This window comes from Panthera onca, chromosome B1, assembly GCF_046562875.1.
Source record: "Panthera onca isolate mPanOnc1 chromosome B1, mPanOnc1 haplotype 2, whole genome shotgun sequence".
Taxonomy (NCBI): Eukaryota; Metazoa; Chordata; class Mammalia; order Carnivora; family Felidae; genus Panthera; species Panthera onca.
This window is the reverse complement of record NC_138342.1, coordinates 10,280,817-10,424,995: the sequence shown is the minus strand read 5'-3', so window position 1 is coordinate 10,424,995 and position 144,179 is coordinate 10,280,817. Positions and strand designations below refer to the sequence as shown.

The 144,179-nt window shown below is 42.6% G+C and overlaps 1 pseudogene; it reads left to right on the top strand.

Annotated features, from left to right (window-relative positions):
- Positions 1-50,322: 50,322 nt before the first annotated feature.
- On the top strand, positions 50,323-118,374 carry LOC132693142 (small ribosomal subunit protein uS7-like; annotated as a pseudogene).
- The last annotated feature ends 25,805 nt before the right edge of the window (positions 118,375-144,179 follow it).

Genomic DNA, 144,179 nt, shown 5'->3' with positions numbered 1-144,179 from the left:
GAACCGTGGAAACCCCCAGCTTTGGTCAAAGGGAGGATAGACAATCTCAAGGGTTTCAGGCAGGAAAGAAAAGAACAGGGTAGGGAATGCCCTTGCATGTAAAGAAAACAAGGGCTAAAGTAGATAACCTCTAAGTTCTATGATCTTGGACTCTTGGGTTCTGAAAGGCTCCATATTACATGTTCTATTCTGTCAGAGGAAATTGGGAAGTATAGTTACTCACTGCAAGAAATAGAATTCTTTTCTTTTCTTTTCTTTTCTTTTTTTTTTTTTTTTTTTTTGTCTTTGGCAATCAATACCTGCCTCTTTGAGGAGACCTATGTTCTTATTTCTTTTTAATGTTTATTTTTGAGACAGAGACAGAGACAGAGATAGTGTGAGTAGGGGGAGAGGCAGAGAGAGAGAGATAGCAAAGAGCCTGATGCAGGGCTCAAACTGATGAACTGGCAAGATCATGACCCGAGCCAAAGTTGGATGCTTAACCTACTGAGCCACCCAGGCACCCCAAGGAGACCTATATTCTGATGAACATGTAGAGAAGAGCAATTTGCTCTTGAAAATAATAAATAGGTTGGGAAATGAGTCCATGCAGTGGAGTGTAGTATTTTATTAATAGGACAAATTGTGTTTTTAAGAAGTGTTGTCTTTGTCTGAACAAATCTTATGCACAAGATTTTTACCCATTGTTTTCTTTTTTTAAAGTTTATTTAATTATTTTGAGAGAGTGTGGAGAGAGGCAGAGAGAAAGAGAGAAAGAGAATCCCAAGCAGGCTTAGCACTGTCAATACAGAGCCCAAGGCGGGGGGGGGGGGGGTGGCGGTGTGTGGAGGGGGGGCTTGAACTCACAAAATCGTGAGATCATGACCTGAGCCAAAACCAAGAGTTGAACACTTAACCGACTGAGCCGCCTCGGTACCCCTCTCCATTGTTTTCTAAAAGACATACCAAGACATGCAAGTAATAAGCACAATAGTGTCTTGTTAAATAGTTTCCTTATTAAAAAAAAAAAAAAAAAACAGAAGCGACGACTATAAGGCAAATAATAATAATCATACAAAAATAACAATAACTGGGGCACCTGGATGGCTAAGTTGGTTGAGCAACTTTGGCTCAGGTCATGATCTTGCAGTTTGTGAGTTCGAGCCCCATGTCAGGCTCTGTGCTGACAGCTCAGAGCCTGGAGCCTGCTTCAGATTCGGTCTCCCCCTCTCTCTGCCCTCTCCTGCTCATGCTCTGTGTGTGTCTCTCTCTCCCTCAATAATAAATAAGCATCTTTAAAAAAAGTCAAAAATAACAATAACTGTTGGATGAATATATTGCGAATAAATGTATACATCTTAACAGTGTTTATATTAGGACGAGCCAGATTATGTGACAATAACAAATACACCAATAAATATCAATGATAAAATTCAAAAAAGAGCTTTCTCACTCATGTCATAGCTCACATGAGTAACTGTAGCTCTTCTTGGAGGTTGTCTTCCTGATGGTAACTCAGGGACCCAGTATCTGGAGCTTGTGTTCTCCAAGGGCTAGAGAGTCATGTAGCATACTTCCCCAGCCTGGAAGTAATTTACGTTACTTCTGTCCACCTTCCATTTCCAAGAAATCAGTCACATGGTCCACAACTCAACTATAAGAGATACTGGCATATGTTTGCTTTGTTATAAACCCAAGTGTGAGGAACACATAACCTTGTCTCTGAATCAGAGGTCATGAAATAAGTGCAGCCTATATGCATCGGCAAGCTGTCTTATTTATTTATTTTTTTTTTTTAGTTTTTATTTATTTACTTTGAGACACAGAGAGAGAGGGAGTGCAAGCATGGGAGAGAGGCAGAGGAAGAGACAGAGAAAATCCCAAGCAGGCTCCATACCCAGTGCAGAGTCCTACACAGGGCTCAATCTCATGACTGACTCTGAGATCAGGACCTGAGCTGAAATCAAGAGTCAGATGCTTAACCAGCTGAGCCACCCTGGTGCCCGGCTATTAGCTTATTTAAAAACAAACAAGCAAACAAACAGCCCCTTGGCTTTTAAATTTTTATGCATTTTTATGCTTTCCCAAACTCTGTTTCTCCTTATACACCACCTGCCCCACCCTCATCAAATAGACTTGATTTCTGCTTCATTGAGAATATCAACACCACCAGGCGGATTTGGCACTCTCCTTGTTAGCTGGTTTTTCTCCTTTCAGAGAGACAGGGGTCCTCTTATATAAAGCCAAATCCTGTCTATGAAGCATTGAACTCCTTTGCTTCTTCCAGATTTTGATCTATTAATTATTGCCTCTGTTGCCTATGTCTTTACTCCCATGCGTTTTTGTTTCTTTAGTCTATAAATTCATTGAAATCTTTTTCATCCTAAACCCTGTCTTGACAGTCAGATTGTACCTCATCTATAACTACAGTTCAGTCTCTACATTTACCTTTCATTATAATCTTCAAAGAATAACACATACTCCCTTCCAATTTATTTCTAAATATTTGTCTTCATAATGCTTAACAAAATTTAATAATGTATTACTGTGTGTGACCATTTACTACCTGTATCCTGCACTCAACTAGAAACTCTACAAGGACATGACTACTTATTTTTTATTCACCCTGATTCTCAGTGTTAAGCCTAGAGCCTGGTACCCGGTACCTGCTTCGTTAATATTTGGTGATTCAAAATAAATAAATAAGTAAATAAATATTTGGTGATTTAATTACATCAATTACATTATCATTATTAAATATAATGGATACATGGCTGACTTTACTTTTATGGATTATTCTATTGCATTTCATACCAATGGGTGATCTATGTTCTTTAAATAATCTAATCCCTTGATGTCCTTGACCCATCCAACTCTTAGTATTTTTCCTACCTCTGTGATGAGTCCTTTTCAGTCTACTTCATTGTCTGCTTCATATTCCACTTTGCGCCCCTCAAGTGGAGGTTCTCTTCAGAGATTTAACTTAGGCTGCTGATCCCCTCAGTACTCATATTGCTAAAAGGGTAGTATCCACTTTGGATATTTCTACTGCCACCGTCTGCTGGCACCTTCCAAAGTATATAGCAATCCTAGACTTCTGCCCGGAGTTACACAATTTGGGTCCAAACAGTCTGCCAAATATCACCATCAAAATGTCTTATTGACATCTCCAACTCAACTGATCTTAAACGATTTCATTACTCCCCAAGATATTCTGTTATGTCAGGGCCAAGGCCACTAAAAACCAAAGAGCCCTATCCCTTTTCCTTTATCATTCTCTATTCCATCAACCACTAAACAGGTCCTATCCTTACACTTGTCTCCTCCTTCTCCTCTCCATCTTTACTAGTTTTCTTACTCATTTCTCCACCCTGGATTATGAAAATCCATCAATCTCCTTGCCACCAGATTCCTTCCAGCTAAACCCATTCCCCACACTGCTGCCACACTGACGTTTTCAGAAGCAACCATCTGACCATTTCATACTTCCATTTAAACTCCTTCAAAACACACCCAATTGTATACCAGGTAAGATCAAAGCACTTTCAGATGTCTTGGATTTTCCAAAATTTGACCCCTTCCTCTCTGTGTCTCTAACTCCACGATTAGCAGTATTGCTGTTTTGCACATATTCTGTTCTTTCTTGCTTTGGCACTTTGCTGAAGGAAAGTGAAGCAAACCCTAGCTAATTCCTCCTCATCTTTGCACTCTTTTGTCAGGCCTCACCTCCTCCTGCAAGTCCCCACATCCTTGCTCAATCTGGGGTAGACACCATTCCTTTGTGCTCATAGAGTACAGACATTTGTGACTTTGAATGGTATAAAGCAAAATCTCTTGGCAAAACACGTTGGACATGTCATGTGAGTGAGAAGTAACCTTTTGTGATGGTAAGTGATTGAGATTCGGGGAGGGGTGAATTGTCACCCCCGCACAACCTGGCTCATTCTGAATAAACTGCGATTAGCATGTTCCAAATGAGGAATGAGGCATGGAAAAGTTAGATCCCCACTCAGCTGACACAGAGCAAAGCACAGATCTGCTATCGTCTCCAGCCCTAACATTCACTGGAGCTATTTTACTAGCAAGTGTTCAAAGAAAGCCAATTTGACTCTAGAAGGAAATGAAGAAAATTATGGAAAACTGCTTTCTCTAAGTACAGCAAACATTTGTAGGATAAATGAGTTTGCCGTTTACAATCTATTTTCCACTCTCGCGAAGCCGGTGCTGTTCCATCTGAGCTGAGAAGCCACTGGAGCTTGAATTATCCATGAAGGCACTGCCTATTCGTCATGCAGCTGGCCCACTGAGGGCGGGTTTACACATTGAGATGCAGTGAGGTCAAATCGGAGGCCCAGCAAACACTGCTGCACTTTGGCAGCCAGAGCATCACGTGCCTAGCCAAGTTCAGGAGCCATCTTCATGCCCCTTGGGGAATAGAGTCAAGGAAATGGGCCTTGCAGTGCACATTCAGGGCTTACTGGATATTCGTAGAGTTGCTGTACCCTGTCTCTCACCATGTCTACCCAGAGACAGCCATGGGAAGGAAAGACAGAGAGACGGCGAAGCTGAGTTTGCGGAATGCTACTTTCAGATGAAAAGACTACCAAGGGCCTCTTGGAAAGGGATAAATACACCGCATCACATCAGATGTTTAGTCCTTCAACACACAAGAGGAATCTCATACTGGCTCCATTCCACTGTGAACATTTTTTGATCATTGTTATCTTTTATCTCCTGATTAGTGCATATGAGTTGCTTTGGGGCCTTCTGGAATCTAAACTCCTTTCTTCTGCTTTGTGAGTTCCCTACTACATGGTCCTGGTGAAAAGCAGAACCTTCCTCCCATCTTAGGAGCCCAAAGATCAGCTCACACTTTTCTAGCTTCTCCTGCATCTTAGGACTTGACTCATGTCTCAACTAACCACACGCATCCAACACTAATTGTGAATTGGGAGAAAGGAATATCACGAAGCAGGAGCCTCAGAGAATGCTTTCGGGGGACAACGGTGGTAGACATTTCTATATGCAAGGATAGCAGTACCCAGGATGACCACAGGAGGGACTAAACAGGGACATTGAGCAATTGCGGACAACAGCAGCAGTCCCCGGTCAAACTCATAGCGAACGTGCATTTGGCTGGGGTTCTGGTGGCCCAGCCTTCCTTGTTCTGGGTCACCTTCTGCCTCTGGTTCTCCAGCCAAACTTGGCAATTTTGTAACAGCCTAACAGCCTCTTAATAAAGTCTTCTTCTTACATCTGTCAAAAGTCTCTGTCGTTATTACAATTCTTTGCTGATAAACTCCCTCCCCCACATAGCAAGATAAGGGACATTTGTAAAACAATTATTATAAATATTGTCAGTGAAATCTATTCATAAAATAGGCAAGAAGAGATGGTCTCAGCATCAACGTAAGTTATAATGTGCTTGGCTCAATTTGTCATCTGAGATCAGTGATTTTCAGCCAGGGCCATTGCATCCCCCAGGGGACATCTGAGCAAGTTCGCTATTGTCATCTAGCGAGTAGGAGTCAGAGACGCTGGCAAACATCCCACAATACGTAGGACAGCCTCAATGACAACGAATTATCTGGCCCACAAGGTCAATAATGTGAAGGTTCAAGAACCCTGCCTTAGATCATTTGAGTTTCAATGGACCTTAAGGCCAACTAATTCCGTGGCTGGGCAGCTCTAGTTTCTGGGACTGTGAATTCCAGAAGGAGCTTCTCTTTCCTCCTGTCAGGACAATCAGCCTGTTGCTTGTGTTTGCTCTGCCGACTGCCTCCTTACTTTGCACTTTGTGATATGCTTTATGGTGTTGTTTTTTACGTATCCACGGAGGTAATTGCTTTAACTTTCAGAATATTTTATTCTCACCGTGGTGGCATAAATGGAAGCTTCTGTAACCTCACCAGCAACTCATCTGGGATGTCCTTGAAATATTAAAGTTTCATCTTCAAAACAAAAATGAAAACCTCTTAGAGATTCGTGCAGTTAGTAGAGGGAGATGCCCCAACTCCTTTTCATGTTTTATAAAGTCTTTCACCTTTAAATCTTCCTCCATCCGGCTAATAATTAACTGCCAGTTATTTATACCCGGTACCACACTAGGTAAACAGGTTCAAAAACAAATGCACAAAACCAAACAAAACAGCACACTGGTGCTAGTTTTGAGGATTTTGCATAGAAATGGAGAAGACGGACAACAAATAAATAAATGAATAGATAAATACACAGACATAAACTATTAGAAAGATACTAAAGCAGAAAAAGCAGAATCAAGCATTAGAAATTATCAAGGGAAAATCAGCTTGGAGAACGTGATCATGGAAGCTTCTCTGAGGAGGTAGCATTTTTTTATCTTTCTTTATTTTTAATTCGAGTATAATCAACATTCAGTGTTATAATAGCTTCAGGTGTAAAATATAATGATTGAACAATTTTACACATTTCTCAGTGCTCATCACAAGTGCATTCCTTAATCCCCAGTACCTATGTCACCCATCCCCCACCCACCTCTCCTCTGGCTACCACCAACCTGCTGTCTGTATTTAAGAGTTTATTTGTTTGTCTCTTCTTTGTCATTGTTCGTTTGTTGAGTTTCTTAAATTCCACATATGAGTGAAATCATATGATATTTGCCTTTCTCTGACTGATTTATTTCACTTAGCATGACACTCTCTAGGTCCATCCATGCTGTTGCAAATGATATAATTTCATTCTTTTAATGGCTGAGTACTATTTCATTGCCTATACATATACCACATCTTCTTTATCCATTCATCTAGACCCTTGGGCTCCTTCCTTAATTTGTAAATAATGGCACAATAAGCATAAGGACACATATATTTTTTTTTTCAAATTAGTGTTTTTGCATTCTTTGCATAAATACCCAGCAGGAGAATTGCTGGACCGTATGGTAGTTCTATTTTTAACTTTTTGAGGAACTTCCATACTGTTTTCCACAGAGGCTGTACCAGTTTGCATCCCCACCAACGGTACAGGACAGTTCCTTTTTCTCCACACTGAAGAGGTAGCATTTAAACCAAAGCTGGAGGAAGAGCATATTAAGCAGAGAAAAGAGTGTGAATGAAGTCTTAGGACAGGAAAGGATTTGATGACTAAAGAGTTGAAAGGAAGCCAGTGTGATTAGGGGGCGATGCGTGAGGGGGGAGTAACAGCATGCCCGATGGGAGGTACAGAAAGAAGCCTGCTGGGTCTGTCCCGGGCTATTGATGGTGATGCTCCAGCTTGGAACACCCCCGCTCCTCACCTGGGCCCATATTCCTCATAGCAGGCGCCACAGACCTTTCCCCACCAGGGCCAATATTGTGGCAGGACCAGTCGTGGTGGTTCTGATTATGACTCCGTGACACTTCAGCCAAGAGCCCCAGGGAACTCTGAGGAACACGATTTGCTATTTGCAGTTCCTAAAGGACGCCTAGCGAGGTCACAGGTGGATAAAAAACTTGTACTTGTACCTAGGGCCCTGCCTTCATTAATATCTGAGGGTGGGATGTCTAGGGTTTTGTGGGTTCACATTTCACTGGGAAATTTAAAGCAGAGAGCAGGAATGAGGGTGGTGGGAAGGGAGAAGTGGGGTCACTCAAGTGGTCTTCTGGAAGGGGACCTTCACGACTGCCTGCTCCTTATGGGGTTGTTTTGTGAGCGGCTGTGTCATATTTCTGGCAGTATGTTTCTTCAGGACAGGTATCTTTTGAAATGGATGCCTCATCAATCAGAAGCGTAATGTCAGGCACTTAGACCACAGTTAAAGGGCTAATGTCAGGGGCGCCTGGGTGGCGCAGTCGGTTAAGCGTCCGACTTCAGCCAGGTCACGATCTCGCGGTCCGTGAGTTCGAGCCCCGCGTCAGGCTCTGGGCTGATGGCTCGGAGCCTGGAGCCTGTTTCTGATTCTGTGTCTCCCTCTCTCTCTGCCTCTCCCCGGTTCATGCTCTGTCTCTCTCTGTCCCAAAAATAAATAAAAAAAAGTTGAAAAAAAAAAAAAAAAATTTTAAAGGGCTAATGTCAGGCACTTAGACCACAAAGTCATAACCCATAGAGCTCTTCAGGCTGTGAGGAAGAGGTAATACATCTGAAAAAGGATTCTCCTGTTCACACACCCTAAGGATTCTTGGCCTCTCCAAACACAGAGTTGCTTTGCGCTTGCCCAGAATGATTAAAAGAAGAAAAAAAGACCCAATGCAAATAATGCGGGTTATCTCACTATGACCAGAAGTCCAAATTGGCAGTTTTACTTACGCAAACGATTAAAAAAAATATTATTTTTGATTATACAATTATTAAAAATATATTAATTAATTATGCTAGTCAGCGTCATTTACTTGAACAAAACTCTTGCAAGGCACGCGGTCTGTGAGTGAGAAGTTCAAAATCCTCCAATCAAGTCCGACTACTTCCTGTGGTGCAACATGAGGCTGAGACACACAGAGCAAATATGATTTGTCCAAGGTCACACAATTTAGAGAACCAAGGTGGAGATCTAGATGTCTGTGTATCTATCCCGACACTCTTTCTACCAAAGCACTCCACTTGGGCATAATATGATTGGAGTCCACGTAGAGGTTAGGCTAACTAAAGGAGGGAATCTGGTGTTCTTCCTTTGATGAAAAATTTCCTTGAATCCTGAACTCACTTGAATGCATGACATTTTCCCCATTGCTCAGATAGATAGAAATTTACTTCAAAAATTACCCTTTTCTTGTGCCTCATGAATAATCATTGCCATCAGATTAGAGGCCAGATTAACATTTTCTATATACTTGATCCAAAAGACTGCCTGGAGGTTTTTGGGTAAATGAACTAGGCAGTAGGTAATCATTAATTTCCATTCTATCACCCATGCATGGAAGCCTGCGCCAGTGTTGAAACCGCTTTCTCTCTAGCTGACAAATAAATTGTTCCCACCTTGATGCCTCTGAACTGCATGTATAATGGCTTTAATTAATATCATGTATTTTCTATACTTGATGAGCACAAGATAAATAAAAGTCCCAAGGAGACCAGTATGGGCAGGAGAGTATCAGTGGGAGACATCTAAATACGGCAATCTACTGGTGACGAGCAGGTTGTTGCATGGCCATTGTCTCTGCTGCTCTGGTTGAATTCTGGAAAAAGACTGTCTGCGCGGTGTTGGAGAGAAAGGCTTCTGATTGATCTGAGATTAAACCCTAACATTTCTCGTTCCCACTCAGGAGACTGTAAAACATTTCTTAAATGTGCTAAATTTTCATTTCCTCATTCATAATGGAAACAGGATAATACTCATAGCTAACATTTATCAAGCCCTTACTATTACATCCTTGATACTTCTAATTGTAGCTAATAGGATTCAATACAAGGTGTGTAATACTATCTCGATTATAAAAGTAAAGAAAAATAAAATCCTTGAATAGCCTTCCCAGGTTCATACAACTGGAAAATAACAAAACAATCATTTTCCAACGCTTTGTTCTTTTACCTGCATAAATCCTATGAAGTTTTTGTCCAGCTTTTGTGTTCTTTTTTTTTTTTTTTCCTGAAAAATGAGTAAATGCCTCATTCCAGAGAGATAAAAATGGCAAGGCTGTTCCATGACCTCGCTAGCCATACGGCCTCTCCTCCATTTTTCACCCCCATGTACTTTCCTGAGAGTCCTGCTGCCTCAGGAGAAAACCTTTCTGTTATTTTATTTTCCTTGTTTTTAAAATATTGGCGATTAACTGAGCTTCATATGCATTTGCCTAGAAATAGTATGTTCTAGAAAGCTTTGTGGAGGCCCTGAATTCTACAGCACTCCTTTGGGTTATGGGACAGCAGCCACTGCACCTTTCAATACCCATAATGTAGCTGTCTCCACTGCGCTAGTCTTGCCCTCCGCTGAACTCCTATTGTGCTTTTACGAGCAATGCTCTTGCAGCATTGCGTGCGATGCTGTCTATTGTGAGTATGCATTCTAGAAAATAAAGACCATGTGATCTGTGAGCAAGGCATTAGTATATAACCTTATTGCATTCATTGTATTCTATTGGCACAGTAGCAAGCTCAGATCAGCACAAGAAAGGTAGAAGCGTCCTCCAAACAAGCAAGGAAGGACAGGGAAGGCTCCGAATGTTTCACCCTCTCCAAAGAAGGCACAAATGATACGGAATCCTACAAAACAGCATAAAATAGCCCATTGGCATGCTTGGAATAATAAGCGGCCAGAATGGAGGCCTACTGTCCTTCATCCGGGTCTCAGATATCAATGGCTTCCATTGGCAAAACCAAGGCTCACCAACCGGACTCCCTAGAGTCAGCGCTTCTCATCTGTTTATTATGCTTTCTAAATTTACGCCTGAGTTTGAGACTTCAGAGGTGTTTTTACACTGAAAAGGAAACAGGAATAAGATTCACACCAGTCCCTTAAAGTTTGGCCCTATGTTCACAGTTCCATATTAAGTCTCAATCCCCATTTTACTTTTTTGGCCTTTTGTCTTCTTCTTTCTTACACTTTCTATAATTTGTTTGCCCTGATCTTCACTTTCTGGATGTGAATAAGCATCTTTGCGGTTTGAATTTACCAGCTAAACATTCGTGCTTCAGTCTTGCTATTTGCTCACCCATAACTAAGTCCATCAGTCCTCACACCCCATCTCCTTCTTCTGGGTTTCTCATCACAGCAGATGTGTTTTCTGCGTTTTTTAGTTACTAAAGACTGAAACTAGGCATTGTCCTTACCTCCTTCTTTGCCCCATTCCCCTCAGGCCCAATTACCCTTTCAGCCAACCGTGAAGTCCACTCATTCCTCTCTTTGTTACTGTCGCCATTTTTTCCCCCTTCACCTATTTAACCCAACCTCCCATGCCCCTCCCCTCTGGTAAGCATCAGTTTCTTCTCTGCAATTAAGAGTCTGTTCCTTGATTTGTCTCCTTCTTTTTCCCCTTTGTTCATCTGTTTTGTTTCTTGCATTCCATATATGAGTGAAATCATTTGGTACTTGCCTTTCCTTGAGGGACTTACTTCGCTTAGCCTGATACACTCTAGCTTCCATCCATGTTGTTACAAATATGTTGCCACCATTTTGGCCCATGTTGTATTACTTCTCACCCACCACAACTCTTAACTGGCTTTCATGTCTTCTTTCTCCCTTTCAACCCTTTTCTACACTGTAGCCAAGGGTGTTATTTCTGAAGTTTGCATGTGATCATGCGTGCTCGCGAGTAAGGCCATCCAGTCGTTTCTAATTGCTCTTAGATCAAGTTGAAACAGCTTATATCAAGTTATAAACTGTGTGCGTCATCTGGTTACTGCTTGTTTCTCCAACCTTAGTTCTTCTCTCCCTCGCTTACTGCCTGCCCTTCACACAGACTTAGAAACATAACAAGATTCGACCAATGAAAATGTGCTAACTTTGATTACTTTACTTGTTTTCATATATGAAAAGTAACTACTATTAAAGAATGTGTTCATTCCTGCTCCCTTCCTGTCTATACCACGGCACAGATCGGTTTCTCTTCGTAAGCATGACTCCTCCGCCACCACACACACAAACCTTCTTTCCCTGTTAATTCTGTATATTGGTCAAGACTCTTTGATTTGTAAGCCCTAGAAATCCATCTCAAAGCATAGTAAAAGTAATAGCATCATATTAAAGTAATTGCATGCCCCTTTTCTCAGGCAGTTGTCTACCACCCACGCTTCTACAACAGTGGTGGACTCATGGAGCTGGGTTTCCTATGTATGATCCCTCCCCCACACCTGCCAGCCCTGGGCCACAGTACGTGGATCCCAGGTGAACATCTAACCCACTGAACCAAGAACTCCCGTTTCCCAGGAAATCGGAATTTCAGGCAATGTGTCTTTACCTTTGGCAAGACCCAGAACAATCTCCAGTGTGGTAGGATGACTACATCTTCTGCCAGGAGCAGAGAAAAACAATCTAGACAGAGAAAGAAAAATAAGGAATTAGACACACGGAAAAAAAAATCAAATAAATAATAACAACAGTAATAAGAAACAGAAGGTATTTTCATATCCTTCTGGTCCCGTCCCGTCTTTCCTGATAGCTGGAAGCATGTTCGCACCTGTGCTCCATTAAACATCTGTATGCCTCCCTCCTTTTTGTCTGCTTAAGTCTACTCAATTTTATTTTCATTACATTACAGTAAGAGTCCATTATAATGTGTTGTTTGCTTTTTATGCAACACATAATATGGATATATATTACATGTGCACATACATAATATATACATGAATATATATGTGTGTATGTCTTTATGCACATATGAGTGTGTGGGTGTGTACACACATACATAGTCTCATGTCCTTATCCCCATAACTCTGAAGTGTTTGTGTCATGATTTCCATTTTACAGATGAGAAACATGAGACTCATAGAAGTGATATAACACATCCAACATCTCACAGATAAAAACCAAGGAGCTGACGATGAAATTGAAATATTTTTTTTATGCTTAAGAGCAGGTTTTTTACTTATTTTGCTATGTTTACCACCCTCATTCATTTGGATCCCGGCATCAGTCAATTGTTCATCCCTTCATTCACTCATTCATTCATTCATTCATTCATTCAAGAAACACCTGTTAGTTTTCTTCTCCATGGCAGATGGTATGCAGGCAATTTTCTCACAATTTTTGAAGACAGTTTTCCGTGACTCTCACATTTCTGCATGTCTTGTGTCAGCCATTATTCTAGATTAGCTTTTCAAGGGTGTCCGTATGACAGACAATCCTTGGAAGATAGAGACAGTGTCTTCTTCCAGAGCAGAGGGAATATTTCTTTTCTGGCCAGGGTGATAGAGACAATTTCTCCCGCTGGGGTGAATGTTGAGTCCATTTGTTAGCAATCCCTTCTAAGAGATCGGAGTGTTCTAAGTTTGGAGTTCCTCAGCTGTGATGCAGGCTCAGTGAATATGTAACATCTATCCGGGCCACTCCACATCACTCCATGAGACTTGCGGACAAAACCAATGTGAACACGAAGCTTATGATGTCTTCTATTATTCCGTGAGCAATAAAGTCCATTATCTCTGACCAAGAAGTCTCATATCTCCCCCCAGCACCTACGTGTGACAAATGTACTTGCTAGTTTGCCAAAGAAGAAAGCTTAGATCCTTCACAGCTTTTGATAAATACGACTGATAAAATAGTTATGGGATGATAGATGCAGACAATACTACTTGAGTCACCAGGGTTCATGCAGACTTATAAGTGGTAAGGTCAACGTTTGAACGAAGGTCTAACTGACTTCCAAACCATCAAAGAAGGTATAAAGGAGTTAAATAGAATTAATAAAACAGGCAGACACCCTCAATCGGTCAGCTGTATTCTGCCATAAAATAGGTGTGTGATAAGAACTTTTGGAATGGTTACCATCGTCAAGTGCATCTGAGACTGGCACAGGGGTTGGTGAGTAGCGAGTAGAGAAGACAAATGGTCTTAGAGGTTAAGAGACTTTGGAATCAAACCGCCTAAGGCTCAAATCTGACACTCTGCATGACACGGCACAATTTATTTAACCTGTTGGAGCAGTAATTTCTTTCTCTCTAAGGCAAGAATAATAGATTCTATCTCACAAGAGTGTCATAGCATTAAACAAGGTGATGTATAGAGCATTTAACATGAAGCTGCACACAAAGAACGTGCTCATTAAATGATAGCTCTTCGTGTCGCTAATAAGTCCTCAATAAAGTTTGCATGAGTGATTGATTGATTTCTCTGCATCAATTTACCTGTTCCTTAACTATCAGATCATTTACTACTAGTGTTGCCCTAGTAGTTAGCAACATAATCAGGTTTATAAACACAGATCATTACCTCAACCACTGCAGCTTTAAGAGCTACAGAGGGGGCCTCGATTTTAAGTGTGGTGGATACTAATAGTTCCTTTCTTGTAACAAAAATATCTTCGGGCTGCAATTTTGAGATAGCATCAAAGCCCAGCCCTCACTTTGTACATTTCCACAATGGTATGAGAAATTACAAGGCTGGGGTTTTCTCGGTTATCCATTTGTCTCTTTCCCATCTTGCAAGTGGAACGAGTACCTCTGTTGCCAAGCAACAGTGCTGCGGGAGACACGGTGCATGTGTAATGTGGCACTCTGGGAGTGAGGGGCTTAGTTCTAGAGCTGGTCCAAGGGCACTGAAAAGGAGCACCGAAGAGTGCACTTTTTCTCGACAGCTGGACAGTCATGTCATTAATGCAAATCCTCCAATAATTAAAAGAGCTGCTTCCACTGAGCAATCCCATCACCAGCTTTCTGTGAACTGTGGAAAATCCTAAGAACCACAAGGCACAGTAGCTTTTGAGAGTCGCCATTTGCCATCCGAGTATCTTGGCCAAACGCACCGCATAAATCCAGCGATCTTTCTTGCCGAATAATCAGGACTCAGACTAGACTCTGAGAGAGGGGCTGGAAATCTCAATCCCAAACGGGCCTCCATTCTATGGAATGAATAAGAAAATGGCTCTTTCACCGAAGCAATACAAAGAAGAGATCTTGAAAAGGGGAGTGGGGAGTAAAGGCAAGAATGAGAGAGGACACACAGTTTGGCAACCGGCACCCATCTGTTTCATGTCATTAAAGAGGGTGAAGAAAATGAAGGCTGAGAATGTCTCTGTCACATTAGTAGCTGACGCCTCCCTAATTAATTGTAGTCAAATATCGCCTAATACGGGATAATTGTGTTCAAGCTGAAACAGTGTGCGAAGCAGATAGTGACGTACAGGCCCAGGAACCAGGCTGCTTTGGTTTGCATCCCAGCTGTCCCACTTACACACCGAGTGAATTCTGGAAGGTCAACTGACCTCTCTGCGTCCCATTTATATAAATATATAAAATGTGAAGCATTATAGTACACATTTCGTAAGACTATAAAGATTAAATGAGTTACCATATACAAGCAATCTAAACTAAAGTGAGAATATAGTATTAAGTAAAGGCTAGCCATTATTCACGGCAGTTTCACACATTTTTATTAAGAAAGGGAGCTCATCTCATTCCTCTTTTTATTTTTGTCATCAAAAAACTACATCCAGTCTTTAGTTGGTACATGATCAATTTTTGTTGGATGCGCAAAGGAGGGGGCACTCTAAAAATTAAAATACCTCACTTGAGTTCAATACATTTTTATTTTTATTTTTTTTTTTCATGAAATTTATTGTCAAATTGGTTTCCATAGTTCAATACATTTTTAAAGCTGGCTAACGAACATTTAATTCCAAGTCAGAATAGGAATAACACCAGGAGTTTACAGAATACGTTTCCTTGCCTAATCTCTCAAAACATATTTTTAGGAAAATTAAACTCAGGTGGCACTTGAGGGGAGCCCGTTTAAGATTCTCTTTTTCCCCTCTGTCCCTCTCCCCAGCTCACAAGCTCTCTCTTTTCAAAAAAAAAAAAAAAAATGTTAAACTCAAAATTTGACCTCTGTCCTACATTTTATTCTTCCCAGATGGATATCTCTGCCTCGTAGAGGCAACAGCGCTATCCCGGAGTTCAGTTTGAGTTTTTAACATATTGTGCCCTTGTCTTGTATTGAGCTTTAATAGAGAAATCATCCAACCTCAGTGGGAGGGAGAAAAAGCTTTGATAAGCTATAGCAACCCTGCGCCCTAGAAAAAGCCCAGGCCTCCATTTGAGTTCTCCCCTGGTGTCTCACGTGGAAAAACAGCTTTAATTCTTGGTGCATTGGTCTCGTCGTCTTTAAAATGTTGTCATAATCTGAACTTTTCATGTTCATCAAATGAGACCGTTTACATCAAAATGTAATATTACGTGAGAGGTTCTTGAGAAAATTTTAGTCCGAGAAAATGTCTCCTTTTGAAATGCACCTTTTAAATGAAGGAAGTGGTAGGTTTCCAGATTAGTTAGTGGCATAAGTACTTTTTCCTCTTTCTTCTGGTATCTCTGAGATTGCTTTTTATTTGCCATATAAGGAGTGGAGTTCTTTGAGCAACAGGTACAGCAAAAATAGCTGCTGTTCCAGCAATCAAGGAAGCAAACATATAAAAATAAGATGTGTGTTCACAGAAACCGAGGGACAATCAACTCTTGATTATTTGAGACTTTAGCCATTTTATAAGAAAGAAAAGTAGGGGAGCTCCCAAATGCATATGTAATTATATCAAGGAAATCAAAATGATTCCATAAATATTTTCTATTTTGAGCCAAGCAGTATCTAGGTTCTAAGAGAAGGCAAATATATACAAAATTCTTAGAACCACGCCTTCTGTATTTTGGTAGATTGCAAAAATTTCCCCAATTCATCATGGCTGTGATCATTTTCTTTGCCATGTGGATTTCAGGGGCCTCTAAATCTGACTCAGCTAAGTCCAGGAATAAGAGATAATAAACATATATGAGTATCTAGTTTCTGGCAGATAATATATCTGTAACACACTCATTTACTGTTACCATAGTGTGGTATTTATTTTCTATAACTGCATAGGAAGTTACCACAGATTCAATGACTTGAGACAACGCCTATATATTAGCACATAGTTCTGCGGGTGAGAAGCTCCCCATGGTAGAGTTGGGCTCTCTGCTCAAGGTATTGCAAGGATGAAATCAGTGTCTGCCTTGCTGAGCTCTCATCTGAAGGCTCTTAAGAAAAATCCACTCCCAAGCTGATTCTTGTTGTTGGCAGAATTCAGTTCTTTCCAGTTGGGCTATAAGATCCCCATATCCTGCCTGGCTGTCAGCAAGGGGCCGCCCTCAGGCTGCTCACAGGTCTTCGCCATGTGGCCCTTTCTGTCTTGGCAATGGAGAATGTCATTCTTATTAAACCCCCCTCAAGCCTTGAATCTCTCAGACTTCATCTTCTATGAGCAGCCCTGCTTTTAAGGGGCTCATGTGATTAGGGAAGGCCCACCCAGGTCATCTCCACATATTGAAGTCAACTGTGCCATAAAATACAACCTAATACCAGGAGTAAAATCTATCATAATCACAGTCCTGGGGATTATGCGGGGCATATTAACACCAGGATCAGGAAATCTTGAGGGATATCGCAGAATTCTGCCTACCGGAAGTGTCTAGTGGGGGCCATAAGATTTATTCTACAGAAAGATCTTCAACAGAAATAAAATGGAGTCAAAGGAAATGCAAGGAAAGCTTAAAATTACTTTAACAATGCATGACATTAACAGGCATCCCAAGGCAAATTCACTCCTTTTTCCTTTTTTTTCTAGAAGCCTAAGGATTTCTAAGAATTTAGTGAAAATGGCACAAAAAAACTTTCTGGAGTGCTGGCAATATTTTAGATTTTGACCTGGAAATACCTGGTTGTATCTGTGTATTTGTCGAAATACATGGAATCACATGCTTAATATTTATGTACTTTATCATGTGAAAATCATAAAGAAATAAGAGAAAGACACCTAGGAAGCTCACAGTGGAAGTGCACATTGAAAGATGGGTAGTAAGTGACAGAATAGCTCTAAATTATAGAAGATAAAGGAAGGGACCCGAAACTGGAACCCAGAGGAAATAACCAAAGAAGATGCTCTGTCCCTTTAGTCACTTGAAGGTGTACACACTTTGAATATCCGTTTTGAAGAATCTACAAGTTTGACTTCCAATTAAATACAAACCATGTGTATATTTTTAAATGTTTTTTAATGTTTATTTTATTTTTGAGAGAGAGAGACAGAGTGCGAGCGGGGGAGGAACAGAGAGAGGGAGACACAGAATCCGAAGCAGGCTCCAGGCTCTGAGCTGTCAGCATAGAGCCTAAAATGGGGCCCAAAGTCATGAACCAGGAGATCATGACCTGAGCCGAAGTCGGATGCTTAATCAATGGAGCCGCCCAGGCACCCCAACCATGTGTATGCTATATCTCGTCTCCAATGATTTATTCAATGTCTCTTGAGATAACTCTTCTATTGGAGTGCCTCCCACATGTTGCATATTGTATATTTCGGATAGGAGAGTTCTGGAGTTGCACAGAGATGAGGGAGATCCTCAGTTGCCTTAGTCATTATCCCATACACTAAATAAACCAGTAGGAACACTAAAGCTACAACGACAAGGATGTTAACAGAAACCAGCAGCATTCCAGCAAGAAATTATTCTGACAAAATCATACTTCTGTACTGTTATTTAATATTGCTACTGAAATTGTCCTGCCCATGACATACCTCAAATGTGGAAATGTGCTCCTGGTGAGCAGTTAGCACCCACGTGATCATTTTTCCCCCAGGATGGATTTCAAGATGGATCAAATTAATAAATTTGTCAAGGAGTTAAAGACTCTGTGCCCCCTGATCAAGTGGGAGGAGTTCTTCTCAGGTATTTATAAAAGAAGACCAGTCTCACAAGGAGAATCTTGAAACCAGTGTAAATTTAGTAGAAATAAAGGAAACATGGGAAGACTTCTGATTACTCTCCTGGCGTAATGCAAACCTCCTATCCCCTTGTTCTATACCTTTGCTTATTTTGAAAGAACCAACATTGGTTAGTTCTGGACAAGAGGCAACCACCCCTAACTTGCCAAGCATGCATGAAAGAGCTCAGGAGAAGAGAGGAGGCTTGGAGAGTGTGGGTAACTTTTAGAACAGCTACTGTAGATAAAGAGGAAGGAGCTCCAGTTAAAAGGAGGAGGTGGGAGAATCATGCTTCCAGTTTACAATGGAAGTTATTAAAAGACCGTGCCATTCCTCAAGAATCACCTGCTTCCTGGCCCAAAATGGTGTTGAAATGACAAACAGAATGGATGCAAGCATTAACATGGCTGGAGCCCAGCCTTCCTGACCCTGTGCCATTTCACAGACCCCAGGAGTCTCACATCTTCCCGTGGAGGAAGCCCCTCCTAGGCTCCCTCTTCCCTTGCCCCCACTCTCCCCATCACTTCTGATCCTCCTCTACAGCGGGGTCCCTAATCGTTGTGTTAACATTTCCTTCAATTGTTCAATATTACTCTAGAACAACAACAACAAAAAGGCACACATGGTTAACGCCAGTATTAGATCATAGATTTGAAAATGTGTCTGATGGTGCCAAACACTGTCAGGCAAAAATCAAATAAGTAAAACAAATAAGCAGAAAATCCCACCAGGGGCTTGTCTTAAGTCCGAGATTAACTCTGTCCCTTCGATATGCCGTTTATCTTCAAAATAGCTGTGAGATCTGAAACTGTTGAAAGACTTGATCTTATCTTTCTTTCTTTTTCCTATGTTTTTTTTTCTTTTTCATTTTCCATCATCTTGCCCCTTAAGAACTTAAGAGGAATGGGGAAGAGACAAGAAGCTGTGATTTATAGTGTATAAATCTCATCTTCAGTACAAGAACCAGAATGTTAAAAAAAAAAAAAAAAAAAAAAAAAAAAAAAAAAAAAAAAAGATGCTTGCTAATGAACTGGTTGAAATTGAGATTTTAAATCAACCATTGAACCAAGAATTTAATTTACATCTTTTGACCACCCTAACCCAGAAATGCAGGAATGTACCACGTTATAGCTGAAAGCACATCGCATGTGTGCTTTGAATGAACTGGATAGACATCCTGACTGCAGCACTACCTGTGGGTTATTTAACTGGATAAATTGGTTAACCTCTCTGACTTTAAGTTTCCTCACCTCTAAAGTAAGAATAATGGCACTTATTTCGTGAGGACTTGTGAGGCTTAAATATATATAAATATTTTGGAATAGCTGTATCTTTCCACTCTGGAAAGCTGGAATCACATAAGCTTTAGGGATAAAGCACATGTTAGATTAAAGTTTCCCTCAAACTTCCCTAAACATGGAACTGTTGTGGAAAACTGTGCCCAGACCCTCTGAGATGCAACATGAAGCCCACCTCAGAATTGCACATCTCAGGGTGCAAAGACGAGAACATTTATCCCTTGGCTTCCATCCCCCCATGCGTTGACAGTTGCTTCTGGAACATTCGTGGGGTACGCACTTCTGGGTTGTGCCTTTTTGTTCACAGAAGAAAACCATCATCAGGGAAAAGAAAAAAATGGGCACTGGAGGTGGTTGCTGAGAGAGTAGGTTGGAAAGTGTCTCTTTTTTCTCATTGAAATATAATTAATGTACAATGTTGTGTTAATTTCAGGTGTACAACATATTGATTCAACAACTCAGCACATTGTTCATTGATCACCACAATAAGTATAGTCACCATGTGTCACCATACAACGGTATTACAATATCCTTGGCTACATTCCCCATGCTGCACTGTTTTGTTTATCATTCTGTTCTTACTGCCTACTGCCTAGAACATTATATGGAGTTTAGTAGATGCTTAATTAATATCTTTTGAGTAAATGAGCAAATGGGTCATATTTAATTAAGTATAGAGTTGGGATTCGTTCCCAGGTTTTCTAATTTCCAACCTAGCATAAATACTACCTTGCCAAGACACTAAATGCTATTTCTAGTCTGCTCCATTATACCCTTAGCCTACCTGAGTTCATAGATCAAAACAGCTGATACATAAAAGATGGTAAGTCCTCAGTGACAGAAGATTAGGGTTAGGGTTAGGATTCGGGTTCAGGCTTGACAGAAGGGAAGACCCTGGAATGAGAAGAAAGACTGCTTCTAAATAGAACCAACATCTATACTTTGGCCAGAACATTGGCAAAGTCCACCAGCTTCTGATGGAACTCAGTAAACTAAGGGTAGATCGAGCCAAACACCAGAGGCTTCCCTATCACTGACATAGAGCCAGTTACTTGAACACCCCAAGTCCTCCCTTTACATCCTACTTGCTTCAAATCTGAAGAAGAGGGGAGGAGAACTATAAGAACAAGACCATTATCTCACCCTTTGTCCAGGCCTTTATTCCATAATTCACCAGGCCATGATGTTGGAGAAGAATGCTTGAAACCAGACATGACAATAAGCATTTTATTAGATAGGGCTGAGTTTTAATAACATTACTGAAAAATGTCCATAAAATTATACAAATACCAAAATGACCTCAAGATCTATAAAGAAAAATTTAATATAACACAGTGAAATCAGTGGCCGGAAATATAGAGTGCCATTTCATGCTTACAGGTAACTGCTGTGGACTCACTTGTGTCCCTCCAAAATTAGTAGGTTGAAGCCTAACCTACAGTGTAGATTTGGAGATGAGTCCTTTGGGGGATAATCAGAGTTAGATGAGATCACGAGGGTAGAGCCTTTGTGAAGGTATCAGGGCTCTAATAAGAAGAGATAAGAGGGAGAGATCTGTGCTCTCTCTTGCTCTCTCTCTCTCTCTCTCGCTCTCCTTGCTATGTGAGGACCCAGATAGAAGGTGGCTGTCTCTAGGGCCAGGAAGAGAGAGCTCTCACAGAAATCAGCCATGCTGGCACCTTGGTCTCAAACCTGTAGCCTCCAGAACTGAGAGAAAACAAATATCTATTTGTTTAAGTCACTTATCCCATGGTATTATGTAATGGTAGCCAAAGCTAAGACAGTATCTAAGTATAAACCTCAATAGACCATTTACACTTGCCTGAAAAATCCTGAGTAGTAATTTCAACCTCTGGTAGTGGCTCTAACACTGGAAACTTTTTCTAACATGCCTCTTTCCTGCTCAAAAGTGGTCTTAAAATACCATCTTCCCACTGAATTAAATCCTAACTCTCCCTTTCTGGTATTCCCAACATGGCCCCAACCCAGCTCTTCAGCTGTATTCATGTTCTTCTCTGTACGTGTTCCAAGCTCCACTTCTCTCCTCCCAATCTGTGTTTCACAATCTCTTTGCTAGGGCTGACATTAAAAACTAACACAAACTGGATGGCCAAAACAACAGAAATTCTTCTTCTCAGTTCTAGAAGGTTGAAGTCCATAGTCAAGATATCAGCAGGATTGGTTCCTTCTGATGGCTGTGATGGAGCCATCTGTCACAGGCCTCTCTATACAGCCTACAGATGGCCACCTTCTTCCTGGCTGTCCTCAAATTGTCTTTCCTCTATGCCTCTGTGTGCAAATTTCCCCTGTGTATAAAGTCAGCAGTCATGTTGGATTAGGGTCCATATCAAGGACTGTGTTTTAACTCAATTACCTCTGAAAAGATCTATCTCCACATAAGGTCACATTCTGAGGTATTAAGGTTAGGACTTCAGCATATGTATTTGGGGAAGTGGAGAAGGACACAGTTTAAACCAAAACATTATATTAAAAAAAAAAAAAAAACCTTTTTAATGTTTATTTTTGAGAGATAAAAAGAGAGAGCATGAGCAGGAGAGGGGCAGAGAGAGAGGGAGACACCGAATCCAAAGCAGTCTCTGGGCCCTGAGCTGTCAGCACAGAGCCTGATGCAGGGCTTGAACCCATGAACTGTGAGATCATGACCTAAACCACCCAGGTGACTTAGCCTACTGAGCCACCCAGGTGCCCCAACACATTATATTTTTACTTGCTTACTTTTCCCTATTCCCCAAACTTCCTTTCTCTGTTTTTTCTTTGATGACTTTGAACTCATACCAGTCGTTCAATGCAAGCTTCTTTAAAAAGTGTTCTCTCCTGATATCCCCTGTCTCCCAACTAAATGTACTCTATTCCTTCAAACATCCATTATACTTAGCTTTTATTTTTCTCATGGCACTTATCTCCCACTTCATATCATATACCATGTGTATTTTTTTCCCTCTTTTAATAGACAGTGGAGAGCTTAATGGATGGTCTGACTCTGACCCCATACAGTGCCAAATGCAGGTCTTAATATTTGGGAATTGATGGGGGAACATTTGTGCACATGGCTATTCATTTGAACAACCAGTCTGGACTGTGATAGTTGTAACTCACTTGTATATGCATTTTTAGTACTGGGCACAATGCCTGGCACGGAAGCATGACTTATTGAAGTGAGTGAGTGATTTTTCTAAAATAGTATATGCTAAGGAGATAGGAGGGAAACAGCTAATAGAAAAGGTCAACAAAGCTAACTGCTTGCTACACGACGCCTGCCAGCATCTCGCTGCCATGTCCCTCTGGACTGTAGATGTGGACTGTCAGTCTCGGATTAAATGAGCTCCCTTCAGAAGAGGCATCCACAGGGATCACTTTGACTGACAGAACGTCACAGGAAGTGAGAAGTGTGCCTCTATAACGGGTTCTTTCACGTTTCACATTGGCCCATATAGAGTGAAAGAATAAAATGACCCAGAAAAACGATTTCATAGCAGGATATCTTGACCTGTCTATAGGGAGCCCATTGGGAATAATGGCATGAATACAGACAAAGGTGAAGAGAAATAGATTCCGTTAACCATAGTGGTTCCGGCAAGTCACGGGCGATAAAGCAAGGAAGACAAAACTCCCGACTGCTGGGCCTGGTGTGGGTCCTTGCGTCTGCACATCACTTTGCACTCCCTTTGTGGTTTCAGATGAGGCTGCAGGGGTCAGGTGGTGGTTGGAGCTTAAGATGCAGAAGGGCTGAGCAGTGTTGTAATATAGGCCTTATTATTATTACTTAGTTATGGTAGACCAGCAGACTGGGAGACAGTGGCCATTGAAAAAGAGCTTTTATACTGACAGATCCCAAGAGGAGAGGGTGTGTCATGCCATGGGCTGGGGGCACAGGGGGAAACAATGAATTGTATCAGGAGGCAACAGAGAGGGGGAAACCATAGGAAGAGCCTTTGTGCTGTGGTTTCTATGGAAAGGAACAGGCAAAGCAGGCTCAACAGGTTTAGGATTGGCCAGTTTGAATACTTGCAGCGGGCTCTGGGGCATAGGGGTTGCCCCTGGTTCTCTGGTGTCTGCCCCTGGAGAGATTAGACAGGTAATACTGGCCCCCAATAGAGAGACCCCTGTAAAGGAGGTTGATGGGGTGTAGACTCTAGATTGGTTGGTTTGCATTTGTGAAGTGTGCTCAGTGCTCCAGCGTTTACTCTCCCTAAGAGTTGGCTAGCCCAGGGAGGGCAGTCCTTCCAGGGCTAGGAAGGCCCCATATGTCAGAGCCTCAGAATACAGAAAACAAAAACAATGGTTCATACAAACAGTCAGGCCCTTGAGCCACCTCCATTCTTTCAAATACAGCATCTAAAATATGAATTTCATTAACCAGCGTTGTTTCCCTTAATGCCCTTAATAATTTTTCTGGACAGGTTTTAATTTTCCTATTGACAAGTGAGAAATGCGTGGCTTACAGAACTTGTTCCAAGTTTGTACAGTCAAAATGGTAGACCAGTTCCTCTACATCAAGCCTAAGGATAATTTTGTTTTCCGCCTTACGTTATTATGGTCACTCTACTTGCTTACAATTCTGAGGGGCTTTAAATGTCCATCAACTGATGAATGGATAAAGAAGATGTGGTTTATATACACAATGGAATACTACTTGGCAATGAGAAAGAGTGAAATCTGGCCATTTGCAGCAACATGGATGGAACTGGAGGGTATTAGGCTAAGTGAAATAAGTCAGGCGGAGAAAGACAGATACCATATGTTTTCACTCATATGTGAATCTTGAGAAACTTAACCGAAGACCATGGAGGAGAGGAAGGGGGAAAAAAAAGTTACAGACAGGGAGGAAGGCAAGCCATAAGAGACTCTTAAGGACTGAGAACAAACTAAGGGTTGATGAGGGTGGGGGAAGTGAGTGATGGGCAGGGAGGAGGGCACTTGTTAGGATGAGCACTGGGTGTTGTATGGAAACAAATTTGACAATAAATTATATTTAAAAAAACAATTCTGAAGGGCTTTTCATATCAAACCTGTGTGAAAACATGTGTAATAAAGTCATGGGAACCATAACTTGGTCGACAATTAATGGCTACCTTAAGATTTCTATGCAATTAGGACCTTTGCCATTAGAACCAGGCTTCTGGAGCCTGGGTCAGCAGTTCTACATCTGTTTTTTGTTTGCTTCTTTGTTTGTTTGTTTGTTTGTTTGTTTGTTTGTTTTTAATTCCAGCCTCAAATATTTTCAATAGGTACCTTTTAATGATCTTGGTCATAATCGATACTCCTTTCTTCCTCGCCACACTTTGGCCACTGAATCAGCCATTACATTCAGCCCCCCAGCAGCTTCCATGCTTCACTAGCCTTTGGTTTTACTTCCATTACTTGGTAATTACCAAGGTGGGTTCCAGCAATCGTGCAGATGAGGGTGGCTTTCTCCCCACCCTCGCCTCTTACAAGTATCAAATATTGACAAGGTGAGGCAAAGGAAACACTTGAAGTTCTCCGAATGGCCCTGGATAATTCATAATGGAGTTACACAGATCTGAGTGTATACATTTTCTCTTTATCCACTGTTTCCAGAGGGGACACAGAGACTTTCAAACAAACTGTAAAAAAATTTAGGATGAATTTCTGTGCTTAACATCCCAAGCCACTCCATTTCTAAAATTGCTCAGCATTGCTATTTATAAGATCTAAAAGGTGTCAGAGACACGGAAAAGAGGCAAGGTAGGATGACAAACGGAAGGACTTTCAGGTGTCTCCAGATACAACATTTCGCGCTGTTAGGAAATTTTAATTTCTTTAAGGGAAGACCACCATGTCTCAACTCTGGGCAGGTGCTACACAGCCACGAGACATTCCGTTTAAAGAGACATAAAAGACAGGGAGCCTGCAGATAATATTGGTAAATAACAAAGCCTTTAGGGTCAGAGAGTTCTAGGCTCTGGTCGAAACTCTTATTAAGAATTCTAGCCATGTAACCTCAGGCAAGTTGTATCAGTGAGCCTCTGTTGACTTGGGTGTCAGATGGGAATCATACTTCCCAGGGTTTGTTTGAAAATTAAAAGTTTGGACGTAAGGAGCTTACTTCAATACCTGGCATAAATCAATCACTCAATAAAATTTTAGCTATTGATGGATGTAAGGCTTTCTATTGGGAGTCAATAAGAATGATTTTTGTTCTTCATTTTTTAATGTATTGTTTTTTTTTTTAATACATGAAATTTATTGTCAAATTGGTTTCTATACAACACCCAGTGCTCATCCCAAAAGATGCCCTCTTCAGTACCCATCACCCACCCTGCCCTCCCTCCCACCCCCCATTAACCCTCAGTTTGTTCCCAGTTTTTAAGAGTCTCTTATGCTTTGGCTCTCTCCCACTCTAACCTCTTTTTTTTTTCCTTCCCCTCCCGCATGGGTTTCTGTTAAGTTTCTCAGGATCCACCTAAGAGTGAAAACATATGGTATCTGTCTTTCTCTGGAGTACTACGTGGCAATGAGAAAGAATGAAATATGGCCCTTTGTAGCAACGTGGATGGAACTGGAGAGTGTGATGCTAAGTGTATTGTTTTGTTTTTAACGAGTTCCAGGGTTGTTCAGGATTATCATGAATTTTAGAATTCGAGGAATCTTCTTTGGTTCAACTCCTCATGCTACACAAATGTAAGCTAGGGTGCATGATCCGAAGTTCCTTTAGTTACCACTGAGAAACTACGGCTAAAACTAAGATGTAAATGTTGGTTGGTGGAAACAAAACTTTTTGACAGGGCATAAAGTTTAAAATCTGGTCAGTCTTTAAGCTAATACTTTACAGCAGAAAAGTACAAATACTTAAGAGGAATAAAACTGTGAATGGTTTTCTACCACACACTTTACCTGGAGAAGAATGCTCTTCTGTTGAGATGATATAGTATGATTTCAACATACTTTTGCAGTATGAGAGACGTATAGAGTAACAGCCCCATATTTGCCATTTTTAGAGAAAAATGTTCCATTCATTCACACCGTAGCTCTGCTGGGTCTGCAGGGTTATGGCTGAAACAACTCTGTGATGTTTGCAGGGGAAAGGATTCTTTTATTGGCTCTGTAATTGGCAAAGACACTGAGGAGAAACACCTTCATGGTTGGGCAGTGAAGCGCTTCCATACCAATGATTTTAAAATTTGAAACTATGCAAAGCTTTTCTTAAGGCCAACACCCACATTGGTCTCTTCCTGTATTTTCCAACCTGTACACTAAGTAAAACTCCAGATTTTCTACAGCCCAAGAAAGTGATTTAATGGCATTACACAGGAAGAACAATGAAACCCATGTCTCAGTGTGCACTCCAATGAAGGTATGATCCTTTCTCAAAATGGACTTAAAACTTCCAAAGCTAGAGCACTGAACAAACAAGAGAGGCACTATTTTCAGAAGCGTAAGTAAAATAAGAGCGACATGTTTACTGGGGACAATTGGGAGAAGGGTGCTTAGAAACAAAAAACGCTTCAGTAGAAGGACAATTGAGTACTGGGCACAGAAGTTGTAAGGACTGAGTGTCCTAATACAAGAAATGCACAGAACAGAGTTGAAACGTTCCCCCTTCTCCAGAGAAGAGAACATAATAGCACAAAGGCAAAATCTTCGTAAAGGTTTTTTAACAGTTTCTAATGGAGAGCTAGATGTTTCCATTGGCTAATACTTCAATTATACTTCCATTGGCTAATACTTACAATTATATATTGATTACATGCTGGTTACTAACCACAAAGAAAAAGTTATAACATTTTCATTCCAAAGTACCTACATTTTCAACAAAAACCTTAATGTTGGGTCTTCATAAGTCCCAAGGTAACGAGCTCAGGATTTCATCATCAGTGATTACCCAAAGTGAGTAACTCTCTGAGTTCATCTTTAATATTCAGTCCCAAATGAACAGAGGCATATAAATAGCCCATTGAGTCACAGTTGGCTTTTAAAGGTTTTACTTCTACTAAATACTCTCCCAATGAAAATGAACCCGGGAATAGTTGTTGACATAAGCAGCACCGAGAATATGTTTTTGTTTATGCATAAATTCTAATCGAAGTCTGGATTAAGGCAAGTCTTGATGAAGCATTTGTGGTTAAGCAGGGCTGAGACCAGAGGATGGCAATGAACTCACACTGAGCAAGGACAGCTCTGTCGTGACATTGGCCAAGCTGTTTCAACAGTGGTCTTCGGTTAATTTTGTACATCTCCCTAGTACTTTCAGCAAGACCATTTGCAGAACTTTGGTGAGTTTCAAGGGAAATAGTTGAAATAAGACTCTTATCCAAAAGTCTTAAATCCAATAGAGATTGATAAGCCATGACCAGAAATTATATATTACCTGTTAATCTTTATGGTGCACACCAGAAGTTATAGAGAAATACCTAAGGTAAACAGAATTCTTGAGTTGTAGCTATGCTAATGGGTAACATATTGGGAAGAAATAGCAGGTAGCGGGTAGCAGAAGTGGAAGAACTAAATTATATGAATATTAGACTATCAGAATTTCACTTGTACTCTGCATGGCAATACCCAGTTCTCTGTGGCACCTGTTGTATGGCTGCTGAAATTATTTCCTATCTGTCTTAATTGCTCGGTCAGCCTTATCAAAACAAAGAAACAAACAAAATAGGAAACGCCATAATTTTGGGTCCTGTCTATATGGACTTGCATCGTTTGTCCCTGCCCAAATCCCCAAACTCACCTTCTACCCTTACTATCCAGACACACCCACTCTCGTTGCAAAACATACACAGCGTTCTTCTAGCTCATTCTTATTCCTATTCAACCTTCATATTTCAGTTCATTTCCCCACTAAGCCTCCTCTGAACCACTGAACTACAATGCATGTCCATAACCAGATACATGTAGTATGTATACATACACACACGTGCATTTATGACATGTATGTATGTGTTTTACATGACATAAATCTGTACATATTCATATATACATACACACACAGGGGAGTGGTTTACACGATTATAGGGCCGGCTAAGCAAGTCTTGGCAGGTGGGCAAGAAGGAAAGATTCAGGGGAAGGGAAAAGCAATTATAGGCCCACAGAATGCTTGGAGTACTTGGTTATTAAGAACGCCCAGTCTCTATGAATGGATAAAGAAGATATGGTGTATATATATATATATATATATATATATAGGAGTATTACTAAGCTACAAAAAAGAATGGAATGAAATCTTACGATTTTCTACAATGTAGATGGAGCTAGATAGTATTATGCTAAGCAAAATAAGCCGTCAGAGAAAGACAAATACCATCTAATTTCACTCATATATGGAATTTAAGAAGCAAAAAATATGATCATAGGGGGGAAAAGAGAGAGGCAGACCAAGAAATAGAGAACTCTCTTAACTATAGAGAACAAACTGATGGTTTCCAGAGAGGAGATGGATGAGGGGACGGGTTAAATAGATGATGGAGATTAAGGAGGGCCCTTGTTGTGATGAGTGCAGGGTGACGTATGGAAGTGTTGAATCACTAAATCGTACACCTGAAAGTAATATTACGCTCTATGTTAACTAACTGGAATTTAAATAAAAACTTTAAAAAAAAGAACACCCAGTGTCTTTTTCAATGCCTTCCACCTGACTAAATCACTCTCATCCAGCATAATCTCTCTCTATTATTTATTTTTTGAGAGGGAGGGAGTGACACAGAAAGAGAGAGACAGAGAGAGAGACAGAGAGACAGAGAGACAGAGAGATGAAGTGTGCCCATGAGCAAGCAGTGGAGGGGCAGTAAGACAGGGAGAGAGAATCTTAAGCCAACTCCTCTCTCAGTGCTGAACCTGTTTTGGGGCTCGATCTCACAATCATGAGATCATGACCTGAACCAAAATCAAGAGTCAGATGCTTAACCAACTAAGCCACCCAGGTGATCCCACTTTTGATGATCTAAAAAAATTCAACATATTTGGAACTTTATATCTCATTGATAAAACCCTTCACAGAAGCACAGAGATGAGTGTTTGATTGAGTAATTCAGAAAAAGTATGCACGCTTGCTTCCCACTTCCTAATTCTAATACTCATTGGAGCCCAACCTGCCTCAAAACACACAGCAGAAGGGGAATTCTGGGGAGGGTCATACAGCCCAGCCAAGTGGTTGCATCATAAATGCATAAACGCATCAGAGATGCCACGTCACATCTCTCAGTACTTGTCTTTCACCGCACGTGTCACAGAATCAAATCCCTCATGCATTCGTGCCAGCCTTCCCCAGGAAAGTACGTGTTCTCTGAGGGGCAGGTACCGTATCTGTCTCATGTCTATCATGATATCCCCATCACTGGCACAGTGCCTGCACAGGACAGCAGTCAGCAAATATCTGAGGAATGAATGAACCATTGAATGAATTCATATATGTCATTATGTGAGTGTAGCCAGCAACTATCTTGTCAAGCCGACACAAACCTAACAACCATCCCCGGGGCCTTGGAGGTTATCCACACCATGAGGGACGTCATCTCCAACGTGATGAGGTGGATCCATATATATAAGGCTACACCCATTTTAGTTCGTTTCTTCCCACCTGGTCTCCATACCAGCAAGGTTCTTTCCAGCTTGCAAACCACAAGATTTTAGAAGCAGAAATGGCTTCCATAGCCTTAATCCATTCAACCGATATTTACTGAGCATCCAGTTCACGCCAGAAGTGTGTGAGGCACCTGAGAAACAAAGATGACACAGGATGGGGCCCTGTCCTTAGGTGGCTTGCAGCTCAGTGAGGAAGAGCAGGGAGGTCAGAACGTACATTACAGGGGCTACAGGAACATAGTGGATGCCTATTCAGGGCATAGTGGAGGGGAGATGAACTTAGGAGTTTTTTTCTGCAGAGGAGTCAGAGAACATGGCCCAGAAGTGACATCTTAAAAACTGTTTCACTCTATTTTGATGCGCAGGGGTGGCGGAGGGATTGAAGGTAGAGAGAGCAGCACAGTCAGAGACTCCAGGAGGGATTTTACTGTGTCTAGTTGCAGGGTGTATATGAGCAGTTGGGTCGGGGCTGGTTAAACTAGGCGCGTAGTCAAATCACAGAAGCTTTTCACGAGCCCTCCCATATCACAGTGCCCAGAAGAATCCTTGATCCTAGCTTTCCTTTTATCACGCCTACATACAGCACCCTCAATCTTTCATGGGATCTCCCTTGACTCCTTTTTCCCCTTCAAATCAACCCAAAGATGTCATGCTCAAGTTACTTCTAATCTGGGGGACCCACAAGTCACTTTTCACATGCTGCAGGATCAGGTGTCCTGAGCAGACAGGGCAGGGTCAGGAAGTAGTGCTCAGTTTTTATAAAATAAGTAACTTCTGAATCAATGAATAAATATTATCAACTATGCTTTGAGGTGATCAAAGTAGCTCTTGTTGCTAAAATGTCTTCAGTCATCCTAAACAGACGCCTTCACTCATTCAACGGTTCTCAACCTCAACTTTAACAATAGGGATCAAATGATTCTTTGTTGTGGAGGTTGCAGGATGTTTATCAGCATTTCTGGCTTCTACCCACTACGTCATAAGCACCCCGCTCCCTGAATTGCGAAAACCAAAAATGTCTCCTGATGTTACTAAATATTCCCTCTGGGACAAAATCAGCCTTGTTTGAAAGCCATTGACCTGATTCCACGTTTGGGTTAGTGTAGTTTATATACCAATGGTCTTGTCTTGTAAATGCGATAGGCTTTCATGGAGCCTCTAATATTTTTCCTATGAAGGCATTTCTGCTATGAGTACCATTTTATAGAGAAGAAAATTAGGCTTATGGAAAATTAGACACTTTTCCTACTGAGTGGATCCAGAATTTGAATCCAAGCCATCTGTCTCAAAGTCAATCTCTTAGACACTCTGAAATGTTACCTCCCCTGTGAAGAAAAGCCCAGACTCCTAGAAGATAGCTGTGCAAGGATGCCAGGGAATAGCAGGCAGGTCAGACAGCACATTAAACCTGTTAAAATCTAGTCTTGCCAACTCACTTTCAGAAACAGAATCCCCAAGATACTCAATGATTTGCCTCCTTGAGATGAAAGCAAGGAAGATCAACCCAGAGACTCAAATGAGGAAATGGCTTCTTTGACAGCTTGTCCAAGCCAGGCCATGCTGTTTCCATTCTTTCTAGAAGGCCCCACGCGTCCCTCATCGTAACACATCACACATTGTATTGCCAATGTATCCTGCCTCAAATGCCGATTCTATTAGACTGGGAGCTGCTTCAGAGCAAAAACAGTCCCACTCACTGGTTTTTTTTTTTTTTATTGTTGTTGTTTTTGTTTTGTTTTGTTTTGTTTTTTTGCAAAGAGCATTTTTCCATTCACATAGCAAGAATACAATCAAAGCTGACTGATTGGATGGATGGACGCATGGATGGATGGGTGAACGGACTAATGAATCCTAGATACAGAAAGAACTGTAAGCATGAAGGATGGGAGTTACAAGTGAGTCCTGGCAGCGCAGGTACAAATGAAAGCCTGTCAAGTTAACCACTTACAGAAAGTGTTTTCTATTATCCAGACAGGAAGCCGCTGGGAGCAAAGTACATAGATTTAATGCAGCAAATAAAGTAAGAAAAAATTGGCCCTGAATCAATAAAAATAGTCCGTCCTCTCTTTTCAGTTTTATAATCCAGGCCGTGGCTGACCCAAACCACCCAACTCCATTCCACCCCCATTAAGGACTTCTACCTGCCTTGTTAAATATTCACGGGCACTGCCCCTCCGGAAAGGCCACAGGCTCTTCAGCGCAGTAAATCGATCCACAGCGCCTCTATGTGAGCAGGCTGTTAAAAGAGATTACAAAACACAGCTCCGGGCTTGACAAGTTTCCCAGACTTGGGGTTTGGCAGCTGGAGACAATCAGGCGGGCTTCTCTGTCCCCACCACCCACAGCTCTGGACATGGAGAATTGCTTCTCCAGTCCCAGGATGACTTACGTGGAAGATTTCCTGACGCAACCTTGATTCTGCAACTTTCATTTTGTCTCAGACGATGATCTTTGCAATCCTCTTTTGTCAGAGATTCTGGGGCCCAGACTGATAGTCGATACTCGATGAGGCAGCTAAAGCTCAGGGAGGGGAAATGACTTGCCCAAGATCCCTGGGAGAAGTGGCTGCAGGGCTAGGATTCACTGGGGAACTGTTGATGGACTGAAGGCATTGGTTGGACTGAGCAAACAATGCACTGGATCTCCCATGGACCCAAAGGAAGCTCCCTAGAGACGTTGATCAAGTAGGCTGGAGCCATATTGGGAATCTTTTCATTGACAGTGGTAGTTACTCAGGGTGATTAAAATTACATTTGTTCATTTATTTATACATCCACCGAATACTACTATATGCCTACAGCGTTCTAGGAATTGCACAAGTTTTGCGTGGTAAGTGATAGAGCAGGAAGACAAGAACAGAGCAAATAGGCTAGCAGAATATAGAGATCATATAATATAGTATTAAACAGAAGATCATACATAATTATGTTAGATGTGATATTATACGATATATATTGTCTTAGTTGGCTTGGCTTAGCACAACAAAATACCATAGTCTTGGTGGCTTAAACAGCAGAAATTTATGCTGTCACTGTTCTGGAGGTTAAACGTAGGAGATTAGGGTGCTAGAATGGTCAGGTTCTGGTGAAAGCCCTCTTTCTGGCTTGCAGGCAGCCACCTACTCACTGTGCCCTCACAGTGGAGAGAGATCTCTGTCATTTCTTCCTATCAGGCTGATCCCATCATGAGGAGCCACTTCATGATCTTATCTAAGTCTAATTATCTCCCAAAGGCCCATCTCTAAATACTATCACACTGGAGGTAAGGGTTTCAAAATATGAAAGGGGTCACAATCAAGTCCCTACGTATAACTAAATATGATATGATGTCTGATATTGTATGACATACAATTTAAAAAATACAGACTAAGAACCGAAAGAGGAAGGAAAAGGCTGCAGAAAGGTTCTTGCAGGCAGTAACACCTACAGCCAAGTGTGTCATCGAGTTCAAAGGGAAAAAGAGCCAGAGACCACAGACTGATGAAAAAGGCCCTGAGTCAGTAAATGAACAGTTCAGCAGGCAAGAAGAAAGGCAGGAAATCCCAGCTCCTGAGCTCAGGCTATGGAGGCAGATAGACTTCAGGCACCTGCAGCTATGACCATGAACAAATCATTCAAATCTTCTAAGTCTCGATTTCCGTAATTATAAATCGTGGAGAACAAAAGCAGCTAACTTATCAAGTAGTTGTGAACCTTGGCATGAGATAATCTTCTTAAAGAGCTTAGCCCTGAAGACTGGCATATTGTGTTTAATCAATGGGAATTATGATTTTTGAAATACTGAAAATATCCCACCAGTGCATTCCATTGGCTCTACCTTCAGATGCATTGTGCATCCAAACATCTAACAATCTCCAGCAACCTATGTGGCCTTGGCCAACTGTTTGAAAACACCTCAGTTTTCTTATCTGTGAAATGGATACATTGTTAGTGACTACCTCACAGTGCTTTTGGGAGTACTTATGGATTAATACACATGAAAAGTACTTTAAAAGATGCGTAGACTGTAGCTCATGGCGAGTGCTAAGTAAGTGGTCCTTATTATTACCATCTTGCGTCTGGATTGCTGGGGTAGCAGACTCTTACTTGCCCTCTCTGCTTCTATCCCGTCTCCTTGGATATTTTCACACAGCAGCCAGGGTAAGGCATTCAATAAGTAAATCATGTCACCCTCCAATGGCTTCCCATCTCATTCAGAGCAAAAGCAAAGGCTTCATATTGGCCTGGACCCCCTTATCGCTCAGACCTTATTTCCCACTGCCCTGCTTGTTCACACTGCCTCTTCCTCCCCAGCCTGACATGGTGTTCCTCTGACACAGCACATCCATCGGTGTGTTTTTCCTTGAAGTTCTCTCTGCCAGAAGGTTCTTGCCCAGATATATTCTCGATCAATCCATTCAACTTCATGCAAGTTTCTGTCCAAATGTCTCGTTAGCAGGAAGACCTTGCCTAACACAATTGACCTAGGTAGCAAATAACACCCAGGACATCCCATCACCCTGACCCTTCTTTATTTTCCTTATGATCTAACATGCTACGGATTTATACTGATAATTGCGTATTGTCAACTGTCCCAACAGAATGTAGGCTCCAGGAAGTCAGAGATTGGCTTGTTCAGTGGCAGTAAGAAATGTGCTTGATACACGGAAGGACTTTCATTAATATTTTCCAGTGATGAATGAGTAAAAGAACTATGGGCAGGTGTCTTCTCTGATTGAACACTGACCAAATGGGGCAGAGGTGACCCCCCTGGTTGCAAGGCATGTGAACTGAGCTCCTGAATGAAAGATGCAGGGGCCCAGAGTCCCTGATTGCCAGTCCAGTGTCTCTTCCGGGAGAAGCCTGGAAAATCTAACTGGATAGTTCTCAGTGGCGGAAGGCGAGTAATCTTCATTATTTAGCAATTCTAAGCATTACCTTAATGACCTGGTAAATCATCCTGAAAATCTGAAGGTCTCTAAAACATGGTGATTCTGAGAAACTGCTGACTCTAGCTGTCTCCAAGGGATGTTGTTAGTGATCATTTTGGATGGGCTTTTGGCAGGTACTTTTATGTTCCACTTAGGTGAGGGTGCAAAGCAATGAGATCTAGTTCTCCCACCATTTATGCAGCAGAGTACAATCTGTTCACAGGCAAGGCAATGCTGTAAATCCTGCATCGCATGTGCATGGTGTGTGTGTGTGTGTGTGTGTGTGTGTGTAGCTTCTGTGGCATTATTTTAACCAAAAACCTCAGTTAAGTGGGGTCATAAAACTATTTTCATATTGGGACACTTCTCAAGACAAGATGGCTTCCCGCTGGTTTTCCTCCTTCTTTTCTCCCTGGCGGCACTCAAGATGAAATTGAAGATTAGCACCTGTTGCATGCTAAGTATGGCCGCCATCCAACCTGACCCCTAGGTGGCACCACCCTTAGATCTAGGCAACAAAGCCTCCATTTTGGGCCTCATGCTTTAGAGGGGCCTTATATTACAAACACATTAGAATATGCATTTACCAGGGCACCTGGGGAGCTCAGGTGGTTAAGTGTCTGACTCTTAATTTTGGCTCAGGTCATGATCCCAGGGTCATGGGATCAAGCCCTGCATTGGGCTTTTTGCTGACAGGATTGAGCCTGCTTGGGATTCTCTCTCTCTCTCTCTCTCTCTCTCTCTCTCTCCCTCCCCCATTCATGCTCTCTCTCTCAATAAATAAATAAATAAATAAATAAATAAATAAATAAAATGCATTGATTAATGCATAAATAAATAAAAAAAGAAAATGCATTTATTAAAGAATATGCATTTATTAATGCATAAATTAATATTTATTATATTAACGAATAAATAAATTGTAAATAAATAAATAAACTATAATTTATTATTTAAAGAAAATGCATTTATTAATGCATAAATAAATAAAAAAAGAAAATGCATCTATTAAAGAATATGCGATCATCCCTGCTCGTTGGCGTCACTCTCAGCTCTGACACAGCATGATCCTTAACCCTGAACCTCCACTCCTGTGAGTGTCCAAGCCCCCCCGGGAAAAATGCGTCTCTACATCTCCTGCCCCCGGTGCTCGAAATGAAAGATAAAGTGCATTCAAATACCTTGGGGGTTTGCAGGTGGGCTGTTGCCAATGTCAGACATAGATGCTGTGGGATTTGAGCAGCCAGAGGAAGTTAGGCAACAGAGCAGACGAACTGATTAACTTATGAGATCTTTCCTTGCAAATAGTACAATGGAAAAGGCTGGTAATACAAAGCACCCATTTTCTTGCTTTGATATTGCACCTCGCGGCTCCAGAGGTAGGCATGAACATGCAAGGTATTCACATCACTTCCCCGGGACAGCGAAGGAACATGTTCCTATGTTAAACAATTCATCTTGCTCTGGGAGTTTCATATTTCTGCGTTGTGGGCATCACAGGCATGAAGCATGATGCCAATTCATGCTAGGTGGACATTACACACTAGAATCATAAACAGTGTTATTGCTAACAAAATGAGTAAGGCTGAATTAAACTTGCAAACAACCAAGTAAAATGTTTCAGCTTTATTTAAATAATTTAAATTTTTTTAATGTTTGTTTTTGAGAGAGACAGACAGACAGACAGAGCGTGAGCAGGGGAGGGGCAAAGAGAGAGGGAGATACAGGATCCGAAGCAGGCATCAAGCTCTGAGCTGTCAGTGCAGAGCCCAATGCGGGGCTCGAACTCATGAATGAACTCATGAACTGAAGTCAGACGCTTAACCGACTGAGCCACCCAGCCGCCCCTATTTAAATAATGTAAATGAAATTTTTGATACTTTGACATAATTGTTATTTGAATTTTTCAAATTTTAACTTATTTTTGCAAGTTTTAGATGAACTCCGAAAAATAAAAATAATTTTCATCTTTTGCCTATTTACATTCAATCTACATCTTTGACGAACACTTATTAAAGTTTTGGAGACTTTGAACCCAATTATATGTTACCTTCCAAGCCTTTAAATCATTTAGAATAAGTACAAATTGATATGGCATTATAATCCAGGAGGTTGAAAATTTAGCACAAAGAAGAAAAGGGCTGAAAAAAAAGAACATTTTTCAAAAAGCAAGTCTGCCTAGAACTAGAAATAATAAAAGCAAATACGTTGCATTTGATAGGACTCACATAGGATTAGTAACTATTGCATTACAAATTCTTGATGTAAAGCTTTAATTGTTAATCAAAACAATGAGAAAGGAATAAGGAAATTACTGTCATCAGACCTACAACCTGAACAAGTCAGAGGATATCAATGCAATGTTGTGATCTTTACTAAATTAAGACATAATTACTGCACAAAAAGAGAAGGTATGGGCCTCCATTTTACCATTGCACCAGATCCCGGAGGTCCACCTTCCCCAAACTCACTACAAAATAGGGTGATGCAGCCTCATCTACCTGCCTTACTAAAGTCCCTAAATAGAAGCCCATCAAGACCACCCTTTACCATTATAAGGGAAGAGCAGTACACGGTAAGATGACAAATATGGGGAAGCCACAAATGCTTAGACCAAGTGCCAACTTGCAATGGTCAATTCTTATACTGAAAGAGAAAACAGAGCTCACTTTGAGCTTCTTCCTTTCTATTTTACTCATTTATTTTTAAGTCACACATGGGTGGACTACATGTTATATTCAAGGCCTTTGGCCAAGTGCCTTTTATGCTCTATTTTCTTTGATGTTCAAATGACGTAATCAAGAGTTAATGCTACTTTCTGCATGAAGCAGGGAAGTCTGTGCCACACTCAAGGTGATTTCATAAAGCCAGAGTGGTATTGGAATATGAACCCAGGTAGTCTGCTTCAAGACCCCACAAATAATCAATGCCATCTCCCCTTAAATTAAATTACCTTTGGGGGGAGCCTGGGTGGCTCAGTCAGGTGAGTATCTGACTCTTGATTTCGGCTCAGGTCATGAACTCATGGTTCGTGAGTTTGAGCTCTGCATCGGGCTCTGGGCTCACAGCATGGAGTCTGTTTGGGATTCTCTCTCTTTCTCTCTCTGTTTCTTTCTCTCTCTCCTCCTCCTCCCCCACTCACCTTCTCTCTCTCTCTCTCTCTCTCTCTCTCTCTCAAAACAAGTAAATAAACTTAAAAATTATTTTAAAAAATAACCTACCTTTGGAATGCGGGTATAGGAATATGCGCATCCTCTACCCCTTCTGGATTATTCTTTAGCAAAAGGCCATGTTGACTCTTCCCCAAAGATCTTCCTTCGTGTAACAAACAACATCAGTGTCTATTCTCTCCCCATAGTATGTGTGAGCAACTTGAAGCATGGGCTACATCTTATTCACCTTTGTATCCCTGTGCCGACCACAGGGCTTATATATTTTAAGAGTTGAGTAAGCTTCTAGTAAATGAATGACTAAAAATGAATGAAGACAGTGCAACATGTGACCCTTACCTCAAGTGAATTGCATTTAACAATCTCCGGAGCATGTGATGTCTGCTTGGGAGACTCACGACCTCCCTGTCACTGCTTCCCACGTGCCACAAGTAGAGGCCTGAGCTGCCTTACGAGTATCAAGTGGAAGCATCCTGCCTGCCTTCTGCCTTTCACTTCATCCTTCCTATCGGATGAGGAGTGGTTTGTCCTGTTGCCAAGATTGGATGGAGGACCCAGAATGCTTGGGGTGGCCCTTGCAGGCTCTCTTTTTGCCCAGTGTACCCACAGAATAGAGGCCTTCTTTTCCAGTCCCTCACCCGTTAGGGAGGCACGCCTGACGAGGAGACCAGGAACGCCTTCCAAAGACAGATCAGGAGGCTCACTTCCGTGCCCACTTTTAGCTTCTTTGAGGAACGGAGGCGAGCACATCATGGCTTTTGTGCGGCAGGTTGGGCAGACATCCGGTCGACAAACCCGAGTCTTCTCACACGGGGGCCCCACTGCTGAGATTCAGGAGTAGGGAGCCCAAAGGCAGATTTGGACAAGCCAAATTCTCCACATCTCAACCAACAGTAAAGCTGATATTCTCACCCCTATTTAACTCCTACGTATGTGTCTGAATTGATTCTGAAATTCCAAGGGGAAAGGTATTGAGCAAAATCTTTATCTTTAGAACGTTCTTCTAAGCAGGCATGATTTAAGTCTTAGAGTTTTCGCTACAAAAACAGATGGCAATAGATTCCCACTCCTACTTATCTAACCCATTTTTTTATAAAGGCACTCCTTTATTCTTAGAATAGGATGGGCTTTCTCTTCATCCCCATGAACTTTGCCCTCAGTGCTCCAGAGAATACTCACCACAGTGAGTGTCATGCTGTGAATGTCACTTGTTTTTTCTGAGCTTCGCAAACCTCACACTCAAAACTCCTGAGAAGTGGAAAAATGAAGAGCCTACTCTTATTATTACTGTGTTCCCTGTAGCTAGCTCAAAGCCCAGCATTTAGAGAGCACTTAAAAATACATATAAATAAATGTTAATAAGTGAGGACGCTGTAAGTTAATTTGATACATAACTTTGGGGCTCTGGAACTTGAACTATCTTGTTAATGTTTAGAAAAATTATTGCAAAACACTTCAAGAATTTACTCTGACATTTTAAAATGTCGCCGAATCGCACAAGCTTGTGAGAGGCTAAGGGCCAGACTGGGACGTGGCTCATTCTGGGAGCGTGAGGGGCTCAGAAGCTGGTGCCGGCGCTGTCTCCAGCTTGCAGTGTGAACTCAAAAACGTGAGCTCTCTAAGTGGCATCTTGCATTTTAATGGCATTCTTGGATTTTCATGAAATTATATGATGCTTGATTAGGGAGAGAAAGCACAGAGAACATGGTTTGCCATATCATTATATTGAATGAAAAACCATATCATTATATTGAATGAAAAATCTGAAATCGGAAGAGATGAGCTGGGCTTGTCAACCACACAACAGAACCAAACCCAGAAAATGGCACTCCTTGCCTACCAGGTCTGTGTGTCTCCTTGTGTGTGTGTATTTTTTTCTAAGAAGCAACCCTGTTTCTCATTAAACACTCATATGCCAGGATTCAGTAGGTGCTGAGGACTGAATAGGGCTCTGGAAGTCCACTCTCTAGTGGACAAGGGAGATTAATCAAACAAAGGGAGATGCAAAGACGTGCAGGTCGTGATCTCGCGGTTGATGAGTTCGAGCCCCACCACAGGCTCACTGCTGTCAGCCTATCAGGGCGGAACCTGCTTCAGATCCTCTGTTCCTTTCTCTCTGCCCCTCCCGCTGCAAGTGCTCTCCAAAAAATAAATAAATGTATATATTTTTTTTAAAGAAAGAATCTTCTTCGTTCACCTAAGGAGGAAGGATGTCAGGTTATTCATTCTAGGATGATTCATGATCTGTGTTTCTATGTTTGAGTCAGGATGCTGCATAAGTATGGAGGCACAGGAGGGCATTTCGGAGGGGTATTACAGAGAGAAGGGCGATCATGTGGAAGAAACCCTTCACCCCATTTCCCACCTCACTTTCTACTTTCTACTTCTAGCTCCTTAACATGTACATTTTCCTGTAGCCCTCACCTTCACTCATGCTGGTCCCTCCACTAAAAACGTTCCTACTTCCTCTCACACGACCATTTCCTCATTGTCCATCCTTGACCTTCAATGCAAGGTTCACAAGGAAGCCTGCTGCAACTACTCCCAGTCTTAAATAACACCCGCCTTTACTTCTCTCACATGAAAATACATTTCTGTGTTCTAAACACAATGTTTAATGTTAGTTTCAAAATGGGTGATTTTCAATGCCCATCTCCATCAATGAGCTGTAATAAGCTCCTGAGAGCATAGGTCACATCTGTCTGGCTCATTACCGTACATGCTATGCACATGATCAATTCTCACTAAAATATTTGAATGAATATATTATGAGATCAGCCATTTTTATCAATGTCCTTCCGGAACATGTAATGTGAGTGGATGAATTCATTGTCAGTTGACATTTATTGAGTGCCTACTATGTGCTAGGCAATGTTCTAAGGATTTTACAAATTGTTACCTCCACTATTTCTCTTAGCTTTAGGAGGAGATAGATACTAAGGTAACCCCCATTCTATAGATAAAGAAATTAAAGCACACAGGCAGTAAGTAACTTGATCAAGTCTCCATAGTGGTAAGTAGCAGGGCTGGAATTAAATCAGGTGGTCTAACTGGAGAGTCAGTGCTCGGATGTAGATGCCAAGCTACTTCTCATGACTGAGTGAATCAATGAATAAATGAAAGCATGAACAGCAAACTATGTGCAAGAAGCTACAGAAATTTAGTATGAGGGAAGTATAGGGTGAGTGCTACCGCAAAATGTGTGTGTAGCAAGGCAGGGGACTGGAGGCAATGAGACTCAGAGCATGGATGGGGGGCCTTGGGCACCAAGGTAAAGGATCCTCCCTTTGTTGGCAGATACACTGAAGGGTTCACATTGAAGACAGATCAGTGGCTGTTCTTTCAAAATGATCATTCAACCTCAGATCTGATTCAAGGATACTAACTTCAACCCCTACACCATACCTCTATCCCACTCCCTCATTCCAGCTGCCTTTTCCAAGCTGAGCCTCTCAGATTAGCCATGTTGTGGGACTGCCTGCCTGTTTTGAGAATGGCTTTCCTACCTTCTAATGTTGCTCCATTCTTCTTCGGCTCATTGTTTTACAACCAATTGAGTAGCTCTGCAATTAAGCCTCCTCCATAGCTCATAGGAGCTAAACATCCTAAGTTCTTGGCATTATGTGCCATGTTATTGTCATGTTAGTTGGACCGTAAAGGCAGGGAGGTGAGTTGATCGCCTGGTGTTAAAGAGGGAGAAGGTTCAGGGATGAAGAAACCAGTACTAGCTGTGAGGCTACTGCAATAGTCCAAGTTCAGTTTAAAACAGTCTGTATTCTATTGGTACTTATGGGACCAAAAAAAAGGGAAAATATGCAAGGTCAGAAGCAACAGGACTTAGGGACCACTTAGAAAAAGACAAGACCGTGCAAAAAGTCAGAGGCTTCTGAAATTTTGAGTCTGAGAGTCTGAAAAAATGAGCATGTCAAGAAACAGAAAAAGAAAGGGAATAGAAAGGCTGATGTTCAGTTTGAGGCACTGACTGGACACCCACGTGTATGTGTCAAGCCTGACGCGGGCACAGGCAATGAGGCCTATGGACTGGGAAAGAGCGTGGGAAGGAAGACACTGATGTGAGACCCATTCTTGTTGATGTGGTCATTGAAAATGCAGCTTGAGAGTGAAGTCACCAAGGTAGAGTGTGTAGAAACAGGAGAAACCCAAGGACAAGTGCCATAAAATAGCCATCACTATGGGAGTACCTGATCTCATATTAAGAGCATAGAACAATCCAGAGCTGCAGAGATAAAACCACAGCTGGGTTTGGATCATGGCTTCAGCACTTTTTGGCTCTGTGACTGGGGAGGTTTCTTTACTTTTCACAGCTCAGCTTTCCCTTTAGTAAAGTCAGCTCAATCTCCTGGGGTCGTTGTGAGAAGTTATTGAACGAGTGTGGGAAGGACCCAACATAGCAGATAGCCCATTGCAGACCCCAGAAACACCAGCTAATACAATGTTGGTGTGAAAACCAACTATTGGTTTTACTGGTGCTTGGAAACCACTGTACCTGCATGCTGTATATATTTCTTCTTCTAATCCTTACTACAACAGTAGATATAGGATTCATGTGATTGCCTCCATCACATGTTTGTCTCCATCACATTGTTTGGAGAAATTTAGGTTCCGAAATTAGGTTCACTTGTCTCTACTCAATGTAACTAATAGGTATAATGAGCAACCCCCAAATCTCAGCCACATAGCACAACAAAATTTTATTTCTTGCACAAGTGACAGACAACATTGTTGGAGCAGCACTTCCGGGTAAGTGTTTTCCAGGGAGAGAATTGGAGATTCAGGCTCTTTCCAGCATGTGATAGCCTGATCTTTATTTTTTGAAGTTTATTTATTTATTTTGAGAGAGACAGACAGACAGACAGAGATAGAGACAGAGAGAGCCCAAATGCCATAGCAGCAGAGAGAGACAGAGAGAGAGAGAGAGAGAGAGAGAGAGAGAATCCTCAGCAAGCTCCACACTGTCAGTGCAGAGCCCTGTGGGGCTCGAACTCACGAACTGTGATCATGACCTGAGACAAAGTCAAACACAACAAACTGAACCCACCCAGGTGTCCCAGACCCATCTTTAATACTTGTCCTGTATGGTCATTCATGTCAGAAGAAGAGAGCAAGGAGGATGATCAAGCCAAGAATTAATAGCTAGGTCTGAAAGGAGCCCACACAACTCTCAGACACAGTTTGAGAGGCCAGAACTTAGGCATGTGTCCATCCCCAAATCAGTTTCAATGAAAGCTTGGAAATGTAGTGTTCTTGCCCAGGAAAAGAATGGAATTGGTACGCAAGACTGTGCCCTGTCTCATAACTGGTTAAGGTGGGATGTGAAAGAAGTCCTAAATTTGGAGATTGGAGGACAAAGAAAGATAGTAAAGGGAAAATCTGACAAGTGGAAAAAGGCCTAATATCTTTTTCATGTTCTGCAAGCCAAGGGAAGAGTCTACTTATTAAATCCCTACTATGTACCAGGCACTGTGCGACTTCAGTGTTGACTCATAAAGACACAATATCAGGAGGAGGATTTGGAAGAGTCCACTGGGTTTAGCAATTGGACATATATTTCAGGAGAGATGGGTAAGGCGCAAGGAAGAAGGAGACAAGATTTTTTTTTGGGTTGTCAAATTTTGTCATTGCCAGAGGCATGTCACATAGTCCTCTTGACATTATCACTGGAAACTTGACTTTCTCTGTGTTTGAGGAAGAACTCTGTGAGACACTGACGACTTCTCAGAGAACAGCAATGATTTGCCCCCACGGGAAGAAGATATGACAGGACTAAAAGTAGGATGTGGTGTGGGAGGAACAAAGAAAGTACAACATGCGTACTTCATCTCCTTGTGCATTTATGTTTCTTCGCCCATTTGGGGAGTGGCCCTTGAAGGAAAAGAATAAACAACAAAGAAAGAAAAATGAAATGAAAAAAAGAAATCAAGAAACAAAATACAAGCCTGGGATCTAGGGCTGGTGGAATCTTTGATTGGAAGTGCTTTGACACAGAAGATTTGAGAGAAACGAGGTAGCCAGCAGAACTGGCCAGAGCCCCAAAGACCCCTCCTCTGCTATACATAGGACTTCAAGATCTCTAAAGTATGCAAAAGCAGGACCTCCCTCAGTCTCCCGAATTTCTCGGGACTTTTTCCCATCGGTCAGTTCCAAACTCTCAGCCTCTGACAGCCATCAGCTTCTACTTAATTGCCTTTTAACCTCACCTTCCCTTTTACTTTATTTATTTATTTTTTAAAGAATGTTTTAATGTTTATTTTTATTCTTCAGGGAGAGAGAGTGTGTGAGTGAAGAAGGGGCAGAGAGAGAGGAAGACACAGAATCTGAAGCATCACCCTCCCTTTTCCCTTCATGTGAGCTAATGAACCCTTTAGATTGTTTATCTGACTTCAGACTCAGAATGTCTTGATTGCTACCCCTCCAAACCTCTCCACAGCCTACTAAACACTGATGTGCTATACCCATACCACACCCAGAGTCCAAGATACTTCATTCCAGATTGTAACCCAGTACCCATCCCCTAAGCCATCTCATATGGTAAGGGAACCTCAGGTAGTTGTGGCCCAAGAGAAATGGCAAGAGAATGTTCTAGATGAATATGGCTGCCTCTGCTCTGGGCTTCAGGAAAGAAATGAAGAAGGCCTTATAGCTTCTAGGTCATGCAGCCTAGCTCTCTTAAAAGGAAGCAAATTAACTGGTTCTTTCAAGAAACTCACGTATGTACCAGAAACTTTGCAGACAATGAAGATACTGCCTGCAAGAAGCTCAGGGTACGGGGCACCTGGGTGGCTCAGTCGGTTAAGCGTCTGACTTCGGCTCAGGTCATGATCTCACGGTTCATGAGTTCGAGCCCCGTGTCGGACTCTGTGCTGACAGTTTGGAGGCCTGGAGCCTGCTTCAGATTCTGTGTCTCCCCCTCTCTCTGTCCCCCCCCACCATGCTCATGCTCTGTCTCTCTCTGTCTCTCAATAATAAATAAACATTTAAAAAAAAAAGAAGCTCAAGTGTACAAGAGGGATATGGGTGCCCATGCAAGCAATCACAGCACGTTTGCAACGCTAGAGGCCATAGTGGGTGAGGGGGGGGGGGGGGGCCAGACTCCTGCTCCAGCCAAGGGGAGAAAGCTCAGGAAATGTACATGTACAAGAAGGTGAGGTGAAAAGTCTTAAGGCAAAAGCACCACTGGAAAAAAATGGAATCACCTCTGAAATAACTCTGAAACCTGGCTGGGGGAGGGGGGATAGAGAAGCAAACAAACAAAAGCAAAAGAAAAATAAAATAGTGGCAAGTATCTATGTAGCAACCCAGGAAGAGGAAATCCTAACAGCTTGAAAGCATAAGAAAGGGAAGGAGTGCTGACTTCATGCAGGAAATAGAGCCTGTGGAAGGTCTTGGTGAAGGAAAATGAAAACTGAACGTATATGTGAGATAAAGGCAAGAACTCACTGAAGAGAGAGATGCTAACAATGCCACAGAGTTGTGAGAGGTCAGGAACAAAGGCCCTAAATCTGCTGACTGGACCATCAGATAATTTCTTCCACATTTTCTTCCATGTGGGAGCAATTGTCAGGAAGTGAGAGGCCAAGTGGTAGCATAGACAGTACTTCCAAAGGCCTGAAGACCATGAATGCGCATAGTCATTGCTACCACTCTGGTGAAGTGGAAGAGGCATTATATTCAGAGTCAGAAGATCTGATTCTGCCACAGGCAGAGTCTAGAAATTTTCAGAATTTTCTGAGTTTCTCTATCTTATCTTGCAAAATGAGAGTATTGGACGGAAGAATACTATGGTTCATCTTTAGAGGACAAAATGGATAGCCCTTTCCCCCCTTTGGATGTTCCTAGAGGAAGCAGTTCTTCTAGGCAAGCTCACATCTAGAAACAATTGATTCTTGATCATCTATGAGACTCCAAATAACACATAGGCATTTTAAGCCAAGTGGCATGCCTAATCCAGAATTATCCCATCAGGCATTCCATGCATCCACTTAGGTTGGATCAACAAAATTCTAGATTCCAAAATTCCCCAGTCTATTAAAGAAACAAATGGCTTTTTGTTTGTTCCATTATAGTGATCATTTTCATCCTAAGTTTTAAAAATGCCATCACAGAGTTCTATAAATGCTCATCTTGGCACTCAAGGGACCCAGTGAAACTGGCATTTTGTTCTGTTGGCTGTTGAAAGTGAAGTCTGTTAACTGGGAAAATGTTGACTTCTGTTCCTCTGAGTAAAGGTGTGTGTATATGTGTGTGTGCACTCCCAGTTCGGCAGGTAATAAAAAGATTAAATCTGAAAATGGTTCCACTCTACAAGATATGGTATTTCACATTGAGCTGCATTTTACAACATTTTCAGGTAGAATTTGATTAATTTGAACGATTGACTATTGATTCATGTTTCTCAGAACTCAGCAGGGCATGGGGAGAAGTCTCAGCCAATTGCCAATGCTTGGAAAGTGTTCTCAGGCAACATAGCTTACAATCAAAAGTAGTGATAATTTAAGCAAAATCTTAACATTTCTCCCCTACCTCCTATTGATGAAATATTTCACTTCTCCAGGTTGAGCTTCCCTGGGTCAAGTATAACTCACTCCTCCTACGTTAAATGACACAATCATATAAAATGTGTTCAGTGTAACTCTGGCATCTTCAATAATTAAAGTCCAAGCTGAAAAAAATATGTATGTACCTAATACATATACATATTACATTTATTTTTAATGTTTATTTATTTATTTTGAGGGAGAGAGAGAGAGAGAGAGTGAGAGCATGCGTGTGCACACGAGTTGGGGAGGGGCAGAGAGAGAAGGAGAGAAAATCCCAAGCAGGCTCCACACTGTCAATGCAGAGCCCAACGTGGGGCTCAATCTCACGAAACATGAGATCATGACCTGAGCCAAAATCAAGAGTCAGACGCTTAATCAACTGAGCCACCCAGGCACCCTTTGGCTCACGATGTTCTGACTATGAGCATTTACCAAGTACTCTATGAGTTTTCACTTATGTAATCCTTACAATAATCTTATGAGTTTGATATTATTATCATTCCCATCGGTAATAGACAAGTACTATCTATAAACTGAATCCAAGAGAGGTTAGGAAACTTACCAAATAAGTGATCATTTTAAGCTTTGAATATGCCAGAGCCTAAGTCCTTAAATATCATGTTATATACTGGCATTTTATTATAATCCTATGAACTTGATCCCAGAATACACTTATATATAAATGTATATAAATACATAAATCCTTGCCTGGTTCCTACGCTAGATTGGGTGACTATCCTTTCTATTTACTCCAATTATATTTAGATATTTACTTAGCTATTTTTAATAATCTAACTACCTAATGACAACCCCAAATGGAAAAACAAACTGGAACCTTGACAGTAACTTACAACTCAGGGCAAGGTTCTCCCATAAGCCCAGATCTCTGCTTCTACTAACAAGATATAAATATCAGTAGGAATCCTGTATTAGTAATTCCCTTGCTCTCCTTTTTATATAACCCCACTTGCCTGGATTCCAAAATTTTATATGCAAAACATACACATGCACATTTAAAAAATTAAAGTTGTAATACTGATTTGTTCACAAAGGCTTCTTCCATCTCTGTTCTTTTTTTCACATATTTACTAGATATGTGTTTCCTCATCTATGAAATACATCCTCGTGTCTCTTGCATATTTTTTTTCTTTGGGTAATCAGCATTCTTACTGTATAATCATGATACAAATCCTTTGTTATAGTTAAAAATATTTCTATCTTCTCTCAGTGTGTAACTTGGGTTTCCACACTCTTCTAGCAATCTTTTGATTGAAGCCTTGATTTTCTTACTTGTAAAATGTACAACTCACTGTGTGGTCTGCCTACTCCTGATTGCTCCCAAATGGGTATATATGCATTTTAATGTGAAGGAAGACTTAATACCATAAATAATCAAATAAAATCCAAGTTGATTGACACATACAAAGCATTCAAATGAAAAAATATAACAGGAAGAGAGAACTGGAAGAGGAGACATAATATCAGTACTCTAAAGCTCCAATTAAGCACTGTATGTGTAAAGTTCCAATTAAGACAGCATGTGGTACTGATGCAGGTGGAGAAATTTGACCAGTGAGGAGCACCTGGGTGGCTCAGTCAGTTAAGCATCCGAATTCTGCTCAGGTCATGATACTGCAGTTGATGAGTTTGAGCCCCGCACCAGTCTCTGTGCTGATAGTGCAGAGCCTGCTTGAGATTCTCTCTCTCTCTCAACCCCTCTCTCTCTACCCCGTCCTGCTTGTACTCTCTCTCTCTCTCGGGATAAATAAACTTTTAAAAAATATTTTTTCTAAGAAATTTGACCAATGAAATAGACTGGGGGTCCAGGAACACACGTTTATTTATATATTGAAACTTAGTATATGACAGACGTAATATGGCACATTAGTGATGAATAATAGAACTGTTCAATAGTTGGAGTTGGAAAAAAGTACACCCACTAAGAAAAAAATCCCTGGCTTACACCCTATGCTAAAATCTCATTTATTCATGTATATACCACTTGCCTAGAACTCTTTACTTATAATATCCCATTATTTCCCTATCCAGTCTCCTGTATCACTAGCTAAGTCATCTGTTCAATATTAAGAATCAACATAGATATATAGCATTTTAATAATGACCCTCACTCTGCAGGACAGAGAACTAATATGAAGACTGTTGGCTATTAAATTTACCACTCTTACTATGCACTCAGAATCCAGGGATATAACACAGCTAAGTCTGCAGACTCATTAAACACAATAGGAAATGGATTAATGGAGCAAATTCCATTTTTGCTTGGTTTCTATAAGTTCCCAATCTAACCAGAGGAACATGAGGACACTTCCAGATTGGGTGAGCACAAATATCATGCAAACTCTATACCCTATAGTCTTAAAAATCTGAATATTCTCAGAGAACAGTTTCCTTGGAAGTTAAAAGGGCTTTTGTGAAATTATGAGACAAATATTTACTATATATTTTTGATAGCATCATAGGGTCTTGTCTTAAAGGGCTCCAGCTCTGATTTCAATCAGTTGGTTTTGGGCCTATGAACCAACTTCCATATGGAAACTGGGTGAAAAACAATCATTGTTTGTTGCGTTAGTTGATGTTAGCCTTTGTCACTCTCCATTAACTTCCATTGGTCAAAATTATACTCATAGAGTTTTAATTGTTCTGCACTTCCAGTTTGGGTGGGCATTGAGTCATCTCTGACATCTCAGCAGGAACATGGAAACCTCAGGTCAGAAGGTAAAAAGCGTCCGGTGCTATCATGAGATGGTGTGCCTGCAGGCTGTGCCTATATGAATCACTTGCCATAGAGTCTGGAATAAAGCAAGGGTCCCAGAAATAGGTGTGACCAAGAGACTATAAAAATGATCATAAGAAGCAAATAATACAAGTGGCTATTAAGTCAACGATGAATGGAAATCCTCTTTGTAGGCAAAATTGTGAGCAACACATCTGTTTTTTCCCCACTTTTTCCATTAAGAGATATGATGTGATGAGTCTACATCACCTTATGGGTAGTGGCCAGTTGGTTGGCTTGCTACTTTCAGGTAATGTAAAAGACCAAAACTGCAAGATTAGTAACAAGAAGGTCTGTGGAAAAGGTGTGTGCATAGATTTCTTGGATTTTGTAGTACATTTTGGATAATATGTAGTATGTATTTTGTACTACATAAATGCCCACAGGAAGTCATCCACTCTGGAAGGGGTTTTTAGCATGATGAAATCATCCATACTGTGGATGTCAGCCCCTTTCCCAAGATATACTGATACTTTTCCTGTGTCTTCTTATTCAGTCTTGGCAGGAAGAAACCCATGCACGAGCACAAATACATGACTTAAGCCCCACCAAGGCTGATCCAGGTACTGAAACAACTGAATTCCTATCTTGACAAAAGTGGATTCTAATATTAAAACCAAATATAATAAAACCAATGGCTAGTTAATACATTGGATACCTTCCATCATGAGATGACAGTAATTTGTATTCTTGGGAATAGATATTTGAGAATCCTATTCTGGATAACGATGACTGCCTACCATACTCTGTCAGAACAACCATTTGTGGACTTACAGAATACCACTGTCATCATCTCAGTGTCCTATACAGCATCTCTTCCAAGTAAGAAACTATATGGGAAATCAAATAAAACAAAGCTTTTGTATATGCAATGTGTTTTTCTTATCAGTAATCCTTCATCCATAAATGTATAGTTCAATAGAATTGTGGAAATCAAACACAGCTTCATTCCCTGCTGCCAAGGCTACTATTTAAAGCTTATTTACAGCATTGGCTAGAAGAAAACACCCTCAAGTATTAATGTTGTCTTACATGGAGTAATATGTAATTTAAACCAACAACCAGCCCATGGTATCATTTCCCTCAAAGCCAGATACATGGGTCTGGGAATAAAGAAGCAGAAGTAGAAGGGAACAATCTCACTGCTATGTCACATAACTCACTTAGAGGATTTCTAAATTCCAGTGATTATATTTCTTAAGAAAATAATGTTTCCCTTAGGGAGAATAGCAACACTTCTATTAACTTACAAGACAAGAAAATACCCTGGTCATTTGGGTTCCTCTGCTACTGCACTGAAAGACAGAGAAGTGATGACTACAGGGCCTTGATTTCATTTACTAAAAAGAAATTAGGTTGCTTCTACCCAATGGAGGAAATAAGTAATCTATTAGTAATCAATGAAGTCGTTAGGGTAACTTTATCACTCTCTTGACAATGGTCCTAGTCAATGGAAAAGACAGCTCAATGAAGATAGAATATTGGGGAATAAACATTTAGGTCTCAGTACAAAAGATTTATCCACAGGGTTCACAGAGAACAGGGGTAACATGGACTGTGGTCTGAAAAGGAAATCATGATTATATATGTTTATGCATAACTTATTATATTATTTCTTCTACCTTACCCCTTAGGATATCTTTTCTTTTGAAAACTAGTGCTGATGATTTATATGCATTTATAAGGATTCAGTATGACAAGATGGGCATCACTGCCACCAGAACTAGGACAACATTGAGAAAAGGGTTTCCTAAGTTACAAAATCAAGGAGTTACTCACTCTCAAGGGTGTGCATGTTAGGGTGCCATCTGGATTGAATTATAGTTCCTGCTGTGTCTTTCCTGATACATGTCCAACGCTTAACTTCTATAATAGACTGATCATATCCTTTGTCTCCTTACATGTATTTGAGCTCTTAAAGATAACTCTATCTTTTATTTTAAAGTTCACAATCTTTTTTTTTATTTTAAAAATTTTTAAATGTTTTTATTTATTTTTGAGACAGAGAGAGACAGAGCATGAGCAGGGGAGGGGCAGAGAGAGATGGAGACACAGAATCTAAAGCAGGCTCCAGGCTCTGAGCTGTCAGCACAGAGCCTGACATGGGGCTCGAACCCACGGATGGTGAGATTATGACCTGAACTGAAGTTGGATGCTTAACCGACTGAGCCACCCAGACGCCCCAAGATAACTCTATCTTGTTTAACACTATATTCTGAAGACTTTTAGCACATTGTAGATGCTAACTAGAAGTTTGTTTAATGGAAGCATGTTGTCTCACAGGTAAATTTTTGTTTTGGTTTGATTTTTGTATTTTTACACAGGTTTTTATTACACAATGTTCATAAACCAAGACCAATACTACTGTATTCTTTCATTCTTGGCAGGGGATGGGAAACATTGCTGGTGATAAATTAATAAGCCAAACATTTTAAGCTAAGGTGTAGACAAAATATTACAGCAGGGCCATATAAAAAAAGAAGGTATAGAGTGGGAAATGCAGATAGTAAAACTTAGTTTTCAGAACTAAATCTCTTATTTACTAACTCTGAGAACTGAGATAACTTATTTGATCTCACTGAGTGTCAGTGTCTCCTATTTGTAAAATAGTGTATGATATCTAGAATATACACCTTACAGAGCCATTATAAAGATTTAAAATTAAGTTGAAAGTATAGGTGAAAATAACATGTAAGCTTTAACATGATATAAAATTGTAAAAGATTCCTAGTTAGCAACTTCACTGCTTTTCTAACTTATCTAAATGAGTGATTTTCTCTCTCTCTCTCTCTCTCTCTCTCTCTCTCTGTGTGTGTGTGTGTGTGTGTGTGTGTGTGTGTGTGTATTTTATTTTTGAGAGTGAGAAACAGAATGTGAGCGAGAGAGGGGCAGAGAAAGAGGGAGAAAGAATCCGAAGCAGGCTCCAGGCTCCAAGCTGTCAGAAGAGCCAGACTTGGGACTTGAACGCACCAACTGTGAGATCATGACATGACCCAAAGTTGGATGCTTAACTGAACTACCCAGGTGCCCCTACATGAGTGCTTTTCTACCACTAATCACAGATTATCCAGTATGATAGATAATTCTACATATTTCAATCTTATCTTTGTAATAAGTTTCCTGCTGTCAGTGGAGATTGAATCTTATTTCTCTTCTCTCTCTCTTCCTCCATCCCTCATTAGCTCCCTCCCTCTTCCATGTTTTCCTTCCTTCCTTCCTTTCTTCCTTCCTCTCTCTCTATCCTTCTTCTTTCCTTCTTTCCTCTTCTTTTCCTGCTCCCTTTTCTTTTCCTCTTTCCCCACTTCCTCCATCTCCTTCTTCCTCTCCTCCTCCTCTTCCTTCTCCTTCTCCTCATTCTCCTTCTTTCTTCTTCTTCTTCTTCTTCTTCTTCTTCTTCTTCTTCTTCTTCTTCCCTTCTCACTCTCCCTCTCCACCTCTCCTCCTCAGCCTCCTCCTCTTATCATCTTCCCTTAGAACTTACCACAAGGGCTCAATAATGTCTATTTAATTAAATAATATTACTTATGGCCAACTCATTTAGTGTTTTCCTGCCAAGATTTGTACATATTTTTTACCTAACAAGTTATGATCCAGCAAACTTTTTTAAATTATAGAACATAAACAATAAAAGCAAACATGTGCAATGAAATTGATAAGACATGGCATTAAACTATATTTTTTGTGGTCTCAAGATGTAAGCTTGAGGGCATACACACTAAGATTTTGTGTAAGAAGAGAACTAGACTGAACAAAGAAAAGAATGAGATGAGTGAGGTAAACTGGCCCAACACAACTAAATGCAAGGGCAGGGAAGTGGAGTGTGGCGCTGTCCATGGTTCTGGCCATGTATTAAACTTGGGAAACAAAAAATTCCTGTCCAGTTTCTCCCCAAATTTCCTAGTTGGCTACAGATGAAACCATAAATGGAAGACAAGAGTTATTAACCAGATAAAATGGGTAGATACTGTCAGTGATGCAAGGTATTGATTCCCTAGTTTATAAATGAGGGAAAGCTAAGTAAAATAAAAAGAAATATTGTTATTTTATCATCATATTAAGAAATCCAAGGTTACTGAGCAAGAAACCACAAAATAATATTATTTGAATGTGAAACAACTATATAATAAGAAATATGTGAACCAAGAAAATAATACCTGTGTTTGTGTCAACAAAACCCAGCCTGCCTGATACCAAGACTGAAGTTACAACACCAATGATAAGTTTTTCTTTGTTTTTATTTTCTATCTTGATTTTTTAAAGTTATGTTTTCTATCATATTGCAGAATATATTAAATCATGACTTGTGTTTTATAATATTTGCCAGTGATTTTTATTTAGTTTGATAATTTTGTCATATTCTTAATTTCTATAATTCCTTATAAATCTATAACTTATTTATGTTTGCATGGAGTATATCAGGAATCCTGGCTTTTCTTCTTCCACCTCCTGCCTGATGCTCTGTGAGCATTGTTATCAATAAATTGTCCTGCTTCCAGCATCTATTATTTTCAACCACAGGCAAGAAAGCAAAAGGTCATCTTCAACTTCTCCTTCCATTGAATTTGTTTCTTGCAATCATTTCAGCTACATATAACTATCTCTTCTATTGGATATAGGTTACATTCTTTACAATGAAAAGAATGTCCAACTTAATTTGGTCTAGATCTGTGTTACATTCTTATCAGTCACTACTCTGATCAAACAACTCTAGTCTACTTATGGTTCCAAAAACATCCATACCTTTCACATATCCAGCTCTTTCTTTGCTGATGCTGTTTTCTATGTTCATGAACTCCTGCCTGGTTTTCTCCAATCAAAAGTCTGTTCTTGGGGCTCCTTGGTGGCTCAGTTGGTTAAGTGTCTGACTCTTGATTTTGACTCAGGTCATGATTTCAGGGGGCGTGAGATAGAGCCCCACATCAGGCTTTCTAATAAATAAATAAATAAATAAATAAATAAACATTTAAAAAGTCTGTTCATTCTCTAAACACATCAAAATATCTCAAAAGATACCAATCAGAAACACTCTTTCATTGATAATTCCACTACATTGTGAACATTTTTGGATAGACTGGAGAATTACAGCATGTAATACGGACTGATGTACACTGGGAGGAAGAATGAACCATGGAATTAAAAAGATTTGACTTTCAAATAAATATTCATTTATTCAGCAAATACTAACTAAAGTCCTATCAGGTCTGGGCACATTCATAAGCATTGGAACAAATGGAAAGAATAGAAAGTCTTTGCTTACAAAGAACCAAATCCCTAGTCAGAGGTGGTAGACAATAATCAAATAAATAAAAAAAAATACGTTTAATATTTGCATATAATTAAAATATTATGAATATAATAAGCCCGAATTATAGCTTAGAGAAAGGTAATTAGCGAAGGCTTCCTTGAGAAAAAAATCTCTCTCTCTCTCTCTCTCTCTCTCTCTCTCTCTGTCACTTCCCCTCTCTGCCTCCCTCCCTCCGTCTCTTTAGGAACCTGAATATTATGAAGGAGCCAATGATGCAAAGATTATAGATGATGATGAGAAAGACAAGGAAGAGAAGGAGGATAGCAATTATAATAACCGGCATTGATTAAACACTTATGTCTTGTAGCCACTTATTTAAAATAACACAGTTCTATGAACTGGGTACTAACACTATCTCCATTTTGCAAATGAGAGAGAAAATAGGTTTACAAAGACTGAAAATTCAACATCAGTTAAAAAGCACAATAAGACTCTTTAAAAAGCTATTTAGTCTCAGGATGCCCATAGGGCCAGACGAAGGAGTTAATGTCTTAGTCCTCCTATGTTTCTCATTTATAACCAAGATCTTTATAAACAGTCATTGACAGGTGATCTTAGCATAAAGGATAAAAATAGGAAATAAATGAAAAGATATCAATAAGCATTCAAGGTATATATATTATTATAAATTACTTAAGGTTGGATATACATATCCTTTTAAAAGTACATATCCTTTTATATGCAAAAAAGGACTTAAGTGCATGTACAGAAAAATAGAATTAAATAAGAAAACAAAAATAATTAAATAAAAGGTTAGACTGAAGAAGTTTATAATAATGGATCCAATAAAGCAAGATATTTAAGTAATAAATAGAAATTTAAAAGAAGGGATAATGCATAGCAAAATAAAAGGCACAGTCAGGAAGGACTAGAGTGTGTGTGTATGAACAGCTCTTTAACATGTTGGTGTGCATTTTAAGGAATTATCTGTCTGAACTTGATGGCAAATAAATGGTGCTACACAGATAACCTTAGCAGAATTTTTTTTTTAAGTTTTCTATCAGTCTTGAATATTACTGTCCTAAACCTAAGGAAAGTTATTTTCAAATCCTAAAGTGTCCCAAGGTTTCTTTTTAAAGAATTGCTTCTCCTGTGAGTCATTACCCAAGGATTCCATTTCTCAGAAAGGCCTTTAGCCCAGTTTCTCAGTCTCTGGTGGCTATTACTTATGTTTAACAGTTACGTGATTGATGAACAGATATATTTTTGAGATTTTCTTGCATAGTCTTAAAAGTTGTTGAAAACAAAGTGTTATCTTTTTCATTTGTTAGTTTTTCTTTTTCTTTTGAGAGAGAAAGCACAAAAGGAGGGGCAAGAGGGAGAGAAGACAAAGAATCCCAAGCAGGCTCCCCGCAGTCTGCACAGAGCCCAATAGGGAGCTCAATCTCTTAAACTAGGAGATCATGACCTGAGCCCAGATAAAGAGTTGGATGCTTCACCAACTGAACCACCCAGGTGCCCCATGCTGATTTTTTTTTTTTTGATTAAACTGCTTTGAGGTGTTTTTTGTTTGTGTAACTTTTCTTCTCAGTTTTGAACAATTGGTTTAAAATCATGTAAAAGCATCATGATCTTGTAGTCCACTTTCATATCAAAATGTAAACATAGTTCAGCGCATTATGCTTTCTTATGCCCCCCAGGATGGAAAAATCCAGAATAAACAAAATTACTTGACATTACAAAGTCAGAATTATATAGTAATTCCACCGACTGATGTGGCTGTTGGCCCATGTGATTGAACAGAGTTGAAAATCTTAAACTGATCATGTGTTAAGTGGTACCTTTGACTAGCATGCTTTCCACATATAGTAGGAATATACTTTATCCCCAGTTTGTTCCCATACAGAAAGCAAAATCAAATACCTTTAGATTTGTCACTCTATTTCTGAATCTACTATGTCAGAAATAGATACAGAGATAGTTTAAGGAAAAGGAAAGAGCCACAGTCTTTAGCTGCAAAGATTGAGATTTTTGAGTTCAAGAAGCACTCAAAACAATGCACAGAAAGGCTGATATTAAAGAGGATTGGAGGAAACAACATTAACATTTGTACTAAGGGTGTCCCATGGCTTCGCCTATACCAGCCAGGCTAGACTGGAATATGTGGCAAGAACAAATGACCACCAAATCTCAATACTTAAAATAACAAACATGTGTTTCTTACTCACACTGACTGCACTGCACATCAACATGGTGGGGATGTGGAATCACTCAAAATCTTGGGCCAATAAGCAGCCACCATCTCAAACATTACTGGTAAACAAACTGGATAGAAAGAAAGAGCTGGAGGGCCTCGCGCTAATAATCGAATCATTGTCCCTCCATTGGCCAAAGATATTTATTTATTCCCACCTAAATTCAAAGGCAACAGAAGTTCTATTCTTTCATGTACCCAAAAAGAAGAGAGCCAAAAATATCCAGAAAATAGAACTAGACCCTACCACAGCTTCCATGCTTTGCTTTTGTGAACACTCCATTTTTACCTATAAATAAACTGCTCCTCTGATTTGAATTAAAGCTTTTGTGTGGCAGCACTCGTTCCGCAAACGAAAGGAAGTGGTCTTTCTTTGTTAACATTTATATTTAGCAATGCAATATAAGACATCTTTGCTAGCACGCTTGTCTTTATTTTCTATTCCATCCAGAGTCTGATCCAATTATCAATGATATTAGCAGAACCAAAAAGAAAAAGACCAGCTTTTGTAATTATATAAAGCTTACCCCTTGGTTTTCACTGCTGCCTGCCATCAATCTGCACAATGACATACATTTAGGGAGAAAAGGGGAATTTAGTCTTTGTCCTAAGACCTGACATTGCAGTATTCCCTGAGTCCCAGGAACAACTTCCTCTTGTACTGCATGAACTTCTCCGGGGCTGGCTGTGTTGGGTGGTGGGATGAAGGTTAACAGAGCCCGAATTTGGGGGCACCTGGGTAGCTCAGTTAGTGAAGCACCTGACTCGTGATTTCAGCTCAGGTCATGATCTCATAGTCATGAGATGGAGCCCCATGTCAGGCTCATGTTGACAGTGTGGAGCCTGCTTGGGATTCTCTCTCTCCCTCTCTCTGCCCTCTCACCCCTTCTAAATAAATAAATAAATAAATAACTAAATAAACAAACCATTAGAAAAAAGAGAGCCTGAATTTCATTCCTGACTGTATCACTTCCTAGCTATAAAATCTTGAGCAAAAGGTTTTACTTTTCTGCATCTTCTCTTTCTGCAAAGTCACAACAAACAACATGTTCCATGAGTACAAGACTTGCAATTCATCTCTTTCTTCCTTCCTTTCTTCCTTAACTTGCCTCCAACTACCATTGCACTTTACATGTGTTCATTGTATTTTTAACTTTATCATAGTAATTTAGGCATATGTACAGATGATATTACATTGGACCAGAAGTAAATTCTGCTACTTATGATAGCATATGGCAATCTTGTATCAGATACTGTACCAAATGGGAATCCACTTCCCAAATGAGGAAACTGAGAATCTCCAAAGTAGGCAGATAACACCTGTTCTAGGCTACCTCACAAGGTGGTTGGGACGATGAAATTTGATAGTATAAGCCATATTTTTTGGCCATATTTTTTCCATGTATTTTTTGGCATAGCACTAGTACATGGTAAAGTGCGGTCTCGTTACACATTATAAAACTCTTGAAGGGGCAGGATCTGTGTCTGTTTTGTTTTTTCCTTCACAACGGCAAATCCAATGCCTGACAATGGTAGGAGCTCAAGTAATGGTTGTTACCTTTACACCAAACCCTAAGAGCCCTTTCCCACACTCAAGAAGACCTATGAGATGAAGATACATATAACCATGTTTTAACTGTCTCCACACTGATAAGGATTACAGTGAGCCAATGTGACTGAAGGAAATAGAAATCTTTAGTCACATACACACTTGTGGTCAAATTGTAGCTCTGCCCATAAAATCCAAGTGTCCTTGAGTAACACGATCTGATTTCAGGTTTAGAAGAGTGGATTAAAACATGTATATAAAATTCTTTGCATAACCCCTTGCACATAATAGGACATCAGTAATAGTGGAATACATCGTTTACACAGTTATTTCAAAATTGCTTAATATATGAAAAAAGGATTAATATAAGGCATTGAAATAAGGTATTCATAAATGATGACACAGCCACAAGTATAACTGTATTGGAATTAGTAATTATTTCCTATCTTCCTGACCCAGGATATCTATATTCTTGCATTTGCTATGTAAGTATTGATAGCTTTTATATATTTATCTCAGGCAGTTGAGGAGAAAGATTTATATAATTGTCATAGCCGAAATATAGTCATAGAGATTAAGGAAACTACTTCTAGAATGACCTGACTTCCATTAACCAAGAAAAGCTCATACAGGAAAGAGAGAAAGCCCTCCTTTTGGGGCGTCCACTTCGTAAAGTAGTGACCTGTGGAAATTCATTCTAGAGACAACAGTTCTGTATTAACTTGTTTCAGGTCTGTCTAAAAATCTGTATCACCTACATTCTCCCTTGATTTTCCCTTTAGTGAGTCCTCTCCCTTCTCAAAGAGACACAGTACCTACAAAGGGTGGGATACAAGTGCTAAAGGTATTTCGGGTCATGCCTTTGCATGGGGGCAAGCATTGCACTGAAGTCCTCTATCCAACATCCAAATCACACTTTTCTAAACAAAACTATTTCTTTCCAGTTACCTTTATGTCTTTGTTGATTTTGTTGGCTGACAATGGAGAGCATTGAGCATTGAGGTGTGAGGACACAAGCATTAGGTCAGAACTCCCGAGGGGGTGACTTTGCCCTGCCTTCAGTGCGGGGACTAGATCTAGTCCCCGGTGCAAATTTTCCTGGAGCATCTCCTCCATTTGTGTCCAGATGAGAGGAGGTTTTAATAAAGACCCAAGATGCAGGTGGCCTAGGGGCAAGCGCAGAGATTCTGGAGTCAATGGGCCCCAGCTTCAATCCCAATTTTGCCCATCACTATGTTAATGACTTTGGAAAAGTCACCCAACTTCTGTAAATGATCGGGCCATAACCTTGTTAAGGGGGGTGTCTTTGTCTGACTTATTACCAACTCTCTCTAAATTTTGTACTTTTCCTGAAATAGAACAGTGCCAGTTAGCTACTTTTTGACATAGTCAATGAGTAAGTGAACCTCATTTTTTCTCTCCGTGATGTGGATCAATATGTACCCCTTCTGTATAGGAAACAAGAGGGGTGAGAGGTACTGTGTAAGGCACCCTGAACAAGGGAGAAGAAAGAAGGATGCGGCTCTGTGCTAGATGTGAAGCTTGCAAGTTGAAGCAGTGGAGATTCTTCTGGCAGAGCAGTGGATTATAAACTGTAGGCTTAGTGTTCCTCCACATAGCAATGGAACTTCAATTTCATCATCTTTAAAGTGGGGCTAATAATAACAGCTTTGTTGCAAGTTAATTATGGTAATTTAAGAAAAAGAGAATTCTGGCAAAGTTACTTGAATTCATGACTATACAAACACGTAGTGAGCTTTCAAAATCATCATCATGCCATGCTTCAAGACTGTCCCAGAAGGCAGTCTCACCCACTGGCTCCCTAAAGGAATTGCCTCCACTAGAGAGGGCACCTGCCCAAACTCACATCACCTTCCTGGGGCTGTCTGCACCCATGACTACTCAATATGACGGTATGAACTGGACTTGGGACCCTTCACTCTCAACTTGGGGCAACTCTGCAGGGTCATCCCAGCCTCAGAAGGTTGGCTCAGGCTTCTGATGGGACTGCGTCACTAACCATCTTCTCCCTCTGCCAAATTCTGCTTCCATCCCTACTTGCCACAGGTGTGGACCCTAACAGCACACCTGATAAAATCTCCTGTATCTAATCTCCACCTCAGTCTGCTTCTTGGGGGATCCAACGTGGGGCATCGTTATACTGCCAAGGTGTCCATCACTTTTACGTCAGCCGCCAGCAGAAACCAGGTTTAGAAAATGTAAACCTCAGCCAAGGCCGACGGCATAAGCCACTTACCCTCACGTTCTGCTTTCTGGCCTATTTCCTACATCTTTGTACCTTGGGAACGGCCTTCCCTCCTGCTTCCGATCCACAACACAGAACTTAGGCATGATTCTGGACCAACAATGTCCAGAATTTATTTCTGTTCCTGTCCCCACAGTTTGTTTCTATGAATATAATAGAAAAAAAATGTTCATTAATGAAATAGCCGTGTATACAGTGAGTCGCTGTACACACGTCACTGCTCTAACACGAGCATTCATTTTGATGTATTGTATCAGTGCCCTGTTGGTTAGACTTTCACGGAGTGCCGGACTGGTATAAATGCATCCATTGCTTTGTTGTCGTATTCCCAGCTTGAAGAATACAACGCAAAGTAATTGCACAGGAACTGCAACATTTCCAAACAATTTCATTAAATTGATGGAAGTTATAAGACCCATCTCGGAGAAGGTCCAAATTCTCCTGGAAAACCGCTGATGGTCCAGAAGGTGGCAGTTAAATCGGTTAACAATTAAAGAAAAGACAAACTTAAAATACCCTATTGCATTTCAAGAGTGAATCATTTGATTATCAAAAAAGCCAGAAGAACACTTGGACAATGAACAAAATAATATATATTTTGCAAAACAGTACTTTCTTTAAGGTCAGGCTATGAAGGACTATTGGAAAGTGAAGGATATATCGTCCTGATGCCATACGTTTATAATAAAAACCATGCACCCACCACCAAAACGATGAAATCCACTTGATCCATTTTTTTTTGTTCATTCTAAGAATTAGATCACAATTACATTTTAGCTAATATTGTTAAATAGAAGATAAAATGAACTGAGGCACCTGGGTGGCTCAGTCGGTTGGGCGCCCGACTTCACCTCAGGTCATGATCTCGCGGTTTGTGAGTTCGAGCCCTGCGACAGCCTCTGTGAGGACAGCTCTGAGCCTGGAGCCTGCTTCCGATTCTGTGTTTCCCTCTCTCTCTGCCCCTCCCCCACTTGTGCTCTGTCTCTATCAAAAATAAATAAATGTAAAAAAAATTTTTTTAGAAGAAGGTAAAATGAACTTATTTTTTATAATTGTTAAGTTTCATTTGTCATACATTATCCCAGTCTAACTGATTTTTTTATTTTCTCCAAAATATGTGTCCCATTTTTGTGGATTCACTTTAAGTGGTCTTATCTCATTATGAAAGTGTCCTGAGATAATGAGGCTTTCCCCGCCTGCTGCCCTGGAGATGACTTCTGACCTCCTTGGAATGTCCCTGTCCCTACTTCACCTGTGGCCCCTACCTTACTTCTATTTATGGACTCCGTGCACCTTTCCACCTGGGTACACAGCATCCTAATAACCCCAGACCCTGACTATCAATGCTCCTCTCAGCAAATGAAGCTGGGCACCAGGATCTAGATCTCCCCTTTCTAGAATAAGCAAAGGACATCATTATTTTCATAAACATGAATAAATTGCAGAAGTATATCATTGAAATACACACACATAGGTACCCTCATGTATATACATGTACTTGCCTACCTATGTGTACACATGTATGTATATACATAAAAAACCAAACATCACTGCTATTTTTAACATTTAAGAATTTGTCATAGAGATGCATTCGCATGGGTATGTGAAAATGTTATAGCTTACAAATTTAATGAATGTAATCAAAGTGGTTTTACTTCCCCCAAATCCTGGGCTTTACATAACAAGACTAAATGACTATAGTAACTGTGGGAACGTGGGAGTTACCAGAGTTGGCTAGAAAAATATTCTGCCAGCAAGATCTTGCTTGCATGACAAACAACCAGAACATCCATCAAATTAAAATCATGTTTGAAGCGAAATCCTATTTGCATGACAAAGAGCAGAGCATCCGTCAGAACAAACACCAGTGTTTAGGACTTGGTAAAAATTCCGCAGGAAGAAAAAGCAGCAAAGGACAACGAGTACCAAATTAGGGCTGAAAAATGGAAGCCAGAGGCACAAGACTTTTGCATAGAACGAGCCCTGTCTACAAGTTTCAGCAAAAAGCACCCAAAAGAGTTTTTGTTTCTTTTTTATTATTATTATTACTTTTTATAAAATGAGGACAAAGTCCACCCAAAAAGAGAGAGGGAAAGAAAGGTGAGGGAGAGAGAAAGAGAGGAGGTGGGAGGGAGAGAGAAAGCGAAAGACCAAAGGTGGAAGAGGAGAGAGAGAGAGAGAGAGAGAGAGAGAGAGAGAGAGAGAGATGTTCTTCTTTCCATGGAAAGAGAATGGAGCATGAAGGCATGGGGTCTGAAGGGAGATAATCGCGCAGCCCAGCAGCCAGCAGCTAAAGGGTTTGGCAGACTGCGAGAGCAGGTGTGCTTGGCTGTAAAACAAGCATTGCCTGCCAGGCCCTGGCATCTTCCCAGACTCATGTGTACCACACAGGCATATGGGGCATAAATAGCGACAGGACAGGAAACGCAAGGCTAGAATCAGGGCGGGAAGCAGAACCCAGCCTTCTAGCACATCCTCAGGCTCTCTCGGACCCTCTCCTCCGAGTGCATTTCATCCACACCTGGGCTCAATTTGAGGGTGTGTTGTTTATTGTCCCGGTGAGAATGTGAGCTCTAGATTCGGGCAGAAGGGAGCCCATTATTCACCAGCTCTATGGCATTGGTCGTATTGGGTCTCGGTGTTCTCATCTAAAAATGAGGGCCAGGGTAGATTTCTGAGAGAATTGGAAGAAAGAAAGATGTGCGAGCATGCGCGGTACGCCTTGCTGAGCACCTGGCAGGCCACGCCCCTTCCCTCCGTTATTGTGGGGACACTTTTCCCTCCTCTGTCTAGGAAGGGTCATGGCTGCCGAAGTTAGAGCCCACCCCATCTTGTAAAAAAAAAAAAGACCCCGAACTGCATTTCCTTCTTCTTACCTATGAAGTTAGTGTTTATTACTGGGAGGCAGGTGGAGTGAAGAATTCTGCAGGAGGGGCTTGGAACCAGGAGCCAGGAGAGCTGGAAATTACTTGTCTATGCCCTTGGGCACTAACATAACCTTGGAGAGATGCCATGACTGTACTTGAGCATCCTCAACTCTGTTTTGGGGATTCTCCAGAGATCGAGAACTGGTTTTACTATATGCTGTATAACTATAATATATAATATATGTTCTGTAACTAGATTTTTGAACTGCATGGGTTTTTATTGTTTTGATAAATACAGTACAATACTAATCATGTATTTTCTCTTTCCTATGATTTTCATGATAACATTTTCTTTTCTCTAGTTTACTTTACCGTAAGGATACTGCACATAATACATACAACACACAAAATATGTGTTAACTGTTTCGGTTATCGGTACAGCTTCTGGTCAACAGTTGGCCAATAGTAGTTAAGATTTTCAGGAGTCAAAAGTTATTATATAACTATAGTAATATAGTGATTAATTTATATTAATATATGATTAATCATGAATGTACAATTTAAGTAATGATTGACACACAATTATATACCTTAATATAATTATTTTAAGACAGATATATAAGTAGAATTTTTCTAGTACATTACAGTTATATGGCTTCATTCCATGATTATAGTATATATTATATACAAGTATATATATATATATCATTATATATGTAACTAGAATGTAATTATCTATATATAATTATGATGAGATATATATTTTTCGTGTGTGTTATATATAGATACATATTGTAAAGAATTGGTTCACGTAAGATGGTGGCTGAGAAGTCCCGAGATCTGCAGTCAGCAAGCTGGAGACTGACAATTCATGAGACTGAGTTCTAGTTCAAGCCTGGAGGCCTGAGAAACAGGAAAGCCAATGGTGTAAGTTCTAGTCCAAAGGCCAACAGGCTTGAGAACCAAAAATGGATATTTTAGTTCAAGTCCAAAAGCAGGAAAAAAACTGATGTCCCATCTCCAAAGAGAGTCAAGTGGACTTACCTGGAACTTTGAGGTCAATCTTTTCCTTCTATTTAGGCTTTCAACTGATTAGCTGTGGCCCACCCACACTGGGAGGGCAATCTGCTTCCCTCAGTTACTGATTCAAATGTTACTCTCATCCAAAAACACCCTCACAGACACACCCAGAATAGCATTCGATTACGTGTTTGGGCACCATGTGGCCCACTCAAGTTGGCACACGGAATTAACCATCACATCAACCATACCTTTCTTGAAAAGAGAGGAGGAGAAGGGTAAGGTAGAGCCCAGAAATACAGAATTGAAAACTCAAGAAATCCAGGTTTCTTCATATTTAGCATCTTCCAGGAAACGAGATGAAATAGCTAGATTCTGTGAATTTTAGGAGACACAGAGGAAGATGGTACCTTATCACATCATGAAGAAAACGCATGATTTCTAAGGAGAATGAAATCCTTAATAATGCATAGAAATAGCGTTACTATTTAAATATGCATCTACCATGAGCCAGGCATCTTACATGCATTATCTTACTACTCCTCACATTAACCCTCAGAGCTGGGCTTCATTAAGACCATATCAGGTAGGGGCAGAGGCTGAGAGGGGTTAAGTAACATGTCCAAGGTCACTTAGCTAGTCGGTGACAATGCTGGGATTTTCTTATCCCCAAACTTCTGCTCCTTCTAAATTGTCCTTTTGGTCTCTGCTGGACACACTGTGCCCTGGTGCCTAGGACACTACCTGGCATGTAGCAGGGGCCCAACAACTATCTGCGGAATGAATAATGAGAGACGCCCAGACAACCTGCCTTCTCCTGCCGTTGTTTTTACCAGACCTCTCTCACCGGAAAGCCTGGTGGACCCCACCCACCTATCCACATTGCCCTGTTCCTGAGTCAATCAGTCCTAAATAGAGAAAGAAGACAATTCTTCACCTCCACTGCTTCAGATGAGGAGGACTGAATACTTCCTTTCCACAGATTGTGTTTTCTCTATGATAGAAAAGGACCCTGGACATTTTAGTGCCTCAAATTCATCTCCCCGTCGAGCACTACAAAATCATCCACACACGTTCTCTGGTGCTCCTTTCTGAAGAAGCACACCACACACTATTAGGTACTCGGATCCACGATACACAGTAACGATGTGCCATCACGTGGGTCTGATTTTGCATTCTGATCCGATTTGGCCACTTCGGGCTTATGAATCGGGGCAAAGAAACCACATTTTTAGCGTGTTTCCCCTTCTATAAATTTTGTATGATTTTCCCCGGCATGTAGGGATGCTGTGGGCATTTAATGCGCTAATTCAGACAAAGTACTTAGCACAGTACCTGGCTTATGGGTAAGGAGGATGAAGGATGACGTATTAGGTATTATCACTGCCCAACCTCAACCTCCAGTTTTATTCTACAGCAGACTGTGTGTCCCAATGGAGAGAAATCCCCAGTGCTAATACTATCCGAAATGCTACCTGAGTCGGGTACGGTTTCTGGCCTCTGCACTAGAATGGCTGCCCTTGCCAGGGCCCATTTCCCCAGTTGAGTTGGTTTTCCCCACCTCATCCCCCTCTTCGTGGCTTCTTACGCTCCGTGACGCAACAAAGTACTCAACTCCTGTGGCTCCCCAACTCACTGCCCCCACTGTCTGCCAGCCTTCGAAGCCGTCTTCTCCAAATTTAAAGATGTGTCACTTTCTCTTTTAAAAAGTTCCCTTTTATTTGGATTAACAGCCCCATCGTCCTGTTTGCCACTTCCGAAGTGATTCCAATAAATAGAAACCAGAACATTTGGAAATTGCCTCGAGCCCTCTCTATGCTAGTCTCACTTGGAAATCTCCAGCAGCTGCGTGTTTTCCTAACGACCTTCAGTTGCACAGAGAATGTATAATTCATTGCCCACCTATCTTCACTAATCCCACTTTCCTAAAATAAATATTAACTGAACTTATCTGCTAAAACAAGCCCAAATCAAGTCTCTTATCAAATGAACTCAGAGGCAGAACAAAAAGCTGAGAATCTGGTGGAGAGGTAATTGTCTTTATTGGGAAGGCAGATCTAAAACTCCCTCTGGCCTGCCGTTGCATTCAGTCCTGTTCGGCAAACCTTTATTGAACACTCTCTATGCAGGCAGCAACAGGGCTGGAGAGCACAGAAAATTGGATTCAGAGTTAGAAGGCCTGATATCAGAGGAATTGGATCCGAATTCCATCTTTACTCTTGACCAATTGTGAACATCATGAAAATCGCTCTGAGGCTCATTTGCGGTAGAATAGTAACACGATTCCTATTACCGGAATCCCTCAACACCTCTCCCCACCTCCTAACACACACAACTTTCAGCAAAGTCTCCCTGGATTTGTCGGGGATAAGACAGTGAGTGTCTTGTCAAATATTAGAAAAAAATATTGACTTCCTAATGCATGGATGGATCATGGGAGTAGAAGTTGCAATATCTCTAGCTCAATTCAAAGGAGAAAGTTATTTGTTTTATTTCATGAAAATTTATAAATCCCATCGCCCATGAAAATACCTTTCCCAATCCAATTCTATTTAAGCCCCGTGCAGTCCTAGTATCCTTATCCTAACAGCACCTTTGCTTGCTGCTAGCATGGGAGATTGAGGAATAATCTAGAAATGTGTCTTGAACCTTCATTGCAGAGGCTGTTGTTCCCAAAGGCCTTATCTGACGATGTCACTTTTTTGTTTGAGCTCTTGGATGGGACCATCCTTGGAAGCCTCTCTGCTTCCGGATCAGACTGGTCATCATAGCACCGGGGATGCTGGGTTGGGTGCAAATATGACCCATCATCTAGCATCAATAGGTGAGGGGACCACAGGATCCCATGGATGAAACATAGCAAATAACCAGATTTGTGCTACCAAGCAGCAGCTACGAAAGGCAATTTTAAAATCTCCTATCAGAAAAGGGTGTTGTCTCAATGGATAATGGATTCTTTCTGAGAAACAAAACAGGAGATGGAAGTAAAGGTTTACGACAAATGCTGATTTTTACTTCCAGACTGGCTTCACGATATTGCTCCAAAATCTTGGGTTCCCACTCTTTCCCCCTCTCCAATAAAATCCCCTCCTGCTTCTTTCCCAGGGCTGCAATGATGGACTGAGCAATGGTGTTGAAAGCGCCGGGTAGACTATCGAATCCTGAACGTGCCACAGGTTGTCACCATTCTGAGCCACTGGGATAGGTGCTCTGAGGGGCAAGCAGATGAAAATCTCATGAGCCCCAACACTCTTGAGCGCACAGCCCAGGGAGAACTATTCATAGACTCCCCAGTAAGAGAGTCCACTGAGGGCTGGGCAAGAGGAAGTGTAGTGAGCGAAACAAGCACACGTTTAGGAACGCCCTTTGCTCTTAAAAGAACGTCAAGGCCTGGGGCGCCTGGGTGGCGCAGTCGGTTAAGCGTCCGACTTCAGCCAGGTCACGATCTCGCGGTCGGTGAGTTCGAGCCCCGCGTCAGGCTCTGGGCTGAGGGCTCGGAGCCTGGAGCCTGTTCCCGATTCTGTGTCTCCCTCTCTCTCTGCCCCTCCCCCGTTCATGCTCTGTCTCTCTCTGTCCCAAAAATAAATAAAAAACGTTGAAAAAAAAAAATTTAAAAAAAAAAAAAAAAAAAAAAAAAAGAACGTCAAGGCCAAATGGGGCAATTACAGAGAAAGGGTTACAATTGCCCAAGAAATCTTCAAGGAAAATAATTCCTTGTCCTCTGAGGGGACCTTCCAGTGCACCCTCAGGAAAGCATCCTTAAACCCGCATGGACCTAATGAGGTAGGCCAGTTATCAAACACACAAAAAACTCCGCTCTTATTTCTGAGAGAGCTCTCTAACCCACACGCCTTCTTTGAGTTCAAATCAAGAAATTAAATATTCTTTTTTTTTTTTTTTTTTTTTTTTTTGCACCAGCCTGTGTTCCTGTCTTTAATTTACAGAGCCAGGGACAGAAAAGGGAAGACAGGGGCATGCTAATGAGGTTATTTCTCTTGTTGACATTTGCCTACTAGTATTTCTTTTCAAAAGAAGGATATGAACTAGAAACACAGCTCATTGTTCTAAACACCTTGAGAGTAAGATGACTTAGTAGAAATATAGTAGGAGGGAAAAAAAGGCTGGAGAAAAAAAACACGAAGTTTCATCCCATGTACCTCTCGCGGTACAAATGTTTTCCCCTCCGTCATTTGCTATCAATTTTTTTTTTTTTTTACATTGCTTGCTACATGAAAATGTGTTACCATAAAAAATACTCTCCAAAAGAGTTTTCAGTGGGGAATTGGACCATACATGTGTGGCCACTTGGATTCTAAATTGAGGACACTGATGTGTGAAGGTTTATTCCTGGCGTCTTGTAATGAACAAGAACCAAAAAAGACAAGGACGTAGGAAGGTTTTATCCAAGCTCATTGGAAGTTTTCACAGGGTCTCAGTCTCATGTTGTAACTTCAGCGGAACTAAACGCGAGAGCCAGAAGACACAGTGAATTCAGCCACATGCCCTGTCCTTTCTCCCTCCCCTGTTCCTTTCTCTGGAGATAGAAACTATTTTTTTTTTCTTAAGCCCTTGTCATGATTGCAGCTTCCTGAAGGCTGTCTCTGTCTATCCCCCTGCTACCCTTTGAGCACAAGAGAGATACCATAGCTACTACTCTGTCAGTCCAAATTCGAGATATCAAAGTCCTCCAAATAAGCAAACCGCGAAAGCTACCGATTTAAATTCTACCTACAGGAGCCGTTTATTCCGTCCACTTTTCCCCCATTTGTTTATTTTGTTGTTCTAGACATCTGTGGGGGATCACATTTGTCCTGGGAATTTCAAGTTGGCCTTCTGCTGCCTGAATGTCGCATTCCTGTGCATTCCACCAGGGCCGATGGATACAAAGTCACAACAAAATGGAAACTATTACCTTGAGCCAAGCTAGCCCTTGGGAAGTCCTTAACTTGAAAGTTTTCATGCCGCCCAAATGTTCAGTCAAGGACAAAGTGCTGAGAAGATGGCCTTCTAGAAAGCATGACTTGGAGGAGACAGGCTGCACTGTGTGCTGAAATCAGCGAACTCAGGCTGGAAACCAGTCACACTTGGTAGTGAGAGTCCGTTGAACGCACCTCTTCCGATTCTCCTCTGCCGTGGATCCTGGATCGCAGCTTAAAATTTGCTGCGTTGCCGCGGGGGAGTATTTACATCCCTGAAATCAGCAAACGCTACAAATCTGAGGGTAATGTTTTTCTGTTTCGTTTTGTCCCAGAGAGGCAGTTAATAAACTTTTTTCTAGCACAGCACTAACTGCAGGCCTGTGAAAGGTCAATGTTTCAAAGAGCCCGTCTGGATCTGAAATGCCTTAAGAGGAAGGCCTCTCATTTCTGCGATTTCTCAAGGAAGTGCCAGCAAGAAATGAAAATCTGTCTCTGTGACTTTTTCTTTCAGTGCTTTAAAATAACCCACACCAGGGGCACCCAAGTGGCTCAGTCGGTTGAGCGTCCTAGTTCAGCTCAGGTCATGATCTCACAGCTCGTGGGTTCGACCTCCGCATCGGGCTCTGTGCGGACAGCTCAGAGCCTGGAGCCTGCTTTGGATTCTGTGTCTCCCTCTCTCCCTGCCCCTAACCCGTTTGCATTCTATCTCTGCCTCTCTCAAAAATAAATAAACATTAGAAATATTCTTTTTTAAATAACCCACCCCGGAGCTCCGGCCAGTGACTTCCTGCCCTCCCCTTGTGTTGTGCGTGACTTGAAAGTCCTTCCATTGCTCAGGCCATGCAGTTTTTACACCTGTATTGTGTTATATAAGCCAGCCTGTCTAGTTCTGGGACCATCCTGTAAATATGTCAGCTTAGATTTTCCTTTTCTTCTGCTTCACCCTCAGGCGGTAACTTTTATTCCCTTCCAAACAAATCCTTCCTGCAGTGGTTTGCTCCCCTGCCTCCACTTTCTCATGTTCCATCACTTTTCACTGCCCGCCACCCGCCTGCTGTGCCCTCAGCTCAAGAGCTCCAGTGCCGGTCAGCAATGTAGGCTCCTGGCTGCTACACACCCCTTCTCTCTCCCTCTGAGCATGTGCCCCTGTCAGCAGAGCCGTGTCCCTAAAACGCCTCCCTCGGCTGCCACAGCTACTCCAGATCATGGGACTCAGGCTTCATCTCTGACTAGTCTTCTGTCTCTTCTTGGTGGGATTGTTCTCCTCCTACAGGCAGGGCTTTTGAGGAGTCTGAGGTGGGTACAAGCCATTGGGTCCACACAGGGCTTGGAACCCTTTTTACAGCCATCGCTATTTTATTGTGTTGTTACATATGTAAATATGGCATTTCCTCTAGTAGAATAGACAGGCCTTAAGAGCCAAGAGGGGGCCTTATTGATTACCTGGATTCTTTACAGATGCTTTTTAGGTGAGAAGTGTTAGGCAGAAAATGGACTTCCATAGCTGGACCTCCCCAATGTCCTAAGTTATCTGATATAAACACAGGAAGGACAGTTGTTCTCAAGCAAGGGTGATTGGTCCCTTACACATTTGGTAAAGTCTGGAGGGTTTTTTTGTTTTTGTTTTTGTTTTTTTCATTTTTACAGCAGTGAGGGCATGCTACTCGCTACAGGTGGTTAGACAACATGCATCCAGCTAAATGTTCTATAGTGCATAGTACGATTCCCACAAAAAGGAATCATCAGACCCAAAATTTCAATAGTGCTGAGGTTGAGAACCCCTGACTTATAGTGTGACCATCCTAATGCTGTTCACCAGCTAATGGGGGTAAGAGTTGGGTTGTGGGTCTGGTCACACTTGCTTAACCACCCAATAACTGAGTGTCATAAGGGTTGCTGCACCCATCTGCTTATCTGAACCTGGCAACAGGATGGCCCCCTCCTGGCTATCCACAAGGTCTTTGTTCTGACCCTCAGTCGCCACTGAATACACAGCAGAGCCCCTCACTTTCAATCCTTGGATGTATCTCTAACACGCAATAAACAAGCCATAGCATCAGGATGATCTGTGTGTGAGTCTCAGCAACCTGCATCGCTCACAAGCACATCACATATTCAAAAACTTACACTTGACAATCACGAGTTCGGGGAAAGTGTAAGTTAGTGGCTAGAAGCTCAGAGACCCAAGGTCAGAGGACAGTTACGCTCATGATAACTTGAGTGTTGAGTCTTTGCTAATCTTCACTCCGTTTTCTAGTCTGTAAAATGAGGACATAAGTGAGACACCCCTCATGGAGTTGTGACAACTATCCGATGATGCAACCACAGTGTTGAGAAAAACGCCCCGCAGCTAGTAACCACTTAGCAAATAGGCAGTGTCAGTAAAACAACATTAGATTCTTTATGGGTAGGAAAAAAAGAGAAGCCGGGTGTTTCTGAATATTAGGGGGATTATGGATTATCATCAAATTAATAACCTACTTTCTATAAGTAACTCCTTCGATCTTTATTGTGTTGAATTGAAGTGAACTGATTTCAGTAAGATGCACGTGTATCCCATCGTTTGTTACCGAGCAACAATTCAAATAGAATAGAATGTTTGAAAGGAATAATTCATGGAGCTTGCAAACAGTGAGGAAAGCTGGGGGGGGGGGGGGTGAAGAATACAGTACATAGAATACAAGATGCATTGCCGTGAGCCAAGTCTTGAATATCTTCTATTTTTCTACATTAGTTTGTGCCTCAAGGGTCCAAAGCGTTTTGCTAATCTGATGACTCTCCACAACATCCTGGTATTATCATTCTAATTTTTTTTTTCAACCTGAGTAAACTGAACTGCAGAAAAATTGAGTGATTTGCTCAAGGTCACACAGAAGAGAAGCCCAGAATAGAACTGCATCTGCTGGTTTCCCGTTCAGCCAGGACCCTTCCCAATACACCTTACTTGAAGCAGTCTGGTGAGAGTGGCTAATGGCTTTTCTATTCTTAAACCACCAGCACCTTTTTTTTTTTTTTTTCCTGAGTAATACTCTTGGCAAACTTGTTTATTTCTAGAGTGAGAGATATTTCTGAAAATAGAGCCTCTGGGCAAAGTTGATTGTCATTCTAAAAAGAATAGTCAGTCTCAAAGCAGCAAATTAATTTGTTAAAAATGTGGGTTTGGGGACTGTAATCAAAGAGGAAGATCCTATACCAATGTCAAGAATCTGGAAAGATGGAGAAATTGAATGAAAGATATTGACTATCAAAGGAAGAGTTTTGCAAAGGCTCGAAAACGTGGATTCAGAGTAATAGCAGGCGTTTAGCAATGAGCTTGAGTTCTTGCCAAGAAATGTGGTGCACCTTGGCACCTTTCCCTGACCTCACAATCCTGCAGGCAACTCATTTCCTCCAGCCAAATCGATGGCTTTCTAATAGCTGAGCGTCCCGCTCTGAATCACTTGCAAACCACTAAGATATACTTTCACTGTTTATTTTCTAACTTGAGACGGAGAAGAGCAAGGTCAGTTGATTCTTTCAATGATTGCTCTTAAAATAAAAACTCTCACTGCCATCTTTTGGACTTTTGAAAACCAATGCCCAATAACACAGCCATTTTAGCCAATTCAGTTGTTCATGACCATAGTTTTCCATAACTTTATTATCTCCGTCTATAGCATATGTATTTAATGCACTGGCATTATTAATGACATGTGCTTTTACATTTGTCAAGGATGGTGCCTTGTGCCTACTGTCTACTCAGCTAACATTGGAAACAAAAAAAAATATACAAAGATAATAAATGATTCCATTTAATTAAGGCTTATTTTTCATGTGAGATAGAGCCCTCCTATTAGAAGAATAAGTGTATATTGATCATATGATGATGTGGAGAAAAGGCTTACTGGTGGGAAAGGTGCATGTCCAGGAGCTATAGAAAATAAAATTGAATGGGTGTGTCAATTAGGCAGAGAACATAGGCTTCATGTCGGGTGGGCATAATAGTGTGGACAGTATGAGCCAAAGAGTGGAGGGATTCCAACCACAAGATGAAAGCTCTAGAATGAATAAGTTCTAGGAGGCAATACATTTGCTACCTGCATTCCACTTGGTAACCAACATGCTCATAAGAAGCTGCATCAATGTCACTACTACCACCATCATCATCACCACCATCACCATCATCATCATCACCATCACCACCATCACCACCATCATCATCACCATCATCACCATCACCATCATCATCACCACCATCATCATCACCATCACCATCATCATCATCATTGTCATCCTCTCTTATGACTACAGGTCAAAGAAAGAAATTCATCAAAGTCTGGAAGCCAGAATATAAATATTAATATAAATATTATTGTTAATCATTACTGTTAGAATACTCAGGTTCTTTTAGTGTTTATCTGAAGCTACTTTACATTTTTACACTAACTGAAACAAGATTGCTTAGTTTCTCAGGACTGGAAGAATTATAAAGCATATGGCAGAGAATTCACTTTTGTTGGTCCATATCCAGATTTTTGTACTCATGCTGTACCTTATTTGAATATAATGAATCAACAGACAGAGGCTAGAGGCTAGATTAGATTGCTGACTGACTGTCAAGGCAATGGAGAAGTATGTGGTGAAACCAGCTTATATCTCTCTTGTAATTATGTCGTCTTTACCTTCATTCTGTTTGAAATGAAAGATGCTTCTTCTAGATGCTCGCCCCTTTGGAAAAGTGGCCTGAAAAATACAACATATTTCTTCCTCAAACTCCAAATTCTATTTCAGATGTTAGATGCTAGTTGCTAAGGGAACCATTACAGGGCAATTATCATTAAAACAGTCTGAAACTAGATACCTGAAGGAGGGGATTGTTCTCTGGTCTTTTAAGTGCAATGGTTGGGCAAACCCTTTCTCCCATTAGTAAAGCCCGTTCACGGACAGACTACTTTTCCTTTTCACTCACTTCCTGGGAAAAGAGTGAAAGAAATTGTATTAAATCCTTGGAGAAGAGAAGACTCATATATGGATGAATGTTGAAATCAGATTGAACCCAGACTCATGATAGCTGTGCTATAAGGAAATTGTATTTAAACTTGGGAAACGACTTTTTTTCTTCTACCTTTTTTATAAATAGGAGTACAAATTGCATACAATAAAATGCAGATTTTATGTACATTTTGATGAGTTTTGACCAACGTATACCTTTGTTCAAAGGCCACCCCCCAAATGATACAGAACATTTTCATCTTTCCACAAAGTACCCGCCTTATACCACATTCCAGGCATTTCTTCTCCCTGGACACAACTATGCTGGTACCAGTCACCATAATTTAGTGTCTCCTATCCTGGAACTTCATATTAATGGAATAACATTATACTTAATCTTATTTTCTGCCTCTATTGCCCAAATGTAAGGTTTATAAGATTAATCCATGGTATTCTATTTACCAATAGTCCTTTCCTTTTTATGGCTGAGTTGTATTCCACTGAATGAATAAAGCTGTTATGAGTGTTCTTTTAGATATCTGTCTGTGGGCAGGTATTTTCATTCCAACTTTAGTGTTGCTAGTCACAGATTTGACTTACTAACTCTATATAGAAGAAGCCACCATGGGAGTAGATTGTTCTGAATAGAAGGGCCTTTTATGCAGTTTTAGCTCTTTGGTCATCTCAGCCCAGGGTTGTGGACCCACTGTCTACCACCATCACCCATCCCCAACCTTCAATACCCATTGAAAATATTCTCAAATTCCGTATGTCTTGAATATCACAGCCAAACAGTGTAATAAAGTCAAGACCCCTTCCACATTCCCATTCTCACTTAAATAATTGGGACTTCCTTCTAACATGTCAACACCTTGTAGCTCGAGAGGAGACACACAGTAGCTATGCCTCTGTTTAGATTGAAAAGCAGCCTGGGGTGCGTGGGTGACTCAGTCGGTTAAGTGTCTGACTCTTGGTTTCAGCTCAGGTCATCGTCTCACTGTTCCTGAGAGCGAGCCCCCATCTGGATCGCTTGGGGTTCTCTCTCTGTTCCTCTCACTCTCAAAATAAGTAAATAAACATTAAAAAACCCAGCAGTCTAACATTTTCAGAGTAATTGCTTCAGAAACTCACCTGACCAACCCACAAGCCCCCTCAGGTAGTGAATTTGAATGCATGCGTTACCACTTTGCATGAATTTTGCATGCATAGTGAAAAATAAGTCAGGTTTCAACAATGCACTTTCTTTTTTTATATATTAAATATAATGTGTTGTCAAACTGATTTCCATACAACACCCAGTGCTCATTCCAACAAGTGCCTTCCTCAGTGCCCATCATCCACTTTCCCGTCTTCCCCACCCCCCATCTGCCCTCAGTTTGTTCTCCATATTTAAGAGTCTCTTATGGTTTGCCTCCTTCCCTATCTGTAACTTTAACTTTTATTTCCCTTCCCCTCCTCCCTGGTCTTCTGTTAACTTTCTCAGGATCCACATATGAGTGAAAACAAATGATATCTGTCTTTCTTTGCCTGACTTATTTCACTTAGCATCACACTCTCCAGTTCTATCCACGTTGCTACAAATGGCCAGATTTCACTCTCATTGCCAAGTTGTATTCCATTGTGTATATAAATCACAATTTCTTTATCCATTCATCAGCTGATGGACATTGAGGCTCTTTCCATAATTTGGCTGTTGTTGAAAGCACTGCTATAAACATTGGGGTACAAGTGCCCCTATGCATCAGCACTCCTGTATCCCTTGGGTAAATTCCTAGCAGTGCTATCGCTGGGTCATAGGGTAGATCTATTTTTAATTTTTTGAGGCACCTCCACACTGTTTTCCAGAGTGGCTGCACCAGTTTGCGTTCCCACCTAAAGTGCAAGAGGGTTCCCGTTTCTCCACATCCTCACCAGCACCTATAGTCTCCTGATTTGTTCATTTTAGCCACTCTGACCAGCGTGAGGTGGTATCTCAGTGTGGTCTTGATTTTTATTTCCCTGATGAGGAGTGACGTTGAACATCTTTTCATGAACAATGCACTTTCTAGGAGGACTTCTGGTGCCTCCTACGTTTTCTGAGCTATAGGAAAGGATATGTTAATAAGACCATATTTAAAATTCACCCCAGTGGTGCTTCAACATCCTTTCTGAGAAAGATGTACTGAGATGTTTGCTATAATCCATGCTAAGACCTTTCTAACACTTTAAGGACTGTGTTACAGCGGAGAATGCTTTATTAGAAAACGGTGGTCTGGCTGTGGGATCCCTGGAGCATTTGCTTTAGCCCACGGGGTAGTGACCCTGTTATCCGTGCTTTGATTCTGGCACACACAGGTTATGCCTGAAGCTCTCACACATTTCCAATGCTTCTAAGAGGTGACACATCTCTAGGTGATTTAATCCCATCAACTGATTCTTTGTTTTTTCTTTTGGAGATGAGCTGATGTGCAGGGGACACCATTTAAACACGAGTGCTTCCAACTCCTGATTTTTAGGGGGGAGGGGCGGTTTCTTCTCAAGGTTATATGATTTCCCAACTGCTTTCTTTTGGACTCTGTTAGCCAAATAGGCATTAAATACCATGCCCATTTTACAGATGGTAAGAATGGAGCAGGTTAAGTGGCTTTTGCCCGTAGGGGCATGTGTATGGTGTGCCTGGAACCATTGTGATCCCCAGCCACGCCTTCAAGGTGACCGAGTGGGAGATGGTGCAACCTGCATCACAGAGACCCCCGACATCAAACCCCTGGGGAAGTGGAGCACCAGTGACGTGCAGATGAGTGCCGTTTTCTTGAAGGATTACATTGCGGTGAAGCAGAATGTGCCAAGTACTTGTCCCGCAGCACAGGGCACTATGCGGCCAAATGCTTCTGAAAAGCCTGGTGCCCTGCTGTGGAGAGCCTCACCAACTCGATGACGTTGCATGGCCATAACAACGGCAAGCAGCTCATGACCATGCCTATTGCCAAGTGTACCTTGGAGATGACCTATCTGCTCACCGGTGAGAAACCACACATCACCCCCCTGACCGAACAGGTCCTGGTGCATGTGATTATTCACAGGTTCTGGGAGGACTCAACCCGAACTGGGCGAACCAGAACAGTGAAGCATCAGGCCACCGATGTGTCCCCACTACGGCCTGGGAATCAGGCCGTCTGACTGCTGTGCACAGGTGCCCGTGGGGCCGCCCTCTGAAACATCAAGACCATTGCTGAGTATCCAGCAGATGAGCTCATCAGTCAAGCCCAGGGTTCTTCTAATTCCTATGCTATCAAGAAGCACGAGCTGGCAAGTGTACTCAGGTCCAACCATTGGTCCCCTGGCTGTGGCCCCAATAAACCTAACTGCCCACCCCAGTCTGGGTGGAAGCAAAACCTCGTCTCTGTTCTGAGAGAAATCCCTGAAGTAATTGTAAATTTTTGTAAATGAAAGACAAGTGGATACTTACTGTAGGGGAGGGGCTTGGCAAGGTAGCCCCTCCAAATCTCCCTAAATGTACCCAGCTAGCACTGAAGGATGGGGGAGAGTCAGTAAATCTGCACACGAATGAAGAAACCTGAGAGGAAAAGGATCTAGATTCTGAATGCTTTCTCTTTCAGGGGCCAGTATTTGAGAGCGTGCCTGGTGAATCAGGATGGTGGGAACTGAAGGTCGTGAGGCACGAAGAACACCAAAGAGGAAAACTTTATGGCGGAAGAAGGGGTTCACCAACAAATCTGAAAACACCCAAAAACTTAACTCACAAAATCCACTAGAAAAAAATGCAAATCATGTACATAGTTTTAATGTTCTAGTTACTACCTTTAAAAAAAATTAAAGGACAGGCACCTGGGTGTCTCAGTCAGTTAAGCAAAAGACTTCAGGCCAGGTCATGATAGCATCTGACTTTGGCTCAGGTCATGATCTCGTGGTTCATGAGTTCCAGTCCCGTGTCGGGCTCTGTGCTAACAACTCAGAGCCTGGAGCTGCTTCAGATTCTGTGTCTCCCTTCTCTGCCCCTCCCCTTCTTGCTCTCTCTATCTCTCAAACAAACATTTAAAAAAGTAAAAAGAAACCTACATAATTTTAACCCATTTTTTTTATTTATTTAACCTAATATATCCAAAATATTATTGTCTTAAGGAATAATTAATATAAAAATAATGAGATACTTTATATCCTTTTTTCATGTATTAAATCTTGAAATCAAGGGTGTATTTTCTACTTATGGTGCACCTCAATTGGGACAAGTCACATTTCAAGTGCTCTTGCTTTTATTTTTTTATATTAAACATAATTTATTGTCAAATTGGTTTCCATACAACACCCAGTGCTCATCCCAACAGGTGTCCTCCTCAATGCCCGTCACCCACCCTCCCACCCTCCCACCCCCCCATCGACCCTCAGATTGTTCTCAGTATTTAAGAGTCTCTTATGGTTTCCCTCCTTCCCCCTCTGTAACTTTTTTTTCCCCCTTCCCCTCCCCCATGGTCTTCTGTTAAGTTTCTCAGGATCCACATAGGAGGGAAAACAGATGGAATCTGTCTTTCTCTGCCTGACTTATTTCACTTTCAAGCGCTCTTGCTTTTAAGTAGCTTCCATGTTGGATGGTGCGAGGCTTGATGTTCATGGGAGAAAGACAAGAAACGCCCTCTTAGCAGTCACTCTCCCAAGAGTTCTGAGCAAGAGTGTGAGCTAGAGCTGTAACCATAAGGTGTGATGAGCTATATCTCAGGACACAGAGGGTAGTGAGGATGACACCGGGGGACAGCAGTATAACCACAGCCCCACACTGTGGGCCACAAGTGGACCGAGCATTTTGCTTTACCCACTCCCTATTGTTTGGAAAAAGAGTCAGTCCCAAAATTCCTGGCCAGTTGGTGTAAGGAGAAGAACCCAAGAGAGAATTTGGTCTTATGTCAAGTTGAAGCAAAGGAGACTTCAGCCAAGAGTCTGAAAAGAGAAATATAATGTCCTCTGTTTTGGAAGTCTGTGACATGGGTCAGACCAGTAACAATTATTTAGTTGTGCATCAGCCTTCCCACCCCACGCCAATATGGCACAAGGGCCTTGAGGGGAGGAATTAGGATATTCTCTTTTATAATAGTTGCTGAAATTTCTGTGGCACCACAGTTGTGGTAAACTGGATAAGCGTGGTCTTCTTCAACCTCTTCCCAGCACCTAGAATAGGACTCGCCATGGAGTCATATGCATTAAAAAGTCATTGAAAGACTGACCAGAGAAACCTGAGCTCCTTTCCTTTCTTCTTGCAGCTCCCTCCTTCCAAAATGGACATAACCAGAAGGTTCACACTGCTTGTGTCTCAAGTAACTTTTTTTTGAAGTTTATTTGTTTGAGAGTGACAGAGACAGCACGAGTGGGGGGAGGGGGTAGAGAGGAAGGGAGAGAAAGAGAATCCCAAACAGACTCCACGCTGTCAGTACAGAACCCGATGTGGGGCTCGAACTCACCAAGTTGTGCATGACCTGAATTGAAACCAAGAGTCGCATGCCTAACTGACTTAGCTGCCCAGGCGCCCCTCAGGTAAATTTCTGTAGGCCCTTACTATCCTTACCTACCTACATAAGTCAATGGGAAGAAAAAACTATAAGAAAAATTATTGGAATAAAAGATGTTACATTTGCATGATGTTTTAGATCATATAGAATGTTCTCGTATGCAAATCTCATTTAAGCCTTCACATTTTACATGTTCAGAGAAGGTAAGACCCTCGGTTCACTCAAGTGACTAACAAATCATTCAGCTGGAAACTGATCTTACAACACCTGACTCCAAATCCAACTAATTTTAGTCTTCCTTTCCCTGCATTATGGCTGCCTTCAAATGCAAGACCACCTTGTACTGATAATAAAATGCTCTGCACAAATTCATGATATTTTTACCATGTTGTTATCAGGAGTACTCAGTTAGCCCTAAGAAAATATTATTATATGAAACTGCCTTTGACCTATCTTTACATATATTAAATACAACTATTGACCCACCAGAAAACCCAGAGTGTCTCTAAATAAAGATTTTCATTTTCCAGGTTATACCATGATAGTTTGTCTTCCAGAATAAAATGACTTCTTTGGAAGCAGGGGAGAATTGATTTCTTAAATCTGACCCAGACGTCAGATTGGTGTGCTTTATTGTAGGAGTCTAACTGAATGTTTTCTTAGCAGGATCTCCTGTTACTGGAACAAGGAGATTTTGCACAATTTATTCATCGAAGCAATGGGGGAAAACAGGCCAGACCACACAGCTGGCTTAGAAAACAATGTAAATGCCTTTTTGTTCAGTAAACAATTGAAGAGGGAAAATAATTTCCTCCCAAGCCAACTGAAAGTGGGAAAGGACAAACATTTGCTTTTGCCAAATTCAGTCTGAATTATTTATCACCTGCTACAGAACAGGGTATGTGAATAATATTGTAAGAAGCGGTAAAGTTCTGACACCTTCTCAAGAAATAGTTTGTAAGTATTTTGTAAATAGTTTGTGAATTGTCAATAAATTACCACGTATCAGTCCATGTAAGGAGTGGGTCATGGGCAGTTGTGGCCATCATTATACTCTCCTCGGTTCTACATCTTGGCCGAAAAAACTCTTAACACTTCTCAACACGCTGTTGAGAAATGAGTGGACTTGAAGCCCAGAGACCTGGCTTCATTCTGTAGCTGCATTGTCTTCTTCGAGTCACCAAAAATTTCTGAGCTTCCTCTCTCCTGTTGTTAAGCACGCTAAAAATATCTACTTTGTAGGGTTGTGCTGAGAATTAAGTGAGCTAATAGGAGTGAAATGTCCTTGTGCAATACCTGATCCATAATATTAACACCCACAGATCGGTGATCTGTAGGGGGAACATACACTCAGAAATATAATTTTCCTGATTTAAATATGGCTGCAAAACTGGTGTTGCCTGTCTACTAAGCTGATAATCATGCCTGCTCCTACAGTGAACTTGAGATGATTAAAGACTAATGCATCACTCATTCGTGTATTCTTTCACTGCATCATCATTTTTAAAAAAAGTTAATTTATTATCTACTGTGTGTGTGGCACCATACCAGACCCAAGGCAGACAACATATCTATTCCCCATAGACTACAACCTATAGCCTACTATTGATGGGGAATGGCAGGTGGTAAATGTCGTTATACAGGAAGGGCCTTGGCTCCCTAATGTGAGACTGATGGTTTCAATGTCAACCGTGCACAGCAAAAGACGTTCTCAAAAGGGTGTTTAAGACACCCAACTCATTATTCCAGCTTGCAGTCACAGGGTACCAGGCTGAGATACAGAGAAACAGCCTTCCCTTCTGAGGAGCACACAGGTAAACTCTTATGTTAAGGAGAAGCAAGAGTTCATTGGCAATCAAATTATAAGAATTCCGCACTTAAACAAGTGTTCTTCAAACAAAAATCAAAGGAAAGTATAAGATCTCACTTCTATTGATAATACTCTGCAGCAGAAACCAGATCTGAGAACACAGTGATCAGTACAAACTTCAGACAAAGATGGAGTTTTAAATACATGGTGTTAGGAGAACTGGGAAAATCATTTTGTAAAAAAAAGATAAAAATTAGATTTATATCACACCATATACAAGAATAAATTCTAAATGGATTAGAAACCTAAATACAAAAAATGGGACCATATATATACTATATGGGTGAATTCCTTTTTAACTACAGAGTAGAGACAGGCTTCCTAAATATGACCCAAAATCCAGAGGCAGTAAAGAAAAGTTGATAAAATTGACTACAGAAAAATATGTAAAAATGCATCACACAAAACATCATAATCAAAATCAAAAGACAGCTGGGGAAAAAAGCAACATGTACCACAGCCAAAGGTTTAAAATGCCTAATAAGCAAGGAATTCTTAAAATTTTAAGGACAAAGGACAAAAATAATAGAAAAATAGAAAAAAAATATATATGGACATACAATTCGGAAGAGCATATAAACATCACTCTAAATATATTAAAAAGTTCAAATTAGTTAAATAAATGCAAGTTATAATAATGCTTGAGTTATTTTTCACCTCTCAGATTGACAAATGATTTAAAAGTAAGAAAACAAATGGTACTGAAACGACTGGATAGCCACACGCAGAGACAGAATCTAGACACAAGCCTCACACCCTTCACAAAAAATGGACTGAAAGTGGATTCTAAACATAATTTAAAGTACAAAACTGTTGGGGTGCCTGGGTGGCTCAGTCGGTTGAATGTCCGACTTCGACTCAGGTCATGATCTCACAGTTCATGAGTTCGAGCCCCGCGTCAGGCTCTGTGCTGACAGCTCAGAGCCTGGTGCCTGCTTCAGATTCTGTGTCTCCCTCTCTCTCTCTCTCTGCCCCTACCCCGCTCATGCTCTGTCTTAAAAATAAAACATTAATTTTTTTTTTTTTAAAAGTACAAAACTGTAAAGTTCCTAGACGATAACATAGGAGGAAACCCACCCAATCTTGGACAAAGTAATGACTTTGTAGATACAACACAAAGGCATGACCCATGGAAGAAATCATTGATGAGCTAGACTTCATGAAAATTAAAATTTTCTGGTCTGGGGAAGACGCTATAAACAGAATGAAAAGACAAGCCACCGACTTGGAGAACACATTTGCAAAAGACATGTCTGATAAGGGACTGTTATTCAAAAATATAGTCTTAAGTGAGAAAATGAATGGCATAATTTTCAAAACTGGGTGCAAGACCTGAACAGACACCCCACCAGAGAAGATAGAAAATATACAGATGGCACATAGCATATGAATGGATGCTCAGCATCATATGTTATTAGGGAATTGCAAATTAAAACAAGATGCTACTACTCACCTATTAAAATGGCCAAAATCTAAAACACTGATAACACCAAATGCTGGCAATTGAGGATGTGGAACAGCAGGAGCTCCCCTTCATTGCTGATGAGAGTACAAAATGGTACCACCACTTGGAAGACAGTTGGGTATTTTTTTTTTTTTATTTTTATTTTTTAACATTTATTTATTTTTGAGACAGAGAGAGACAGAGCATGAACGGGGGAGGGGCAGAGAGAGAGGGAGACACAGAATCGGAAGCAGGCTCCAGGCTCGGAGCCATCAGCCCAGAGCCTGACGCGGGGCTCGAACTCACAGACCGCGAGATCGTGACCTGAGCCGAAGTCGGACGCTCAACCGACTGAGCCACCCAGGCGCCCCTAGTATTTTTTTTTTTTTTTTTTTTTTTTACAAAACTAAATATACTCTTACCCTTATGACACAGGAGTCATGTTTCTCAATATTTACCAAAGGAACTGAAAGCTTGCACCCATACAACAACCTAAGCACAGATGTTTATAGTAGCTTTGTTCTCATTTGCTGAAACTCAGAAGCAACCAAGATATTCTTTGGTAGGTAAATGGATTGAAAGAAAGAAGAAAGAAAGAAAGAAAGAAAGGAAGGGAGGTAGAAAACTACATCCAGACAATGGAATATTATTCAATACTCAAAAAAGTGAGCTATGAAGCCATGAAAAGACATGGAGGAACTTTGAATGCATATTATGAAAGGAAAGAAGTCAATCTGAAAGGCTACGTACTATATGATTCCAACTATATGACATCCAGGAAAAGACAAAACTATGGAGACAGCAAAAAGATCAGTGGTCAGCAGGGCCTAGGGAAGAGTGACGGATGAACAGGGACAGCATGGAGTATTTATAGGGCAGTGAAACTGTTCTATATAATATTAGAATGGCAGATATATGTCATTATATATGTCATTATTTGTCAAAACCCATACAGTGTATAACACCAAGGGTGAGCCCTAATGGAAAGTATGAACTTTGGTTATGATGTATCAGAGTGGGTTCATCAATTGCAGCAAATGTAGCACCCTGACCAGGGATACTGATGGTGGCGAAGGACACCCATGTGCGGGGCGGTGAATATACAGGAACTCTCTACTCTCCACTCAATTTTTCGGTGAACCTAAAACTACTCTAATATACAAAATCTCTTACAAAAATAGAACATATCCTGTTGGTAAAACTGTGAGACAACACATTCTCTTCAAACATTACTGGTAGACATGCGAACCAATACAACCCTTCTGGAGGGGAACTCCAGACCCAACAAAACTACCCACATGCTTACCTTTTGACTCCACAATTCAATTCCTAGGAATCTACGGCATGACATAACAGATATGCACAAGGTTATTCGTGGCAGCATTGCTTGTTATTTCAAAATATCAGAAACTACTTAAATACTCAAAGCAGAATTATTGAAAATAAATGTGGCACGTCCACACAAAGTAATAGTATGTACCTATAGCAAAAATCAAGGAAGATCTCCTTTGATTAGTATGATGTGATTTTCAGAATATACTATCCCATGAAAAAAGCAAAGTGCAAAGTCGTGTCTACGGTATGCTACCCTTCATGTAAGAAAGAAAAGGATATAAGAAAATGCACCACACATAATTTTTGCAAAAGTTGAACAGGGAGGATAAACCAAAAACTAAAGAGATTGACTATATGCAAAGGATAGCTAGGAAAAGGCTGGACAGGAGCAGAGAGGAGGGCCAAGTGGTCTTATAAGGAGAGAGGGCCGCTTCTCCGAGTGGACTTCTTTAGATAGCCCTCACTCTTAACGTCACAGGAATATTTCACAAACACCCCCAAATAAATCATTAAAATCAACCAGAATGCAGGGGAATCCAAGGTGGAGAATAAAAGACACAAAATGAACTTCACCACATCGCCGCGAGTATCTAAAGCGCACCGAAGGGGTTGGGGAAGCAAAGAACTGACCTAAACCACCTTGAAAAACTGGCATTTGGATAAAATATCTGGTAAAGCACAAGACAATAAGAACTGCGTGCAAATGCTGTCATTCAGTAAAATCGTTTCTCATAGAGATACGGGTTAGCAGTTCTAAAACTATTTGACGTGTGTAATAGGATTATGTGAGGATTATATACTGTGCATGATGCGAGCAGGATTTCTTGCAGCCACAGAATGGGGGTGAGGGTGGGTACATGGCACCTCTCTGAATTATCTTTGCAGTTTCCTATGAATCTATAATTATTTCCAAAAAATAAAAATGAAAAAGAAGGGCAAGGGCAGCAGGTAGCTGGAAGGACCGGGTCGAGATGTCTAGTCTGGTCAGTCCACGGGGCTCCAAGGCATTTGTAAATCTGCATATGCTCTCATAAGGGAATGTGTGTGAGCGTGTGCATGTGTGCGCATGTGCACACACACTTTTACATAGGCATAAGTATGTATAAATAGAAAGGTGATGACTTTAGAAGAGATTTTTTTTTCCTGATGTTTCTTATTTTTCTACCATGAACATATATTATCTTTAATGGAAGAAAAGAGAGGCATTTATAATAACGTTAGAGAAAAAAAATGGAATTACTTGTCCAACTTAAACAATTCATCTATAGGGAAACCGAGGCCCAGAGGGATCGCATGTCAGGGCCAAGCTCCCCCAGTGACCCCATGGCAAGGTGAAGGCCACTGCCATCTATCTGTCCAAGGCTTCATCCACGAAGCCTGTGACATCCTTCTCTCAGGAGGAATCGACCCTTTTCTTCTCCCAGAGTCCAAGTTTCTATAGGAAATGTCAACAGCAGGGCCAAAGAAATTTCACAAAGCGAATAATAGACATATAATTAGTACTGCAGAAAGCAATTTGATTGTTGATGAAAAAGCGAAGTTGTCAACCAGAGGTATGCAAACAGGCTTTCTGTGCCAATAAAATTCCAGCAGACTTGTTTAAAATTCTCTACTGATGAACATCCTTTTCACATAAGGCAAACAGTAATTGTAAAAACACAGAACCACCAAAGTCTTTTAAAAGTCTCTGGCATAGTTTCATTTATGTAAGACTTTTTTTTTTTCCCTTAAAACTAAAATTATCTTAAATATCAATTCCTAAAATTAAATTTAAAAAATAAAAGGCCACTCTTTCTTTGAAATTCTTTAAGTAAAAGATCTGGGTTATTCCTTGAATGCAGGAACAAAGAATTTTGGAAATAAAGAAAGATTTTTAGGCAGTTTGAAAACCCCAGTTTTCTTTAGAAATGACTAAGATTATTACCATTTTAGGATAAAACACACATAAAAGTGTGATTGGAAAATAGCTTATTTTTACTGTGTAAAGAAAATGCCTATTTGATAAAAACTAGCGAGTAGGGAATTTTCTGAAAAAGTTGTTTTGCTTTCAGATTCCATTTATCAATACGTGTTTCAACAAAAATCCATTAAGCACCTGCTTTAGACTGGCCCCACTCCCATTTGGGTTCTGAACATACATCAGTGAATGAGATCAGTAGAGCTTAAACTGTAAGAAATTCGTACGGCTCCAGCCCTAGGAATTTGGAAAATAGCCACATGTTTTTCCCATCGTGAGAAAGGATTGTGATGGACGTGAGAAGAGGCATCACCCTGCTTCATTCTGCACACAAGGGAAAGAGTACCAGCAGTGGCTAAAGATTCAAGCATTTCCCAGACAGCACTTTGCCATAATCACGACCACCCACTATGGTAAGTCATTTCTCTATGTTCCAGCCCTGGGAACTATGATTCAGAAGCTTAAGTAACTAAATGGGGGTAAGACAGAGGTAGCGATAGAGACATTTAAAGAAGGACAAGCTTGAGCAGGTATGGAATACATCCTTTACTCCCATTATCATGTTGAAGAATTTTTGTTAAGGTAGGGAGTGAATGAATGAATGAATGAAGAGAAGGACATAGGGATTCTCATTCTACAGCTATTCCTTACCTACGCATGGGTTAAGTTTCATGTTCTACTTTATTTTTTTTAAGTTTATTGATTTATGGGGGGGGGGAGGGGCAGAGAGAAGAGAGAGAGAGAATCCCAAGCAGGCTCTGTTCTTTCAGCACAGAGCCCAACATGGGCCTCGATCCCACAAACCATGAGATCGTGACCTGAGCTGAAATCAAGAGTTGGTTGCTTAACTGATTGAGCCACCCAGGTGCCCCCATGTTCTAATTTAGAGAGTAAATGGTGGCCCCTTAATTTCTGGGAAGGGCATTCTCTGGAGGCACTGAGCATAGAAGGAATTAGAAAGAAAGGACAGGACTGTGGCCCAGCTCTGATGAGGTGGCAAGAAGGCAAAGAACCTGGGTCACTGCCCCCTTCTTCTTTCCAGTTAGTACCTTCATCAGCTTGGTTGAATAACAGCTAACACCTAGGACTTCAAAACCTCATCCCATAAAATAAAAACAATGAAACGTGTCTCACTGTCCAGTTGTGAGAAGGAAACAAAACAAGCACATTGCGTGCAATTGCGTGGAAGTTTCTTGGCTCCTGGTTGACAGAACCTTCTTTCACAAGCGCCCACCTGAGACCAGGATGGGACCAGCAGAAACAGACTTGGTTGTGGGTTGCGGGGCATGAAACATGTCTGCTGGCTGAGGGAGCTGTGGAGGGAAGAAGGCGAGGGGGTAGGAGCTGGGTGGGCAGAGGCCACACAGTCAGGGTTTTTGAACAGCACCACAGACGTCACCATGGAATGTTGGAGTCGTCCTCCGAAGGTCTTCAAAAGTCAAGCTGAATCCAATCCAGTGAGGCTCCACCTAAAAAGAGCATATGGTCTGGATGGTTTTTCAAGGCCCCTTCTAGCCCTCAGGTTCTGTGACAGAATCATCTTTAAAATAACCAGCCTTTAATTTTTTTTTTCCAGTACCTTCTTTTGTAAAGTCAGAGAGTTCAACCGATTGCTTACCTTCCATTGCCTCTCGGTGGGGTTTATTTATAGAATAATCACATGACAGCCAGAAATACCTTCAGACCAGGAGGGACACCGGCCATCTGTTCCTCTGATAAGGCGCTTCCAGTGATTTCTCCGGGATGCTGGTACTTAACAAAATGTTGCTACGGCATCATCCAATCTGTGTATTTATAGGGAAGGAGAATGTGTGTACGTTACATATTTGGACTTGTTTCTTTCAGCGGGAGAAATATAGCTTCTGCCATATGTTTGCCGCACACATAATTACCTCAGCACTCCATACATCTAATTTTAAATATTTTACCATCCGCAGAGCAGCAGGTTAGAATCTTCCCCTTGAGTCCAGAGACACTTAAACCCATCATCCTGGAACAGAAGCCCTTTGTGGGAGGGTCATTAATCAGATAATTACTAACTTCCAAGCTGATTCTCTAGATAAACACTCCCAGTTTTGAGGTATCTTCTGGAGCTCGGAGAGGAAAGCCATGGTTCCCAGGTGGGTCCAAGGCATGCGCCTTCACTCCCTCTGGCTTCCGCCACCCCCCACAGCTCCTCTTGCGTGCATGAAGGGCCTTTTGGTAAGAATGAGACCTGTAGCTTCGCTTAGTATATTCTTGTACCTCATGCCACACTGCGCTACACATGGTATGTGAGGTACCTGATTTTGCTTCTCACAGCAGCTCTGAAGGGTGGGACTCATACCCCCACCTTACAAGTGATCAGACTGAGGCTTACAGAAGGAAAGTATCTAGTAAAGGACAGAGCTGGCCCTCAAGCACAGACCTAGCTCTCTAGAGGGGACACCATTTTGTTAAATACTTCAAACATGGATTCAACCAAGATTACCGAAACCCCTCCCAGCACCTGCTTTGACCTTGGGAATACGGTGCTCCACAGAAAAGGCAGAGTCCTCTCTCTCACGGGACTGGGAATTCTGTCAGCAGAGGACGGACAAACAGCAGGGGAGAAAATGGCAGGTACTCAGGAAGCTATGATGGAAACAACGCAGGACAATACACAGGGAGAGCCCCGAGGTCACTTCGACTTTAGCTTTGTGGAATGAGCTGAGACCCGAAAGAGACGAGGCTGGGCAAGGGAAGCTCCTGAGGCAGAACATTCTGGGCAGAAGGAACATCTGTAAGCTCATCCCCTTTACAAGTTCAGATGAAAGATAGGTGGAACCAGATCCTCTGTGCAGGCGGGGATCCAAGTATAGAGAGGAGTCTCAGAGGCAGACAGGGACATGTTTTATAGAAGCTTTCAGACCAGGGCAGGGAGATTGACTTTTCTTGAGGTGTCTGAGTGGCTACTTGTGGAGCTGGAAGTGTTTAAGGGGAGATTTTCATCATCTGGTTTACACCTTTCAGAACTCAGAATTGTACGTGGCCGGGGGTGGGGTTGGTGAGCACAGAAGCAAGAGGAACCATTAGGTCACTACCGCAGCAACACCCAGCCCAGCAGGTAGATGGAGTGTTGCTGCCACCCGTGTGAGGGGTGGCCGGGAGGGGGGACAGGGCATCCTTCCCATATGAGCTCTATCTAGAAAGATAACCAAGATCTCATTAGGCAGGGGAATGGAGAAGAATATTTCACTTAGAGGGAACAGTGACTGCAAATATATGGAAGTCTCTAAGTACAGGGTAAGTTAGGGAAGCAGTAAATATTTGTCCCCAGACTATGGTGGGACCCAAACTGTTAGGAACAGGCGGTGAGGGGCCTTGAGCCTGTTCCTATATATAAGGCCTTCCTATATATAAGGGCTTCTCCACAACGAGAATGATTGTCCCTTCCTCTAGGTGGACAGAGCCCACACCAGAGCTCATGGGAAGGAAAAGTGGGAACAGCGATCACTTCAGCTCCTCCTTCCTGATGACACCCTGAGCTACATCTAGAGCAGTGTGCAGAAATGTCTGATGTCCCTTCTCTACTCCCTCACCCCACTCCTGCCACCCTCTTACAAGGTCTATTCTGGGTTCTTGCTCAGTTCGCTAGTGCTTATGCATAGGACTGCCTGGTGGGAACAGTATGTGCCCCACATAGGAAATGGTGGTCCACACCCAGGACTGGTGCCAGGAGTCTCACCCTGGAAGGTTCCATGCTAGATGTTTGCAATAGACCCTTGATCCTCTAAGTGGAATAGCAGTATCAGAATTTCCTGGCGTATGTTAGAAATGCAGAATCTGGGGGCACCTGGGTGGTTCAATCGGTTAAGCATCTGACTTTGGCTCAGGTCACCATCTCACGGTTTGTGAGTTGGAGCCCCACAGAGGGCTCACTGCTGTCAGCCTGTCAGCCCCGAGCCTGCTTGGGATCCTCTGTCCCCCTCATTCTGCCCCTCCCCCACTTGTGCTTTCCCCAAAACTCAATATAGAAAAAAAGAAATGCAGGATCTCCAGCTTACCCTAGAGTAATTGAATCAGGCTCTGCATTTGAGCAAGATTCCCAGGTAAGTTGCATGCACATCTGAATCTGAGAAACACTAGTCCAGATAAAACATGTTCTGCCAAAGATAAGTCATGGCCGAGAAAGCCAGAAAGGGTCCAGAACTGTGCAGAAACCCACCGCGTGATGCTAGCTGAGGCCTGGGATCCGCAAATCCTGTGTCGAGGGCATGGGTGGGCACTGAATGTTTCGGTCCCCATTGCCAGCTATGCTTCTGACACAGAGTTAGAGGCAGACAATGTGTTCTTAGGGCCGTGCCTTCCCTTGCTTCCTTGTGTCTACCAGTGAAGATACTTCTTTTAACGGATGCAAAGACAAGGTTGGAAGGTTCTCCTAATAAATAAATTTCCCTGAAGAAAAACAGAATATTTTCCCTTGACTGCCATCAGAAGAACTTAAAGTGCTCAGGAGAAGAAGAAGAAGAAGAAGAAGAAGAAGAAGAAGAAGAAGAAAAGGAGGAGAAGGAGGAGGAGGAGGACGAGGAGGAGGGGGAGGAGGACGAGGAGAAAAGTGGGAAAAAGAAATCTATAAAGAAAATGAAAAACTGTATAAATTGCTTTATGACCACAAGAAATGTCCAATGAGTTATCTGTTCATACAGAGCATTAGGTGCTGTCGTTCATTGGGGGAATCTACTCTTTTACTATGCTATATTATTGATCCACAAGCAGACATTCTCTTTCCTTGCATTATTTTTTTATAAACTTACCACCTTTTAACACTACATAATCTCTTAGTTTTAACGTTTGGGTCTGAATCCTTAGGGTGATCTCAGTCTGAGGTGACTCTGGTTTGAGGTGTTGGCTCAAAGGGAGGAAGATCAAAAAACCCTAAAATATTAAATTACCACTCAGTATATGTGAAATGTGTCTTTGAAGCTCATGCAACTTTTTTTTTTAGCTTAATGCTCGATGGCATGTCACTCTGTCTTAAATCTCTGCGAGAAAAAAATCAATTAGCATCGTCGAGCTGGTAATTCTACACCATATTCCGCAACAAGGAGAATGACAGAGAAAGAGCAATTTAGGCTGATAGCTACATCAAGCACAGTACAGTTGATTAAAAATTTAACAGTTTTTTTCTGATGAATGTCCTAGCTCAGATTTGGAAAACACTGACGGATTTAATTTTCCACTGACTAAATAATCATTTTATAAGCCATGTATAATTCATGTAATGGCAATGTTATGGGCTTGTTAAAAATCACTGCTACTAAACAGTTAACGCTCTCCAGCAAGCAGAGACTTATAAAGGATTATTATTGGAATTAGTTGGCACCCCTTCACTGAGAAAGGGGTTTTGCCTTCTGAATCTTTAAAATGAAATAGGTTCAACCTATTAGCACAAGTAACACCCCACCCCACCCCCTGACCAAAAAAAAAAAAAAAAAAAAACATAAGTACGTATTGGGGAAAGCATGGGATCTGTTTAGCTCTGTGTTTCCCAACCAGATAACCCTGAACAAGATATTCAGCTTTCCCAAGTTCAGTTTCCTTACCCAGAAAACCAGAAAATGGTGATAATCATGCCTATGAGACAGTGTTAGTAGGGGAAGAAAGCGAAGCGATGCTTTCCTTTTTAAAACCACTTAATGGCGGGGCGCATGGGTGGCTCAGTCGGTTGGTTAAGCGTCTGACTTTAGCTCAGGTTAAGATCTCACAGTCGTGGGTTCGAGCCCCGTGTCAGGCTCTGTGCTGACAGCTCAGAGCCTGGAGCCTGCTTCGGATTCTGTGTCTCCCTCTCTCTGCCCCTCCCCTTCTCATACCTCTGTCTCTCTCTCTCTAAAGTAAATAAACATTTAAAAAATTATTTTTAAACTTAAAGAAAAGAAACAATGGCATTTTTTAGAGAAATAGAAAATCAACTCTAAAATTCATATGGCACCACAAAAGACCCCAAATAGCCAAAGGAATATTGAGCAAAAAAGAACAAAGTGGGAGGCCTCACAATGTCGGATTCCAAAACGTATTTCAAAGCTACAGTTATACAAACAGCATGGAACAGAATAGAGCCCAGAAAGAAATCCTTACACCCATAGTCTACTGATCTTCCACAAGAAAGTCAAGAATACACAATGTACAATGCATAATACATAAGTTTCCTTGTTAAATATATTAACCAGCCCCCCTGGAGACTTTAAGGGAGCTATTCCTTGGTCATAAAGTTGAAAGATTTCTCTTTCTTATCTGGGAAAAAAAAAATCCGGTTTCTAGTTTAGCTGGACCCATAAAACTGGTATAACCAGACAACTCAAGCTTGTGCTGAAGAATCCGTTAGCTTTGAGGTCCTGTATTCTCTTCCATTCCCTGAGGCATAAAGAAAAAGACACGTAAGAAACTCATGGCATGTCAGATAATAAAACTAACTTGCTTGGGGCGCCTGGGTGGCTAACTCAGCCGACCTCGACTCAAGCTATCTTCTCACGGTTTGTGAGTTCGAGCCCCACATCAGGCTCTTTGCTGTCAGCATGGAGCCCACTTCAGATCCTCTGCCTCCCTCTCTCTCTGCCCCTCCCCCACCTCCCAAAAATTAAAAAAAAAAAAAAACTTAAAAATAAAGTCGTTCAATTGAAATTTTCATCTATCATGTGCAGAGAAACCACAGAAGAGAAAGATTTCATCTGTCTTTCGTTCCAGGAAGGCTTCCCAGAAGAAGGGACCTTGTGTTGGCCATTACAAGATGCATGAGGGTTCTGCATGTACAAAGAAAGGAGGGTGCATGGTAGCTTGCGCAGAAAGAAAAGCACAGTGGCAATGAAAATCTTCACGTTGCCCCAGCACAGTGGGAACGCTTGTTGAAATTTTTCTCATTATCACGCATTGAAGGAGCACTACCACATATCAGGAACTGTTCCCGAGAAACAAAAGGGTAAAGTCAGTTTTGATCTGTGCCCTGGAGTTCACGGTTGAGGCAGATAGAAAGTCACACATGCACATAGAGTGTGGAATGAAAAATGCAGTCCCAGCAGTGGGCATGAGTTGCCATGGGAACACAGAGACACTGAGTGACTCTGCCGGAAGAAGGGAGAGAAAAGTTGTGTCGAGAATTACCCATGAGCTGTGATGAGATCACCAGCAAGGGAAGAAGGAGGCAGGGGCATCCCAAGCAGATGGGACATCATGTGGCACCTGAGCCTGGAGGTGGGGCAGTCCGTGGCTTCATAAGCTATAAAGGATTGCTAAAAAATTAAGAATTACAAGACAATGACAAAGGGCATTCAACCAAGGACAGGGCTTTTCTGAGTGTGACCCTTGTGACCACACAGGCTGCGCACCCACGAGGTCACCCTGTCTATGGAGGAATGTGCACGAAATTTACCCTCCTGTTTCATCTCAGAGCCCTTTGTCCCAGTCCACCTCCAGGTCACTGAAAGTGACCACAAGGTTGTTACTTTTCCTCACAATGAAACTCTGATGTTGGAAAACCTTCACTCGGACCATTCTTCATTGCTACAAAACCGGTCTAGGTAAATGCCATTGAAACTGACTGCAATAAACAATAGAGAAACACAAAGGAAATGAAAACCACCACAGAGAATGCAAAAGAAACCAAGAGGGTAAAAACCCAAGCAGAGGAACTCCTGTCATGCAGAGCGATTTGTCTAAGATCAGAGGAGCTAAATGCCTCCTTGAGTCCCAGAATTCACTCACCATAATTGAAAAGCACTTTAGACTTTCCTGAAATCATTGCATTTCCCCCCCCCAAACATGGCTTGAAAATAGATTGCAGGATAAACAGAAATACCATGAAAAATTGTCTAGGGATTAGAAACATAAAACCTTTTATGTTTCAGAAATAAAGGCCATAAAAACAAAGTATCTATATTTAACTATTCCTGTGGATGGTAATGAGATATTTTTAGAAGAGAAAAAGCTTATATGGCATATGTGCATTGCCTTGTTTAGATCAGGTTAGATTACAATGTAATGACTAACCAACTTCAGATTTTATGGTTAAACAAAGCTTCATCTTATTTATGTGTGTGTTCTCTTTATTGCTCTGCAGAATTTCTGCTTCTTACCATTGAATATGGACTGAGGACTTGTCTATCGAAGATTCAGGGAAGCCGGGTCAGTTTTTTAAGGGATGTAGTATATAAGTTCAAATAAAGTGGCATGACAGAGTAGTCTTGAGGGTGTCAGAAGAGGGTCCAGTCTTCTCATTCCGCCGTCTGGGGGATGTGTTCATTAGCTAAGCCACAGAATGTCTATCTGAGCAGGGCTCCGTTTCTCTTTCATTCTGTGCAGTGCCCTACCCCCCTCTCCCAGGCTCCTCTCAGCATGTCTGTGGGTGAGCTCCACTGGCGCTTTGATGCACCTACCCCAACGGAGTGAGCCCTCCATTCGGTGGTACTTAGATTACGAAGCGGAAGCTGATGACCTGGTAGCTATGTGATTAATAATAACGATCATTTGCAGAACATGCACAGGTGTCTGATGTGGGGTGTAGCATTTTGCATGGATCACGTCTCATATTTCACTTACTCGTAGAGCAGCCCCATGATGTAGGTTCTGTTATTAGTCCCATTTTTAGTGAAGGAAATTGAAGTCCAGACAGCCGTTTCCCAAACTCGCTCAACTGGTTTGTGTCTAAACCAAAAGGAAAACCAAGCCAATGAAGCTCTTCAGTTTGAATCATCAGCTACTGGGTCAGGACTTCCCCAACTTTCATCAGTTTTGTACCACTGTTAAAGGTGGTGGTCTGTAAACATAAAAAAATTATTCATCTATCCGTTTAAGTGACATCTTTCCTAAAATATTACACATTAATATATTAAAATATCAATTGTTCATCCACATACCCCCTATGATCATCTTGCCCACGACCTGGATTCATTTGACAAATATTTATTGGGTCTATGCCAGCGTGCCAGGCCAGAGAAAGCAACAACCTTTTGAGAAAGATGTGACTGTCAAAGAACAAAAGATTCTCCTGACATCCCAGGAGACAGTCGCTCCATCCTCAAGGAGATAGTCGCTGAGGACAGCATGGCTGTGTTGGGGTGCAGATAGGCTTTAGGGAGACTGAGAAGGTACCCTCACAGTTGTGTTCTGACTGGTTAGGCCCTTTGAGGACAGGACACCAGAAACCCAGAGCAAGACTCACTCAGCGCCGGGGTAAGGAGTGAGCAGCTGGGACAAGGTAGGGTCCTGTGCTCAGCTCACCGGTGGACATGGGAATCTGGACTCCCCTTCAAGTCTCTCTTCTAATAACTGGATGGATAGCAGGTCCCAGGAGGAAGCTGAGATTCGTCTATTTTGATATCAGAAAATATCCAAAGGCAACAAATGTGTGCAGAGGCTTAAAGTCCTCACCACTCAGAGAAAACAAAACCCACTTCCCATTCTCCAGCAATTGCACGACGGACAGGAAGCTCAGGAATGAACATTAGCAAGTATTCAAGTGAATCCCACTAGAATGGAATTCTAGAATGGAAGCTCCTTGAGGGCAGAGAATTCTGCCTACTGTATCTCAATGCTTGGAACAGTGCAAGGCATAGGGGTGACACTCAGTAACTATTTGTTGTATAAATAGATAAATTAGAACAGGTACCTGCCTTCCTTTGGGACCATAAGTTGGAGAGTGAACAGGAATCCGGGTAGCAGCGTCACTAATGTATTGTAAAGACCTATTGTCATGTGGAAAAGTCCAGACATTTCCTGTAGACCCTGAAGATGTTGATATATGTATCTTAAGAGCATGAGATCCAATCTACTTTTATGCCAGTGCAAGTTATTGTCTTTTCCCAGAATGTCTCATCCACTAAAGTGCCTCCCCCATAAAAATTACAAAAAATTATTGGGGTTTTGCTGAATGAATCACATATATTACATAATTATTCTAAATCAAGACTGGGACTTTTTTAAAGTTTAAAAAGTTATAGTTTAACCTAGAACTTTCTTTTTACAAAAATCCATGAAGTAAGTACTATATTATCTCAATTTACAGAAGAGAAGTGAAGATAGTTTCACAATTTCTTTTCAAATCAAGCAGCTGGTGAGTGACAGAGAAAAGATTCAAACCCAGGCAGTCTGTGCTCTTAAACCACTGTATTTTATTTCCCTTCCAACGCCAAGGAAGATGAGTCCAGAGCAAAATTATAAGTTTGGCCTCATTTACTTTCAGGAACTCATCCTCTTTTGCCTGTTACCTTTTGTCCATTTCAGCCCTTAATATCTTTTATCACTCTCAGGGTTTTGTCTAGAAACAGTCCTACCAGCCTATGCTTATTTTCAAACAGAGAGATATTCCAAACAAAGCATACAATTTTCTGGGTCATGATTTCCCAGGTTTCCTGCCATGTATCAGCTGATGAGTATAATGAAATGGATCTTTTTTTTTTTTTTTTTTGATTAATGATTTCTATCCCCTTATTCCTCCTGTCCTAAGCACTGCGTTGTGAAGATAGAAACGCCACATATGGAATAAACTAAGACTTTTCAGTTATACTGGTCATGTGGGATCAAAGTCATGTCCACTAGATCCTGTCTTGACCACTTCCTTTCATGCTGTGTCACAATGGTGTCCCATTTGATACTAAGCCCTGACCTGGTCAGTCTTATGGCTTGGGTCCTATCCTAGCAGTCTTTTTATTTCTATTGGTTTGCCATCCGAGATAATGGCTCTCCTTTCTGGCTTAGGTCTCTGGTCCTGGCAGAGATGACCAATTTGGCTTGAGGCCTTCAGTCTCCCCGGGAACTAATGCATCGAGGCCTCACGACCTGGTTCCCCTCCTGAGTCAACCAGCTTTCCAAGGTTATGACTAATTAGCTGAGATCACAACTGGTGACTTATCCCTTTTTTTAGGGTGTCTCATTCTACCCACCAAGGGACACCTGTTGAAAGGTTACCAATTTGTCACTTCATTATCTGGATAATCAGAAGCAGCAATGAGTCAATGAAAAGGTCACTGAGATCGAAATCAAAAGAGCTAAATTTGAATTTCCACTTTATTACATCAAGCACCTCAGTTTCAGTCGTCTCATCTATGTAAATGATAATAAAAATTAATTTCCTAATATTTTAAGTCTTCAGTAAGATAATGTGCCTGGAGGTAAGTGTTAATTATTATAAGCTACAAAAATGTCAAATATGTTTTTCTTATTCTCAGCTTCATCCTGTGCTAATAACATTTTCCAAGAACCATCTGAGCTAAAAAAGAGGTTAATTTCAAATAAACCCGCATTTCTTGGTTGCCTGCCTCTAAGCGGGCACTGCATTTGGTGCTGGGTAAGAAGGTCAACGAGCACACTGGAAACGCCCAGTTTGTCCAGCGCCACAAAGATTGCAAATGACCTGCGTCAAGGTTTGGAACATACCAAACTATGTGTGAAGAGCAGTGAAGATTCATTGGTCATTTGGAGAAGCAAGCCAGGCATGAGTATCCCAAAATAAAAATTAATTAATTAATTAATTAATTAATTTCAAAAACAAACAAACAAAAAAACCCTTTTTAATCTGTGTAAACCAGCTTTAGGAAAAAGTCCCTCTCTCTGCGAAGTCTGAGCTCACTTCGTGAAGATCTGGTTTGTAGGGAGCCCTCTAGAGGTCAGTTGACATTATCGCTTGCATTTTCTGACAGGAGCCCTTGGGTCCTGCTTTAGTATTTAATTTCCAGATGTGGATTGCTGAGCCCCAGAGAATGTAGCACTAAACGTCAGCTTTTAAAGAAAGACATTATTGTTATTAGAATTGTGGAAATATTAATGAGTTTGCGGTATTTACATTGATATTATCAGGGAAAAAAAATCCTGAAGCAAAATTTAAAGTATAATTTTTGTATCTTCTGGTACTTTCATCCCTAACTTGCAGCTGTTTTCATTCCTTGTCTAACTAAACCTCTATCCCCCCACTTACTACTTAGGAAAGATATAGTTTTCGTGCACTTTGAAGTCTGCAAGAGAACAGTGTTTGTTAGATGTTTGTGGATGTTCTTGATAGACTCATATATAAATGTTCTTTCACGGTTCAGGAATAATCTTTTCTTAATTTCTTGAGTTCGCATAATACTGAGGCCTTTTGTGCATTTTCTTTAATACCCTATAAATTCCAGTGTTACTGTTTGTGTTTATTGTGCTACAGGTAAAATTTTGCACAAGGAAGTTGGTTGTTTTTTGTTTGTTTGTTTGTTTGTAGTTCTCTCCTCTATCCTGATATATTGATCATGTAACTCATCTGAAAGTTGATCCTGGGCCCTCTTGCAATGTTCTTATCTTGTGCTCTTAAATATCTTTTTGAAAATATATGTATAAGTGAAAATTAATTTTACTCTGAGATAAATCATGTTTTATATATGGTAGAAAGTCAATGGATATTTGTTGGTTGAGTTGACATAATTCTAGTTTCTTAACTGCTCTACTGGTTGCAAACAGCAGAAAAGATAAAAAGGTTTTAGTGATTCCCATATTGACAGGATGGATTGCCAGTGATAACCATAGATTTCCTCTCATCCCGATGGTTTTGAACCTATTTAGTAATCATAGCTATGTTGGGATAAAGGGTGTTTGAACTGGCAATGATAGATAGGCTTGATATCTTTGCCAGTTTCTGCTTTGATTTTTAAATGTCACTTGTCCCAGAAAGAGAACAAAGGTATTAAGACACTGGGACAGAAATCCAAAGCCAAGCAAAATAGGAAAGAAAGGAGTTTCCCATAGAGTGGAATGGGGTTGGGGGAGATTGAGGTTTGCTATTGATGCTACTCAGAGGAGTAACCAGATCAGAGCTGGTTTTGTCTTGTTATTTTTCTCTGGCAGATTTTTTGTTGTTTTCTTCCTCCCTCCCTCCATTTCTTTCTTTACACCTGTTAGGGAAGGATTTCCATCACCCGTAAGCCTTGGTGTCCAAGTGGAGAGACTTGTAGTAGACAAAGAGTGTTGATCTCCCTTCTGACTCTCACTGTTTCCCAGGAGAAAAGGAGTGGTTTACCTTAATGAAGAACGTGTGAGAAGAAATTGAGAAGGCTGTGCTCAGCACCCCCCAGGGGATGCCTGTGGTTGCTCATCTGCAGCGATGGCCAGGTTGACAAGTGTGTGAAACTATCAGGTGAAGTATAAGCAAGTCATATTCTACCCCAGACTTCCTACTGCACCTTACTCTCAGTGGCCCTTAAATTCAGGATGGAAAAGGAGGTATTTATGGCCACTTGAAATCCCAATAATTCCTGTCCTTGCCCTTTTGAGTTGAGATGGATTTCAAAATCATATACAAAACAAGATAAAATACTAGTAAGTAAGGAAAGAGAAGAAAATAGTAGGAAAAAAGAGAAAACAAGGCAGCTGCTTACCCGTTTGTTCAGTCAACACACATTTACTGAGGTTCCAGGGTACCAGGTTCTATTTTTTTCTTTTGTTTATTTATTTATTTTGAGAGAGAGAGAGAGAGAGAGAGAGAGAGAGAGAGGCAGAGATAGAGCGAGACAGAAAATCCCAAACGGGCCCCACACTGACAGCACAGAGCCCAGTGCAGGGCTCAGATCCATGAACTGTGAGATCATGACCTAAGCTTAACCGACTGAGCCATCCAAGCACCCCAGTGCCAGGTTCTATTCTAGATGGGGGTGTGTAATGACGAGCAAGAAAGGCAGGCTTCCTGCTGCATGAACTTTACAGAGCTCACCAATTTCACACCGTGCCGTCTTTACTTTTTTCTCTGGAGGAAACAAGCACAGTAGGAGCTAATCTTATTAACAGGAAAAAAAAAAAGTGGGAAACCCATCTTCAATTACGTGATGAACAGGAGTGTTTGCCTACCCAAAGGAGTGCCTCCCACCCCAGATTGCCGTGAGATATTATAATTCACCTCTTGGTAACCACAAAGAGAAATGGACATTGTGTTTCTCAGGATCCCTGACTTTTAGCTCCAGTGGTTCAACAAGGAGGACGTATCTAATCCAGACCAGATCATTCAGAGAGCCCTGACCCAGTATTTTTAGCTATCTGAGGCAGGGAATCCAGGTAATCTCTTGAAAGTGAATGAAGCTCAAGAGCTGTCAGCAGCCACGATTCTGGATCGGCAGCAAAGACAGAAAAGTAAATGGGAGAAAATAATTTGCTTTGTTCCAGTTGGGCCCATTACTACGTCCACAGCTTGACAGCTGAACACCTCTCAAGCATGTCTGCATTCTTCTACTAAGAGGCTGAGGTTTAAAAGAGTCAAACTGCAGTCACAGAAAGGGAGAACATAGTTATACGCAAGCTCTATGCTCGAGTTTCACATGACATTTTCTACACATCTACCTGTCTTTTCTTTTCTTGTCTTGTGTTAATTTAAGATGTGATTTCCATTTATGTATTCCTCAGCTATTCATCCTGGACCCTCTCAAAAAGTTACCAACTGATGCCAGGCAGTAATTTAACTTTTCAGAACACATCAAGGGCTTAGAATTTCATCTCGCTGTGTCCCATTTCTGACTGTCGTTAATGTTTTGATTCTGAATGATCCCTCCTTACCCCCCAACAATCTTCAGCATTTGGCATAGTACGTATTTCTTTCTGGTGTAATTTAAACCTCACTGGAGCCCAGAGATGAAATGTGGTCAATGGATCCCACAACTTGGAAGGAGAAAAAAGATGTTTATATCAGACACGACGTTATCATTCACCCTGTTGGTGCCACTGTAGATAAAACAACATTGTTTTTAAAATTTTTTTGAGAGAAAGAGAGCTTGAGAGAGAGAATGGGGAAGAGAGAGAGAATCCCAAGCAGGTTCCACACTGTCGGCACAGAGCCTGACACGGGGCTTGAACTCACAAACCATGAGATCATGACCTGAGCTGAAATCAAGAGTCGGAGCCTTAACTGACTGGCCAGGCACCTGAAAACAACATTCTTGATAAGAGAATGAAGCAGGCTGTGAAATCCAGGTTCTTCTCCCACTCTGGAATGCTACATTTCCATGGCAACACAGGGACTACTTCACAATGACTATCTAAAGTGCTGATGGTGGCTTCTGAATGTTTTCATTGTAAACCTTCTAGGGTTATTAGGAGACCGAGTAACTTTTGTCATGTCTATGATTACAGAAACTGAAACTAAGCTCAACAGAGAATAGATACCTTCCTTAGATTGAAAGCAAACAACAGAAAGGAAAAAACAGATTCTGAACCCAGAGGAAGTGGTGAGGTCTAGGCCACAGCTCTGGCAGAACATCTAGGATGCCCAAAAGCTCTCAATAGGTAGCAGTATGAGAACGTTCAAATACAAAGCAGTCAGCATTTTACAATGCTCATTTTTACAATTGACGATTTTACAATTCCTCAATAGTGATGATCAGATGCCTTGGCAATTCAACAAAATTATAGGGATTTACTACAAACGTACATTCTTTTGTCAGTGGTAGCTCTCTTGCTCAAAAACCCTCATGAAATTTTGATCAACTGCAGTGGAATGTAGGAGGCAATTAGCTGTTTAAATGCATAGATTTTGTGGGAGTAGTACAAAGACAGTCTACATAACCCTAGACAATCTTATTCTCAGAAGAATGTGCTTGTCCTAAGGACTCATTGATTGTCCTTGACCAATTTTGATCAAGTCAATCAGAATACAGTTACTGAAAATGACCTATTCTATGAGCCACCAATACCGTGCTCATTCTAAGACTGTGTCACTGAAAGTGACTCAAAGTCCCCACTTCAGTCACTTCATGAAAGGAGATACATTCTCACAAAGCCCAACAGGCCCAATGTTTCAGAATCTGTTCACATAATTACAAATTGTTGGATATCCCTGAGACTGTTGTACCCATCTCCCAAATTCCTGGGCTACGTCACCTTCTTGGCAGCCATATTTTGCTTATGGTCCAATGAGATTTTCTGGAAGCTCAACCTTAAAGATGAAGCAGATGCTAAATGACTGAATCATCCTGAGAGTTGGAGTCTAAACATCGGGCATAATTCATGTCCGTCAGACCTACGAGTTCTTTCTGAAATCAGGTTTCCAGTGATTTCAGGGTGAGCAATGGGAATCGGGTAGAGCCTCAAGTCTCCTTGTACTCAATCCGCATGTTCAGCTTGCTCCTGATTGCCTGTATTTCCTCAAGAAAAGCATCCAAGTTGAATATATTCTCCTTTTAGCTCTTCAAGTTGGTGAATCCATATCTCTACCATAACAATGTAAATATGCAATAGAGGGTTTGAAGACTTGGGTTCTTCAAAGTCATCTGAATCCCTCAACTCTTTAATCTGAAAGAGCAGTTCAATAAACCTCTTCCAACGTTCCTCCTGACGTAGTCATCCATCTACACGAAACAAACAAAATTGTTTCCACTTCTTTCCCAGTGAATAGTCCCAAGCATGCATAAAATCCAGTCTCAGTCACTCCCTCCGTTAAAACCTGCAGTGGAGTAGACTTACAATATTTAGAGCCCTAACTGTCTTGACGTTTGGTATAATAGGGACCAAGTCCAATAGGTCTGGGATCCACATTCACTTAACAAATCTTCTCTTTCTCCGTGGATTCCCCTGTAACAACTAGGCTTAGCTTGTTATTCCTCAGTCCCCAAAGCTCCGATTCCTTGGAGGAAGATGAGTTCACATATTCTAGATCAGTAGGTAACTATGTATGTTTTGTAGCATCCTCAAGACGAATGCCCTTGGCCTCATGGTGACCATCCCTCTGGGGTGATCAGATAACTGAATAGGGAAGAACTAATTATTGACACTGCAATTCCCAGAAGTCAGTTTGGCCCACAGTATACAAGACATTGAGAATGGCTCCTTTATGAGGGGCCCTAAGGGCTACAATGAAGCCAGACGTCATTCGCAAGTGGCCTCTCAAAGGGCCCCTCCTTGTTTCGGTAGCGTCCTATCTTCATCAACACTTGCAAGCCCGGATCTCTGGCCTGTGTTTCGAGTTGAGATACCTGTTATCTCTGGCCTGCGTTCATGTTAGGTAATTCACATGTCACCTGATTCCCCATCCTCCACTCCCTACCTGTTTTTGGTCACTGAATGTAGGTTGTTCTTGGCGAATTGCTTCAAATGCCCTTGTGACTGAAACAAGCTGTACCCCATTTGGAACTTTGTTGTTCCCACATGCACACGGCTGGTCAGTGGCCCGTTCTTCCACCCAGAAGAAGCTGTGATTGTCACAGTCGCATCACGGAGAAGAGAATGAGCTGGAGGGAAAAAATACGTGAGATCCAGGCTCGGTTCGCTGCTTGCTATGGAAACTCAGTTTTGTTGTTTCTTTGCTTGTTTATTAGCTTCTATTTTACTACTCTCTGAAGGGTCACATTGAAATAAACACTCTGAAGTGATATTCACTTTTTCCATCTGATATTAAGCGAAAATAGATTGTCTTCTTTTATCTAAACTAATACAACATGTTAAACGAGATGAGGAGATGGGCAACGAGGCTTTGGAGTGAGACAGGCCTTGCCCAAATGGGCCCTCGTCCCTTCTCCTATTCTTCTGAAGCCATGAACACTTGAGAAAGTTTCTAGGCCCCCCGTGTCCATTTTCTCAGCTGTAAAACGGGGATAAAAAAAATCTTACTTATGAGCATTAATGGTGAAACGACGTACAGAACCTCAAGCCTGAAATAATTTTGTCCACAGATACCCACCACATTCCTTGTGTAACCATTGACCAGGCTCTCTATTCTCTAAAAGTTTATTTAAATTGTCTCATTTAATGCTCAGGGGTTCTATTTTTATCTGCATTTAATAGATGAAAAGACTGATGTTCAGGGAGGTTGAGCTTCCCAAGATCATGAAGCCAGTAAGGGAGGAGGTTGGTCTTTGAAACGAGATCCCTTGGTTTCATTTGTTATGCTCTAAAGATGACTCTTCAGAACAGAAGGATTGGACATCCGGAAGACTTCTGTTTTAGGTGGGACACCTGAAAATGGCAGATCACTGACAAGAATTGTGTTTGAAAACCAGCGCTCAGATTATTGTGCTTTAGAGTGGACTGAGAAAGGAGTTGAAAAACGAATGGTACGATCCCTGATTCCTCAGAATAATCTTTGATATTCAGTAGACTTGAGGTTATGTGCAATTTCATGCAATTGTAGAGCAGTTATTGAGTGTGTACTTGGTACCAGAGAGTATAAGGTGCTAAGGATACAAACAGGAATAACTGTGGTCCCAACCCTCACTCTCACTGGCCCCACTCTCTGAAACACATCCTTTATCATGGCCTTTCAGTGAAACCCATCAGTATTAGTTAGAATGATAGGGTGGGAAGAAATTCATTTGTATCTGGGTCTGGCAGCAGATCGACCAGTGAAACCAGATATTGAAAACCCTAAGCCTTGGTTCTTAGTTATAAAATCTAGACAACTTCCATACGGGGAAGCAGTGATCATCACATCTATGAACTGGGCTGTTAGGAACTGAAGTGTGTTCTCCAAAAAAAAGATATGTTGAAGGCCTAACACTCAGTACCTCTAAGGTAACCTTCTTGGAAAATAGGGTCTTTCACAGATATCATATATTTTCACTCATATGTGGAATTTGAGAAACTTAACAGAAGACCATGGGGGAAGGGAAAGAAAAAAAAAATAGTTACAAACAGAGAGGGAGGCAAACCATTAGAGACTCTTAAATACAGAGAAAAAACTGAGGGTTGATGGAGGTGGGGGAGTGAGGGGACGGGGAAAACGGGTGATGGGCATTGAGGAGGACACATGTTGGGATGAGCACTGGGTGTTGTATGTAAGTGACGAATCATGGGAATCTATCCCCAAAGCCACTACACTGGATGTTAGCTAACTTGACAATAAACTGTATATTAAAAAAAAGAAAATAGGGTCTTTCAGATTTAAGCAAGTTGATAAGGTCATTAGAGTGAGCCTTAATCAAATATGACTGGTGACCTTATACGAGGAGGGAAATTCAGGCAGGGACATATAGGGAAAACACCACGTGAAGACATGGGACACACAGAGGGAAGCCAGCCACGTGACGATGGAGGGAGTCATTGGAGCGATACGTCTACGAAGCACAGCAGGTGAAGGCGAGGAGAGAGGCTGGAACAGATTATCCCTCACAGCCTCCAGAAGGCTCCAACCTCACCAACGTCTCGACTGGAGGCTGCGAGGTGACACAAGCGTGAGACGGTGCTTCTGTTTTGTAAGCCATCAGGTTTGCGGTTTTGCTACAGCAGCCCGAGGAAAGAAACGCATCTGCCAAGTGACAAAGTTGGGGAATAATTCTCTAGGGAGCCTAACATTCCATGAGCAGGCAGAGAGCACCCGCGTCACGTAACAGAAGCCAAGTCCTAGTACACTCAAGTCCAGGATTTAGTGGGGATATTAGATCCTGCACCACCACCATCCTTCCATATAATTCATCGCTTACCAGAGGAACGCAGCCCTCACACCCACTAGCCCAGTGATCCCGGCTTTGTCAATATGCACAGATGTCTGTACTCACTGACTCTTTCTCAGAGTTTTCTTTTTACCTTTATAACTATCACTTTAAATCCAGCTGCACTCTCAACCAAACTTTGTCTATTTCATACTATCCCTTATCACTTTCACTTGATCACAAATGGGCTACTGCTGTAGTGAAAAATTCATTTTATTCTTTTCTCTTTGTCCTTCCTTTTTTAAAATTACCTTTTTAAAGCTTATTTATTTATTTTGAGAGAGAGAAAATGAGAGCATGAGTGAGGGGCAGAGAGAGAGAGAGAGAGAGAGAGAGAGAGAGAATCCCAAGCAGGCTCTGCGAGGTCAGCATGGAGCCTGTCTTGGGGCTCGAGCTCACAAACTGTGAGATCAGGACTTGAGCCAAAATCAAGCGTTGAACACTTAACCGACTGAGACACCCAGGTGCCCCTCTATTCGTCCTTCCAAATGTCATGTCCAGGGTCCCACCAACTCTCATATTCCACTCCCTCCTAGAAATGCCTCTTTCAATACTTTCTAGACACAGGGAAGCCAACCTTTGGCTTTCTTTGATATCTAATGTGTTTTAAACAATCCCTGGGTATTTCTGTCCTTGCTGAGGAAAGAAACTAAAAGAAAGGGGAAAAGGAAGCTTCTTCACATATTAGGTATGGACTGAGCTTTGATGAGCCCAAGACTCCTTAATGAGAACAACAGTAGAACTCAGACAGCCTGGCTTTGAATCCCTGCTCTGCACTGACGAGCTCAGTATCCTTGGATGGATTACGTAACTTCCACACGTCCTGACTGCCTGTAAGATGGGGTCAAGGTATTGTTGAAATTAAAAACAAAACAAAACAAAACAAACAAACAAAAAAACACAGTTGTGAAGATAAATGAATTAATAATGCACATGTACCTTATGCCTGATACTTAATAAATACTTAATAAGGACCCAGTAAACATTAGCTCTTCTTATTCGTTGCCTCTATTTGGGGTAAATATTTCATTTTTACAATGATGCATTCACAGATTTGTGTCTATTTGTCGTTTAAACTGAGACCTTTGCATAAAGACTTATTTTTATGCGATCTCTTAATAAGAAATTGAAGTGGTGAAATTGAAGTATAAATGTAATGAAAAATAAAATAAATCACATCAAATCAATGCCAGTAAATCTTGGTGGAGTGCTTCTTTAAAAAACCTGGCTTATGGCAATTGATCCTACACCTGCATTTTATGAAGCATATTTCATTTTTTAAGTATTCAATTACACGGAATAGGTGTGCTAGTATAGGCTGATAGCTGTGTCATGACTAGAGATCGCAGTAAATCTACATTTAAGAAAGCTTTCAAAGTGACTGTCGAAGCATTTCCTTCTTGACTGGGATTTTGCATCTCAGGAAGAAAGGGAATAAAAACTCTGAGGAGTATATTGGAGGGCAGCTGTATTCATTGGCATGAAATATAGGGTATAAGAATGCCAAAAAGAAAAGCAGTCCAATATGCCAAGGTAATTCCAGTTGTGGTCACTATTCAAACTCAACATATATTATGGATATAAATTTGTTGAACGAGTAGCTGTCTTCTACTCAGATGAAGAAAGCATAAATGGGAGAAATAAGCTCTCAAGAAGATAATTCTTAGTCTTATTTGAATATATTAAGCCCAGACAGGTTTTACTTGTTTGTTGTTGAGGTTTCTGGGTTTTTTCTCCTTTATTTTCTTTCTTTGAAGGGGGGCCTTATTGCATATGATTTAGCACTTAAATGACTTAAACTGATTGATGATTGGATGAGTGGATGGCTAAATGGACGATCGGATGGGATCTGGGTAGGTGGTGGACAGACGTATTGATAAAAGTCTGATTGCTCCAAATACTCTTAAAGGCAATCACCAGATGCCCAGCACATAGTAGGCACTCCATAAAATATTTTGACTGACTCAGTCTTAGAGGTCCTTTTATCTTCCCAGACGCATAGCCAATTCTGCACCAAATAGGCAAAGTTGGCTGCTTGTTGAGTAGGGTCTGGCATAGATCTGTCTTCTGTGACGACAGGATGACAGGAGCCAGTGTCAGTGTGGACAGCTTCTGCTCATCAAGGTCAACTCCCAAGAAGAACTGAAAAGAAGGAGACAGAAGTACCAAAAGAAAGAGGAAGTTCTCCCTTTATGCCAAAGACACGTTAAAGGAGTTAAGACGAATATGGGATTTGAAATGAGAAGACATGAGCTGAGTGTCCATGTCTATCACCTGTGATGTTAGGTGACCTTAGCTGTGATGTCTGTGACCTTAGCTACCCTGCGTCTCATCTTTCTTGCTCGGAAACTGGGCAACATGCCCCCTCAGAAGGTTTTCATCAGGATTTAATAAAAAAAAAAAAAAATGCTTGTGCGTTAAACCTTAAAATCCTCCACAGATTGACTCAGCATCCATATCGGATGCAGTAGGGAAGGTCAACTTTGTAAACTGTAAAAGGATGAGAGGTGAGACCTTCCACAGATAGCTGAGGTCTAGAGACAACGGTCCTGCTGAACAAATCTTCCGATCTTTTGTTCTTGAAGCAGTTTGTATAAAGTAAAATTCAGCAGCAAAGCTTGAGAGCACAAGTCAGAACAAAGGTATATTTCAACATATCTAACGTCTTGCGAAGCCATTCGTACAATCCAAAATTGTATTTTCAGGAGGTAAAGGGGGAGGTGATTTTTTTTTTTTCCTAGAACAACAACAACAGCAACAACAACAACAACACTACAACCACAGTCTGGACTGTGCCTGCAATCTCAGATGCTGTGTAAGACATAAATACATTATAAAACATGAGCTTGCCTCCCCTCAGTGCAGCTTTATTGCATATTTATGCCTGTGGCTTCAGTGTGTTTCTGAGACAGGAGATACGCTAGTTTGCTGTTTGGACTGGCTCCATTGCCCCTCACCTGTTCTGTGCTTAATCTGGCAGCCCCCTTCTGAGCCCAGAAAGCATCTTTTTTTTTTTTTTTTTTTTTTTTTCCTGAGCCAGGAGACTGGGGAGTCTGCATAAATCCAAAGACTCCACATCAGGCATCGGCAGGATGAACGTGCTGAGCTCTGAGGCCTTTTCAGAGCTTGCAAGATCAAAAACAGGAGGACGGCATTGCAGGTGCCTAACGTCACAAAAGACAGTCGCCAAATCACACGTGCTAATCAGAATGCCTGAAGGGTGGCAGAATGCGGACAGCAATTTCTCTTCTGCCGATCTCCACTCGACTTTTCTTGGGAACCAACAGGGAGATGTTGGATCTGACTATTAATGAATCAGGACACACTTTATTGGTCTTAAAGCACATTTGTCATGGCAATTTACATGAGTTAGCACCATGTTTCCAAAGCTTGCTACAGAATCTAGCAAGTATTCATTTTAATGAGCTAACACACCCAGAATGACTTCTACTTTTTTATGGTATTTATTACATATTGTCATAAACACTATTAAGTTAAATTATGGGACCATTTGCAAGCTGAAAAAAAATAAATTGTTCGTCATTAAAGCAAGAAAGAATCTTAAGAGACACCCACTCGACCAGTTCTCATTCCATTGGATACAGAAGAAATTGTGGCAGTATTCTTTGCCTCATCCTAGCTAAACGAAAAATCCAGAGGTTAGCACCTCGGCCATGGTACTAGAAGTCTGGGGGAAGAAGGAGGGTGGAGCCCAAAGGAAAAACCAACTTTGATAAACTTGTCACCACGTTATTAACCCTTTGGAGCCAGGAAGGAGAAGCAAGGTCATGGAAAGAATTGAGGATAATGCACCAGCACAAAAGGATTCTGCACAAAGAATGGGTGGAAGGCTTTGGATCACTTGAGCAGGTGAAACACAGCACTAGGCACAATTTATACTAGATTGAACCCTTGGATATGTGGCAGGAAGCCTCAGATGTGGACTTTAGCTTTATGTAATAATCATCAATAATACCTTGGCGTCTCAATATACGGGAGTGGTTTTATAAGCCCTTCTTTGATGTGAGGTGTTCTCTCTCTAGGACTTTCTGGAATGCTGATATTTGCCCTCCTCCAGATTTGCCCTGATCTCCCATACTCTGAGCTCCTTCCTGAGGATGCTGCCTCTCTCAACATTAGTATCGACGGTGCTTTAAGAACATGGACTCTTGGTTCAAATCACAGACCTACACTTACTAGTTATCTTCCTTGGGAGACTTCCTCAGCCTTTCCGAAGTGTACAATTATGATATGGGAATAGCGATAATAAAAATCTTTAGAGTTAGTATAAGGACTGAGTAAAAATATGCCAGGTCCTTAAAACAGTGCCCGGTACCTAATGAATGCTCTCTAATACTGATCATTTTTCATGATGAATCTTCCCTTCCCTTCCCCTCCTCTAGTTGTCTGGGGTTAGCCTTCTGAGGGAAGGCAAGAATAACAGGCTGCGATTTTTTTTTTAAGTTAATATAATTTCCAGATGAATACCGATGGGTTTTCTTTTTTAATATGTGGCATTTTGAAAAAAGGGATAATGAGGCACATTGGTATAAATAGGTAGAATCCTTTTTAATGCAGGCGGATACAGGTATGCTAGAGACAAATCATATGAACAACACTGTCATCATTAATATGATTTTTCAAACAGTGATCAGACTGGCTACTCAGAGTAAAGTCCAGAAAAAAAGAAAAATACAGTTACTTATGGATTTACACACTCATCGCATTCCTGGGAATCCAAAGTATACCAAAAGGGAACACAAAATCCCTTGGGATTTTATGGAAAACAAGCATATATCCTGGGTCCACACAATGACAATACGTTTTTGTTTTGTTTTGTTTTGTTTTGTTTTGTTTTTTTACTTACATGAATGGCAGAATGGACATCCAAATCATGCAGAACTTAGAATGATTCTTTATTATGTGGGCGAAACCATCTAGTGCGTTGCAGGATGCCTAGCCTTCCTGGGTCTTGCCTTCTAAATACCAGTAGCTCTCTTCCCTCACTCATCATGAAATTCAAAAATATCCTCACACAGTTTCAAAATGCCTCACAGGGTAAACCATTGACCTGGTGAGTGACCAGACCGGGAGGCAGTTTATTGGTGGAGTGAAAGCCACAAGCATTTTTTCCAGGGAATTCAGACCAATCATTAAGGGACCAGGGACAAAACCCAGAGCAATACAGTTAATGACAGGAAAGCATGAGAAGCAGGCCACAAGGACGGGGAACGGGCAGAAGGAGGACCATGACTATGGGCACAAGAGGAGCGTGAAAGAAAAGAGAAAATACAGTTTCCTGAAGAAGAGAACCCTCAACAGGGTCGGACGGAGTAGGCAAATTCGGCAAAATGGGGGGCTGACGTAAGTCAAGTGAATTTGAAAATTAAGGGGTCATTTCTGAATTACTTCCAAAGCCATCAGGGCTGCCTTTGTGGGTAGAGACTCTATTGAAGCCAACTTAAAACTGGACACTGAGAACCGGGGTCAGTAATGTTGCCAACTCTTTCTGATAGCCTCAATGAGAGGGGAGCGAGATGGGGAATAACGACTGACATGGCCCATGGATGGAAGCACCTGGGTTTTAACTCACACCCCTCCACATTTCCTTCCAGAATACTGTACTTTTCCATGTTTGTATAAAATGTACAGGCCAAGAAAACCCAGAGGATCCATTTGGGTTTGTTTGTTTTTAAAACTAATGGCATTTTTTATTTGTTTGTTTATTTAGTTATTTTGAGAGAGAGAGAGAGAGAGAGAGAGAGAGAGAGAATGAGCAGTGGAGGGTCAGAGAGAGGGAGAGGATCCCAAGCAGGCTCTGTGCTGCCAACACAGAGCCTGACACTGGGCTAGATCTCACGAAGTGTGAGATCATGAGCTGAGCCAAACCAAGAATCAGATTTTTTTTTTAAATTTTTTTAATGTTTTTATTTATTTTTGAGACCGAGAGAGACACAGCATGAGCAGAGGAGGGGCAGAGAGAGAGGGAGACACAGAATTTGAAGCGGGCTCCAGGCTCTGGGCTGTCAGCACAGAGTCCGATGTGAGGCTCGAACTCACGGACCGTGAGATCATGACCTGAGCTGAAGTTGGACGCCCAACCGACTGAGCCACCCGGGCGTCCCCCTAAGAGTCAGATTCTTAAGCAACTGAGCCACTCAGGCACCGACACTTCAGATTGAAACAAGGGAGACTTTTTCTTGCACAAGTTCTGAGGGAAACATCCATCGGCCTTCTCTTGAAATTCCCACTAGCACCTTCAAGCATGTTCTGTGTACAACCACAGATCACGCAAACAGTAGCCCGTTCCTTTCCATTTCTCCACCATTTTCCAATCTGGCACGTTTATTCTTTCTTCCTGGGAGAAAAAAAAGGTCACTATTGCTGTATCTAAAACCAGTAGGGCTCCCCCAGATAACCGTACCTCCCTTCAAAAGTGTCAACAATTTCTGGGCTGTGGATTACCCAGTTACCAAAATTTGTCTTCAGTCTTGCAGCTGAAGCAGTGGAGAAGAGTGTCTTTAGGATTTCGTTTCTAGCGTGGGAAAGGCTTGAGCACGTTTATATCCTGATGAGGGCAAGGTAAGGAAGGAGCGGCTCATAGAAAGAGACAGAAAGTGCTAGTTGAGGGAATAAGAACCTTAACAAGGTTCTAGAGGGAAGGTATGCAAAATACTCATATTAGACAGATGGAGGGACTCTCTCACAGTTAATAAGAGGACAGAAAAAAGTGTAGTTGTGGCTATGTTAAGTGTGGAATGGAGGGCGAAATGAGACTTTCTAGAAGCTCATAGACAGGCCTGTGTTACTTCAGATACTTCTAACAGATGTCCCAGGTAAATCTGAGTTACACAATGAAGATATATATAATCTGATTTAAGAAAAAAAATACCCAGATTTGGCCGGGGGGGGGGGTGGTGGTGGGGGGGGGGTGCCTAGGTGGCTCAGTCTATTAAGCGTCTGACTCTTGATCTCAGCTCAGGTCATGACCTCCCAGTTCGTGAGGTCAAGTCCCTGGGCCGGGCTCTGCACTGACAGTATGGAGCCTGCTTGGGATTCTGTCTCTCCCTCTCTCCGCCCCTTCCCCTCTCTCTCTCTTTCTCTCTCTCAAAATAAATAAGTAAACTTAAAAATATATCCAGATTTGGATAATAATAATAATAATAACGTGAGGCAGTGAACAGAATTGTGTGGAGACAACCCTAAACCCTCACTCTGAACTGCTAGGTACACAGGCTGGCTGGGATGAGCAAATGAGGAGCGGTTGCTAGCTTCTCGATGTGGGAGAAGCATTATCTAAGCTAAGCACCCTGTAGGGATGCTGACGTACTGGTCCACGGGCCATGGATCATCTATTGAAAGCCACTGGTGTGTAGCAATTGGCCCCCTTCCCCTAGCATTCCCAGCCAATTTCTGCAAACCAGTGGTTTTCAATAGATGATCCATGGCCCGTGGACCAGTAGCATCGGCATCACCTGGGAACACGTTAGACAAGCCAAGTCTCGCACCCCCATCTCAGACTCCTGAATTAGACACCCTGGGAGTCGGGCAATTTGTATTCTAACAAACACCACGGGTGGCCACTAATGTCTGAGAACCACCGTTGTAAACAGCTGACAGCCCAAGTCTAGATGAAGGGACCAGACCATTGAACATTTCAAAGGCAATTATAAAGATTTTATAGAGATAAGCAGGAGGAGAGCTCTGTGTGATGCCCACACCATGTTTCTAGTAGCCACCCTCCTGGAGCCATTTCAAATGAATCCTCAAATTGAATTAGGAGAGTGGAAGTTTCTGGTTTTCAGCAAATGTAGCACAAATTTGATCAACCACAAGGGCATTCACGAGAGTATTGCAGAGACAATGTTCCAAAGTTCATGCTGATTCAGGCTAACCTGATTATTTACTCCAACTTTCAAAGCTCAGACATTTACGACAGTAGGAGAATATGAGATGGACTGAGGCTGGCATCCCAGCTCTGCCCTTGGCAAGCTGTGGGGCCTGGTGCATCTCAACCACTATGAATGGCATTCTCCTCATAAAGCTCTTACAGTTACTGGGAGAAAAATAGGATAAATATACTACACTTAGCACATATTTGAGGTGTCCTAACAACTCGGATAACGATACCCTAATAACTCATTGCCGTGTGGTTTTTGTTGAGCATCTTGTGGAGGTTCGTTCCTACTCTGGGTGTTGATGGCAATGGGTGAAGGGGGAGCACAGAGAATGGGTAAGAGAGACAGCGTGGGAAAGAAGGACCGCAAAAAGGCTTCCAAGAACATGATGTTTGAGGTCAATCTCGACACATGAGTGAGAGAGAGAAGAAGGATGAGGAAAGGGGCCTCAGAGCGGAGGGCACGCATGGATGAAGGCTGAAGACAGCTCTGCCTTTTCAGGAATGTTCAAGAATTGCGGCTCGGCTGAGGAGTAGGGTTCATGCCCAAATGAGGGATGAGATAAAGCTGCAAAAAAGACAGAGACCCTACCATGGAGACCCTATTTGGCCTACCTGAGAAATGGGCATCTTTGGAGACAATGGGAAGAGATTGATGGGCTTTCAGAGGGGAGTGAGACCTACTGGAAAAACACAACCCCGTGGCACCTGGGTGGCTCGGTCGGCTCAGGTCATGACCTCACGGTTCATGGAATTGAGCCCTGCATCGAGCTCCATGCTGCCAGCACTGAGCTTGCTTGCGGTTCTCTCTCTCTACCTTTCTCTCTTCTCCACCCCCCACTTGCAACTCTCTCTCTCTCTCTCTTTCCTTCAAAATAAATAAAGACATTAAAAAAACAAAACCTACCCAGCGATGGGCATTAAGGAGGGCACTTGTTGTGCACTGGGTGTTGTATGTAAGTGATACTTGGCAACCAAAAAGAATGAAATCTTGCCATTTGCAATGACGAGGATGGAACTGGAGGGTATTATGCTAAGTGAAATTAGTCAGTCAGAGAAAGACAAAAATCATATGACTTCCCTCATATGAGGACTGTAAGAGACAAAACAGATGAACATAAGGGAAGGGAAACAAAAATAATATAAAAACAGGGAGGGGGACAAAACAGAAGAGACTCATAAATGTGGAGAACAAACTGAGGGTTACTAGAGGGGTTGTGGGACGAGGGATGGGCTAAATGGGTCAGGGGCATTAAGGAATCTACTCCTGAAATCATTGTTTCACTATATGCTAACTAATTTGGATGTAAATTTTAAAAAATAAAATGTAAATAAATAAATAAATAAATTCGTCTCCTGAAATCAATGTTACATCATATGTTAACAAACTTGAATCAAAATTTTGAAAAATAGTAGAGCAAAGAGGGGCACCTGGCTGGCTTCGTTGGTGGAGCATGCAACTCTTCATTTCAGGGTCATGAGTTCGAGTCCTATGCCGGGTATAGAGATGACTTCAAAAAAAAAAAAAAACTTAAAAAAGTAGAGCAATGAGTCTCAATTTCACTAGGAAATAAAAAAAAAAAAAGGAAAAGGAATCAAATATCAAGTACTATTTTATACCCACTTTTGAAAACAAGACAGCAGACCCAAAATGGAGTGGCTTATGCTAATCCTCACATCACCAAACTTAATTAGTTTCAGCTCTCCCAAGAATGGAATCTTAAACCAGTCAGGAATTGCTTGATCACCACTAGTTAGCTAACTGCCTGGTAGACCACTGCCATCCTCCACAGGAAAGTAACCTTGCAATAACCAATCTGCTTTTTTGTCTAGTATAACTTCCTTGTTCCCACTCCCTTCTACCCAGAAAAGTATTTCGCTTTGTACAGTTTCCTGGAGCTCCTTTCTATCTGCTAGACTGGATGCTGCATGATGCATGAGTTGTTGTACAAAGTCAGTAAGATCTTTAAAATTTAATAATAATAATAATAATAATAATAATAATAATAAACCTACCCAAACTACAGGGAGGAGAATGTATTGAATTGGAAAATAATTTGGAGTCAAGGGATTTGTTCGGAGCTTATGACCATAAATCAGGAGAACACAGATGAGGGCTTGGATGAGGCCATTCAAGGAGAGAGAGAGCTCACTCTATGAGATTGCAGTAAAAAAAAAAAAAAAAAAAAATGTGTTTATGGTGATAATGGGATCCTCGTGGCCAATACTTTCCATGTTAAGAAAAAAGGATACATGGAGCGGACCCTTTGAGCACATCTTAATGTGACCAGGGGTGTGCCAGGAGTCTGAGACCTCATAGCATCACAGGAAGAATGTCACGATGTGTGGGACCCTGCTGGAGGGCGTTGAGGAATACAGTATAAATGCTGGAGGGTGTGGGTGCTTTACATAGTAAAGCAAGGTCTTGAGGAAACCTCTCCTGACTCCAAACCCAAAACCCCCAAATCACTCTACGAGGATATTCAGAAGAGTTAAGATACATTACCTTCACAGGTGTGATCATGAGAAAATCACTCCCTCTTTCTGGCCTTAGTTTTCTTCTCTATATAAATGATGAGATTGGAATTGATGATATCAGGAAATGACCCAAGGCCATGATCCTCCAATGGAAGCTTATGCCTGCAACCTGGCATACTGAAAGTGTTGGATAAACAAGGTGCCTCTTCCCAGAAAAGCCTTTTTTCCTGATCATAAATAATTCAAAAACATTACCCTTCTGTTAAAATAAACAAGACATGATTTACCATAAACTGCACATAGGCATAGATTTTAAAGATAAAACACAAAGCTTCCAAAGCACATCTGGCTTGCAGTGCATGATTGGTAGACTTCTGAGATGGTTCTCGATGATCCCCACCTCCTGGTGTTTACATCTTGTGTAATCCCCTCCTAGACCTCGTGACTTTCCTTTAAAGAATAGAATGCAGCAGAGGCAATGGGATAAAAATTTCTGAGGTTAGAGGATAAGACACTGTGACTTTCCTTCTCTCTCTCCTCACGTAATCACCCCGGTGAAGCCTGTTGCCGTGGTCAGCTGCCGTCCAGAGATGTGCACTTGGCAAGCAGCAGCCGGCAGGGAGCTGAAGCGCTCAGTCATACCAGCCACAAGGGATGGAGGAATGAGGGGCAGAGGGAAAGGCGAATGAATCTGGAAGCACAGTGGAGTCTGGACGTGATTGAAACCCTAACTGACCCCTTAATTACGAGAGATCGGATGACCCCAGCTGAGACGAACCTAGATTTCAGGCCCACAGAAACGATGAGATGATAAAAGTTTGTTGTTGACATAATTTGTAATGCAGCAAAGAGTAACTAATGCACAAAATATGGCTTTGGGCTGTAACCGGAAATACCTGCCAAAGGAGTCTCTCTCTTACCTCTCTGCCTTTAGCAGTAGTTGGTGGAAATATCTCTGAAACATCCTCAGAAAGAACGACAACCATTAATGAGGTGAAAGCCCGTGGAAGGCTCTTCCACTATAAGAGTAAACCTTCATGGAAACCCATTTGGCAATAAATTTCATATATTGAAAAAAAAAAAAAAAAAGAGTAAACCTTCAGACTTCAGCTCTCTAGAACGTAAAGATCTCCAGGTCAGAGGAATGGAAAGGAAGCTCAACTATTTGCCCAAGTCTTCCTGAGCTGAGGAGCTGAACTTCCTCAGCTGAGCTGGAACTCCAGGTCTTTCAATACCCAGGTAGTGTTCTACTAAATGACTCTGAGCTCCAAAATATGTAAATCTATTTGCATATGCATTATTACAAGAAGTATTAATATTTTATATGGTATATACATATAATCATAGTCATTATCCTTACCGGGTCCACAAAATTGTTTTCTAAACCTTTGCTGGCTTACTTGTTAGTTCAAGGCATCTGCAGGCAAGGTTGTTCCATTTTCTTTTTTTTTCTTTTTTTTTTCCTGTTTGTATTCAGTGACTCCTAAAGGACACTATCAAGAATCTTTGGACAATGATCCCAGAATGTCGAATTGAAAACATTTCCCAAAGCCCCAAGACATATTTCAACACTCACCTCCAGATACCATTGTTGCATGGCTGCCCAAGATAAGGCTGGCCCTATTTTATAATTCAACTTCACTCCAGGGCAGAGGGAGTGAGGCAGAGCATCATAAACCCAGCCAATGGAATGTGTTAATAAAAGCCCTTGTTCTTCTTCCACCCTAAGGACAAGCTGCAGAGAAATGATACAGTAAATGTGGATAGACAGTCCCGGCTTTTAGAGAACAGTGAGCTGGAAAAGCTCATGCGTCCCTCGCCGTGGCTATAATTGCCATGGATGCCCAGAGAGCAGGGGCGTAGAGCTTCCACTGTTTTTGTTGCTCCCACGCTTCTTGCTGCGTTGCTGTTTTTGTTGTTGTTCCTTTAGTGTCCCTGTGCCCTTGGCGTGGTGTCCTTCAACCAGGTTGGAAGTCTCTCAGTAATGGGGAGCCCAGTGCTCTCTACTCGCGGGTTGCATGCGTCAGGATGATCCCGATTATGCAGCAGTAACAAACACTCCCCAGATCCCAACAGGTGAAAACAACGAAAATGTATCTCTTGTTCACATTAAATTCCCACCACGGATTAGCTGGAGATGGCTCTGGCTTGTTCTCCCTCCAGAGCCCAGGCTGTCAAAGGAGCCTTTTCTAAACCGTTGAGGATTACCGGTGGCAGAGGGAAAGGCGGCGTGGCAATTTTGAACTGCTTCTAAAGTGTTTTCCCAGAAGTGAAACACTAACATTTCATTGGCCGGAGCAAGCCACACAGCATTCCTGACTGCCAGGGGAGACAGAAGTGCAATCGTAGCTCATGCTCAGGAGGAAGAGAGCTACGACGCTTACAGCAGTCTGAGTGAACATCAGACACATACTCTCAAGGTACGGTTATATTAGAGGCTAATGAGTGGGAAAGTATATGACATGACACGTCAACACAAAAAACTGCAGATTTTATACCAAGGCTTGGTAGCCTGCACATTCCCATTCTTTTTGATCGAATGAGATTCTCTCCAGTCTCAACCACACTTAGCGGCGAGAATGCAAGCAAAGCAGTAAGGTTTCAGTTCATGGGTGATCTCTTCTGTCCTCTCAGCCCAGCCTCTTATCCCACCTCCATCAGGACCTAGGTTTCATCAAGTGTCCTCTGTCTTCTGTGTCTCTAGATACATCCCATATGCGGGTTCACTCCTTCTCTCCATGTTTTTTTATTTGTGTGTGTGTGTGTGTGTGTGTGTGTGTGTGTGTGTGTGAGAGAGAGAGAGAGAGAGAGAGAGAATGCACATAAGGAGGGGAGGGACAGAGGGGAGAAAGAATCCCAAGTAGGCTGTGTGCTATCAACACAAAGCCCGACATCGGGCTTGATCTCATGAACCATGAGGTCATAACCTGAGCTAAAATCAAGAGTTGGACACTTAACTGACTGAGTCACCTAGGCACCCCTCTTCTCTCCATCTTTTCACAACCAAGAATCTCAAGAGTGGTCAGTGTCCGCTCCCCCCACCCCCCCGCCCTCTAACCTCACCTTCATCAGATGTATAGGTTCTGCCCACACTCAAAGGGAAGGAGGCTCACAAGGGCAAGGGTCACTGGGATCATCTTACAATCCTGTCCGCCCCTGCTAACAAGGAGCCAAAGATCAAGGAAGGCCAACTACAAGTGGGAACCATTTCTTACTTGCTTAACACTTCTAATCCTGTAGGCTAATGTCTGTCAAATGAAAAAATGGGTGAATCACAGAGGCCACTGGATCATCTTCTACACACCTGTCACTATGGCTAACTGGTACTACCATCATGGATGAATTGATTATCCGAAGCAGCCCCAAAGCCGAAGAGTGTCCTCAGAATAGTGTCTTTCTTTGTCCTCAGAATAGCGTCATGCATGGCCAACAAAAGCCGCCCCAGGTAAACCAGATGGCCCAGGTTCAAGTCTCCCCTTCTCCTTTTACTGCGTTGCCATTTTACTCATGCCTCAGCCAAGCTAAGCCTCCTTCTGTAAAGAGAACAATAATAGTGCCTCACAAGGTTTTCACAAGGATTAACCAACATATGTAAAGCACACACCTAGGCACACACCAATTCTTCAGCCAGTGTCGATTATTGTTGTTGTCATTGTCTTCACCTGATCCTTTATGCCATGGACATCTTTCTCTCTACTTTCCCATTTCCCTCTCTCTAGTGTTCTCCTTTCAGAGAAGCAGCCAGAAGGCTGTTTCCTTTGCCAAAGTACTGACAACAGCAACACAGAAAACACCCTTAACTGATAATACCCTCCTCCCAAGAGGTGATAGCATTATCGTTCCCTCCCTGCCACCTCTTGCCTAGGCCTGGACAATGGCTGGAGGGCAGGAAGTTGAGAGTTTAAAACAAGGGGTCTGAGTATCCTTTTTTTTTTCTCCCTCTGTTTGAATACAGTGATGTGGATGGAAGAGTCCTAAAGACAGGCTAAAGGTCTAGCAAAGCAAAACACAGATGGCTTATTAGAAATGGCTTTTCCATTAACCATCTGCGTGACCTTGGGCACGTTGCATTTCACCACCGCAAACCTGTGTGCCCTCCTTGCAAAAAGAGTAGCTTGGCCCGGGAGATCTGATTTCCCTCGCTGACATTCTGACATTTCTGATCCGAGTACAGCACTGCAATCAGCCAGAGCCTCCTGTGCAGGAACCAAGGACACACAGTGCTGACGGCTGAAGCAGACTCAGCTCGTTCACTTGACTGGCCTGGGGCTGCCAGCAGAGGAATATGGAGCCTCCGGGAGATAAGGCTGAACATCAAGGGACAGAAAGGCTGCAGAAATGGAAACTCACATCAATACTCTGTAGGTCTGTATATTACATTGAATTTTATAAAGTGTTTCCGGGTTCGTTGTCAATGTGGATTTCAGAAACAATATCATGGGTAGGCAGGGCGGTTATTTTTATCTACGTTTGTAAAAGGGCTGTTAGGTTCAGGCTCTGCCCCAAATGAGAAAGCAAGGTCTACAACCAGATATGGCATGGTAAACGAATTAAAACGATTTCAGGTCTACAGATTTATGTCTGTTGTCCTTCTGACCTTGGAACACGGTCATTAACAGATTCTCCGCTCTGAACTTTACACTCTCCTGACACATAAAAAAGGAGTAACAATGATAACGATGATTCAAATGTCAGAGAATGGTTTGCGGGGCCCACGGCGGATCACGTATATGACTTCACTTAATAAACCACGAAAGGTGTTTTTGGTTGGTTGTGTTGAGTTGTTCCGGCACCTGAGCTGAGGTACTACTCACTCACCCACGCATGATCACTGACAAACAGGCAACATATTCTCCATAACCCTTGGAGCAGCTGCACATTCCGAGGCTGTCTCTCCATCTAGGACTTTCTGGGTGTCACAGCACCTGCTTTGCACGCCTGTGTCACTCTTCATCCCAAACCTGTGTCCATTTCTTAAAAGCTGTCACAACCTTCTACCTCATCAAGGACCCTTCCGGGATTACACTCTCCTAACTCAGCCACTGACCCCTGCTCTGAGCTCAGAAATGGCTGGCCCTTCCTCAGTCTGGCTAGTTGGGCACTACTTGTCCTTGGCGGGACATAGGGGCAGAAAGAACACAGAACTGGTGCAGCTAACTTGACATCCCAGCTCAGCTGGATGACTCTGAAGAACTCCCAGAATCCACAGTTTGCTCATCTGCAAAGTTGAGAAAACAATCTCTGCCCTTCAACCCCACAGATTTCCCAACATCGAGAAAGGAGAGGTTGCAAAGTGATTATCTCTGCAGAGCTGGAGAGATAGTTCTCACTCTCATTATTTCAAAATCATCATTTTAGTTCACTTGTTATTAAAATCCTACCTAAAAATTCCCATGTGCAAATGATCTCTGACTCAGTGAACCTTCACGCTGCTTTTTAAAGACAGATGAAAGAGAGAACGATTTTCTCAGGGCCTAGTGAAAGCCAGGCGATGCGTTGGCTGAATCTGTGTGCGCTTACCCCATTTTATTCCCACCACAGCCCCCTGGGGAGCATATCCCCATCCCCTCACAGATGACAAGCCGCTCTCCTGGGTTTCTGGCCGGGGTGTGGCAGTATGTATAGTCATGCCCGTGACAGACGTGGAACTTCAGGTCTTGGCTGTGTCTGGACTCCTGGCTCATCTGCGAGGAGGGAAGGGAGGCCGGACGTGTGAACTGTGATCAGCCAGGAGAAATGAATAGGCTGAAATGTGGGAACCGTGATGGAAAGCTGGGAGCTCGTGTTTCAAACACGGGCTGAAAAAGAAGGCAGGGTGGGGGCGACCCCGGAGGGGCCAGGAGGCGGGCAGGAGGGACGGCTCACTGCTGCAGGATTCAGAAGAGGAGAGGGTTGCCATTGGGAGCAAACGCTCAGCAATGCTTACAGTTGTTTAATGTCTGTAACCCAAGGACGGGAAAGGGCCCGGTGAACTTGGCCAAACAGTTCTTTGTAAGTCACAGGAAGGCCATTTTCGGTGGTGTCCGGAGGGAAGGGGTGGGGACGCCTCCCTCTCTTGTGGCAGGGTGACAGGGCAGCGAGGAGGGTGCAGACAGCGAGCGCTGACAGCTCGGTGGGAAAGCAAAGGCAGAGGAGTGACGACGGGGGAGGGCGGACCGCAGCTCCAGGGAGGGGATTCGGGCCACGAAGGGGCCCATAAACTGGCCGAAACCAGAAGGATCAGCGATTCCCTCATTCAGCCAGGGCTCCTGCCATCTTCTGCGCTGCTCAGAGATCTCTGCAGGAATGTCGTCCCACCAGGCCCCGAGGCTGAAGAGATACACAGAGAAGCTCGAGCTCACTCACCCCTGGTGAGCAGCGGAAGAAAGCGCAGATGCCACATTCCCGATGACACGCGCACACAGCACGCGACCCACTCACGTAGCCCACGTGCCCGGCACATCACACGCACAAAACGTACAACACGGGTCCTGCGCCTAACACCCCCCACACTTGGCAGACAATACACGCGTGGCACACACGCGTGCTAACACAGCCTCCACACGGGCACGCACACCACGCTTAAAACACAATAAGCACGTAGATGACACGCATCAAAAGCACATCACACGCGCCACGCAAAGAACAGCGCACACGTCGCTTGCACAGCACGCAAAGCGTATAAATGCTCGTCGCACCTACAGACGTGCGATACACATGCACTGGCACACAGCACGTGCTTTAGGCGCCCAGCACGGTCTGTATTCACACCTGCCACACGGACAGCGCACGCCTATAAACGCACACATGCGCACCGCGGTCGAGTCGCCTAGCAACCCAAGGCTGTATACACCACAGGCCTGTGAATCGCATTGGGATGGGGGAAGGGAAGCAGGTGTGCCAGTCCTCAAAGGGCCACAAGATCAAATATTTAACCAAGTAGAGAGGAGAAGAAAAGGAAACCAAGGGAAAAGGGCAGGGGCGCAAGATGTGCCCTTCTCCACTCCGCGGATGCAAACCCCACGGCTCCTTTGCAAGCAGAAACTGTGATCCACTGACCGCGGCTGCGGACGTCCAGCCCCTGAGTCTGAGCAGGTGCCTCCGGGGAGGCTTTGAAGGACAGAACCTCCACCGCCACCCCTTTTTTCCTCCCTGCCTGGCGATGAATGAGTGGCCTCTTTCTTTGAAACTCACACACTTTGGGCCTCAGAGCGGCTCTTTGAAATGCTGATGGCAGAGAAAAGGCAGGGGAGACTGAGGGAGCTTAGTTCTGCTGGTGGGAAAGAGGAGCTCAGAGAATGGGCCGACCTGAGCTAGAAAGAGCAAGGTTTTCTCTCTCAACAGGCACCTTCATTTTGCGCTCAAGTGATCCCGCCATGAGCAGACTGAAAAAGTGTTTTTGTTTTTTCTAACCGATTCTTTTATGTAGGAAGAATCCCAACCAAATGGGACTGTCTACTCCTGTCTTTTCTGCCTCTGGTAAAAGTGAATGGGAGTAGGGAAGAAAGTTACCCTCCCTGGAAGGTTTTTCTTCTCTCCTATTTATCTCTAGGGTAGAAAATTCCAGAAAGCATCTCCAGGCTCTCAGCAGTGATATTCTGGTTCCACTTCTTCACTGCTCCCCAGGTCTCTTCTGACATTGCCAAGCTGCCTGCTGAGCTGTCATAAAATGTTCTGAAGCCTTGCAAAAGGAACAGGCAAAAAAAAAAAAAAAAAAAAAAAATCTCTTAGCCTGCTTAAATTAGTCATTGTCTCTAGCAGGGGTATTCATTCCCTCTCACTTTTCTTGTCTGGCTTCTTTTTCTTCTTCTCCTTCTTTTATTTTTCCTCTCTGCAGTTATTCTGATGTGAGTTCAGTATATACATCCACCCCAGAAAGGCCCCGGATGCCAAGAAAGATCCCACCAACTCACCCTCTTATCACGCTCCTCCTGAGGTGGAGGCTTGCTGTTCTCTGGCAGGCTGCAGAACGCCTAGTCTCACACCCGTCTGTCTCCTGCTGGGTTTCTGCACAGCACAATAATAAGGTGTTCCAACTGACACAGAATAGAGTCACAATGCCCTCAGCCATCAACACCAGTGGGCGGACTCAGTGACCGTCTCAGGGTCTGCCCTGAGCTCAAAGAATGGGCCTAAAGTCCATTCATTTTGTGAACACTCATTTATTGAGCAAGGCTTCCTCGAATTGCGGGCCTGGATGAGGCATACGGTCCAGGGGCAAATGGTGACAACACCTGTTTCACTCTCAAGGTCGTTTCTGCTTGCAGGTTCGTGTCCCAGCCATTCCACTGCAACAAGACTAAACCAGGCAGACCCCACGATGCAAAGAGCAGGGTCCTCGCCTTGGAGGAACTCAGCCTCCTGAAAGGCAGGCAAACAGACAGTTAAAATAAGACACAAAGCTAGGACAAAGGAATGCACAGAGCCATGTGCCTGCGCCCCTGTGTCCAACACGGTATCTAGAACAGTGAGCTCTGAGACACCTCTTGTTGTTGCTGTTTTGTTTCAAGCAGTGACAGCGTTCTGTAGATAGCACGTTCCCCACAGTGATCTACTCTTTCTTCCTCTTCTCATCTTCTTTTCTTGCTGCCTCCCCCTCTTCCAAGAGTCCGGAATCTCCTGGACACATATACTCAGGGAGATGGTCAAGGGAGTGGGTGATGATCAAAGGTAACGAACATACGTTCCCCTGTGTCCCTCCTCAACCCCTGCGGCAAAATCACAGAGACTGATGTTGCCACCCGTCCCCCACACATTTTCTTTTTCTACTAGATACTGGATGTTTACGGGAAAGCTCTTTTGGCTGGGTCTAATCGGTTTCCTGCTGCGGCCCTGTGTGCCAAGGTCCAGCCCCTCCTGATGGTGCCAATTCAGAGCCCTTTCCCCACCATTTCTGCTCCTGTGGGTCTGGCTGTGCTAACATAAGCAGGTCTTGCTACCAAGTGCTCAGGACCAATCCTGCTGGTTTATGCCAACAAGGTCAACCTGGTGACCTAATGGTCCCCGTTACCCCCAGGGAAGGTTGATTGCTGCAGATATCACTGAGTATGGCCTCGCCCTTCGGTGGTCACTCGTGGGGCCCTTGCTGAGGTGAGGGGGCAGGTTCTCCCCCACCTCATCTTCTGCTCTTATTCTCTGAAGATCGTGATTTCACCCACCGTTTTCTTCTAAGAGTCTTTTTTTCCAGCCTTCTCACATATGACTCCCACAAATGAATCACACAAGCTGGGAGTTTCCATGTGAGTAAAAATGCAGCTTCCATCCACAAATGTTCAGTGTTCCTGGGCTTATTATGTATGTTTGATTTCTGTCAATGTTTTAATTGAAATGTCACCACAAATTTAAGAGAGAAAGAAAGGGCAAGGGAGAGGCCAGGATGACAGAGGTGTGCTAGGACGAATCAAGCTCCATAAGCAGTTTCTCCATTTCCTTGTCCTCCAAGTGCTCTGAATTTCTGACATTTCTGTATTTTTAGTAGCTTCCAGTCCTGAAGTTTATGGGTTGAAAAGCGTGAGGCATTGCCTTGCCAAGTGGCAAGGATATAAAAACAAGCGATAAACAGAAAAGTTAACTCAACAAGCGCATTGCGTCGAGATGAAAGCTGAGATGACAGGAGGGTCTCTGAGAACCCGGGGTACAGGGCCACGCCGAATGGGGATGGAAGCAGGAAAGAACGCAGAACATCATCATCGCTCTTAGTTCTTCCGTGCTGGTCCCCTGAGACATCTTGTCTCCTGAGATTGTGACTTCTTCTGGGGGAAGGCCGATGTTTGATTTTTCTGCTGCATTTGCCCACGTTTCATAACAAGGTACTTAGCACTCTGTGAGAGGAAATGGGATCATCTAGAAAGGTCCAGAACCAGCAGACTCCTGTCCCCAAATCTGCAGGTAAATCTCCATGTGACCTTGAAGATTCACTTACCTCCCATTTTGTTCAGCTGTAAAATAAGTATGACCGGATAATCACCAAGCTGCAGACTGGCTTTAAAACTTTGTGAGTCCATACTCGTGACTGTTGGATCAAGTTAGGGGAGAAACTCTGGGGCTCGATGATGTGTATGTAGAAGTTGTTTCAAAGCCTGGACTTGGATCTCAGTTTCTCTCGTGCAAATCAAGGGCATTAGAATAGATGATAGTCTTCATTCTATTTCTCTCTAAAATGCAAGAAGTATCTGAATCAAATGCTGAGCCTTCATCCTCGAAGATCAAGCCCCAAATGGCTCTTCATCGGGGCTCAGTAGAAAGAGGAGGAATAGACCTTATCCACATATAATTCACTGGCCCGTTGATAAGAACCTGTATTTTCCATGGGTTCATTTTTATCTCAGCCATAAAATCTCAATCCTGTTTCAAACATGATATTTTCCCTTTCAATATAAGAAGCAATTTATTTTATTGTTACTTGAAACTAAAGAATCCAATAAACTGGTTTGGAGCCAAAGAAGACCATAATGACAAAATGATTGATCTTTTTATAACGCATCGCACCGCTATCCTCAAATTGGAGAAACGCAATATAGAAGATATTCATTTATACCACCGGCTGGTATTTATTTCTGTAATAGAATGCAACACTCCTTTGTATTTATTAAGGATCTGTCACCACTAGAAATACAAAGTAAAAGGGCTTCACTGTGAATTCTCAGGCACGGTCAACTATCGGTTGTTATGCCCCACTGACGTCAAAGATCCATATGGGAGCGTAAGGCAGAAATATCAGAAGTATTGCGTAGTGTGAAAAATATAAGTGCTGCATCCAGGATCCATTGGTAGCAGTGGAAGGTAAGTAAACAGACGCTATTCAACAGGACAAAGAAAAACATGTTTTGAACCACTGGAGCCGTTCAACAATGGAGCTGACAAAAGGGTATTAACCCGAGAGGTCCTGCTCTGGGCTGGATGCATTGCCTACCACCTTCCTACACCCTGAGTACCCTCTGAGACACATCTTATTACTTCATCACACAAATGAAAAGGCAGGGGGTTCAAGAAAGGTAAACTATTGTCATTGGGCCATTGAGCGGTTACATGTTTGAACCAAGACTTGAAATGCATTTTGGCTGATTCCAAAGCCCACGTGTATCACTGTATCACAGTGCATGTTCATGAAGTATGTTCTCATACTAAATTTATGTTCTCATGACTTGTCTCATGGCCAAAGAAAGGCCAGCTGGTAACAACACATTGAATAGTGACTATTTGCTGAGTTCTTAATGTCTGCCATATTTTGTCAAGAATAGTCTTGGATGAAGTTGTACTTGAACTACATGAGGTCTTAGGGAACACATCCCTCCTCAGTACCCTATACTAACCCAATGGGGTAGATGTAACCATTGAGAATTGTCACAAGGTTTTATGAACCCTGCGGATGGAGAGCTTATCATGGAAGACCGCCTGACTTCCTAGTCCTTATACCAAAAGTTGTCCACTCTTCCAAACTTCCACTGAGATTCAGTAAGATTCTGTGATTCTTAAACTCCTCCCTGCCACCTACACAGCCAATGAGAGGGAAACTTGTCTGATTTTTCCCACAAGTGCTCATGCGTTTCTGGAATCTTTGCAGTGAGAGAGGACTCACCACTTCTCCAAAACTGCCTACTAAATTTTGAACAATGGTGACCCATTCCATCTTTGTACAGCTCTAACTCCCAGAAAATGTTTCCATGGACATCAATCGTCTCTTTTATAGCTTCCACGTTTCGGTTCTCTTTGTCATTTTGAGTCAAACAGAACAAATTCACACAAGCCTGTAATGTATCCCCTTGGAGTGTGACAGTGAAGATGGTGACAGTGTCACCAGGAGTCACAAGTCCACTCTTAGTTCTGCTTCTCACTTGTGCTTTAAGCACTTGATCGAGGTTGGGTTATTTCACCTCCCAAACCCTCCACTGTACAGTTCACGCTCCCCTCTGAAAAATGAGTAACTTGTATGTGATGAGTTTCTAAAACTTCCTGCACCTTGGATTCTAAGTGATTTTCTGAGCCCTCAGAATAAACACTGATAGTTATTCTATGTCCTGCTCGAACTGGTCTCCCAGAATTTCACTGGGGGACTTTCTGTGGGTGAAGGAGTTCAGTGCTGGTATATTTTTCCCATATAACCCGAAGATCTTTCTAGAAATGCCTTCCCGTTTGGTTCTCACTATCTGACCTCAAGGATCTGAGACAATGAAATCTCCTCTCCTCCCACAAAGATACAGCATTTAGAAATGTGCTAAACCCTAAATACATATTATCACCATTACATCACCATTGCAATCAACTGTATCACATCACAGCCACCAGCCTGGGCCTGCAACTTTCACAAATAGTTCCAAATTCTTATCAGAGTCCCTTGCAAAGATTGATCCTTCCGTGAGCTTTACGTTGAAAAATACTCTGCTTACAACACAAAATGCAAAAATATGCATTTTAGATAATAATACTTAATTTCTGGATTACCATTTGTACTAATCAATGGCCCATGTCACTGCTCCTTGGAAATTCTGATCTGCCCGAAGGATGCACACACCTGGAAACGGCTACAATTTCAACCACAAGCTGAGGCAACCATTCATTATGTGCAATGACCATTTTTTACTTTGGCGTTGGCTCATGTCTGATTTCTGTAGCACTTTTTGATGCATTTAATGCTTAGCAAGCCTTCAGGTGTTCCTTTGCAGATGGTCCAGGAACTGAGGACCCCAGATGGGGAGCTCCTGTGCAAAGCCCTCCATACCCCACTTTGAGTTCCAACCTTATACTAACTTTGTCTTATGAAGGCTTGGACTTAAACCACTAAAGCAAATCACAGGCGGGTGTGGAAGAGAGTGGGGAGGGGTCACTGGATGGGGCAAGAACTCGTCATTGATAGAGACCAAGAAAGACAAAACGCTCCGTGTAATTTTTGCCCCATGGAGGGAATCACTCTTGGATACTAAATCAAGCAGAGACTGCACTTTTCCCGATTGCCCACAAAAGTCGAAAGTTGGTTTGATTCCCAAGAAACGCCGATGTGGATGAGGCTCCGGTTTGCAAAGGGAACTGGTTTGTCCCTGTCCTGTACTGACTGACCTCTGGAGATAGCTGCAGGAGCCTGATTCTCCTCATTCGAGATGTGACTCTGTGAGGGTCAGCCTGGTCTTCTCAGAAGCCAAACTCCCAGGTGCCGCACTGCCCAGAAAAACTTGCTCCTTAAAACTGTTGACTGCTTCTATTTTCCTTGCCATCCATGGTTATTTGAAACAGAATTCAGCCTCCATTCACAACTGTGCTGATTTTCTTGAAATTTGCTTTTCTTCTGTGTGATGAAAAAGACATTATGATTTTTTTTTTCTTCCCATCAATTTTCTGACGTCTGGGATACCCCTGGAACTTGTTTTGGCAAATATGCCTCAGACGAATTGATAAGGATCCAATTTTGATCGATGAGAAGCGGAGAATCGCACTTTGAATTTTACTAAATCTTCCTATGGCGGATATCCAATAATTTGAGATAACCACCACCTCCTTTTTCTGGTGAGAGATCTCTTTCCGTTTTTCCCTCTTCCCCCCAAATGGACTCATGGTCTAAAATGGGGTAATGGTTGTACTTCACTTGTCAGGTAACAAGAATCAGTCTGTGGAGTCAGGCCAACCCCAATCCTCCCCCAGTAGGAAAGGAGTTCTTTCCTCTCAGGTGGTGAAGGCGGGAGACATTTTCGGAAACTTCTGGAAGTTGGGGGTCCAGCTTTACAGAGAAAGTTTGCAAGAGGAAAGATTGAAGCTAGATGAGAGAAAAGCAAAGGTAAGTGTAGAGGAGAAATCCCCCATCATAGCCTTCAGTCATAACCAGGTCCTTCCCACTACAGAGGTCAATAAATGGCCCTATTCATTTCAACTAATTTAAGTTTGGGTTCTCTCTCTGGCTACTGAAGAGAGTCCTGAATAGCACGATTCTTGGACAAGAGATGTTTTCGATACAAAGCAAAGGGTATAACTGTTGCTGACAGAGGCTGCCCACAGTGGGTTAGAGAGGAATCCGGAAGTCTGAATTCCACTGCTTTTCCTCTTTCTTGCTGTTGGAGCCTCATCAAGCCATTTAACCTCTCAGAACCGCGTCTTCCTGGGCAGAAAAATATAAATAAGCACCACCCTGTATTTATTGTTCATGCCTTTTCGTTTTCTGCATTTTCAATGATCTAACATTTCAGGGCCTTGCTGACTCTACAACGACCACCCTTCCCAGGGCCGGCCAGTTCCTAGAGACAGTAAAGGGCTTTCCTGGGAGCATGCTTTTGATATGCAGGCCAACCCATCCAGAATGTGTGCACCCAACTTCCTCTGCTCTCAAGACCTCACACGCTAGGCCACTATGTCCTGCTCTATTCACCCCAAGGCCAAGTGCCAGATGGCTAGGAATAGCTCCAATGTCCCAGAGTGCCCTGACATTACTCCAACTCACCAATCCTAAATCAGCTTGCCTTGCCTGTTCCTTCGCAAGGAAACCACTGTAAAGGCTCCTGCACACCTTTTCCCCTCAGTCCCTCTGCCTCCTGACTAACCCGAATGCTGCCCTGCATGGGTCCCTGTGGTGTGATGTCCCCCTCTTCTTGGAAAACGTGAGTAACTACCTTTCCAATGGCAATCGTCTCCTGGCCCGTGAGCCTCATCCTAACTGAATAATAACAAAGCCTGTATTTAAAACCCCTACCTCCCAAGGTTTGTGAGATAAAGCTGCTCATGTGGCACTAGGCGAGATGGGCCTGCACGATTTGGTGGTTCAATCAATGCTGGAAAAGACTCATGTACCGATGTTAAGATCTGAGGGCATTTTGAGGGTGACTAAAGCTGCCACACGTTGGGCCAATGGTTGACACCCAAAGTCTTTCCTTGCAAACCTCCAGAGAAGCAGATTCTGGGAGAAGTGTGCATGATCATTTTTCATCTCACTCATTCTGCGGACATCCATGAAGCACCTGCGACCTGCAAAAGTGGTGAGCAAATCAGGTATCATTTCTGCCCTCATGGAACTTAATCTTATAGATAAAAGATATCGAACAGGAACAAAGCTACAGCCATGATACACACTGTGGACATGAAATACATATTGTATATGACGATGCAACTTCCTATCAGCCTACTTTTGGAGGGAAGGGGAAAAAATAATTGCTTAAAATTAATTCTTCTACTTTAGATAGACCAATTTCCTATTTATCCCATACTTTCCTACTATTTCGATGATCATAATACTTATATAAATAATATCACAGTGACCTAAGTAATACTAACCTAGACATATTCTAAATGATAATGCCTTGGGCACCTGGGGTACTCAGTCAGTTAAGCAAGCAATTCTTGATTTTGGCTCAAGTTGTGATCTCACAGTTCATGGGATCGAGCCCCACATCGGGCCCCACGTACCGACACTGTGGAGCCTGCTTGGGATTCTCTCTCTCCCTCTCTGTCTCTCTCTCTGCCCTTCTCACATTCTCTGTCTCTCTCTCAAAATAAATAAACATTAGAAAAGTAATAAAGGATAATGCCTCAAATGTGTACAGTACCTTACAATTTACAACCTACTCACATATATTAATCACTACGCGTGTGGAATGTTCGTCTCCAAGGTGCTTCCTTCTGGCCCTCCCCTAAAAGCTTGGTGCTCAGATCAGAGAGAATCAACCCAGAGCTGGGTAGAGCCAAGGCTCTGAGTGCCTCTGACTCCAAATACGGAATGACTGGGGTTTGGGGTGGGGGTGGGGGTTGCCCTGTTGCTGTTGTTGAATTAGTAGATGACAAAGAGTGACCTCCTGGTTTAGATGCTTCTGAAAATGAGTTCAGTGACACCTACAGCCATGCAGCCTCTCTTTCTCCCTCACCTGCTATGACCTTGGGGATGTTACACCCCACGCAGTCCAGAACCAGTTTTGCTCCAGGGAGGGGAACTGGCAAAATCCGGGTGCTGCAGCGGCTATCTTGTGAAAATCGGGGTCCTGGAAGGTGAGAACTTCTCACTTGCAAAATCAAATTCCTTTACAGATCAAGGATTCACGGTGACAATATGAAACTTCTGCGAGAAGCAGCATCTTTTGAACAGCCAGCCAGAGTGGGGGAACAGCCACTTTTGAAGAGCCGGAAGGGAAATCTCACCTGTGAGCCAGCTCCTGACAGGCTGCTCGGTCTGAAAGCAGCACGGAATTGCACTGTCAACCTGCACAGAAGGAGCCCTGAATACTAGGAACCAGATGCCTGGGGGCCCCCCCTTGACCTGCGTCCCTGGGGTTGATTCTGACTGCTTCCACCTTGAGTCCTAAGAGTGTATTCCCCCCTCGAAGAGGGAGGCTGGCCTACCAGCAGAGCAGAGCCCGAGGGATACAGCTGGAGGAAATGCCTGCAGTGGCTCAGAACGAGAAAGCCAGGACTTCGGAAAATCTTCATAACCAACACATTTTCAAACAGGGAAGCTTCACGCACATCGAGCTCAAGTTATTTGAAGGAAAAAAAAAAAAGTGCTGATACCGAGCCACTTAAGCAATACTTGACGGCCCCATGCTTGATTGAAAAATAAAATATGGTGTCTCCCGTGGGCACACTGTGCTGACTTCACAAGATTGCTGCAGCTGGAAGCCCGGGGAGCCTTGCAGCTCAGTGATGGGTGAATCTCCCGAGGTTTAGAGTTCAAGTTCAGTTCGGGTAACAGCTGAGCTGCTTTTATGTTTCCAGAAGCTTAATAGAGTCTGGGGGAGGAAGGAAGAGGTTGGAAAAAGGGAATTGCTTTGAGCGGCTGATTGCAAATGCACAGATCAGAAAAACAGGAAGGACAGCTGGGGAGGCGTGATCTCAGCCCAGACATGGCACGTGGGGGGTACCAGGAGGACAAGCCCTCGGTGGCACGAAGGGACAGTGGGAATGAAACGGTGTCTGCTCCCTTGTTTCTTATTCTGAGGTCTCGAGTTGGCTTAGAAAGGCGAAGGTCAAGTGTGTAGTTTCCTTTGATCCGCCCACATCAGCTCTAAATGCGCTCATCATTTCTGCCTGCACAGTACTGAGTGGATTTGTCTAGAATAGTATCGGCTTATGATGCTGAATCCACTCAACAAACATATGTTTAAGATCCACCATGGTGGGTCCATATGCAGAAGTCAGGGATGGGGTCAGGATGTGAGCCTCAAAGAGTCACGTTCAAAAGCCAGCACCTGGAGCACCAACAGTGCATATGAAGAGTGGTAATTCCCAGGGACCTGGGGCAGGTTATCTCAGGCCCTCGTTGGTAAAACGGAGGTAATAACAAAACCTACTTCATAGGGCTGTCGAGAGGATTAAGGTGAGGTAATATATGTAAAGTGCTTAGAAGAGTGCTAGGCACATAATCAGGGCTGCATTCGTGGAGAAAACAGACATTAATCAAATAATCACCAAGAAAATGGATAATTATAGAAACTGATGTGTGTTATGAAAGAAAGGCATGTGGGTAAATGAGACCCGGATGAATCCAGGAGAGGGAGAATCAAAGATTATTTAAAAGTGGTGACATTGGAAGGGAGAGAGCCAGTCGAGCGAGACTTTACTGGAAGGAGAGGAGGGATTTGGGAGAGCACTCCAAGCTCTTCCAAAACGATCCACCTTCCAGTAGATCCACGATTGGCAACCTTTTTCGGCAGAGGGCCAGACCACATGGCCATGAAGTCTCTGTTGCAAATACTCAACTCTGGTGATAGGCAATATGGATTGCCAACCCCTTCACTGAACGGTAAGCCTTCCCAGGCCACCGACCACGTCATCCTTTGGGGCAGCAGTCTCTGAAACTTACAAGGTGCTCAGCAGATGCTTGTTGAGGGAATAAAAGTAAACAAGAAATGCTGTATCTACTCAGGAGAACACCCTTCACCTTAGGATTCTGTTAGGTATCTAGAGGGATCAAGATATAATATAACTCAAATCCCACCTATTAGAGGATGCTTTCCCTGGTAAATCCACCCTGAAGTGCTCATTTTTAAGTTAATCTTCTCTTTAAGGGCCCTATCTCCAAATACAGTGACATTCTAAGGTGCTAGAGGTAAAGGCTTTAACATATGAACTTGATGGGAACACATTTCAGCCCATAACAGACAGAGAAAGCACCTGGGGTTACAAAGGGTGTATCACTGCCTAGCTTTGGGTCCAAGACTCTGATGAAAGCCCATGCTCTTCGGCAGGACAGCTCACTGGTCCAGTCCGTGGGTGCTCCCAATAGGGACTCCACCCCTCCATCCTTGGCACCCTATACCCCTCTATGCAGTTTTTCCTGAGACGTCGCCCCAAGCTCTAATTGCTACTCCACCACTGCTCTCCCTAGGCCTCATTGCAGAAGCTCCTGCTGGGCTAATCTCCCAGAGTGTTCTGTGGTAGAACTGGGTATGCCTTTTCTGTGCTTATGCTCTCCTTCTGGGGGGGGAAAAAAAATCAGGTCCTCTGGGGAACAGATAGCTCATCTAATTGTCTCAGCAACATCACACCTAGAGAACAGCCCCTTGGAGCCTTTCAAACAACTCACACAGAAGGTCTCATATTTGCATTCCAGACTCAGGCTTTTTATGTTTTTCCTCTGTCACTTCTGAGTCATGTGTCTGCTGCTGTGCTCAGTCCCCTTTTCCCATATCTTAGAGCAGCAAACGGTTCCTCCAGGTGTCCCTTAGCTCAAGATGAGATGACACTACTCCAGAAACGTATGTCAGGATGTTCCTTTCTTTTCCAACCCTGTGGCCTCTGATTTCATTAGACCTTCCTCTCTGGGTGACTTCCAGCTGACCTCTCCCACAGTCTCCTCCCATCCAACCCACCATTCCCTCGGGTCATCAGAATAATTGGTTTACAACTCAAATCTCTCCATGTGATTCCCACATCTGATAGTGCTCACTTCCCCAGGTAGTTGAGGAGGTGAGGATTATTACCTCCCTACCTGGACCCACCCCATCCCTCACAGCTCACTCCCACGCCCACGGTCAGGAACTTCTCACATCATTACTCCACCCTAGGTTTGCTCAACTCCAGTCTTGCTTCCCTTGCTTCCCTTGCTCGTGATGCTTCTGCTTATCTCCTTGTCAGCCTTGAACCCAGTTTGGCATCATCTCTCAAGGAGGCCTTCCCTGGCCCCTCCCATACCAGGTTAGGTCCTGTCTGCCACCATGACCCCTTATTCATATCTCTATCATAGAGTCGATCGTATTTCCCTGTTGTGTATCCATCTTCATGACAACATCACGAGCTTCTCAAGAACAGAAGCTGGAAGAGTCACTGTTGAAGTCCCAGTGCTCAGGAGAATCACTTAACCAAAGCAGCCAACGCTGAACCGAGCTCCTGGGTTTGCAGCCCTCACCCCACGTCTCCGGCCCACAAACACAGGGGATACTGGGCTGGACACCATCACGCCTTCTCAACAGTCTTCCCACCAAGATTCGCAAGGAACCTGGCAATAGTCCCAAATCCTTCCTCATTTGTCATATCTTTTGGCTCAGGAGCACAAATGCAAATCAGGTCTTAGGAACAACTCAAGGTAGTTCATCATTCCCCAAGGTAAGCATGTAAATTAAGCTCAACTAATGTCTCTGGATTTTGCCAACCGTGGAATTATGTTGAAAAGACAGAGAAGGACACGCAACACTCTCTTCTTGCAATTGGCCTCCCTTGACAGTTGGTACGGATTCTGGAGAAGCCCCACACCTCAATCTACCTTTTACCCAGACATCACCGCTATTTCCTGAGCTTCGGCTTGGACTCACCTGAGAAATGAGGTGGAAATTTGTGACCCAAATGCATTTTGGACGGAGGCCTTGTTCTCTCCCTCTTTGTGAAACTCTGAGCTCTAAAAAGGAAAGTCGCCCTTTTAGGCAGAAATGTACTATTAAAATTCGCCTCTGTTGAACATGTCTACATTATGACCATAAAAGTGTGAGGTCTCCCTTTTGCAGCCAGTGCAACGCAGTTACCCTGATAATCCAGCTTCCCCTTGCCTCCCTGGGAAGATGATTTTCTTACACAGGTAATATGGGCTTTGAAATTAGAGAGAGAACGTATGTTGCTTCTCAAGCAGCTGTGCAGATGAGATTTGCTTCTTTGGAAGCCAGAAAAGTCCCCAAATACCTGCAGCCAAGGCATCGCCAGAGAAGGTTCTTGCTATAGACTAAATGTGTGTCCCCCCCAAATTCGTACGTTGAAATCCTAACCCCCGGTATTTGGAGGTGGGGCCTTTGGGAGGAGGTCAGGTCCTGAGGGTAGACCCCTCATGAATAAGATCGGTGCCGTATAAAGGGACCCCAGAGAACTCTGTCTACTTCCCCCCATGTGAGGATTTGACTTGAAGTTGGCAGTCTGCAACCTCGAAAAGGGCCCTCATCAGAACCGGCCCAGGCTGACGCCTTGATCTCAAACTTGCAGCCTCCAGAACTGGGAGAAATAAATGTCTATTGTGCTTTTCTTACAGCATCCTGAGCTGACTTAGACAGCTCTGGACGCCAGAGGTTCTCCCTGCTGTCTAGAGACTCAGGGAACTGCCCGATCACCTCAGGTGTCTGGGCACACGTGGAGTGGCAAAGTCACCTCATCACCTACGGCACCAGCTCTCCAGCCTACAAGCCGTCTTGCACTCCAATCGTGTGGGAGCCAGGAGATGGGTCTGCCTTCAGGGCACAGCTGTGACATCCATTCGGCCTGGGGCAAGTCACTTTCTTCCCCTGGGCTTTATCTTCCTCACCTCTAAATGGCAAGGTGTATACTCAATGCCAGCCAGCACTTTCATTAGAGGGAGGTTGCGGGCGAGTACGGTATCACAGACTTGTCTGAGCATCAGAGAAAACCGTACACTCAAGAAATGCCTACTCTGCGGGGCGCCCGGGGGGCTCAGTCGGTTGAGCATCCGACTTCGGCTCAGGTCATGATCTCACAGTCTGTGGGTTCAAGCCCCGTGTCGGGCTGTGTGCTGACAGCTCAGAGCCTGGAGCCTGCTTCCGATCCTGTGTCTCCCTCCCTCTCTGCCCCTCCCCACTCTCACTTTGTCTCACTGTGTCTCTCAAAAATAAATAAATGTAAAAAGAAATGCCCATTCTGCGTGCCGTACCACTGGGGAACAGATTTCCTAAACCTAGACATCAGTCCCATGGCTACCCCTGGGATCCTGGCACAGCATCCCCATCTGGCAGGAAAACTCGCTGGCCCTAAGGAGAAGGGCGAGATTGCAGAGTTAAGCAATAACAACAATTAACAAAATGCCGGGAAAGCTGCAACACAAGCCCATGTTTCAAAAGTCTCTTGATTTCTGAGCAGAACGATTGGCTTTCATTTGCGTTCAATTTCCAAATATGTTCCCCAGTATCAATTCTGAGTGACTTGATGGATAGTAATCTTCCCAGTGTCTGCCCGTCCTTCTCCGTAGCTCGTTGTAACGTCCTGTCTGCTCTCCAGCAGCCCCTCCCTGCTCCAGCTTCTATAGTGCAGGGGTGGGGGGCAGCTGTGGGAGGTACAGGACAGGCAGACCTGGCCCATTTCCTCCTAAGCTCTCCAGACCTCACCGTCACCCACCTTCCCTTCTCCCCATCGCCACTGCCATTCAATGTCTGCTAAGCAGGTATTATCTCATTCTTAAAACTTACTCATCTTACTTATTTCTTACCTCTGTCTGTCAGAAACATATTGGGAGTGACTTTAAAGAGTTGAGAAAATTCTAAATATATTCTGAGCATAGAAAAGCAAACTCAAGATTAAGGAAGATGGAGAAGGGAAACATTTGAACCACGAGTGCCAAAAATGTTGCTTTAAGTATGTGTCAGATTTGGCTTTGCAATTCCTTGCAGTCAGGACACGAAAGAAAATCTAACATCGTCCTCTTTATAAGAAAAATAGAAATGAACAAATTCCTCCTGGGACAAAATTATATGTTTTTTCGCCTGCTACTAAATTCTAAAAGAGATTTCTCATGTGAGCCCTTTGGAAAACGCATAGCATAATAGACATCGTTGTTGGAATATTAACAATTACATGCACACACATTTCCTGGACTTGTATCGAGTGCCTGACAAGCTGCTGGTTTCTAGGGATCCAAAGTGAAAAGGGGTTCCTGGCCTCCATGAGATTCATGAGTGAGAAGGATTGGAAACTGACCAATTCTAGAACAGTAAGTGCAGAGGAGGGAGGGGAAGAGTCCACAGAGGATGGTACATTTCATTCAGTCATTCAGTCATTCACAAAATACATGCTGACCTCCCAGCATGGGCCAAGCTTTGCTCAAAGCCCTTAGGATGCATCAGTGAAGAAGATGGACAAAATCCTTGCCCTCTGGGAATTTACCTTATGGTGTGGGAGACAGAAATAAAACAACGAACGTGCATGTATCCATGAGATCAATGATGAAAAATCAAGATAAAGCAAAGAGAGAGAGAGGAAAAAAGACCACAACTGCTATTTTAACAATGATGATCATATAATTCCTCCAAGTGGAATATTTGAGCAGAGGCTTAAAATGAAGTGAGGGGCAAGGCATGTAAATATCTGAGGCATGACTGTTCCAGGCAAAAAGATCAGAAATCACAAATCCTGTGATGGGCTGAGTTGTGTCCCCCCGTCTCATATATTGAAGTCCTGGCCCCCAGGGTATCAGAATGCGACTGTGCTTGGAGACAGGGTCTTTAAAGAAGTAATGAAGTTGGGGCACCTGGGTAGCTCAGTTGGTTAAGCATCTTACTTTGATTCAGGTCACAATCTCATGTCTTGTGAGTTCAAGCCCCAGATCGGGCTCTGTGCTGACAGCTCAGAGCCTGGAGCCTGCTTCGGATTCTGTCTCCCTCTCTCTCTCTCTTCCCCTCCCCCCATCCGTGCTCTGTCTCTCTGTCTCTCTCAAAAATAAATAAACATTAAAAAAAAAAGTAATGAAGTTAAAATGAAATCATTAAGTTGGGCCTTAATCCAATATGACTGGTGTCCTTATAATAGAGATTAGGGCATGAACACAGAGGACAGATCCGGTGAGGACACAAGGGAAGAGGCCATCTGCAAGCCAAGGAAACAGGTGTCCGAAGAAATCAGCCCTGTGACACTTTGATCTTGGACTCCTAGCTTCCAGAACAATACATACAGAAATAATACATTTCTGTTGTTTTACCTGCCCATCTGTGGCATTTTGTTCTGACAGCCCCCGCAACCAGACTGGCCTGCTGTGGGGATTTATTTGGCATTTTTCTAAGTTGATATATTTTGAGAAAGAGAGAGAGAATGAACGGGGAAGGATCAGAGAGACAAGGAGAGAGAATCCCAAGCAAACTCCACACTGTCAGCGCAGAGCCTGATGTGGCTCGATCTCGTGAACCATAAGATCGTGACCTGAGCTGAAGACGAGAATCAGAGATTTAACTGACTGAGCCACCCAGATGCTCCTTACTTGCATTTTTAATGAAGAGCTTGGTCTGCACAAAAATCAGGCAGTTTTTGAGGGCCTAAGCCACGACTTGCCCTTGTCTTTCTTCTCTTCCACCTAGTTCAGGTCCACGCCAGCCGCTCAGAAATACTGACTGACGGGTGAATGCCCGAATGAAGGAATGACCACGTTTGACACAAGGATCCCAGGCCGCTCGCCATTTCTCCATACCACCTTGACGTTTGCCAAAGTTCCAAATGTTTGTTGTCTTCTCTGGCCGCCCCTCCTCTCGTGCTTTATTTGGAGCCCTCCAACCACGGACGCATAGCGCAGAGGCGCTCCTTCCAGAAGGAGACCGTGCAGTCTCACGGTGCAGATAAACAACGCGTCCTGGAGTTGTTCCCAGTACTTACTTGCCAGACCTTCCTCGGTCCTCCACAGCTGCGAGATAAAGGGGCCCCACCACCACGTTGGTAAGGAACCCACTCAAGGACACAGAACACATTAAACAACAGAGCTTAGAATCGTGAAGCAGTGTGTCCGCCTCCAAAGATCCATTGGGCCCACACCCGCACGTACACTCACGTTCTCCCTCACCCCCACGCTGAGAACAAACTTTCAGCTGAACAAAGACCGTGCTGCCTGCATTCGGGCATCAGGCAGCTGGCAGGTGGAGGGCAGGTCCACAGAGGGCAGAGGGCAAGGCGAGGAGCAGGCAGTCAAGACTCCAGCCCAAGTGCCTCCTGCTTCCAGAATAAGATGATGGAGAAGTGACTTCAGCCCTCTGGATCTTTGCTTTCTTTCTTTTTTTTTTAAGTTTATTTTTTATATATTTATTTTGAGAGAGAGAAGGAAAAACAAACAAACAAACACGTGAGTAGGGGGAGGGAATCCTAAGCAGGCGCTGCATGGTCACAGCAGAGCCTGACTCCAGACTCGAGTTCACTAACCGTGAGATTGAGACCTGAGCCAAAGTCAGATGCCTGACCGACTGAGTAACCCAGGTGCCCCTGAACCTTTGTGTTCTAATCTGGAAATGGGACCTGCAATACCTGCTTTAACCTTACGGTCAGATGGTGCTGACCAGCTAACCCGGTGCACACGCGACCACTTTGCTCCTCACGAGGCAGCCCCTAGCCGGACACGGGGGTCCCCTTGTTGCTTATGTGACACTGTGCTCGGCCACTGGTTAAAAGACCCCGCTCCCTCCTGCAAAGATCCGTCTCACCGAGGGACAAATCGGAGCCTGTTCGGAAGGTCCTTCTGCTACTGAACCGGTGTGTCTCTATCATCCATACACCTGTCCTCTTGGTTTTTCTTTTTTGTGTTTGGACAAAATTAGCCATGTTGCCTTCAGGGTATACATCGCAGCCTTTCCGTGCTACAGTTTTCTCACGTGTAAAAGGAGTGTTTGCTGAGGCGTTCTCCAAGTGTCCTATCAGCTCTGAAAGTCTGCAGATCTACGGACAGAGAAAGAAAGGGGAAAAGTTACCTTTGAATGACATGGCTGTCCCAGTCTTGCGTCCAACATTGATCAGGATGGTCAGAAGTGCAAGTGGCCTCCGTGGCTGAGAGGCAGTTTCATTATCTGTCAGTGGACAGTGGGTCCTGGCACTTCCTCAGAGGGTAGCTCAGGGGTATTGATATATTGATAGAAGTTCTAGTTCGTAAAAAAGCAATTCATGAATATTCTGAACATGGTCTCGTCAAACCCAGCTTCCTTCCTGCCGCTAACCCAACATTTCCAGGCAAACGGAGCTCTTGATTGCTCTCATACGTGGAGACAGCATCAGCATGGAAGGAAGGAACACCCGAGACTTCATTAATTCACTTACATGGTGCATGACACATAGTGGACTCTGGATTCATCTCCCTGGGCTTCAGTTTTGTCATCTATAAAGCGGGACCATGATCCTGACTGGCCGGCCTCACCCAGCTGCCAGCTGGTTATAATTGCCCAAGTTTGCAGCTGTATCTCACGGCTCCTGGTACAAATGAAACAATCCGCTAGTCTTCTGGCTGGTGTTCAATGGCCCATGACCTTCATGTGATGAATGTACTGGAGGGCTGATGGGCAGGGGGAAGAATCAACATTTGAAGCGTTCATCAGTCATTGCCACCCTAGTAAGAGTAAGAAGCTGATTGTTCCTTACAAGAAGATGAGGTCACAGCAGCAAAAGATGAGGTCTAAGGGAGGGAGGGAAAAAAGGGAAGTGCAGGCAAGATGTGGAACAGAGCCCTCTTTCTCAGAGAGGCAGCCTTGCATCATCGTAGTGTTTCAGAGTTGGACTAGACCTTGACTGAGATGCCAGTTCCACTGTTGCAGGGTACACATTGTGGCAACGTACATAACTCTCCTGAGCCTCGATGTCCCCACCTGTCTAACAGGGCTGTCCAGAGGGTGGGTGGGAAGATGAAATGAGTTGATGGGGATGGCGTGCTGCCCAGGGCTGGCAGAGAAGTGTTACGACCTGCCCCTCTCGCCTGCCTGGGGCGTTGCCCGGGGCTCCCTGGGCTGCTGTAAGTCACCTCGTTTCTAGATTGCCAGAGGACTAGAAGCCAGGCAGGAATCCCAACATCACACACTCTTGTATGTAATTCTAGCCCTGGGTTTGAACCCTGCATCCTGGACCCAGTCTTGTTCACAACTTGCTCTGTGCTCTGGGCAAGTAGCATCCTCTCTCTGGACCTCCGATTCTCCATCTCCAACAATGGAGGCTGGATAATTTCCCCCACTAAGATCCTGTTCACGTTAACAACACAGAAGACGCTGTGTGTGCTAACACTGCCTTGGAAGAGCAAATGTTTATTTGGTGTTCATCACACTATGCTCCAAAACTTGATGCGTTTAAACGTATTTAGTCCTCACAAAACCCCAGGAGACAGCCCCTCTTACCATGTCCATTTCACGGAAGGAAAACAGAAGCACAGAGAAGTGAAATAACCAGGCTTAGGTCACAAGAACGGGGAGCCTTCCAAATTCAGAACGAGGCAATCGCTCTAGGGCTCAGACTCCGCTCCCTTTGAGACAGATGTTCATCTGGCCTCATTTCACAGATCACAAAACTGAGTCTCAGACATTCTCCCAGGGTCTCAGACAAGGGTCCCAGAACCTTCACCTAAGACCTCCTGCTACTGATGCCTGCTCTCCTGGGCACTGTGCGAAAAGATGTCCTCGCCTGGAATTCTGCCCCAGCTGAGATCCCTAGTGTCTCCTGGAGTCTGGCCTCTCATCTCCTGGCTTAGACCTACGGGGTTTTTTCTTGCTTGGGCAGCTTGTCCTCATCCCCAGCTCCCGAGCTGGCTGAGAGGGAGGATTGTCTGCCTGGTGAGCAAGCACATGCCTCCATTTTAGATTTATGAGATTCCGGATCAAGTCCCTAAAGAAGCAGATTAATCACAAGAAGTTATTTTTCCTTTTAATTAAAAAATATTATCTACCGTGGCTCTGGCCCTGCTGATTCTCAGAGCAGACAATAAGGGCAAGCATAGCGAGGGAGCAATATTAATTTTCCCCAACTAATTTAAAGATAATATCCCTCGCATGTGCCAACGGCTAACAAGTTTGTTTGTGCACCAGGTCGTCTGTTACCGCTGGGCTCTGAGTTTTCTCTGCCTTTTTATTGACTTTGGAGGCATCCCCGAGGAAGGAGACATGCCGAGCACATAGCGAGGGATCAGACGAGATACGAGCATCCTTTTCAGGAACAACAGTCATCTGGGAAGCAGAAGGAATGCCGTTTTCAGCTAAAAGCCAAGAGGCTACATGTTCATGGAGAAAAGCCTATAAGATTCCAGATTCAACTCCAGGAGTGTGTACCCATGGTGTCACGGGTGAATTATACCCTCTAAAATTCACGTGTTGAAACCCGAACTCCTAGTACCTCAGAATGTGTGTGTATTTGGAGATAGAGCTTTTAAAAAGGTGATTAATTGAGGGATGCCTAGATGGTTCAGTCGGTTAAAGATCCAGCTCTTGACTTCAGCTAAGGTCATGATCTCACATTTCATGGGTTCAAGCCCCATGTCGGGCTCTGTGCTGAAGTGTGGAGCCTGCTTGGGATTCTCTCTCTCTCTCTCTCTCTCTCTCTCTCTCCCTCTCTCTCTCTCTCTCTCTGTCTGTCTCTCTCTCTCTCTCTCTCCCCCTCCTCTGCTCAGTGCTCTGTCTCTCCCTCAAAATATATACATAAAACTTTTTTAAAAAAAGGTGATTAATTTAAAATGAGGTGCTTAGGGTGGGCCCTAATCCAATCTGGCTTCTATCCTTATAAGAAGAGGAGATTAGGACACAGACACGCACAGAGGGACACCACATGAGA